The sequence below is a fragment of the Elgaria multicarinata genome, chromosome 3, assembly GCF_023053635.1.
Source record: "Elgaria multicarinata webbii isolate HBS135686 ecotype San Diego chromosome 3, rElgMul1.1.pri, whole genome shotgun sequence".
In the NCBI taxonomy this organism is placed as follows: Eukaryota; Metazoa; Chordata; class Lepidosauria; order Squamata; family Anguidae; genus Elgaria; species Elgaria multicarinata.
The window spans coordinates 62730327-62861680 of NC_086173.1; the positions used below are offsets into that span (position 1 = coordinate 62730327).

At 44.5% G+C, this 131354-nt stretch overlaps 4 protein-coding genes across 5 annotated transcripts; 2 read left to right on the top strand and 2 right to left on the bottom strand.

Annotated features, from left to right (window-relative positions):
- Positions 1–25262: 25262 nt before the first annotated feature.
- LOC134394777 (low affinity immunoglobulin epsilon Fc receptor-like) lies at positions 25263–46662 on the bottom strand. The gene is made up of 9 exons (XM_063120498.1): positions 46534–46662; positions 40743–40865; positions 38506–38568; positions 35503–35556; positions 35079–35141; positions 32055–32144; positions 30739–30890; positions 28330–28442; positions 25263–25769 (listed from the first exon to the last, which is right to left on the bottom strand). The coding sequence occupies exons 1-9, from the start codon at positions 46613–46615 to the stop codon at positions 25631–25633; spliced, it is 879 nt and encodes a 292-aa protein (XP_062976568.1). The 5' UTR covers positions 46616–46662; the 3' UTR covers positions 25263–25630.
- A 10102-nt stretch (positions 46663–56764) lies between these two features.
- On the top strand, positions 56765–68153 carry LOC134396879 (C-type lectin domain family 17, member A-like). The gene is made up of 7 exons (XM_063123485.1): positions 56765–56867; positions 58868–58966; positions 59343–59459; positions 61644–61868; positions 63864–64015; positions 66309–66412; positions 67680–68153. Exons 1-7 carry the CDS (start codon positions 56765–56767, stop codon positions 67828–67830), a joined length of 951 nt encoding a protein of 316 aa, XP_062979555.1. The 3' UTR covers positions 67831–68153.
- A 4148-nt stretch (positions 68154–72301) lies between these two features.
- On the top strand, positions 72302–75847 carry NDUFB7 (NADH:ubiquinone oxidoreductase subunit B7). The gene is made up of 3 exons (XM_063123259.1): positions 72302–72486; positions 74066–74234; positions 75653–75847. Exons 1-3 carry the CDS (start codon positions 72375–72377, stop codon positions 75750–75752), a joined length of 381 nt encoding a protein of 126 aa, XP_062979329.1. The 5' UTR covers positions 72302–72374; the 3' UTR covers positions 75753–75847.
- A 1095-nt stretch (positions 75848–76942) lies between these two features.
- On the bottom strand, positions 76943–113611 carry TECR (trans-2,3-enoyl-CoA reductase). Of its 2 annotated transcripts, XM_063120496.1 has the most exons (13): positions 113520–113611; positions 93524–93574; positions 86140–86191; positions 85117–85161; positions 84579–84682; positions 84372–84487; positions 83673–83778; positions 83329–83401; positions 81710–81753; positions 80635–80692; positions 79860–79948; positions 78938–78983; positions 76943–78739 (listed from the first exon to the last, which is right to left on the bottom strand). In XM_063120496.1, the coding sequence occupies exons 1-13, from the start codon at positions 113532–113534 to the stop codon at positions 78612–78614; spliced, it is 927 nt and encodes a 308-aa protein (XP_062976566.1). In that variant the 5' UTR covers positions 113535–113611; the 3' UTR covers positions 76943–78611. The 2 variants fall into 2 exon arrangements, with proteins under 2 accessions (XP_062976566.1, XP_062976565.1); XM_063120495.1 differs by lacking the exon at positions 113520–113611 and having other exon boundaries at positions 93524–93950.
- Between the last annotated feature and the right edge of the window lie 17743 nt (positions 113612–131354).

Genomic DNA, 131354 nt, shown 5'->3' on the forward strand with positions numbered 1-131354 from the left:
ACTATGGCCAAGCATTCTTTCTCTATCATAGCCAGCGCTCGCTCCCGCGGCAGCAATTTTTTACTAACGAACGCCACCGGCTGCAATAGCCCCGCCTCGCCTTCCTGTAGCAACACTGCACCTAGCCCTGTCTCCGAAGCGTCCGTTTGTAGCACGAAGGGGCAATCAAAATCGGCCTGTCGGAGCCAATTCTTTAACCCTTCAAAGGCTAGTTGGCATGCCTCCGACCACTGCACCCGGACCGGCTGTCTCTTCCGGCACAACTCCATCAGGGGAGGAGCCAGCTGGCTAAAGCTTGGGACGAACCGCCAATAGTATCCTGCCAGCCCCAAAAAGGATTGGACCTGTCTCTTAGTTCGCGGGGTGGGCCACTGCTGGATTGCCTCCACCTTGGCCTCCATAGGCTTCAGTGCTCCCTGCCCCACGCGATGGCCCAGATACACAACCTCTCCTTTCCCGAACTGGCACTTAGAGGCTTTCACGGTTAGCCCAGCCTCCCGCAGCCGCCCCAACACTTGCCCCAAATGTTCCAAGTGCTGTTCCCACGTATCACTGAACACCGCCACATCATCCAGATAAATGCATGAAAAAGCCCCCAGACCGTCCAGAACCCGGTCCATAAGCTTCTGGAAGCAACTCGGAGCATTCGAGAGCCCAAAAGGGAGAACCGTAAATTGGTAGTGGCCCCGAGGGGTAGAGAAGGCCGACTTCAGAGCGGCATCTTCATCTAAGGGCACCTGCCAGGACCCCTTAGTCAGATCCAGCGTGGAAATAAATTTCGCCTTTCCAAGCATCTCAATCAAATCGTCGGTGCGGGGCATAGGATACACCCCCACCGTGGAAACACTGTTCAATTTTCTAAAGTCCACGCAGAACCGAACCGAACCATCCTTTTTAGCCACCAGAACCAGGGGGGAGGACCACGGGCTTTGGCTCTTCTTAATCACCCCCATTGCCAGCATCTCTTCCACCTCTCGATTGACTATTTCCAGCTGCTTACCGTTTAACCGGTGCAGCGGACACTGGATGGGGGGGTGCTTTCCCGTATCAATAGAATGGGTAGTTAACGACGTCCTCCCCGGCAACCCCGAAAACAGCTCTTGAAACTCCTGCAAGCACTGCCTCAGTTGGGTCCGCTGCGACCCGCTCAGCTCTTCCGGGATTTGTATATCCTCTACTCCCTCCTTGCCCCGGTAGCTAGCCAACACATCCAGGCCGGCGTCCTCGCTCGCCAGTTCCCCCAGCCCGACTTGGCTCACACATACTCCCCTTTCCCGGAACGGTTTCATCATGTTTACATGGAAAACCTTAAGGCGTCGGGGGCTCTCAGGATTTCACAACAGGTAATTCACTTCGTTCACTTTCTTCTCCACCACCATGGACCCTTCCCATTTCACGGCTAACTTCTCTGGCTTAACTGGCTTCAGCACTAGCACCTTATCTCCCACCTGAAACACACGCCGCCTAGCCGATCATACCACCTCTTTTGCGTCTGCTGAGCTCGCTCCAAATTTTCCTGTGCGGCTTCCCCTACGTCTCACAGCACGTTCTGCAGATTTTGCATGTACTCTACAACCGACACCGGGGTGGGGGTAGTTCGTCCTTCCCAGCCTTCCCTTAACAATCTCAGCGGCCCCCGCAGCTCCCGCCCGAAAACCAACTCATTCGCCGAGAACCCCAGGCTATCACTTTTCACATCCCGCGCGGCAAAGAGGAGGTAGGGCAGGGCTTGGTCCCAATCGGTAGTGTGCTTGACCACATAGGCTTTCAACATTTTCCCCAGCGTCTGGTTAAACCTCTCCACCAACCCATTTCCCGTATGATGGTAGGCTGCGGTAACACACTGCTGTACCCCCACCAACCGCCACAATTCCTTCAGCAGCATAGACATAAAGTTTCCGCCTTGATCATGGACCAATACCTGAGGGACCCCCACCCGCGTAAAAATGGACATTAAAGCTTTGGCTACCTGCGGCGCGGAAATAACTGAGAGCGGCACCGCCTCCGCGTAGCGGGTGGCATAATCTACTAGGGTTAGGATATATTTCTTTCCTGATCGGGTAGCTGGGCTAAACGGACCCAAAATATCCACCCCCATCTTCTCGAAAGGCACCCCCATAATCGGCGAGGGCCGCAGTGAGGCCTTAGAGTGATCCCGGGGAAACCCAACCCGTTGGCAGGTCTCACATGATTCACAAAACTCTCGCACCTCTTTGGCCACCCCGGGCCAATAGAAATCCTGGCTCACCTGCTCCAAAGTACGGCGTATTCCCAGATGCCCCCCCCCCCACAGTCGCTCATAGGCGGTTTCCAACACCTTCTTCCTTACGGATGCGGGGATCACCAACTGTTTCCTCTCTACCCCACCCCACCCCCTTTTGGCAAGAACTGGCGATACAACTTTCCCCGTTCCCAAGTAAAAACAGCTGTACCCGTCTGGCCCCGCCCTTCGGAGGGGTTTTTTGCCGCTTCTCTGCATGACTGCAGAGAGGGATCCTGTTGTAACTCCCTTTAGAACTTGGGTGTGTCTCCCTCTTCTAACTCTGGTGGATCTTCCCCTTCCTCCTCCCGGTGGGGTTCCTCACCTCCCTCCCCAAGGTCCCCTTCCCCTGGGCTTTTCCCCAGCCGAACTGCTTTCCCCCGAGTCGTCACCGCCAACTGGGTAACTTTAAAACATAAGTCATTGCCCAGTAAAAAGGCGGGCCCTTCCATGTGCGTGAGAACGATAAGTTCGCCCTTCCATCCTCAGTACTCAATGTTCACTCGGGCCAATGGCGCTTCAAAGGGAGGTGCTCCGTAGGGGGTCACCTTTACGGTTCGACCCTCTAGTCTCTGTTGGGGCTGGAGCAGTCCTCTATGGGCACTACTAAGGTCCGCTCCGGTGTCCCTCTGAGCCCGGACCATTCTCCCATTGACCATCACGCACTCACAGAATTTTCGTCGACTCCACCGCAGCTGGGCCGGGGTCACCAACTGCATCGACATGGCGTTCGCTGGGCCAGGACTCCCCGGCTTAGCGGCCGCCGGTGCCGCAGCTGCCTGCACCACCGGGCGGGGGGCCGCACACACACACACCGACTGCTTGGCTGCCAGCTTGGGGCATTCTCTCTTCATATACCCCGGCTCCTTGCAGTAAAAGCATCCCCCACCGGCCTGGGGACCCGCTGCCGCTCCTCCGCTTTTCTCCCGTCGCTCCTTTCCGAACCACGCCACTTTCTTCTCTGGGGTCCCTCCCCCTGGACGCTTCTCTGGAGCTTTTGGGGTCTCTCCAGCTCCCTTCCACTCAAACACCTGGAGCCGGTCTGCCATCTTCGCCACCTCCATCGGGGTCGAGGGGTTCTTTTCCCCCACCCAGGCATCATATTTCTCGGGGAACTGCCGGTAGAGTTGCTCCTTGGCCACCAAGTCCTTGGCCCCTTTTAGATCACGTACTCCTTCCGCCTCCATCCAAGCCTCCATGGCCGTCATCATTCGGGTAGCAAACGCGGCAAAAGTTTCTTTCGAATTTCTGGTCAGCTGTCGGAACCTCCGCCTGCAATGCTCCGCTGTCAGGGCAAACTGTTCCTTAGCCAATCCTTTAAAATGCTGGTAGTCGTGGCGCTGCTCCCGCGGGATGGTGGCTATCATTTCCCGCAACGCTCCGGTCACCTGTGGCCGCAGCAACCCCATTCTCTGATCTGCTGGGACCCCCAACTCGTCACACGTGTCTTCAAAGAGGGCCAGGAATGCTCCCACGTCGTCCCCTTCCTGGTATTTTGGGAACGCCCGCCGATCGAATCGGGGTCCAGGGGTTCCCCCCCTTTCCACCAGCTGCAGGTGCCGGGACATCATCTCCATGCATCCCGTGTACAACCGCCGGACCCTTTGCTCCTCGCTCTCCGCGCCAGCCCTCACCCCTGGGCCGTTTCCGTCCCCATCTCTTGGTGGATGAGGGGGGTGGTGGTGGTGGCGGCATCTCCTGCATTCGTGGGTCCGGCGCCCTCCTGGCCTCTCCTTGCAGCGTTGCTGTCGTCAGCTGAGTCGGTAGCAGTCGTGGGGTCCGTGCTCCTGGGGTGTCTCCTGCCAGCCACACCGCTGGGATCGACATCCTTGGCTCTCGCTCGAACCAGGCCCCTTCCTGCTCCTCCTCTGATCTCCAAAACCACCTGACGGACCGTCTCCGGGTCCCTCCCTCGGAACTGGGCAACTCCTGCATTCCCCACTCCACCGTGGGCAGGACAAGCTCCCCTACTGCTCCTTCCTGAGGGATCCCCTCTGCCAACTCTACTCCTGGAGCTTCCGCTCCTTGACTCTGAGATAATAATTCTTCTCCTGGGGCCATAGCCCCTTGATCCTGGAACATCCTGGCTGGCCTACTCGTTTTTGCTTGGTTTGGGTTCAATCCTCTGCTTTACCGCTCTCCTTTCCTTGCCAGCGTTCTATCCTCTGGATCTGTGTCGAATCCCACCGCTGCCACCATGTAAAGGAGACCAGACTTAGCCAACCGGCTTAACCACTGGATTTTGCACAGATCCCAGGAATAACGCACACAGCTGACAAAAGTGAGGGTTAAGCAAACTTAAATTTATTGAGAAGAGGCAAGCAAACAGGATTAGCAAGTAAAACAACACATGCAGATATATATTGAACCCCACAACCAGCAAACTAAAAAGCTATATACAGTATCACGCCGGCTGCAAACAGAGGCGTTTGCTCTCTTTTCCCTCCCTCGGCAAGCCTGGGGTGGGTGCTTCCCATTTAAAGGGGCTGCACTCCTCATTAGCGTTTTGGTGCTTTTGAAACATTTCAATTCACCATTAAAGGGACTCTTCTTAAATGGTATTAATACATGCGTGGATTCTTCCCCTATATGGCTTGGGACCAAACTACCTTCTCCCATAAAAATGTCCCTGGGTTTTAAGACCTTCTGGAGAGGCGCTTCTCGGAAAAGACTACCTCGAGTGCCCCCTGCCGCCCCTTTGCTTCTTAGTGCCCCCCTATGCAATCCCACCGCTCCCAAGGAGGAAATACCACCCACTTTGGGAACCACTTGATTGATGGTCAGTTAGGCCATGGCGAAAGGAGAAAATGTGCAGAGAATGATTGAAATCTGATGTTTCTTTGCATGGGTGCTACTGGGTGGGGGACTCTAGGAGAAGAAATTAGCATCATACATATGCTATGAAGAAGGCAAAAACACCTCTGATAACCTTCTATGCTCATTGGTTGAATTTCCAACTGTGGAAGAGTCCGACTTCTGGCACAAAAACATGTTGTGACCAGTTAAATATTTAGGATGCACTCAGTCTGGGCTGTATTACTACAGATCTCCATGTATTGCAGGCTTTTTAGGGTGTCCATCCGAGTGGCTGGAATTCCGGCAGAAGTGCTACAACTTCACCGAAAAAGAACTGAAGTGGGATGAAGCCAGAAGCAGCTGCCAGGACCAGGGTGCAGATCTCCTGGTGATTGACAATGAAAAGGAACAGGTGAGCCTCTCACATAAGGAGTCACAATGCCAAGATGGTTGCATAGGACACCCTCTCCTTGCGAGATAGCTATACTTGCCAACCATCTCTTTGGCTCTGAGTGTTCAGAACAACAGATGCCATACCTTCTTACAGAAGCCTTTTCATGACCTGATCCCAAGGTGAGACCTGAGGCAACAGGAAGGCTTATGACTATGAACCATTCTGCATATTGAGGCGGCAAGGTAAGATGGTCGAATTCTGGACTGTGCCATTTTTATTTTTATTTTACTGTTGATGGTGTAGGAAAGATAACCACCATCTTTGAAAGCTATCCAGAATTTGGGTTTTGCAAGATTGCCCTTGATGAAAGTCCTAAAATGCATTGGGTTCAATAGAAAAAAAATATCTTGGCACCTTTGAGAATACTTTCTCTTTTCACATTCTGTCCAGAATTCTGGACTGCCCCATTTTTGATTGCTCATTAATAGATGATGATGATGGCAAAATCAAATCTCATTCATACATCAGTTAAACTCATGTTTGTAAATAATCAGGCAAAGTTGCATTACACACCATATATGGAAGTTGTATCCTTCTTTCAATTTAGTCCTATTTTTCTCACAGTCGAGAGAGCACTAAGCCATCTTTCCAGTGCAAATCCCTCCACCCACCTCCCCGGCACCATTCAGCAACGCCTTGACATTCTGGGACATTTCCTTCCTTCCTTCTGAAATGGACTTAAGCCAGAAGCTGCTTTCCATGCCTTACACAGAGATGTAGACAGAGTCCTGTAAAGAGTGCTGTGTTTATGGCACTCACATGTGGTGTTCTGTAAGTGATGCTCCTTTGTATACACTTAAATCCCATGAATGAAAGTGGCCTCAGTGGGAGGAACTACGAAGGATCTTCCAGACACAGGCAAACTCCACGTTCATCTCACAAATGGAAAGATAAGGCTGGCTGCATCTGACATCCTGCCACTTGTAGCTATCTTCTTTGTCTAAGGCAGCACAATATTTGCTGCCTCGACGCATCACAGCTTTTTTATTTGGTTTTCCAGTAGCCCAATGTCTGAAAGAGATCAGTAACATTTGTCTTGAAATGTATTTAGGCACACATTGGCCCGTATCACACAACAGGGCTTATTTAAGTCATGGTGGTTTGTGGTGCATGCCAGAATATTTGAATATTTAACCGAAGGGTTTGGCCAAGGGTGGCTTTCCAGTAGCGGCACATCTACATGACGCAGCCGCCATTGCGAAGCCATCCGGGGGCAACCCCCAGAAATAGCCTTCGGCTATTAGGCGGTATAAAAATGTAATAAATAAATAAATAAAATCTCCAAGTTCATAAACTACAGATCTGCTGATTCACTTACTGAAGAGTAAATCCCATTGATTTCAAATGCATTTACATCCAAGTCGTATTAAAATCTCATGCATGCTTACCTTTGAGTGAACCCCATTGAACAGAGACTTACTTCTGAGTAAACAAAAGTAAGACCTCAGAAGTAAGCATAGGGTTGCAGAGCACTTCTTTCCAGTTTTCTGAGTGACCACACTATTAAAAGTTAGTTCTATACCTGTTTTCTCAGAAGTAAGTCTCTCTCCATATTTGGAAGAGGCTTAGTGGGGTGAGGGGTAGCTTTGATATTGACAACTGTGGCTAACCAAAATGCTTATATCTGCGTGATTTTTAAAGTTAAAGAGATGAAAATTGACAAGATTAGCTCTTAAGGAGGGTTTTAACCACACCAAGTTTACATCAGATCCGTTCATGCCTTGATTTTAAGGAACTTTTAATGGAAATTAACAAAAGTGCTTACATCTGTGTAATTTTTACAGATAAAGAGATGAAATTTGGCACTGTGGTAGCTCTTAAGGAGGGCTTTAGCCATGCCAAGTTTGAATCAGGTCTGTTCATGTCTTGATTTTTAGGGGTTTTTTTTAAAAAAAAAAATCCCCTCAAGCTGTTCTTCTGATACTCCACCAATGCAAAATTCCACCTGTTTGCAGTTATGGAAGATCTGTTTTCCTTTGCTTTGATAATGCACAGCTGTGCATCTCCAGTTCATAAAAATAGAGATCTGCTGAGGGCTTCAGGGATGTGGGCTCCCCCCATACCTTGCTCTGGCTTTGTTCTCTAGCGATTTACTGATTTAACATTTCATCTCAGCGGTTTTTGTGAACCGCCCAGAGAGCTTTGGCTATTGGGCGGTATAAAAATGTAATAAATAAATAAATAAATAAATAAGATGGGCTCCTTTTCTGCAGGCAATGAGGGTGGGGTTGGAGCACTAAAAAGTCCATTCAACAGACTAAGCACAACTCCATTTGTGACACGGCATGCTGGAGTAGGAGAATTGTTCAACCCTCCCCTTTTGTCAGTAAGACTCCCTTCAAAGCACACACACCCAACAAAGGAAAAAGCAACAGGACAGCAATACACAGAGGCTTAAGGGTGCATTAAATCCACTTAGGGAAAATAAACCAGACTTTCCCCGCGCCAAAATAATATGCAAAATGGAAGAAAAGAGGTGAGATGGGTGCAGGACAGGGACAACGTCGTGTGAGTGCCGTGCTGCAATACCAGACATGACGAGAGTGCGTTAAACTGCTGGTGTGATGGAGCTCTATGTGACTTTTCAGCTCTAAACTGTGCATTAAGATCCTATGTAATGTCAGAGGGAAATCCATTCAAAAATGATACTCACGTGTAAGACGCATTTGTGCCATCCACCCACTTCCAAGTTCCTCTCTTCTCCATGACACTGTAGCCAATCCAATGTGATTTTTTCAGTTGTTTATTATTAACCAGAAAGTCCTAGAAAAAGAAGATAAAAAACCCATGGATTTTCTCTTTGCATATTATAAACAAGACAGTCCTAGGAAAAGAAAATCTGAAGAAAAGAAAAGAAAGAATGATGGGTCTTCTCCTTGCCTGCTGCTAAATGTTCTCATCCTTATGAAGTAGACAGCAGCCCCCACTTGTACATAGTCCCAACATTACTGAATCATACAAAAGTGCAATGGTACTGCTGGGACTGGCTCTTGAAAACTGGTGGGAGGACAGAATGCCTCAAGGGACATGTCTATGCAAAGGGTTTGCCCCAGGTTGGCTTCGCAGTAGCGGCACATCATCTACATGACACAGCCACCATTGCGAAGCCATCCAGGGGTAACCCCCAGAAACTCTGCTGAAAAGAAGTTGGGCACTTATCCCCACTTTTTTGGCAGTGGAGTGTTGGCACAGCCTATGGCGCCCCTGGTTGGTAGCCATGGGGAAGGGGGCGGACTCAGGACCACAAGAGAGCCCTGTGCCCCATGGGAAATAATAATAATTTAAAGATGGGGGGGAGGAGAGGAACGCCCCTCTGCCTCTTCAAAAATTAAAAAAATGGGAGGGGAGGAGAGGAACGCCCCTCTGCCTCTTCAAAAATAAAAAAATGGGGGGGGAGGAGAGGAATGGGGCCTGTTCCTCCCCCATCTTTTTTATTGTTATTATCTGTATGCGCAGCTGCGCAGATACACATAATGAAAATAAAGGGGGGGAGGAACGGGCAGCCAAAGGGAGGTCAGAGGGAAGGGAGAGGTTTGGCCGCCTGGCATATCTCCTCGTCCTCTTGGCTGCCCTGGCTCGCTCGTTCCTTTCTCCCTCAGCACCAAGAGGAAAGTTCGCACTTGCGTTCCTTCCCATGCAGATGACGGGATGGAATGCAAGTGTGGGAGCCAGGCACCTCGCGGCACCAAAGCACCACCATCAAGACAGGGGCAAGAAGAGGTTGCTCAGGAAAGTGTGACGGGCTCAGTAGGTAAAGCCTGATGCTTTTGACTTGGCCACTTGGATCAGAAGTTCGAATCCTGATGTCCTAGGGCGTTATATTTCTGAGCACTTTAGGAGGGGACATGTAACTCAGGATGAGAGTGCATGCATTTGCCTGCCTAAGGTCCTGCATTCACTCCCTGGCACCTCCAGCCAAAAGATTCTCAGGGAGTCTGTGCAATGATCTTGACTCATATGGCTCACCTTGAGTTTCTAATGCCCTGTCATGACCCAGGTGTGACAAGGACTCAGATGTCGATGATCCAGTGGTGCCAACAGAGGAAACTCCAGACCCAAGAACCACTGCAGAGCCACCAGAGACCTCTGAGCCTGAGCCTCCAGAGTCCCTCTTGTCTACAAGAGCCCCAAATTCCAGGGAACATTGCGCCAATGCTGACAACATGCCAGCATGAGCTCTTGTAGAGATGGAGGAATGCTAGGCTACAAGCCAGAGGCCTGTCCCTTTAAAACTTCCAGCCCGAGGGAAAGGCTGGAGTCTGGGATCATAGCATAAAAGGCTTCAGTTTGGCCTCAGACTTTGTCGGAGCAAGTTGCTCACTAGGAGCTCTTCTGCCTTGCTGCCAGTCCTGTGGGCTTCTGTTTGGCCCAGAACAGGACATGCCCATTTAAAAAATCCCCCAAACTCCATGTTGAAATAGGCAGAGCAGTCAGTTCTGTTGTGCATTTCCCCATCTGTCATCCTGAAAGCTTTTCTACACAAGGCAGTTAATCTGCTGTAACTACCTTTGCAGAATTGAGATCAGGGCAGGATCTACACTACTGCTTATAACAGTTTATAATGGTTATGACAACTGTTCAGGCCCAGGACACATTACATATACAGTTTTCATACCGTTTTAAAAGTGTTATATCCTGCTTGGTATAGATCAGCCCCAGAACAATACAAGAAGAGTGTTTCCTTTCCTGCTTTTCTGCTACATAACCTTTAGGTGGCACTGTGGTGTAGCAGAATAGCACAATTACACATGCAGAAAAAACATTTTCTTTTGCTTTCACAAATAATGTGTTTTCCCTGCTCTAAAAATATTTGCCAAACGTGCTGTTTAATAGCAGAAGTGAAACTGGAGGGTCATGACATCATCTAAAGAACCCATAAGCAAATGTGAGTAGGGAATGATGAGTTCATAATAAATGCCCAGTGTAGAAAAGCTCAGTGAACATATATCATACCAAGGAGCACATCTATGAATTCAAACTACATATCAAGCTTCCAGGAATTCAACATTTCAAATCTTAATTCCATTGGGACCGATGTAAACTTCCCTTCTGGTGCTAATAGTAGATTGTGGGTGTGGGTGTAAAAAGTTGGCTCATCAACACATTTCTCCCTTCAGTGCCAGCCCCCGAGCATAGCTAATGGACTGGGATGATGGTAGTTGTAGTCCATATAATCTGGATGGTACCAGGTTGGAGAAGACTGAGCTGTAACAAACTATACACGATATGGAGGTTCATTCTAAACCACAGTCTTTCCACAATAATAGTGTATGGGTTGCCACTGAAATTCAGATTTACAATTGGCGCCTCCCAAATGGTTCTTAAACCTGACCTTTCCATGCAATTACATCTTGCTGATATTTTGTATGCTACCATCACGTTGGCTTTATGACATTATTGTTCTGGACACTCGGAGCCAAGGATGTTTGCAAGCATAGCTATCCTAGGTAGTGGAAGATGAGCTTTCCAGCACTTCCATATTCTAGATGACTTCCCCCTGTCCCCACCTGCTACAAAAACAAAAGAGGAGACCAGAAAGAATGTAAGAGGAGAAACCTATTCTCAAGAATGCAAATTGTTACACCTTATTGCAGCTCAACACATTTCAGAACACTGGGTTCCTTCTTCAGGAGTAATTTACAAATAATTAGAAAACAAAATTCAATTACAGACACATAAACAATTGAAATGTAACTATTACAAAATCTATAACAATCTTTTAAAGCTTTGTGTTATGGATACAGAAAACAAAACTTTAACACAACTGATTGGGACAATATAGAAAAGTGTTTAAGGATGCAATCCTACGCATATTTAAACAGAAAAAAAGTCCTACAACTTCCAGCATTCCCCAGCCAGGACTTTTTCTATCTAAAAATGCATAGGATTGTACCTTCAACTATTAGAGGTTAACATTTCAAAACATAATACAAAAACTACCTTGAACTTTAAAATTGTATAATGACTGAAGCAGCTTGCAGAAAGACTGGACTTCTCCACATGGGGCTTTTATCCTGTGACTGAGATTGGTTACTCACTGAACTTTGCGGGTCCTTTACATGACGTTGTCAACCTCCAAATGCCCCTCCTGTGCTTTCTGACCGTTTCTGCAGCTTAATTTGAAACGGAAATAATCAGCTAATAAAAAGATGCAATTTGAATCAGTCCATGTAAAGAGGAAATGGCACTATAACAACAGCGCCTTCTAGTGGCTGTATAATGAAACATAAAAATCACAGTTAAAGAGAAAAAGGTTAGTGGGAGGAAGGAAGCGTTGTGTTCCTGCCTCTAGCGTTCACACGTGCTGGCAAGATGACATGAGACACTCACATCAGTAAGGCTTCTTTTATTGAGGAAATCACACGGTAGACAGGTTTAAGGGTTACAGAGTCTCCAAAACACACTTAAAGCTGAATGATTGTTGGAAAGCTTTAGGCTCCTTTTCTGATACGATCCTTAAGGCAATCACTCCCGTGTGTGTGTGTGTGTGTGTGTTTAGGGTACACCACCATCCAATTTGAGCTTCTCCAGACGCCACATACGTTGGCACCTCAAGGGACATGGCCAATTGCCTAAAACAAAATCCCAGGGAAGGGTTGCTCTGAGCCACCAGAGCTAGGCAGAGAAGATTGGTCACGTACTTGTCAATCTCAGCCTGCCTCAACTGAGCTGATCCCGGTTACCATGGCTTTAAGGAAGGTTAAACCTCAGGCACAAGGGCCCATCCTTCTGCTAAGGACTGGCAACTCCCTGCCACCTGAGTCTGGCCACACACACACACAATCCACAGCAAATGCAAGTCCAAGTCTTCCTGACTGTTAGAGCAGTGCGACGGTGGAACCAGTTACCTAGGGAGGTTGTGGGCTCTCCCACACTAGAGGCCTTCAAGAGGCAGCTGGACAAGCATCTTTCAGGGATGCTTTAGGGTGGATTCCTGCATTGAGCAGGGGGTTGGACTCAATGGCCTTGTAGGCCCCTTCCAACTCTGCTATTCTATGATTCTATGATTCTATGAAAAGCCTCACAGTACTTTTCATGGCACATTTAGATATCCAAAGTCCAAATAGCCAAGCGTCCATGTGCAGAGTGCTTTCAAAGTCTCAATCGGAGATGGAATCCAAAACAGGAGGGAGGCCAGGCGTTGTGTCGAGAGATGAAACCTAGCAAAGCTTTTTCAGCTTTGCGTGAGCATTTAAGGCCTATTCAAAGCCACTAGTCAGGCAGGTCCTCTGACCTGTAAGCCATGCCCATGTGCCAACAGGGTAGGACAGCACAACCCACCAAGGTGACGCTACAATCTGAGTGACAGCTTCCAAGAGTGGCCCCCTCCTTATCAAAACACTCTGAAGTTCCCAGAGAACCAGCAGTCTCAAGGCCACAACAGGGAGTAAGCAAGCTAGGTCCCGTGGGAACTTCTTGCAGAGATAAGCTTGCAGAGACATCTGACATTCTCAAACTATTTCCCAATAAATCTCCCCACTAGGTACAAGGTCAGCCTTGTACCTATACCTGACAGGAAGCACATGTGAAAGGCCGATCTTAATCCTTCAAAGAATTCATAAGCAGAAGCCTGGTGAAATCACAGGATAAAAAGCCTCTGTGTGGAGAAGCCCACCTACTGTCTATGAGAAAGACTGAAAGGGAGAAGAGTCTCCCTTCTATTTTATTTATTATTTTTATTTATTACATTTTTATGCTGCCCAATAGCCGAGGCTCTCTGGACAGTTCACAATTATAGAGCTACTGACAAACTCCTGAAGAAGGAATCCAGTATTCCAAAACATAGGAAGCTGCAAGCAAGTGTCTTCACTTGCACTCTTTCTGTTTGTTACATGAGATACACACAGGAAAAACACACCTGCTCCTTAATATCGTTAATCACCACCAGATCTGCATTCAGGCCACGGCAGGTGTTCCTGCTGTTTTCCCAAGTCTCCATATGCTGGGAGTAATAGTAGCATTTCTCCTGGAAGGCGTGCCACTCAGATGGGCACGATGAAAAGCCTGCAATACATGGAGCCTTGAATTAATGCAGCAGAGAACATCCAAAATGTTCCATTGTTTACAGGCACTGCCACAGATGGACATTCAGCCAATGAACACGCACAGCCTGTAGGATGTCTTTTCGGCTTATCCAGATTGGAGAATGCAGTGTCACCAACAAGGAGTTTCCCCATTTCTAGGCTGGTACCTGGACTGTTATTGGGCTGGCACTGTAACCTTTTACCATGCCTTGGATTCGTTTCATAGTTAATTGAGTCATGAAACAGTTGAAGTGTTATGTGTTCGAGTCCAGGCTCAAGGTAGGCTTGCGTACTTGCCAGCTCTTGACCCAGAAGTACAGGAGCTCACTTCTACCCTGGTTCTTCTTTTGGAATAGAGAAGGGGAATGGAGCTCTGTCCCTTCCAATGGAAGACACCTGCAAATGTAAGGGGGCTGCTGCTGTAGTCAACAACCAGCAGCTTTCAATAGTAAAGCTATTGGACCCTGGACAGTGGTATAGAACTTCAACAGCGGAATTGTATCATTCACTAAGCTGGCCTGACACTGAAGTCACGTGAGCCTGCTGAATCAGGTGGCAGATTGTGAAGGTGGCAGAGCAGGTGACTGCTGCAATTGGACCAATCAGAATGCCAGCTGCCTACCCAGCTGAGTACTGACTGTGGAGCACCCAGCCTACCATCACTGCAACTGCAGCTGCACCATGGGGAGGAAGAGGACGCAGGAGGTGGAGTCAGCGGTCACCCTCACACCTTCCCTCCCCACACAGAGAGAGCTGGCAGAGTGCCCAACCACTATTGCTGCTGCTGTGGCTGTTATATCCCCAGGTTCAGCATCACTCCAAGGAGGACAAGCCATGAGTCACCCCAATTCAGGATGAACCCTCAGCACCCTCTTATATGCTCTCCTGGCCTGACGATATGGCCCTTCTATTGCAAGGATGATTCCTCCACAGCTTCTCCTGGGCCTCAGCCATGCTGGAAGGGGTGGAGCCTCTGAAAGTCCTGACCCAGGCAACCTTAAGGCCTCACTTAGCTGCAGGCCTTTACTCTCCTGAGGGAATGTTCTGGCTGATATCTACTGCAATATGTGGCCCTGACTGGGCTCTATCTGATGTGCTACAGAATTAATTGTGATTGCGGGTGCTGTAGGCCCACGTATCTTGGGCCTCTGGCTTGTCCAGGGCAGTGGCTCTGCCTTTGCCTGTGCCATGGAGCCAGGAGTGAAGGGAGGAGGCAGCAGTGATAGTGGAGGCACAACATGCCTGTATGGGTATCATATAGAGGAGCCACTGACAAGCATAGGCTTATTAACTCACTTGCAAAACCTAAAGGTACAGGGCCCCTCATCTTCAAAGGAAGGACAACCCTCCTCATAGTCTCTTCTGCCCCTGTCCTTAAGAACTGCTCAATGAACCCAGGAACACAAACACGGCTGGTCCTGCCCTGGAAAGTTCTTTGTTTGTGCCCTACAGAAGACACAGGCTAAAGGCAGGAGCCAGCTACTGGCCCACACTTACATCTGAGGAATGCGATCACAAGGGCAGCATTCGCCACTATGAGGGAAAGCAGTGCCAGGACATAGACGATGATAACCGGTGTTCTGCAGCTGTCTTTCCATTTGCCAGCACTGGATGGAAACAGAGCTGCAAATAAACGAGAGCACACACAGACGTTACAGCAGGAGCAGGTTATTTCAATTGCACGACTGCACTGGCTGAAAAGGACAGGCAGTAGGCCCATCTTCCTGTCAAAGAGGGAGGAGAGCAGGGAGCCCTGCAAAGACGATGGCTAATGAAGAGGAGACAGAGCACCAAGCAAGGCAAAACATAGAGAAAGATACCTTAGTGTTGAAACAACTGGCAGCTTCGTGAAGGGTTAGAGCTCAATAGTGGAGCTCATGCTTTGCAAGCAGAAGGTCCCAGGTTTGATCTCTGGCATCTCCAGGTAGAGCTGGGAAAGACCCCTTTCTGAAACCCTGGAGAACTGCTGCCAGTCAGTGTAGTCAGTACTAAGCTAGATAGGCCACCGGCCAGACTCACCCTAAGACACCTTCCTATGTTCCTAATGGTAGCAGTTTCAGAAGAAATTCAGAAGGAACCCTTGACTAAGCACGTGATGGGTACTATAACTTTCCTAGAGAAGTGGTGAAAGCCAAGAACTCAATAAGGGCTAGGCATAGTCATAACTTTGATCCTGATAGCTTTTTTTCTGAATGCTCAGCTTGTCTTTACAGCTGTCCCCTCCACTCATTGTTGCCAAAATATCCCAAATATCTAGGGCTCTTTAGATTAAGGGGAAATCATGTTTCCTTACTAGGGCTTTGCTTCCTGCTTGTTTTGTGCACTTGCAATGGGCTGCATTACATGAGCAGAGAGGGTGACCACATGGCCTTTAATTGAAAACTTTACATCCTCTCAGTGCCCAAAGCCTTGAATGGGACAGCACCTTCTAGTGGGTGCTTTGTAGCACAACCTAGGCTGCACACAGTAGGAAAACCTGCGATATTTCAGAAGAAATGGGATATCCAGGATTTTTTTAAAAAAAAACTGTGGGAAGGCACAAGAGATGTGCAGGAAGTTGATGTCATCGTCAAAAAGACCCACAAACTTCCGTAAGTAGCCAGTCACGAGCGTGCCTTATTTCTCTCATGCGAAAGAGACCCCCAAATATCAAAATTATGGAACCAGCACAAATACAGCATCTTGTCACCTTAAAGCCCATCATCAATTTTTAGAGCAAACACATGAGGATACCCACTGTGTGAAACAAGCTTGTCTCTGAGTCTGCTCTGGTTCATAAGATAAGATCAAAAGTTGTCTTATCACATACTAAGAGCTGAAACAGCAGTTATAAGGAAAGGAGCCTCCTCTCTGCATTTGACTCATCTGGGTCTTAATTTGCAACAACAATGATGCAGAATTTAAACCAGAACCTTTTACGGTTTCTACGGTGGCAAACCCTTGCAAAACAAATTTAATCCACCACATCTGCCTTCTATTAGCTGTTACGAGAGCTCTAGATCCCTTAGCACTGCAGTCTTGACCCCCAACCCCAACCCAGATCCATTGGCTGCAGGAGGGCTGGTTAGGGTGGAGGTGCCCCTTTGCCAACAGAGCCCCCGTCTTGACAGCGGTGCTTTGGCACCGTGAGGTCTTGGGCTCACATGTTTGCCCTCCTTCCCAGCATCTGCACGGGAAGGAACGCAAGTGCGAAGTTGCCACTGCTGCTGTGCTGAGGGGGGGGGGGCATGGGGGAAGAAAGAGGCAGACAGAGGGGGATGAGGAGAGGGGCGCAAGGTGCCCGAACCACCTCTCCCACCTCTGACCTCCCTCTGGCTGCCCTTTCCTTCCCCCCCTCCCCGGTCTTTTTTATTTTATTTTTTTATCTGTATCTGCACAGCTTCACAGATACAGATAAAAAAAACCCAGAGGGGGAGGAATGGGCCCCGTTCCTCTCCCCCCCACCCCGGTTTTTAAAAATTTATTTACAGGGATGCATGGGGCTTTCCTGAGCTCCCAGAGGTCCACCCCCTTCCCTGTCCAGCCGATGGCGACCAATCAGGGGGTGCCATTGGCTGTGACACGCCTCCACAGCAAAAAAAAAAGTCGGAGTAAGTGCCCAACTTCTTTTCAGTAGAGTTTCTGGGGTTTGCCCCTGGATGGCTTCGCAATGGCAGCTGCGTCATGTAGATGACCTGAATCCACCCCAGGGGAAACCCATCGGCAAGACAAGCCCAGAGAGGCCACAGCAGCCCCTGAAGTCCCAATTACACCTCCACTGATGTAGATCTATGATCAACAGTAAATACTAATCTGAACCATTCTGGGGAAGGTGTGGCCTTAGATCCACTGGATCCAAAGCCTGTCCATTCCCCCAAGATACTCACCAATTGAGCCTCTGAACTATGCCAACATGGAACTGTTGTAACCACTTTCTACTCCATTGATTTCATTGGAGTGAATTCCAACAAGTAAAGATCAGCTGGGCTGAAAAGCCCAGGAAGACACACACACCCACCCTCCCTGCTATCTTCCACCCTGGCCAGTGTGAGCTGGCAGGGATTTGGAAATAGTGGATGGGCTGCCACTTTGATCCCATCGCATGTAAGATTGCTCTGCTTCTTATTAAAAGTAACACCATTCCAGAGAAATTCCTTGGGGATCAGGGCCGTGGAATTCCAGAACAGGTAGGAACACATAGCTCTTTCCCAATGCACCTATGTCCAAATACCCAATGACAGAAATTTCCTTGAATCAAACATTTCAAGAGTCAAGGTGTTGTTTTTTTACTCACCATAAGAACATTCTTTTGCTCAGCTTGCTTATCATTGCTATTTCATGATCTATATACAGATATAAACAGCCCTATAATGATCATGGTTGCCATTTTAGGGGGGGGGGGGGGAAATAGATGCCATGTTCCTCAGAGCAAAGCCCGGATTCTTTTTTTTTATGATTACAATATATATATAATATCATTCATAGAAACACCCTGGATTTCTCACCTTGCTCTATTTTCAGTCCTTTCCCTGGTAGTTTCCTCATAAACATGGCGGGATCTGGAATGTACTCATACTCCGTGCCAACATCCTCACTTCTGGTAGTCACTGATTCTAGAGGTAGAAAAAGCATAACTCAGTTTTTCTCTACTTAGGAATCTATTGGGAACTGCTAATGGTGTTTTTATTTCTTGGCAGAATTGGATGAAAATTGCAAGGATAGTTGCCCCTTGCCTGCCAAAAGTCAGAATAATTGCTGCAGGTGTATGTCTGTATAAAGCAGCATTGACATTTTGAGTATCCCTAAAAGAAGGCACACTTATCCCCCTAGGTTCCTTGTGGACCACTATTCTGCAAAGGACAGATAGCCTAGAGATTTCCCCAGGCAAGAAACCTGCAAAGTTTCAGAATGATAGGTGCTGGGGTTTTGTTTTGTTTTTTTCATTGTGAAGCCTCTTGCTTTTGGAAGAATGACCATCCTTGCTGTCCCCCAAAGCACAGTAATTGGAGTCCCTGGAAAAATATGCCCTATGATTAAAAGGTGGACCTATCCATCACTCAGCAACACTTCCTTCCTACCCCTTCCTTCTTCCATCTGCTCATAATCAGAATTTAGAGAAATGAAACTAAAATACACTATTTGATGGAGACCTAAAAAGCTTCTCTAAATGAGCAATTTATAGCAGGCTCGTGATTGGCTATTCATGGAAGTTTGCAGTTTCATTACACAACGTCATCAGCATCCAGAACCTCTCCTGTGCTATTCCCTGGAAATTGCAGGTTTAAAAAATCAGAGATAATCTGGGAATATCCGGGAAATCACATCCTATCCAAGGGTGTAATTTCAGCGTTGATGTATAATTATGCCAGCAGATGGCACTGTTTCATTAAAGAGAATTGAGCACAGGGAGCAAGAGCACAGAGGAAGAATTCCATTTCAAACCATGTGGTCTCCCTTTTAATGTCACTGATTACATCCCAGAAAGAAAGTGGATGCAGAAAGCTACAGTAAGGCAGTGCATTTTTAAAAAAAATACAGGGAAGCCCAAAGCCTCTGCTTCTCCTACTTATCTGAAACTCAAGTCAGTAATGAAGTCTCATTTGCCTACAGTGTTGGTTATATTGGCTTCAAAGGGAAGCCTGCTTCACCTTGGAAAGCAACAGAACCAGACCAAAGCACGCTAATTCTGCTCAAGCTTCAGGCTTCCTCCAAATCTGATGGACATTTATAATACCTACCCAGGAGAAGAAGTTTCTGCTCTGCAGATCTAATGCAACCCTTTCAGGCATTTCTGTTTCTTCCTGTCTCCCCAATTTCCATTTCACTTTTACCTGCGCTTCCATGCCCTGAGCGTGCTTCCGAGGTGTGGGATAATTTCTTTGAAATGGTGTCATTCTGGTACTCTTCACTGTGGTAGTCTTCATTCTGGTAGTCATCATCCATGGCTGAGTGAGGCTGCATCAAGTATAGTTCTTGGGGCAGATGCAACCGGATGTGTGTGCTTTCCTTCTATCAACAGCTTCCTTTTTATCTAGCAAGCCACGGAAGAATAAAGACACCCGCATCACCCCTAATCTCTCACTGCTCAGGGTGAGATCTTCTTATTTACTTGGTAAAGGCCACTAGAAAGTCAAGTTCACCGCTGAAGCAAGGAAGTGAGGAGCGGCTCTAACTGAGAATGGCTGACCTGTTAAAAAAAATAAGGCTGATCCAGGACAAGCCTTCTGGAAATGCACATGAGTGTGAGGGTTCTTTAAGAGTTGAAGTGGAAGAAACGACCAATAATAGATTAGAAGTGAAGAGATGTGGGCAGCAGCAGAAAAAGGGAGCAAACAAGGTGAAAAGTTAGCAAAGAATGGTGTTGTCTTGTAGTAAAACACAATATAGTATTTGTTGTTAACATACCACACTTCAGCATTCCTTCATAAGACAAGGAAGAAGACAGCATCTGTCGTGATCCTATTTATGCTGATTCATCAGTAAGTCGAGTGAGACTAAGGGCTCCATCCCACGTACCCATTTCCCTCGAATTATCTCCATAGCATAAAGTTGTTGTTGTTGTTGTTAGCTAAATCACACCCCAGGCGGCAGCGCTCCTAAGATACTCTGCATACCAGGAAACGGTTTAAGGGGGAGAAATGTAAAAAATCATAAAACATCAATGCATGACCCAATCCAATTCAAACTTGGTATGCTTAAAGCCCTCCTTAATATCTATTACTGTGCCAATTTTGATGTCTTTGTCTTGAAAACTTATGCAGATGTAAGCATTTGCTTAATTTGTACTTTAAATATATCAAATCATCCTCCTGCGTCCCCAGTAGCCGCTCAGAGAACAACAAAAGATTTGCATATTTTACATATGAAGCACAATTAAAGCAGGATGCATGGGAGTATTTCACAGTCAAAGCAGATGATAAGCTGGAAAACTTCGGAGTCCTTTGCACGCAATTCGCAGTGATTGCACAGTATAACCCTGGTGTGATAAAGCTATAACTCCCAGTCCCAATCCTATCATCCAGCTAACCTTTGTATAACAGTTAAGATCTCTCCCAGCAGCAAAGTCAAAAGCACTCCAATGGCAGTAGAAACAAGAGCAAACACAACATCATCCAAGGAGAAAAGATTGGGCCCCACATATGAAGTTTTTAGTCCTGCCGGCACACCACATGTTTACACAATTGACATGAGTGTTTTATCCTGGTACTCAGCTGGCTTAACCATGGGACACTTGGGGCACGTGTTATGCCCATTATGTGTGCAGCCTGAATGAGTAACCAAAGCTCAATAGACATGGGTGATAGAAGAGCACTAACCCTGCTGGTAGTAGACTCAGCACTTTTCAGAATGGGCTGTTATTGTTTCTTAATGCATATTCAGCACCAGTACAAGCACAGCGCATTCAGGCTGCTTGTTGCGCTAGCAGTGTGCCCAACTGAGAGAGATCCTGTGATGCGACGTGTATTGTTACACTTCCTCTTGCAATTATTCATAGCAGACCATAAATAAAAATGCATGTCTCAACACATCCAAAGAGGCAGGACTTTGTTTACCCCTAATATGGAAGTTCTGAAGGGCTTCTTGAGAAAAGACCCTTTACTGCTCTTCCTATTCACATCATCAAGAGGAAAGGACTTAGGGGAACAGCACAGGTGGGGGACATGATTTGTGAGTGGTTGACTTCTGTCCCAGAGGAAAATAAAATGGCACCTGCTTATTTGCATATGCCAGCTTATTTAAATTCAGGCAGATTTTAAACTGCTCAGTAGATAACTCTGTGGAGAATATTTTTAAAAGTTTTAAAACCCATTGGGTTAGGCCTAGACTAGGTGCAGAATCTCTTTCAGTCTGAGGGCTGAATTCTACTTCAGAGAAGCTCTTTCCTGGTGGGAAGGGTCAAAGGCAAAGTGGAAAGGAGCAAAGATGGAAGGGGTGGAGCAAAAATGCCAAATATACTAACATATTTTAGCTAAAAAGGTCATGCTGCCAGTAACTAAGCATTAGCAGAGGGATCTCAGCCTTTTAGAATAGGGGGAAATGGCACAAAAGCTGGGAACCCGAGGTAATGCAGATTTGGTCCCTGGGACTGAAGTTCTGCATCCCTGTGCTAGAGAGTTGACATCTGAGGCTTTTGTAGGCCCTGTCATGGACAAAGGGGTGCGTTTAGTGACTGGGGACTGCTGGTGAGGATTTTTTCTCTTCAGCTTGGGACTATTGTTAGACTCATATATGTGGGGCAGCTGAATCGCACACTGCCCAGCTGCCCTGTCTCTGCTTTACACACCTTATCAATGCATGGTGAGCTAATTGAGTCAACACAGAGTTGTGGGGTTTTGCCTGCTGGGAATGTGTGTTTGGCAACAGTTTAATGAAGCATTTTAGCATACACCAGGGATTTACACCCAAGGGGTTCTGTGACAAGCAAATGATCTCCAAAGGCACACCATACTCCTGGTGTCTTGTTTGCAACTTCCCTAACTGTGAATGAGAAACTGCCTAACTTTTTAAATAGCTCCCAGCGCAACTTGTTAAGAAATTGCTGTGAGAATGGTTCTCCCAGCTCCCTGACAGGACAAGTATTGGAGTTCAACACAGCAAAAATGTACATGTGCGTAACGTCTACCCTTTAGTTGAGTCCCAAATTGCCGTACATGAACATGACTCATAAACAGTGTTTCATTGCTTTCCGTTTGTCTCACTGTAGCCACTCCTGTTGCTCAGAGGCTCTTAAAATGTATTGTAATAATGAGGGTACTGCTCCAGTTTCCTTTTTTTTCCTGGGCCACCAGACTTTCTTACCTGATTGATTTGAAATGTCCATTGCCCAACTGCTTCCCACTCTAGAATCTCATCCCCCCCCACTTGATTCCATTCCCAGTACATCATTCCACTTTCTCAAAAAAGAGGAGCTCTCTCCGAGGCTTCCTGCAAGAGGCTTTCTGGTCTCTTCCCCAACTGTTTCTCCCTCTGAAGATGGATATTTTCCCCTTGGTTCTATTCATCATCATTGCTTTGTTGGAAGGTACCACTTCAGCCACTTGCCTTCCTGAAGGTGCAAGCTGCTTTTCAGTTTCCATTTTAAAAGTGACGTTGAAATGGGCTTGCTCCTTGTGTACGTGTAGCAGGCATTTGTAAGCATCCTGCTCTTCAGCATTTTACATTTAATACATTGGTATCTTGGCTTTCTTGCATGATGGAACTCAAGGCTGGAGTGGCCATATCCTACTTTACAGAGAGCAGTCCTCTTCTTCTTCATCATCATCATCATCATCATCATAATTTATTATACGGTCACAGACCCAATGAGAAACAGTGGCAGACATCATTGACAGTAAAAACGCAATCATTAAATCTTATAGTGAAGGCAGAGAAATTAAGACATGCGTATGTTTAAAATGTCGTAACATAGTTAAAACACCTGAGATAAAGAGGGGGTTGGGGAGAAGGAAAACAACAACTTGAAATAGAAGCAGTCCTGTATTTGAAGGGCTATCTGCTCCAAATCGAGCTTAAAAATAAAGAACTATCAGAATGGAGACGAGGGCGGTTGAAGGTGTCCATCAGCAGTTAGCGCCTGGACAACAGTGGACTCAGCAGACACGCAAGTTACCTAGGGGCTGCCTTCACAGCACTGCATTGGTACTGCGCTCCCCTTAAACCCCACTGTTTACCTCCTGCAGGGTTGCAGTTGCTAATCCTCATGCCCAGGAGGGAGTACGGGGTTTCTGGCAGTCATCCGTATACTGGAACCGTCCCATGCCCTCATCTTGGCTTCCAGTGACCAATTGCCAGTCACCATCCGCCAGGACGCCCCTCCTTCCCCCAGGATTGGCCACAGAGTGAGGTCAGACAGCGGAAGAGCCGCACTGACCTCGCTCGGCCAGGATTATTCATTTCAGCTGCAGCTCTTTGCCCCTGGGTGGCTCTGAATCGGCAGCTGCATCATATAACCAATGCAGCGTGGATTCGGAGCCACCCCAGGGCAAAGACAATGTATACACAGCCCCTAGTAATGGTGGCATGCATTGTATTTCTATTTAAATTACAGAAATAATGTCTAAATGTTCACCTATATACATAAATTAATACATGCAAATTTTATGCAGGTCACTGCCCACTTTTGTCCTCTTATCGGTGATCTTATTTCTCACTATGGAATTATTAAAAAGATCTGTTGGACATTTGCTGATTTCCAACGTTTGGTCACACACTGTAGCTAGATTTCTGCCATATCCTCTTAATGACCTTGTTCAGACGACACACTAAGCCACAGTGGTTAAGCATTTTGAGCTAAACATTATGGCTTAGTGTGTCGTGTGAACCGTGGCTTAGCATTTATTTATTTATTACGTTTTTATACCGCCCAATAGCTGAAGCTCTCTGGGTGGTTCACAAAAATTAAAACCATGAAGAGGATAAAAACAACCAACTATTTAAAAACACGAATACAAAATACAATATAAAAAGCACAACCAGGATTAAAACCACACAGCAAAAATTGGTATAGGTTAAAATATGGAATTAAAACAGCAAAGTGTAAATTTAAGTTAAATTAAGTGTTAAAATACTAAGAAAATAAAAAGGTCTTCAGCTGGCAACAGAAGGAGTACACTGTAGGCGCCAAGCGAACCTCTCTGGGGAGCTCGTTCCACAGCTGGGCTGCCACAGCGGAGAAAGCCCTCCTCCTAGTAGCCACCTGCCTCACTTCCTTTGGCAGGGGCTCGTGGAGAAGGATCCCTGTGGATGATCTTAAGGTCCGGGCAGTACATATTGGAGGAGGCGTTCCTTCAAATAACCTGGCCCCAAGCCATTTAGGGCTTTGAATGTTAGTACCAGCACTTTGAATCAGGCCCGGACCTGGACTGGCAGCCAATGAAGTTGTAGAAGGACTGGCATGATGTGATCTCGCCAGCCAGTCCCTGTTAGTAGGCGGGCTGCCCTGTTTTGTACCAGCTGAAGTTTCCGGACCATTTTCAAAGGCAGCCCCACGTATAACACATTGCAGTAATCCAAACAAGAGGTTATCAGAGCATGGATAACTGTAGCTAGGCTATCTCTGTCCAGATAAGGGCGTAGCATGTCATGTGAACCATTCCTAACCATGGTAACTACATAACCACGGACTAAACCCACCCGCTAACCATTTGCTACAAAAGGATTAGCAGCCTAACCATGGCTTAGCATGATGCCTGAACAGGCCCAATATGTATTTTAGAACGTTATATCCCACCCTTCAAATAAATTCCCAGGGTGACTTTACAGTACAAAATCAAAACTACAATATAAAGCAATTAAAGCTATAAGGCACTCCAGGCTAAAAAGCAGTAGAATCCAAAATCTTAAAAGAGCTGTGAAGGAATCTCAGAAAGACAAAAACAAGTTTATTTAGATTAACAAGCTTATGGGGAGATACCCTGGTGCTGCAACGACTTTAATATAGGTGCCAGGTGAGCTTCCCTGGGGAGAATGATCGGTATGCTACTACCAAGAAGGCCTTTCCCCAATAACCACCCACCACACCTGCAAGTTACCTTTCCCATTCCATATGCTGTGAAAAATGAATCTAACTTATTATTTTTATTTATTTTATTTATTACATTTATATACCACCCAATAGCCGAAGCTCTCTGGGCGATTTACAAAGGTTAAAAACAGTAAACATTAAAAGTATACAAAATTTAAAACCATAACATAAAAAACAACAGTATAAAAACAACAGTATCCATTTAAAAACAACAGTTCTGGGGTTAGTTGGCTTTTTCGTGAAGGAACAATTAAGTTGTGAACGTAAGAACTAGGTTAATCTAACATCTAAATAGGAATATAGACCAAGATTGAAGCCAAAGCTTCTTGAGTTCATGCACAGCTCTGGAAAGAGAGTAAGGTCTAGCGAGCTATGGAGGAGAGCTAGAAAATCACATCTACAATCCTAGCTTTCTGCTGACTCACTGATGCCGCATGGGCCCACATCAGCATGTGCCACCCTGCTTCCTGAGCGGTGAGCACACCCACCACCTAGAAGGGTTAAAGTTCTTTGTCAACGAAGACTCAAACAGAGTCGCAACGCCATGAGGCCCATGACTTCCACGTTTTGCGTTCCGCTACTGCCAGACACAGCTAGCAGCTCCAACTCTTTTCGCAGATCCAGCCATCTGCAGTTCCTCCACACTCTTGGTCGTTCCAAAAACCTGAAGATTTCATCACGACACAGTCCTCCCCTTTGTTAAGATTGTTGGGCTCCCGTACGTACCAATTGCTGCAGATGGAAATGTAACAGAAGTAATAAATGGCAGAGTCCCTATTTCCACGCAGACTCTTTTTGACTCATGAGCAAGACCTTAGTCAAACGCTCCTTTATGCCCAGCAGTGAATGACGGCACCCCATGGGGTTAATGAAGCTAAAAAAACATGCCACGTTGTACTTTAGGATTTATCCTAGATCCAGATTGCGACTGCTGTGCTCTGGGAGGAGAGAATTAAACTTCTCCCACCACAGAGTTTCCCTGAAATCCCTCCTAGCAGGTGGGGAGGTAAAAAGAATGATTTTGATTGATTGATTTTAAATTGAGGAGAAAAACAGTGGTAAGGGTGAGATAGTCCTGGCCCCCGTCTTTACGGCAACACTTTGGCGCTGCAAGGCGCCTTGCTCCCGCACTTGCGTTCCTTCCAGGCATCTGCATGGGAAGGAACACAAGTGCGAACTTTCCCAGGTTTTAAAAGTAAACAAATTAAAATGGGTGGTGGGAGGAGAGGAACAGGGCCGTTCCTCCCCCCTTTTTATTTTATTTTATTGCCTGTATCTGCACAGCTGCGCAGATACAGATAATAAAATAAATAAATAAATAAAAACGGGGGGGGGGGGAGAGAAGGAACGAGGCAGCCAGAGGATGATGCAAGGAGCGAACCACCTCTCCTCCCTCTGGCTGCCCATTCCTCCAACCAACGATAAATGCTGTTCTGGTAATGGGAGCCAGAAGAATGGCGGGGGGAGGGGAGGGGAGGGGAGGGGGTAAGCCACCAGCAGCCAGGCTGCCTGGGCCTGCAAGGGAGGGGAGGAGGAGGGATGCCTCATGGAATGGGCTCCCCTGTCTGTGCCTGGGAGCAGCTGGGCAGTGACACCCATCCTTGCTGACCCCCCTGCCCCCAGAGCCAGGAATGGGGCTGGGGAGGGGGGTCTGCTCCTCCAGGAGGGAGAGGGCAGGGCGCCACCAGCCTCTTCGTGTGGCAGCGGCGTGCCTGGAATGGCCCATGAGGGAGTCTGCGCCCGGGGAAAGAGCAGTGATTGGAGCCCACACCCACGCCCACACCCACCATTTTTATTTTATTATCTGTATCTGCGCAGCTACAGATAATACAATTTTAAAAAGGAGGGAACACCCCATTTCCCTCCGTTTTGTTTTGTTTTGTTTTTGCTTCTCCAGAGGCGTGGGGCCACCCAAGGCAACCAATCAGGGGGCACCATAGGCTCCGCTGCCCAAAAAGTGGGGGTAAGTGTTCGACGTTTTTGGAGTGGGGTTTCCAGGGTTTGTACATGACGTGCCGCTACCGTCATGTAGATGACGTGCCGCTACTGTGAAGCCACCCCGGGGCAAACCCTTCGTGTAGACATGCCCCTGGTATGGATTCCCTGAGGCAAAATTCCTTAAACCCTGACAGGAGACAGTTGATAGCCAGTAATATTCTGGTGATGTATTTCAATAGGGGCTAGGATGGCCCAAGATGAGATTGGTGGTGTGCAGATATTATTCATCTTTCCTCTCTTCACTAAACCAGGGGAAGGAAAGAGTAAGGTCTCTGAGTTTGAGTTGGAACTGGTTCTAAAAAGGAGAGGTGACTTTGCTTTCTGCAGGAAATCCTATGGCAACCATGGACACAGGGCCGGATGCTGAGGCCCTACATTAAAAATAGAAAGGGTAATGAAAGAGGTACCACCCAGCTTTAGGGGATGCTTGTAGTTAAACAGATAGCCTTCCCTAAAGATGTGCATTAAAGGACTAATAAAGTAAGTTGTTTCGAACTTCTTTTTATGATTCTAGCCTGTGTTAATTGCCTCCAATACTAAATGCTGTGTTGCCACACTTTCTCTATATAAGGCAACTCTGCTGTAAATCACACCACAATTTCCAACTTATTTAAGCCAAAACTATTTCAATTATAATGCATCTTAGTTATCTCCAACATATTTAGAGACCTCTCATTATATGAGGCCCTAAACCATGGCTTACTTGGCTTGTTCCTAAATCTGGTATTGCATAGAAGCCTGGTGGGGGATAGGAATGCTGTGCTCAGCCAGTATACTGTATCTGTGTAAATTAACTGTACATCACAGAAACGTCGTAAATCTCCAGTGACCTCCTTCTCCGGAAACCAAACCCTGGGTAAGCTCTGAAAACCCTGAAACGCCTCACTGCTTGGAACTGAAATGTGCACTTCTCATGCCACTTTAGGTCCCTCAGACTTTTGTTTCCTGGCTATGAAATTCAACCCATAGCTTGGACCCATAATGCAACAAAGTGGATTCTCAGTTTGGGGATTATGTTATTAATTTGACAAGAGGGGTTTTCAGCCGGAGGGCTGCTACCAGACAAAATAAGTTGTGCAGCTATTCCATCTTTCCCTCCTTAATGAATTATTTTGTGGTAAGAAAAAAGGCAACGGAAGCGGTAGGAAAATGTGGGAGGCTTATGAGTGGAAGAGACGATGTCTGGGCCATGCAGGAGGCAGGGCAACGGCATGAAAAAAAGCCTCGCCTGGAAGCACCCCAGGGTATTTGTAAAAACGGTACAGAAGAAACAAGCCGATAGTACTAGACTTACGTATATGACACGGTATCGCCGCCCACCCAGACAAATGTGTTTTCTGCATGAATGTCATTGAGACCAATCCAGTAGTCTTTCCATTCTTTTTTTACTATTGAGGTGAGAAATTTCTGAAATACAAACCGCATGTAATTATTTGAGCTGAAATGTACCATACAGATGCAATGCCAAGGTTCCAGTTCCAGAGAAATGACTCCACCTCTGTGTAGAACATATGCTTTATAATCCCAGGCAGGCTGGCATCTCTCATGAAAATAGTTTAAACACATAGTACAACCGGCTCCAACCGTGTTCTCCAGATGCTACTCCCAGCAGACAGCCTTTGTGTGCTGCACACAAGTGCGTGTGTATGGGGAGGATGTGTGTGTGTGTGTATGTATGTATGTATAAAATGTGCATGCATACATATTTACACACACACACACATAAACCATTGTTCCCTCTAATAGCTAACTCACTGCTCCTATATTTACAGACATGGAAACAAAATAGGACTATCAAGAAACAAGAGGAAAGTAAAAGAAGTCCATGTACAAGGCAGGGCAGTATTAAAGTATTTTTTAAAAAACCTTTAAAAATATATCAAAATCTCCTCCACCCCAAAACAACACTAAGTTTTATTTATTTATTTATTTATCATATTTATACCCCGCTCCTCAGCCAAAAAAGGCTCTCGGAGCGGCTAAGTTTTGGTCATATACCATGTTTATCACCAGCCGTGGAATGTTGTGTGTCAGTTGGAAAAGAAAAATGGAAAACTGAGGGAAAGTTTTGAATCCCTAACTTCTAACAATCAGAGGAAGGCTGGCAGGAGGGAACCCTGAACAGGAGGCATTCCTATTGAGGATGAGGATATACTACAAGATTTTGTTACAGTTCCTCTTGAGTAGATATAAACCAATTCCCAACATTCCATCACACTGATTTGGTTAGGACATCATGATAACCCATGATGGGTTAAATAAGTCATAGTGGCTTATTTAACCCATCATGGGTTATCGTGTCATCTGTTGGGAGTTTTTTTTAACCCACGATGGCTTATTTGGCCAAAATAACCTGCTCTGATAACCCAAGGTCTCCAGAGTTGGTTATTTAGGCCTCCTTGAGGCCCAGTATTGGGCAAAAGGCGGGATACAAATCATCATCACCATCCCATTGTGGATTATCATGTTGTGTGGCTGTCACAGTGGGTTATTTTGGTCAGCTACAGAATACCATAGTAAGCGAGGCCCAAACTGTTGCCATCACTCTCTTCCATCCAGCAGACCTCTTTCCATGATCTGCCTAGCAACTGATTGTGCTCTCAGCCCAACCCCATCCTAGGGTGGATCTACACCTACAACCCTTTCGCAAGGGAGGAGGGGTGATTGCAAGTTTTGCCGCTTCCACGATTCACATTCATGGGGCACGCACCACTGATGTTTCCTGCAAGTAAAGGAGTCCCATCGCAGGAGAATGTGTGCCTCATTATGGTGGTTCCGAATGTGTATTGGGAGAAGGGGGCGAGACTAAGCAGATGAGTACGGGGCATGGATTATTATTTTAAGAAAAACAACTCGTGAGAGATGCGCAGCAGTGCAAATACACAGCAACACAAGGGGGGATAGGTACTGTGTTGAAAATGCGCTCCTGCGCAGATCTGTGTTTGTTAACAACAACAAAATCTTGGCGATGAAACATGCCGATGCCCATGCGCACACCTCTCACAGATAATTGGCTGTTCACTGATCCCACAACTCACGGTAAACAGCAACAACTTCGCAAAGGGGGGACGACACACCAGCCATGGACTTTGGGATTGTAGCGAAAGAGGGGCGAGGGGAAACGTGACAAAAGCAATCAGTGAAATCCCAGAATAACTGAGTGGTAGAGCCGAGAACACAGCAGGGTCAGCTGTGTGTCATGTGGGGACAACTTCGATATTATCCTGGAATAAATGGCTGGTGGAGACACACAGCAGTGCGCTCTGCAACCTGCCCAAGTGTCAAACACCATCTCAGTCAAGTGGCAGCAGCTGCACAGGTTTGTCATTTTGCCTTCTGTGCATCCTTGCTGGGGGATGCTGTGTATGAAGTTTTGTCCCGTTCCTGCAAACACCGAAAGAGTTATAGCCACCACCCCCATTTTTGGTGAAAAGATGATTTCAGTCGCGTCGCTTCGTCAGCGCGTAGGGCTTTCAATGGGCCTCATATGCATTCCACACAACACAATAACCCATGATGAGTTAAATAACCAACTCTGCAGACTGTGGGTTATCAGGGTGGAAAGAAATGCCACATTTCTTCAGAGATACAAAATGCACTTTTGAGGCCTTGCAAACTGCAATGTCCTCTACTGCCTTGAGGCAAGATGTGCTCAGCAAATGGTAAATAGATGCTCATTTCTTGCACAAAAGGCTGCCATTACCTGCTCTTCCGCGTCATTGATGGAAACCAAGCGGGCACCTTTCTCTTCACACCTGTTCTTGGCAAAAGACCAGTGCTGACTCATTTTTTGAAAAAAGTAGCATTGTCCTCTGTTCAGCACCCAGCCCTCTGGACATATTCGGCAAGCTGAGGCTAGAAAGTAATTGCAGAGATTTTAAAGCAACCAGATAATAAAGGACAGGAGCTTAGGTCAGTTTACAGTCATTAATAGTGATGTTGCCAAACTTGTATTTATTTCATCCATACTACAAATCTACACTGTTTGTACTTCCACGAGGTTGGGGAAAGCTGCTTTAGGGTGCAATCCTATGCACGTTTAGAGAGGAAAAAAGTCCTATAACTCCCAGCATTCCCCAGCCCACCATGCTGCCTGGAGAATGCTGGGAGTTGTAAGATATTTTCCCTCTCTAAACATGCATAGGATTCTGCCCTTAGTTACTCAAGGAAATAAAATAGTCTGTTTGTGCCACATACTGAAAATAATTTCACTTTTATTCTTTAGTTACCCTTTGCCAAAGAAATCAACCAATTTAAAAGTTTGGATCCAAAAATATACAGCAGGCAAAGCCCATCAGCTGCAGAACCAAGGGCCACTGGGATGCTATGCACACACACACAGCGCCTCCCAGGAAGAACGTCATGGCAAGGGGCAGACCAACCTAGCTCCAGACATCAGTCAGGGAATGAACAGCAGCAGGGAGCTTCTTTCGCCCTTCCCTTCCAGTAAGAATACTTTTAAGAACTTTGAAACCAAAACTGGTGCCTGAGTTTTGTTTGTTTCCTCCTCCTTCCCAAGCCCTTTTTCTTTCCTGCCATATCTTTTAGCTTGTAAGCCTGGCAGCAGGGACTGTCTTATTATTAATCTCTGTCAGCAGCTCTGGGAGCCTATTCTTTTTTCTTTTTTTTACTGAAGAGTGGGGTAAAAATGCTGTAACTCAATACATAAAATAGATGTATGAAGAATCAGGCATGTTAATGTGTATCCAGCCCTGTCCCAGGTGCACTTGGGTGATGTGTGCATGTGCTAAAATTTGGCCATAATTCAAATGCACAGACTGTAGGATACTTTTGTCCAAGTCTATTTTGCTGGGCTCATAAACCAGCTGCCTGATTCCAAACTGCAGCAGTGTCAGTTTGCCCTAGTTACTATCAAATGGGCTCAAGGACCAATGTGATCCTTCCAATTTACAGCTTCAGCTTTCCGCTGCACAGGACACATTAGCATGAGAGTGAGCCCCATCTCTGGAGGAATAAAACAGTTATGAGTCCAGGGGCAGAGCAAGTCTCATGTCTTACCATTAATCTTATATAATGCACCCTGTATCTTAAAAGCCTCTTCCCGGAAGTTTCCTACGTTCTTTTGCAGATCATGCAGTTCTTTGTAAGCTAGGAATAAAAATGGAGGAAGAAAAGTTAAATGGGAGGAGAACTCAGTCTGAAGCAATTAGTATACAATGCAGAGTTGACTCCCAAGCAATTCTCTTCTTTAAACAAGAGATTTACAGCACGTTGGTGACTGGTCACTCACGGAAGTTTGCGGATCATTTTGATGACATCATGAGCCTCTTGCACGTCTCTGGCTCATTCCCCTGGTTATTCCATTTAAAAAAACCACAACAACTTTGCCCCCGTCTTAACGGCAGCACCTTGGCGCTGGGACGCCTCAGGCTCCTGCACTCACGCTCCTTCCTGGCCTCTGCACCAGAAGGAGCGCGAGTGTGGAGTTGCTGCTGCCGAGCACTGGGAAGTGGGGAGGAATGGGGCAGCGAGAGGGGAAGGAAGACAGGGACACGAACCAGCTCTCCTCCCTCTGACCTCCCTTTCGCTGCCCAGTTCTTCCCCCTCCCCCGTGTTTCTTTTATCTATAGATGCAAGAGGGAGGTCAGAGGGAGGAGAGCCGGTTTGCGTCCTTGCCTTCCTCCTCCTCCTCTCGCTGCCCAGTTCCTCTCCCCGCCCCTTTTTTATCTATAGATGTGAATGAGCAGCCAGAGGGGGAGGAAGAGAGGGACGCGCGGCACCCAAACCTGCCCTCCTCCAGCCGATGGCGATCAATTAGCAGTCGCCATCGGCTGTGGCACGCCGCCGTGTTAAAAAAAGTCAGGGTAAGTGCCTGACTTTTTTGCGCTACAAAACACCCCCTTGATGGTGCTGTCTCATTCAAGTATATATGCAGGGAAATGTCCAATTACAGACCACATGGTCGACCCACTCCTCCCATGTAATTCAGCTCATTACAATTGCAGAAGAGAAGCAGGAAGCAAAGCGCCGGTAAGCAAATTGAGATTTCCCTTAAACCTAACTAACAATTTCCCATTTCACGTGGTAGCTCAAATAACTGAGATTTAACTCTCACTGAGTTGGTAAACCTGTACTTAAGCTGTACCACTTCAGGTTGCAGGTGGAAGTTCTCAGGATGGGAGGCTTCAGCATACCCCAAAAATAAAATCCCTGCACCCAGAAAAGTGCCAAGATAAGCTAGAACCCTTCTTCGTGACATCCAGATGTTGATGTGGAGGGAATGTGAGGATGGAGATGCCTCCCTGCCATCATGCAAGCAAACACCTGGATTCTGATGCTGTAGGGCATGGAGAACTGGACAGTTAAATGTTCAATTCATTGGGGCAGCAGGGAAGCATTACATTCAGTGAACACCATGTTTAATTGGTGGGGCAATGAACTAAGGACATACTTGTTTATATATTGAGGGTAATTTTGATTCTGGGATGAAACGGCAAAAAGAAATTTTAAAGAAAATATGAAAGGGGTGTATTGAAATTTAGAACTGAACTGATAGTAAATGTTTTTCTCATAGTTCCAACATAGCTGGAATCTGGAGAAGTTCCAGGTTTTAGTCAGGACTCAAGCTCTCTCCTTCTTAGTGGCCATGTCTCCTACTTTATGGAGGGCAGTCCTCTCTGTGAAGGGCTGTCCAGTCAAAGCCCAGTTTAAAGAGAAAGAACCATAAAAACGGAAAGCAGGGAGGGGCCATGAAGTTGCCAATCAACCCCGAGCATCAGGACAGCGGACTGAGCAGACGGGCACCCTGGTCACCTGGTTACATCCCTCTCCCACTATGGTGGGACATATTGTATTTCTATTCGGCTTATTGCTAAATTGGCATCTATCCATATTAATTTTGCATATGCACATTTCATGTAAATCTAAGTATCCACTTTTTTTTGGCAATGCATATTTGGCCTACCTCACTTCTCCCTCTTTCTCCAATCTAGACCTGCTAAGCCACCATGAAAGATTCTGGTAGACTTCCCTAAAATCATTTTAATAAACCCAAGTGTTGCCTTGAACTGGCTTTTCTTGGGACCCTGAAAAATCTTACAAGGCGGCCATTTTTTAAAAATTTGCATTTATTAAGTTGTAAGCTAATTTACACTTCCTTCATCGTCTCCAAAAAAGTGCCTACATTGAGCTTTTTTACGTTCTAACTAAAGACATTCTAAGGCTGCACTCCTATACACACTTATCTAAGAGTAAGTCCCATTTATCTCTATGGGGCTTACTTATGAGTAGGCATGTATAGAATTGTGCTGTAAGTGCAATACATTGATTTAGTTAAAGGCAGATAACTGATCAATGAAAATCACTTGACCTATCCACATTCCCTCAACTGTATGGCTGTCATCATCCCCCCTTTTTTGGAGTGGGGGGTGGGAGAACATATAAATGGCCACAAGAAGATGCCTGCCTTGCTGAAGATGGCCTAGGAATCAGTTCCATTGCCAGAAGCTGAGCCCCCATCATTGGCCAAAACACTCATTCACAAAAAGCTTCATCCCACCAGCCTTATATTGTGCTGTTGCAGTGAAATCTACGCAAAAGACTCAAATGACGCCGACATTATAGTCTGCTGTAACTGCGAAGGACTCGGATGACGTCGACTATGTCCTGCTGTGATTGCTGTTCTTCCCCCTTATAGTGAAATATTTTGGTGCAGGGAAAGTCTGGTTCTTCCGGGCATGCGAAAACACATCGATCAAATTTTAACATCTGGGCAAAGGCATGTTCAGAGGTGTGAGCAAAAAGAATCTTGCTATACCAACAGGGAGCAGGTAAGAGACCTTTAAGAAAGGAAACTCCATCAAAGTTGTCCTTCAGAAAGAGGGACAATTGAGAAGTATGGTGAATGGAGCTCAGGAATCTGCCTTGACATTTAGGGAAGGAATCAAAATTTTAATTTGGAGAGATCCAAGCTCTATAGGAAATCCTGCTCCTGAGTTTCCCTTCAAGCAGATCCATCTCCCTCCCTCCTCCACCTGTTCCCACTAGAAGCCAAGCTAGCAACGGCCTGCAAGGCGTACTTACCATCCTTCTTCAAAGTATTATGATCAGCCTCCAGCTTATGCAGACTGCCGTTTAGACTTGATCCTGGAAGGAAGCCAGACAGAAGAGCCACACTCCAATCAGTACTTATGGGGGAAAGTACCATTCAGTCCTCTATGCTTCCCTGAGCAGGAAGAAGAGCAAGGATAGTGCTGCAGAATCTCATTTCTTTCGCATGGGAAAGCATTGAGAAAGGAGGGTGGCTCTGTAATATTGGCTGTATTTACAATTATGTGAGCAGAGCAAATCTTTAACCATTATCATGCAATTGGCTTAACAAAAGATGGTCAACCAGTAGCTATAACAATACATAGTGAGAGCTGGGAGAAAATAAATACAAATTAGGTGCTGCTGAGAAGAGAGGGAAGGAACAAAGAGGAGCAGCAAGTCATAGCCATATACATACCATAGGCAGAGTGCTTGGAATTAAATGCCTGCAGCTGCTTCTCCATGTTGAAACCTGGAAGAGACAGAATTCAGTTAGCCAAGGAGACCATGGTTCAGAGTCCATTTGCTTTGAATGTTTTAAACTGTGTTTATGTATTTTATTGTTGTGGGCCACCTTGTGAGGGCTTCTGCCCTGAAAGGTAGCCAAGAAATGTTTTAAATAAATACATTTGTTGAGCAGTATGGCTATACTTATGGTTGAACAGGTCTTCTGAAGCGCCAAGAGCTGGCTTCCCTAAAGAGGGAAGGAGTTGTTGTATGGACGGCTGAACAATGGATTCACCTCATTATAATGTGTCAGATGGAGAATTTGGTACTTTGGGGAGTTAAAGAGATATACTTCTCTGAAAAGGTAATACATTCTGGGGCCATCTTACTTCAGGGCTGGCAGAGTTGTGTAGGCCCAGTCTAGGTAAGCTGAAGAAGCTGCCACCTCTAGGAATTTCCACATGAACTTCCTATTGGTGTGAGTCTGTTGTCCAACCACAGATATAGCTAGAAAGGTCCAGCTTCAAGAATCATCAAAGATAGGATCCTTCTTGGCTCATCAGCATATCCTTTTATAAACCGGGCTCATTTGTAGAAGAAGCGGGAGTGGTTTGGGGGAGTTTTCCATCTGTTCTTGTTTTATTAGGGTGACCATATGGAAAGAAGGATAGGATTCTTGTATCTTTAGCAGTTGTGATGGAGGGAATTTCATCAGGTGTCATTTGTATGCATGTAGCACCTGCCCTCTTTTGTATCTGGCCAAGACAGCAGGACTCTGCAGCTTTAACTGTTGTAATGAAGAAGGAATTTCACCAGGTGCTGCACATATACAAATGACACCTGATGAAATTCCTTCTTCATCACAACTGTTAAAGATACAGGAGCCCTGTCCTCCTTTTCATATGGTCACCCTAGTTTTATCGATTATTAGTATGAAGTCCAGCTCAATTGGCTGCTTCCAACTGGTTAACCAACCCTTAAGGTAACCTTTGGGGTATATATTGTCTAAGCAAAGCCAGTTATTTTGAACATTTTCTGAGGGAGTCTGCCAGGTTTCACAAAGAAATAAAAATACATTTTTCTTCCCTCTGACTCCCCATGCAAAAAATGCATTTGCTGTTGCTTGAAAAAACATACAGCAATAACTGATTGACGATGAGCAGGGAGTCAACACTTCCCACCCCAATTTCAAGCAGCTGTCATGAGCCAAATTATCTATGATTCAGCCCTTGTTTATATTGCGTAAGAATTCGTAGTTGCTTAATTTTTCTTGCTGCCTGAAATAAACATCCTCACAAATGGAGAAGCCCTCACAAATGTGCAAGGGGAGATGTCCACGTCCATCAGTGGTGGGGCACCTGCTTTGCATGCAGAAGGCCCCAGGTTCAATCCCCGACATCTCCAGGTAGGGTAAAGAACAAATCCTGTCTGAAACTCTGGAGAGCCTCTGCCAGTCAGTTTTGGCAATACTGGGCTAGATGGAGCAATGGTCTGACTCAGTATAAGACAAGTTCGTATGTTCCTAGTGACAGTGAGAATAATCCTACCAGGAAAGGCAGGTTGATGGCTCAGTATTAAACTGTCAGCCAATTCTTTCCTAGAGCCAAACTTAGATGTTATGCAATAAAGCAGACATCTCACCCCCAATGGTCCTTCACCTCCCACTCTGAAAGAAGGAACAGTGGGAAGGGATGATGTATCCATTTAAAATCTGCATTGTAAATCGTGTCCGCAACCCCATGGGAATGAAAAGTGACTTAGGAAGGATGAGTTGCAAGAAAAAATATATCAGTGAATAGGGCAAGGGTTAAGCACCTCTCACGCCACTGCTTCCTCAATCCAAAGATGTTTTTGGGGTGTTGGGGAGAGGGCCATTGTAGGTGACTGACTCACATTTGTGTGCAACATCTAATTCAGCCATATTTATGTACCTAAAAAGGTGTTTCTGGACATACACACACCCCGCCCCAAAATAAAAGTTACTATACAACCATCACTGCTCAACATTTTCACTGGTATCTGACTATCACAGTTTCATAATTGGGAGTTTGTCCATTTTATTCTTGACGAACACAATGACCTGGTTTGCACAACACGACAGTCCACTGTGAGCATCATTAGACGGGTAGCTTTTCGCATTTCCCTACCGTCGCTATGGCCTCCGACTGCTGTCCCACAATAGCAACAATCCCTTTACATGGGGAGAGAAAGAGGAAGCAGCAATGACCACGTGGCCCATTCAGGGGCCGTTTTTTAATTGCTCTGCTTTTCCTGCACACAGCAGGAAATGGCAGCACATTCCAATATATTTTGCAACGGAAAAGCAAGCTGAAGGAGCGGGAGATGCACGGGAGGCAGACAACGTCATCTAAAGGATGCGTGAACATCCATAAGTGGGCAGTAGTGAGCCTGCAATAAAACACTCATCTGATGATGCTCTGTATCATAATTTACCCAAGGGGAGTGTTGTGGAGTTATTTGAGGGTTGTTTAACCCTCAAACAAGCCCAACTTCTTGAGTTCAGTTGACCTGACAAAGCATGACACACATATACACTGCTGGGGGTTGAATATTCAAAATAGCTGCCTGCCCACACTGGAACCCACCATAATTTAAATAAGACACAATGGGCTGTAGTGATCACGCAAATCGACCCTCTGTGTATGAAATAAAGAACAGGGGGGGGGGGGGGCGGTCTGAAAAAACATCATTGTAGAAAGCAAAACCTGTGGTTTCAGACAGAGGTACTGAAATAAATATATTTTTGGAATTCCTTTACCCTCCCCCTCTCGTCCTCCAGCCATTCTCGCCCCATATATCTTTTATCAAGATTAACTGCTAGTAACCTAAGCCTATTGTTAATATTGGTCCTCCAGATGTGACAGATGTGTATTGGCCCTTTAAAAGCCAACTTGTAGGATAGAAACAAGACAGAAGAAATTAACAGTTTGAAACCACAGAGCTAAATCCTCACCATTTGTTCTCAGCGCAGTTTGGTTGCTACGCAGCTGTTCTAGTTCCTTGGCCATCTCAGAATCTGAAAGAACATAAAGTCTGATCACTGTTGAACTTGAATCACTTACAGGAGAAGTAGCCTTGATTTTTCACTTTGAGACACACCCAGCCTTACATAAGAATACAAGAAAGGCCATCCTGGATCAGACCAAAGGTCCATCTAATTCAGCACTCTGTTCACACAGTGGCGAACCAGCTGTCGACTAAGGACCCACAAGCAAGACATGGTGCAACAGCACCCTCCTGCCCATGTTCCCCAGCAACTGGTGCACACAGGCTTACTGCCTCGGATACTGGAGGTAGCACATAGCCATCAGGACTAGTAGCCATTGATAGCCTTCTTCTCCTGGAATTTATCCAGCCCCCTATTGGACAATCTGAGGTGGTTGCTGCCTCAAACTGGTGCTACGAAGCAGACGTTTACTATGGAGTTGCATCTATATGCCCAACACATTTTGAATGATTGTTATCTTCGGGAACAAGCCAATCTTATGTAGTCTTATTTCACTGTCTTATACAAAGATTATTGTGGTGAAGAGATACAAATATTGAGCACATTTGAGATCATAATAAACTTCCATTTCCTAGTACCAGTTTATGGCCTTCCTTCCTTCCTTTTTGTTTACTTCCTATTGGCCAGTCCTTCAGCTGTAGCAGCACACACAGGGAACTTGACTTCTTCTCAGTACCACCAAGATGAAAGCCCTGCTGCTGCTCCAGGACAGTGAGAGATAAAGGACAGATGAATGGGGCTGATGTTCAGGCAGCAAGCAACCAATTTGGATGGCTTTAAAAGGGGGTTGGATAAATTCCTGGAGGGGAAGGCTATCAATGGCTCCAAGCCCTGATGGTTGTGTGCTATCTCCATTATTCGAGGCAGTAAGCCTGGGTGCACCAGTTGCTGGGGAACATGGGGGGGGGGGCGCTGTTGCCCATGTCCTGCTTTGTTGGTCCCTGGGCAACGACTGGTTGGCCACTGTGTGAACAGAGTGTTGGAATAGATGGACCCTTGGTCTGATCCAGCATGGCACTTCTTCTGTTGTTAAGGACTGGGCATTGGAGATCAGTGGCAGCAAGTAGAAGTTGGAAGTTGAAGATGAGCAGCAGCACTCCTACGGATCATTTTATGGGGATCACTGAGATTGAGATTAAAGAACAAATCAGATGGCCTCAGTAGTGCGTGGCTGGCTAATGCAGCTCTGGAAACAAGTGAGGATGAATGGCCACCAAGACCAAAAGTTCTATGCTTCAAGTAAGGGTCTCCGGTTTATAGCCTTGAACTACCTAAGGCTGGCCATGCTTAAGTATTAATTACAGAAGAAAGAACACCCAGAGCTACATTGGGACGCTGGCTCCAATCGCCCACGCTATTCCCCCATATTGCCAATTGGGCCATTGGCATCGGGAGGCACAAAGAAGAGAGTCAATCCTCTCCCATTCACCACATCCAGTTATATTGGGTCAGGGTGGGAAACCTGTGGGACTCCAATTCCCATCAGCCCCAGCCAACATGGCCAATGGTCATAGGTGATAGGGGTTGTAGTCCAATATCTGGAGAGCTGCAAGTTCCCCACGTATGCATGGATAGGGGTGCAAGAAGTGTGACCCCACAAGCTTTTTGAGGTGCCCCCCAGACCCTCAACCACCACTGCCAAACAATGTTTTATAAGGAGTAGCAATGAGGCAGCTGTTTGCCTTAAGAGTTCCTGTTACCTCCTCTACCCCCACCCCAGCACACTTCTCTTAAGCAGGCTTCAGAACGTGTTCAGATATATCAGTGAAGAAGAAGGTTTGGCATACATCAAAGTGCGTACCAGTTTTCAGTCAAAGTAATTCAAAAGTAGAGTTTTTAAAACTGGTGATTTCTGGGAAAGTGTTTCTGGGAAAATCTGATTTAGTTTTTAACAAATAAAAAAAAAAATCATTAGGATACCATGTTTGGGATTTTAGTTATTGCAAAGTGTAGGTTTTGGTCTCAAAAATCTTTTTAAAAGTAAATTAAACAGGGCATAGTGTGGTTCTAAAATTAAACCAAACATCTTTTGACAAACCAAACATTAAATAATTCTACAATATCCAAATGCTCCAGATTCAAACTGTCCACTCCCACCCTTCCCCCATCTCCCGCCTCCCAGGCCACGTCTGCTTTTTCAGAATAGACGTAAATGAAAGGGTGCTGGACTCCAGAATCCGTACATTTCGAAAGCATAACAGCGAAGATTATGATCCACAGCAGAAATGAGACGCCATTCACAATGTAAAGGATGGACATGGATGTTCCCTCTGAACCACATCTGCAATGCTGCAACAGGAAACCACCTGGGAACAACAAAAACACACCACGTGAACGATGATGGTGATGATGATGGTGATGATGATGATGATGATGGAGTTAGACGAAGTGGTGGGAAGTGAAAATCCCCAGGGATGAAACTAGGATGAATCACAATTACTCTTCAGGCTATAAACTGATTATAATGGAACTGTGAGAGAAGGGATCATCCACCTCATTCCATATGCCAACTAGAATTACATTAATTCTGGCAGAACGTGTGAGCTGGTGTCCATCTCTGTAACCCAGGCACAGAACCTCTTTTACCCCAAGAGCTCAATTCCATTTTGGAGACGCTCTCAAGAGCCACGTCCCAGCAGTAAGCAGGGAAAACCCAAAAGGAGTGGAGCCGAAGGCAGGGGTTGGAACCAAAGATGTACCAGCAGATTTCAGCTTCAAGCTCTTACTGTCAGTAACTGAGCCTTAGGAGAGGAAGTTCTGCCTTTCAGAATGGGTTAAAAAAACTGCACAAATGCTGGGAAACCAACCAAATGATTGGCAGCTGGAGGAAAGGGGGTGTGGCCTTCTGGGGAGCCCCAGAGGGCTGGATTCAGCCCCCAGGCCTGGCGTTCGACACCCTTGCTCTGTAATGGCAAAAAGCACTAAGGCACTAGGGCCATGCGTTGATTCAGGAACAAACCCTGAATCTGAATTGAATGGGGGTGATGCAGACCTCCCTAAAACAGATCTGAATTGAATTGGAGGAGGTCCGAATCGACCTGAGGGGGAAGGCAGGGCAGTTCTCTGCTCAACTGCTCAACCGTGAAGGGGGAGGAAGAGAGAGTGCCCAAACACCCCGTGGAGAGGGCGAGCAAGGCCCCTGCCGTCCGTGCCCGGAACTGGGTCCAATTCAACTCTATGACTCTTAATCCTGAGTAGCCACGTCTAGGTTTCCTGACCAGAACAATGTTGGCTTCCCCTTGCCATGCCAACACTGACCACAATCTTCTCCAAAAACTAATTGTAATATTTTCCCTTCACTTATATTGTTTAATACAATCTTAGGGGGAAGCACAGTGTCTTGTTTTACAGTAATTGTGCAGTTTCAGGCAACTATACTATTGTATCTGCACAGAAATAAAATATATATAAAAAAAATTAAATATAAAAAAATATTTTTAAAAATATAAAAAATTATCTGCAGGGGAAAGGAGAACATAGGGGGGGGGCCGAGAGATTTCACTGGCACAGTAGTGATACACAGCAAAAGATACATGAGCTGAAATAGCACCACAATGCAGACGTGAAAGTGCCCAGGGCTCGACTCGCTAAGGAAATGGAGGGGGAAACCGCAGACTCGAAGCGGGGCGGGGGGAGTAAGTGTGATGGGGCCTGTACTCAGCATGTACATCAGAGACACTCCTATCCAATTAGATCATAGTTCCTGTCCACACCCCTTCTGGAAGTCGCCCTGTAAAAATAGCATGATTTTGAAATTGCTTGGCCTTGGTGACTCAAGCACTGTCCGCCTTTTTCCACCCACAGAACCCAAATTTCGTCTGTAAGATGCTCTGTGGGATCAAGTTCTGTCCGTATCTCTTTCTGAGTGTACCAGCCTTACTCATTCTGGTGCCCATCAGATCTGTTGGACTACAACTCTCCTTATCCCTAGCTGGGGCGGCTGGGAATGATAGGGCTTGTAGCCAAAGAGCGCCAGTTTGGGGAAGGCTGAGCTATGCCTTTAATTGGAGCTTTTGGGAGTGCCTGGTGCATTAGAATTGGTCTTCCCCACTTACTTAACCTCTAGGGTGACCATATGGGAAAGGAGGATAGGGCTCCTGTATCTTTAACGTTTATATTGAAAAGGAAATTTCAGCAAGTGTCATTTGTATGCATGCAGCACTTGGTGAAATTCCCTCTTCATCACAACAGTTAAAACAGTTATAGGGTGACTATATGTTAACAAAACAAACTTAACCACCACGGTTTAAGGTGTGTTCTGAATAGGCCATTGTACTTTTTCCTCATAGGGGAGTTACTTTAGTCCCTTGATCATTTTAGTTCCCCTTTCCTGCACTTTTTCGACTCTACAATATCCATTTTCAGATGAGGTGTCCAGAACTATGCACAGTATCCCAAGTGTGGTTGCACCATAGATTTGTATAAGACGATACTTATAAGATCATGCCTAAAATTCTCAGCAGCACTCTCAACGAACTACAATTCCTAGGATTCTTTTGGAGAAAGCATGACAGCTAAACTGGTATTGAACTGATATGAATTCATGAGGTGCTAGATTACCCAGCCCCAACCTTCTCTCTTTCCCAATGTGCAACATGCGTCACATTCAGCACCCTTCTGAATCTTGCTGAACCCAGCAAAAGAGGTTGCTGCCTTCTGGCATTTCATCCTAGGCTGATGAAAGCAGGAAGCCGTGATGTCCCTGATGTGACCCATCTATCCCTAGGAGCAATACCACAAACGGAAGGAAAGAGCAGTTCATGCAGTGGAAGGAACCTGTTGTTCCCTGAGCTATTGAGCAACAAAGTGCCATCTGGCCTCAACCACAAGATGGACATAAGGAAGCCACTATAGATAGGGTGACCATGTAGAAAGGAGGACAGGGCTCCTCCATCTTTAACAGTTGTATAGAAAAGGGAACTTCAGCAGGTGTCATTATATGTATGCAGCACCTGGTGAAGTTCTCTCTTCATCACAACAGTTAAAGCTGCAGGAGCCCTGCCCTCTTTTGGAACTGGTCACTCTAATATAGCTCCTGCAGCTTTAACTGTTGTGATAGACCAGGGTCAAGAAAATTCCATTTGGCCCAGTATTGCCTACTATGACTGGCAGAAGCATTCTAGGGTCTAGGACAGCCTTCCCTATCCTGACGTAGCCAGCGTGGCCTATGGTCAGGAGTGCCCTGCATAGCTCTTTCCTCTTTCCTGTGTCCAAGGTTGGCTCTAATAATAGGCAGGGTGAGGTGACCTGTCCAAGGTGACACCACTGAAGGACACCCAAAAGGTCAACGATTTAACATCTTGTGATAACTTCCCCCATCATGGGGCACTTCTTGGATTTTTCCCCTCAGGTGTCAAAATGTTTTGGGCCGTCTCTGCCCACAGCAAAGAGATGCAGAAAAAAGTTCTGTAGAATCTGTAAATAATTTCATTTGTTTGCTTAAGTTCCACAATTTCTACAAGTCATAAACTTCTTCAGGCAGACTTCGGGCTAGATTCCCTACCAACAGCCTTTTTACTTCATTGTCTTCCTTTATGCTGCTTATCATTTCACCCTGACACCTTTGTTTAGTCCTGTGTGTTAAATGATAATCAGAACCAATACCATGCTCATTCCTGGCCCAATGGGCATGCAGAATTAGGCCCTGTTCACTCCAACATAGTCAGGCTTCATGAGGAAATTGCAAGGACTGGAGGTAGTGGAAACCTAATTGTTAAAAGGCGGAGAGTTGGCCCCATAGATAGAGCGGTAGAACCTACTCCAAGGGTGGGCAGCTTGGGTGGATCTGGGCAACATTTTCACCACTCCCTGGACCTCCCCCTCCCTACAAGTTGCACTCCACAAGGCACTGTGGAGTCTTTGGGCCCCCAAGGTAGGGATGGGGAATTGGTGGCTGGTCATCGAAATTTGGCAACAAACCACAACAGACCATTGAAAGTGTAAAACAGCTTGTTTTCAAGTGAAATTTGACAGTTTTCGCACACTGTACCACTAAAATTATGGGTGTGGTTTTTTTCTTCCTCCACCATAGCCATATCCAGCAGTGTGGTGTCAGGGCATCAGGGGCCACACTGGGGGGTTGGGGGGGCATGTGGCCTTCCCCTGCCCTATTCCAATCATAGGCAACAGCATGGCAGAAGCAGTGAAAAAGAAGAAGGTAACAATGACGCAGAAGAGCAGATGTGATTGCATGCAATGGAGTCAGGAGGAGCAAGAATGGGAATAAGGAGGAATGGGAGATTTAAGGCTTCTTTGCACCAGGCTTTTATTCCACATGTGTAAAGGAGCCAATGAATAAATGAATGAAATCTTCATTGCTAAAAGTGATAAGCCATCACAATTTAATATAATTAGAAAGATAGAATACAAGTAAGACAATGAGCTAATATAAACACAATAACAATAGTGAGTTTAAAATAAAATAAAAATGGTAAACAAAAATACAAGAATATAAAAATGGAGAATCACATTAACATAATTTAAGAGCTTCCCTATAGGTAGTAGACCAACATAGATAAAGAAGGACAAGATTTTATCTCGGAGCGAGATGAGTTCTCCACAGATACCAATTCAACTAGTATCCTTAATATGGATAGTCAAGCTAAGCTCCCTATTCAAGAACCTCTGGATATAAAGAAGTCAATTGCTGAAAAGTATATATATCCAGTAATTAAAGAACTGGAGTCAATTAAGCAATTTTTATCAGAGCGCTATGGCTTACTGGTTACATTGGCTCAAATTTGCAAAAGTGATGGGCCGTTAAAACCTCTACGAAAAGTAAAAGTATGACTAAATCTTATTTGAAAATGAATTTTTGAAAAGTATTTGCATTACTAGAGGAACCAGCAAAGAAGTCACCAAAAGTATTACACCAGAAATGCAAGAATCAAGAGGTAAAGGAGCCAATCTTAATCCCGCAAAGAATCTGGAAGCAGACGCCGCAGTAAAAGCATGAGATAAAACTCTGGTGTACAGAAGCCCTTAGGCTGCAATCCTATGAACACAACCTGGGAGTAAGCCCCACAGAATTCAAACAGGTCTTACTTCTGAGTAGAATGCATAGGATTGCACTATTAGTTATTTTAGCTGCGGCATTCTCATTCTCACTTGGATGCTCATGGCTGTCACATAGCACTAGTGCTCGCAACTGGCCATGTTTATCCTTTTCAGCGCAATCCTAGAGCTGCCTACTCAGAACTAAGTCCCAGGGTGTTCAATAGGGCTTATTCCTTGGTAAGTGGGCAGGACTACAATCTTAACATTACTAAAACTTGTTCCACAGTTACATCAAATTTAGGGTGACCATATGAAAAGGAGGACAGGGCTCCTGTATCTTTAACAGTTGCATAGAAAAAGAAATTTCAGCAGGTGTCATTTGTATATATGGGGAACCTGGTGAAATTTCCTCTTCATCACAACAGTTAAAGCTGCAAGTGCCCTGCCCTCTTTTAAATCTGGTCACTCTAGTATAGCTCCTGCACCTTTAACTGTTGTAATGAAGAGGGAGTTTCACCAGGTTCTCCATATATACAAATGACACCTGCTGAAATTCCCTTTTCTATGCAACAGTTAAAGATACAGGAGCCCTGTCCTCCTTTTCATAGGGTCACCCTAATCAAACTTCTTCTCTTATAGAAACCAGCAATCACTTCCACTCACTCTCACTCTTTCCTGAAAGAGCAGGATCCTGCGTCCCATGGGAGCTCATCCTGCACTCCTCAGAAACAACCTTCCAGTTGGCGCTGATCAGGCAGTAAAAGAGGACAAATCAACCCCCTTTTTCCAGAAGCCCGGGCAGGCACCTGATGCCCTCCAGATGTTTTAGGCTTTAAGTCCCATCAGCCCCAGCCAACATGACCTATGGACAGGAGTACGGGAACTGTAGTCCAAAAGATCTGGAGGGCTCCAAGTTGGGGAAGACTGAACTAGGGTGGGGGTGATCGTTCCTGGATCCAGCCTGGAGCTGGCCATTACCTGCTCTTTTTGGTATCATGACTTCTTTGTTCACAGTGTCCTCAGCTTCTTCGCACGGCCTGTAGATCCCTCCCTGTGGCATCCTAGCCAGTGTCTGTGAGCCTCTGCTCTCAGTTACTTGAATATCTTCTGAAGATCATGGGACCTTTTCTCAGAAAAGGAAATACGCACATGCAGGCAGCCTTCCTCTTTTTAGTCCAGAGAAAGTCCTCCTCTTGTGGCCATCGCTTCCCCACAAAAGTTCTTGGAAATCTTCCTCTGAGAAGCTCTGCATGCATCCAGTGCACTGATTTACAGGACCATCTCTGAGCAGAAACTCAGTGTTCAGCCCGCTCTGAAGTGGCATTTAGCATCATCCAGAACACGACAACACCCTTGTGGATCAGAACATGCCAGCAGCCAGCATTCCCTCAGGATGGGGGTGCTAAGGTGTGAGACCAGTGCTTGCTGCTGGTTTGGACAACCACAAACCACGACCAGATGTTGACTGTGGCAATCCCTAGGCTGATCTCCCTCAGTCCAAAACACTTTAGCACCACGTGTTGCAGGGAAGGTGGGGTGGTGGGATACCAACCGGTGTGCTTCCCATGTCACAGTGACTCCAAGCCCCCTGCAATAACAGGAGAGGTGTTCACTTCTCATGCACTGGCCCCGCATCCCCCCAAAACCACGGGCTTTCACTCCTGCGGGGTTGTGTCCTGTTAACCCCATGTAAAGGAGTGAGTGCAGGGTTTATATGAATAATGGGAGTGGGGAGCCACCACTACTTCCACCATCACTGCCGTCCCTCCCTGGATTTTTTCAGGGGATTGAAGCCAGCAAAAGGGAGACTCTTCTTCCTACAGAGGCAGTGCAGGGGCATTCCAGTGGCTATTTGGCATTCTAGTGTGCCCCCTCCCCACTGCCCAGGAGGACAGCAACCAACCAGGGGTCGCCATCCGCCCAGCTGCCCCTTTGACGTGACCCTGGAACAGCAGTGACAGACACCAATGCGTCGTCCTTGCCACCCTCCAGACAAAAAAGCTGAGGTAAATCCCCAACTTTTTTGCTTCAGAGCTTTGGGGGGAAAGCCCTGGGATGCTTGTAAAGTGGCTTCTGCATCATACAATCGACCATGCGCCATCGTGCACCCACCCCAGGGCTTTTGTTAAGTATAGACAGCCCCTGGGAGGAGAAGCAGAGGCATTCCACTCAGCCAGCCCTGCTGATGTGGTCTGGTGACACATTCACTCCTCTGGGTGCAAGCCTGGCAAATTTGAGAAGGGGCCCCAAGTATGAAGGACCCCTCTGTGTGAGAGAGAGCGCCTGACTGGCCCATGACCCCACTCAACCTGGAAGAGTTCTATGTATGTCCATTGGAATGCACCTAAGACCCCTTCTCATGCTCCCTGAAAACATAGCTAGAACGGGCAAGGGTAATGCATGACACAGAGCTGGCACAGCCTGCATCACGAGTGTTGTAAATACTGCTGTGACTGCCTGATGTGAGATATGGGGGCTGTGGATCTGTGCTGTGTTGGTTAGACGACCAGGGCCGGCGCCAGACTATATTGCGTCCTAGACAGTCGCGTTCTGAAGGCTCCACCCGCTCGCTCGTTCCCGCCCCCCCGCTCACTCCCGCCCCCCCGCCCGCCCGCCCGCCCACTCGCCCACTCCCGCCCCTCGCTCACTGACTCACTCACTCACTTCCCACTCGCCTGCTCACCGCTCGCTCGGCCGCCAACGGCTCCCATGCGCCCACTCCCTCCCACTCCTGGCTTTGAAGCCAGGACGCTGGGTTTGGGGGGCGGGGCGGTTGGGCGGAGGCTTCGAAGCCACTTCCGGGTGCGCCGTACTGAAGCCTCCACCCTGCCCCCCCACGCCCGCTCCTGGCTTTGAAGCCAGGATGCAGGGGTTGGGGGGCGGGGCGGAGGCTTTGAAGCGGTGCGCCTGGAAGTGGCTTCTTGGCACACCGTACTGAAGCTTCCGCCTCCAACCCCAGCGTCCTGGCTTCGAAACCAGGATGCTGGGGTTGGGGGGCAGCGGCTTTGGAACAGCGCACCTGGAAGCCGCTCTAGGAGAGCGGCTTCCGGGTGCACTGTGTGGCGCCCTCGTTTGCTTGGCGTTCTAGGCCACTGCCTGAGTTGCCTCTATGGCAGTGCCGGCCCTGTAGAAGCCACAAACGCCGCTCTGGAGTCACTGAACAGCTTCCCCACGATGCTCCGCTTTCCCCTGACTTTTTCAAGAGGAGCGACGTCAACCCAGGGATGGTGGCTGGTCGAAGGCGACTGGTTGCTTTCCACCACGAAGAGGGCAGCAGAAAGAGAGGCTGCCATGAGAGCTCTTGAATGAGCAGCAGCAGAGTAAAGAGTCCCGTCCCCCCCATGCCTCCCTCTCTGACTTCTCTGGTGGTCACATGCCAGAGTACTTTTTCCACCCCTCAGCTGTGGAATGAACTGCCGGTTGAATTGCACCTGCTGCTGACTTCTTTGAATGTCTTTAAGCGGGGTTTATAGACTCTATTATACTGACAGGCCTTCCATTTTTTTAGAATCTTATTGTTGACCATTGTATATTGTATTTATGCTGTATGGTTTTATTGATTGTTTTATTTTTTAAAATTGTTTTTAACATTTTAATGCTATGTTTGGTATTTTATTTATTGTTTTTATCTTGTTTAAATTGTTTTAACTTTGTATGCTGTCTAGGCTAATCTGTATATAGGTAGGGTGTGACAGAAGGAGGAGGAGGAGGAGGGGGGGTTCATATAAAACTCCAGGGCTACCTCTACTGAGGTATTAGCTATTGTTTATTTTGCTTCACCAGAGAGGTGAGGTGGGTGGCAATTAGAGAGAGCGCCATTTTGGTGGTGATGCCCCATTTTTATAAAGCCCACACTAGTTAGGTCTGCCTAGCTGCTAGATCAATGTTATATTTATTTATTTATTTATTTATTTATTTTATATTGTATTTTATATTATGGTTTTATACTGTTGTTTTATACTTTGAATGGTTTTAATTTTTGTGAACTGCCCAGAGAGCTCCGGCTACTGGGTGGTATAGAAATACAATAAATAAACAAACAAACATTGGTATCCTGCCCTATATCATTGAGATCTCAGGGCAGCGTACAGATAAAATCAATTCAAGCAATATAAAACAATAAATAATTTTCACAGCAAAAAACATATTAAACCATTAGCAAGCTAATACCAGTAAAAAAAAAAACAGTAAAAATTAAAACTATGTGCAACTTTAGGCAAATTTAGCCCTCAAAGTCTTTGATTAAAAAGCCATGTTTTAACTTGACGCTGAAACACAGCCAGTGCCTGCACCATTCGGGCCTCCAAGGGGAAGGCATTCCACAACTGGGGTTCCACAACAGAAAAGACCCTCTCCCATGTCCCACCATAATGTATATCTTGCATTGGTGGGGCACAGAAGGGCTCCTCTGACAGATCTCAAATCTCAGACAGGCATATATAAGGAGAGGTGCTCCCTCAAGTATCGAGATCCCAAGCCATTCAGGGCTTTAAATGCCATTGGCAACAGCTTGAATTCCAGCTGGAAGAGTATAGGCTAAGGTGACCAATGCTCCAGTTTTCCCCAGACAAGTCCGGAAACCGGCAGGCCAAACCGGGGTCCAGGGGGAAATTTTTATTAATATATTAAATGTCTGGAAAATTCACGGCCTCCCAGCCCTTCCCACTGCCCATCTGGGCCTTCTCTTGGCCAGTGCAAGGAAAGGCCCGGATCACCATTCGGGAGGAGCTGGAAGGGCTTGTTTCTGGAAATTAGCCCTTCCGGACCCTCCCATTGCTTCTTCTTGGTGGTCACCGTGTCGGGTGAGCAGGTGAGAGAAGTGCAGTGAGTGAGCAGCTGGCCAGCAGTGCACAGGGCAAATAGCCGGGGCCAGCAGCAGCTACAGTACACCAGCAGCATGGAGCGAGGCGGTGGTGGCTGTAAGTTTCTATACCTATAGCACAAAATGCACTATCAGTTTGTTGTGTAAATACTATTGACAAACACAAGAGGAACTAAAAATTAAAGCTGCAATCCTGTAACCACTTATCAGGAAGAAAGCCTCATTGTACTCAATGGGAATTCCTTCTATGTAGACATGTGTAGGATTGTGCTTTAAATATATGTAAACACTGAGTAAAAGGAAGATTTTTGTGGGGAAGAGAAGAAAAGATAATCAGTGTTGTTCATGAAGTTGCTTTACTTTGCCTGGATGCTATAGGGTGGATTCCTGCATTGAGCAGGGGGTTGGACTCGATGGCCTTGTAGGCCCCTTCCAACTATACTATTCTATGATTCAATTATTATGCCCATACTTCAGAATGCAAACCACCCAAGTCAGCACTTGACTACAAAAGATATATACTGACAGGCTTCCTCTAAATTCCCTGAAAGCAGTACAAAAGTTCTAAGAATTAACAGCAGGTTGATCCTCGCTTACAATTATGTAGAAATAAAAAACGGTGGGTCCACCCTCACCACAAGTGATACTGAGAATGGTATATGAATTTCTTACATATGTAAATCAAATTAAGGTACCATATTGATAATTTATCACTGAGTGCATATGAAATTTCCTTCCTTATTTTAAGATAATAACATTTTTTAAACCCTGCAATGAAAAGGTTTAGAGGAATACTCAATAGATTTTGCTCTATCTGCAGAAGAGTGTGCTTATTGCTCTATTTCTCATGGCATCCCAAAGTGCAAATGATATTATTTACCCAGTCAATTCCTTTCCAGTTTCCATCCCTATTTTAACCCTTTCCATTTTCTGTGGTAAGCCACTCATCTTGGCAGAAGTGATGTAAGTTCCACATAAAAACAAAAAGACATAGAGTAGCCCCCGCCAAATTGTACTGCTGGTAAACTGCAAGTGTATGACTTCAGAATTAAATTGTAAGACTCCCACACTCCCACTCCATTTTCCACTGAAGTAGTCTATAATAAGCAGATGGAGACATTGCAATACCATGCATTGCAATAGTGATGAATTTAAAAGCAATCCTATACTTAATATCAATCTGGTTCCTGTCCCAACTGAATATCAGGCAGTAACATTGCACCAGGGACAAAGAGCCTCAGGTCTAGAGACTCTTTCCCATTTACTCTCCTTTCCCGGCCTCTCTTATCTCTTTGATGGACCTTTATTTATTTATTTATTTATTTCATTACATTTAGGTCCTGCCTTTTTTCCTCCAAGGAATCCAAGGCAGCATACATAATCACCCTCCTCTTCTCCATTTTATCTTCACAACAACCACCCTGTGGTTGCTACTGACCATGGTCTTGTTTAAATGGCTAATGAACCAGAGATATAGTGACACATTTTTAGGTTAGTTTCTCACTAATAAACCAGAAGTTGAAACAAGCTAAGAGGTGCTAGTGAGAAGTGACTGCAACAAGTCTTTAGTCTATTTTGTTCCATGGCTAATATTTGCGGGGTAATAGTATTTTATACTCTTTCTGAATGCTAGGATTTTTCTGCACTTGTCAACTGCTTCATTTGTTCAGTGGTAGCAGTATGCTGAATCTGTGAGTATGGATATGACAACTTTGACAAAGGTGATGGGGAAAGAGTGTTAAATGTTAGGAAAGGTATCCAGTGAAGGATTTGCAGTCAGAAAAGATATTTGACTGCAAATCCTTCACTGGATCAGTCAGAGTATAGCAAAAGCTATGAAAGTAGGAGTGAGTGAAGCTAATTCCAGATACATTGAATATCTCACTTGTTCTTTATTTCAGTGATTTTAACATTAAGATGTTGTGTAGAACAGGTTTGTCTTAATTGTGTGCTGTGAAATCAGACATGTGACCATGGCCATGTTCAGGTGGGCACTCCCCCTTGGGGGCGGCCATGTTGTCCTCCTTTTTGGTTTCCAAAATATGGTGACTATCGGCAGCCAGTGCAATTCCTTTAAGACTGGTGTTATATAGTCTTACGTGATGTTCCAGTCAGCAGTCTAGCTGCTGCATTTTGCACTAGCTCCCATTTCTGAGTCGTCTTCAAGGTCAGCCCTATGTAGAATGCATTGCAGTAATCTAATCAGGAAGTTACCAGTGCATGAACTACTGTGGCTAGGTTGTCCCTGTCCAGGAAAGGTCATAGATGGTGAATCAGCCAAAGCTTGCCCTAAGTACTCTGGGCCACGTTAAGCTTTAATTGGCAGGTGAAGAGTATACCTTTTTATTCACTCAATCTTTTTTGTGAACTGATCTTTTAAAATCTTCCAGCAATTTCCAGAGAGGCAGCTATGTTAATCTGTGGCAGCAAAAACAACAAAGAGTCTTGGGGTTCTTAAAGATTAACCTTAACGATTATAATATTTTCCCACAAAAGCTTAGGCTATAATAAATCCATTCCTCTTTAAGGGGCCAAGGGATTTGTCATTGTTCTTATTCTAGTGTAAGTGTTTTATTGGTTGTTTTTAATCATTATTTTATGTCTTGCTCAATATGTTGTGTGTTTATGTTACCAGTTTCAGTTTTTATACATTGCACTTTTTATGCTGTTCTTTTAAAATAACAAGTTAAGAACAGCATAAAATAGCATAACATAAAAACTGTAAACTCATACCTTTATGTTGTGTGTTGAAAGCCATTAAGTAGAAAAGTAGCTAATACATTCTGGAATCAATCAATCAATCAATCAATTAAAGCTGCAATCCTAGGTAGGACAGGGCTCCTATATCTCCCCCCCCCTTTTTCCATTTTTTAAAATTGTGAATATCAACAAACAAAACAGAAAATACATCGTGAAACCAGAAAAAAAGAAACTCATAGATTGTGTATATAAAATTAGCATCATTTCCATCATAAAAACTAGGGGGGGGGGGGGAGAGTTATACAAAGGTTTCAAGAAAAGCAGACCAAATATCCGTATATTTATCCACTTGCAAGTTGCGTCTATATAACACTCGTTCAAAAGTTGATAATGTTATTAGGTTCTGTATCTTTAACAGTTGCCTAGAAAGGGGAATTTCATCAGGTGTCATTTGTGTGCATGCAGCACCTGGTGAAATTCCCTCTTCATTGCAGCAGTTAAAGCTGCAGGAGCCCTGAGAGTGGTCAGATACAAAAGAGGGCAGGGCTCCAGCAGCTTTAACTGTTGCGATGAAAAGGGAATTTCACCAGGTGCTGCATGCACACAAATGACACCTGCTGAAATTCCCTTTTCTAGGCAGCTGTTAAAGAGACAGGAGCCCTGTCCTCCTTTTCATATGGTCACCCTAATCCTAGGTACACTTATGTGGGAGTAAGTCCCATTCCCTTCATTGGGAGTTACATTTGAGTAGACATGCACAGAATTGCACTGTAAAACTGATCTTTTCCACACGAGGCTGTTAATGCTGTTAATGTATATCTGTTTTTGGTTTTGTCAAAGAACTGAGATCCAAGCACTCCATGAGGAGCATTTCCTTTCCTGCCTTCCCAGTATATAAACTCTACAGCAGAATAGGACAAATACACAAGTAGAAAGAGCATTTTCTTTCACTTTCTTTAATTGATACCACATTTCCCCTGCTCTAAAAATGTTCGCCAAAAGGGCTGGTTAGACAGAATCAAAACTGGAGTATCACAATGTTGTATAAAAAACAACTGTGAGTAGAGAAAGGTGAGCGCACAATAAATGCCTTGTGTAGAAAAGCCCACTCTTTGATGCTTTCCAATATTGCCCTGCTATCCTTCGTGTTCTTTCTAAGGTAACGAGGTTGAAGCTCTCAAGATCTGATGCCTGTGAATCATGGCTGTCAAGGAGGGCTTTCTGGAGAAAGAGGATGTGAAACCAAGGGGGCCAAGCCCGTTCTCTGGTAATGGATGCATCTCTCATATGTTTCTCAACAAAAGGCATTTTCCTTCCCTTCCTTAGAACAGGACAGCTGACATACACACAAATTATTTCCAGCACATCCTTTGATTTATGCCTCTAGCCAGGAAAACACATGGGTCGTAACACCTCTGATGGCTAATCATGGCTTAGCTACACATTATATGCAAACCTATGCAACACTCCCCAGGCCTCATTTTTAAGAAAGGAAACTGGTTTTGGGAGAAGGGAAGTGAAAGTGGAGAAGCAGCAGAGGCAACAAGGGTGCTTAACACTTTCCCCACCTGCTGCTTTTCCAAACGCCAAATCAGCCCCTCCAGTGGCTTTTCCTCCTACAGGCTTCCAAATGTGTGCTGCGCTTGGAAAAGCCATGGGTATGTGTGGAATTAAAGTGGTCAATGGTTGATAAGGAAATGGTTAAACATTCGTCCACTGCTTCTCTATTCTGTTTTTTCGTTTTAACCTAAGAGCTCCATCAGATGAGTGTTTTATTGCATGCTTGTTGCTGGGCACTCACAGATTTTCGTGGGTCCCTTTCTCACGAGAACTTCTGCCTCCCACGTGCCTCCTGCCCTGGCTTCTAGACTTCTTCGCACCACAAAGAAACACCCCAGTAAGTCCGACTTATTTTTAAAGATGGATCTTGCCACTGTTCCCTGCTGTGTGCAGGTCAAGCAGTGGGATCCAACCAGCCCACTGAATGGGCCACGTGGAGGTTGTTTACTTCTTCTTTAAAAAGAGGAATTAATGAGGGACAAACACACGGGCAGAGATACAACGGTAAGGAAACGAGATTTCCCCTTGTGTGATGATGCTCAAGATCCTCTTTGGAGGCCCTCATCTTGACCAGCTCCTGCAGCTTTAACTGTTGTGGTGAAGAAGGAATTTCACCAGGTGCTGCATGCATACAAGTGACACCTGCTGAAATTCCTTTTTCTATACAGCTGTTAAAAATATAGGAGCCCTGTCCTCTTTTCCATATGGTCACCCTATCATGAGCCCTTGATCATTTTTTGCAAATTCAATTTTTTATTTCAGCATTTTTTTTTCATTTAAAAGGAGGGGGGATTGAGAGAGAGAGAGAAAGGCAGCAAGTAGCAACTAACAACCAACTACACACTCTAGACTGGAGCCAGCACAATGCAGTACTGCAACACTGAGCATCTTTATTGCGGGGCAGGGGGTAGCAAACTGATTTTTTAAAGTATGTCTTTCCTGCCACATCACCAAGGCTGGCCAAAGACATCTGGGGGTCTGTGGCTGACCAGCAAATGCTGCCCACCCCCACCAGTCAAGAAGCATATCCCCCAAGTTCAGTCCATTTAGTTTGGCACCGGAGCCTGGACATCTCACAAACACCTCTCTCTTTCCCTGGCAGCAAAAATACAATGAGAATACATTAAACAACTAACCATTTGCTGCCCTTTTGTGACACCAAAGCAGCTGCCTGAGACAGCCGCCTCCCTCTACCTAACAGCAGGGCAGCCCTGCACTCCCAAGGCACGCCAAGGCAGCACTGGTGACACACGCCCGGCGGAGGAATGTTGTGCAATGCCCACCCTTTCCCCATGCAAAGCGGTGCTTCCTTTGGGAGGGGTCCGGCTTTCTGCACTTCCAGTTTAGTGCTGAAACAGCACACTAGTTGCATGGGAAGTTCCTCAGAGGACAATCTCCAAGGGAGCAGTCTTAGGGCCCCTATATAGCACCTGGGGGTGGGGTGGGCATAGGATATTTTGGATTCCCATATCCAAGGCCGGAGACAGTGCTCTGACTTTGGAGGGGGAATCTGCACTCCAACCCTGCTTGCAACCCCGGCATGGAAAGAACAGTGCTGGCTGCCTCTTCAAGATCAGGAACATGAGCTCAGAGAGGGAGTAAAGGGGGCATTCCAGTGGGTGGAGAGGGGAGGCAATTGGATAGGCCTGGGTACAAGCTATCCTGAGGCCTCTGCCAGCCTCCTTCCCTCCCCTCCAAAACGCCCCAGCTAGATAGGCAAAAAATAAATAAAAATCCCTCTAGTGCAAATGCACAGCAGGATGGCAGGGTGGTCTCCGAATTTGGAAGCTTATGATCATTGAGGGCAGAAGTCATAGAAATGCCCCTAAATGACTGTTTGTCCACCCCTCTGCAGCTGTGATTCACACAATTCAACAAACACACTTTCAATCTGCTAATTAATTCAATTTTACTTAAACATGTGGCTCAGGTGTAGCCCAAACACACAGCTGGTGTTGCAGAATTGGCCAGGGTGCTGCATTTGCCCCCCACCTCAAAACGGAAGTGAAACATAAGAAAAGAGAATAAATGAAGAGCCACGAGAGAAATGAAACCCTAACGCCAGGTCAGGAAGACAAAACGCTCTCTTTTACATTCAGACCATTGCATGTTGTATCCACATAGGCCATGTATGATGACACAGAATCGCCAAGCAAGGAAGAGGGTCTCCCAGATGGGACTTGCCGTCCCCTCCCTGCTAAGCCCACAGAGGAAACTGGAACCCTGGAAGGTAATTCTTTGCAAAAACATGGTTGGGAGGGAAGGGCATGATACGTGATGGGGTGGTCCAGGCAATATGTGATGAAGTCTTAAAACATTTTGTTTAATTTAGTGTGATTTGTTTGCATGCAATTGTCCATAGGGAGAGTGTACCTAAAGCAGGATTTGAAGCTGGGAGCCTGTTAAGGTTTGGTCCTTAGCTCCGGAGGGGAAGTTGGAAAGTGGGGTGGAGGCAAGAACTAGAGGCTAGGACGATGGCAAGAGGGTTCCAGGTTTGTGTTCCCATCTCTGGGAGGAGACCACAATCTATGTAAAGTGGCCAGATGCAGAAGAGGACAGGTCTCCACCTTTAATGGTTGTGCAGCAGAGGGAATTTCAGCCGGCGTGAAATTCCTTCTCCTACCCAGCTATTAAAGGTAGAAAAGCCCTGTCCTTTTTTGAATCTGACCACCCTAAGAAGTAAATAAATAGCTATGGATTCTGCTATTATCAAAGGAGGCTTACCTAAACGTTATGCAAATGACTCCTCAGATACTCAACTTTTGTGTAGTCAGAACCCCCTGAAATTTCGACAGCAGCCTGACGTGGACTTCAAAAACACTGGGGTGTGTGTGGATGTTGCCCATCCTGATATAGAACATTACATTTAAAGCACTTCACTTAAAGCACTTCATCTTCTCTCATTGGAAGTTCATTCCTTTTCAGAGATACTCTTGGTGGAAAGAAACCCCAGAAAAAAATGCAAAACAAAGCATTATTATTTTTTGGAAATATTTGCCAGGTATAGGTAAGGGGATCCCACATATAACATAAACAAATCGAAATACAGTATTTATCTTGAGTGTATTAACCTTACCCCATAAACTCAACTTTAAGATGTTCAGCTACCTATATCTTGTGAAATATCATTTATCAACTTGTTTAGATTTAACTTGATCATTTGAGATATGTCTCTTAGAATAATTATTCCCAAATAAGTAATGAAATCTAAGCACTGCTGAAATTGCCAATTAGCTAATACAGTAGAGTATACCTGATCTCCAATCAGCATTATTTCTGACTTTGACCAATTAATTTAATATCTAGACAAACCACCAAAAATATTAATCAGTTTCATCAAAGCTGGAACCAATGACTGGAGTTTTGAGATAAACAGCAAAAGATCATCAGCATAAAGGATAGTTTTAAATTCTAAGCCAGCATGCACAAAACCACTAATTGCAAACTCAGGAGAAAAGGTAGCTGCCTAGTTCCTAGTAGAAGCCGCTGGCTGTACACTGTACAGGTTGGCTGTCCCTTGAGATATCATGAAGCCACCTCTCTCACACACAACTCTACTCAGAAGTGTTTCGAGTTAAAAACTCAATAACTAACAGAGTATTTTCTTTAAAAATAAGATGCATTTATTGGGTAAACTTGTAGAGTTTTTCTACACACAGCTATTAATGCTGCTGAATCTACTTTTGGTTTCATCGCAGAGTTGAGATAATAGCTCAACACAAAGTGTGTTACCTTTCCTGTTTTTCTGCTACATAATCTCTAGGTGGCACTGTGCTCTAGCAGGTTATTGCAATTACACAAGTAGGAAAATATGCTCTTTTTTGGTTTCACAAATAATACTCCATATTTTCCTCTCTAAAAAACCCTGCAAAAAAACCCACCCTTCTGTTTAAAAACAGAAACCAAATTAGAGGGTCACAACATTGTCTAAAGAACCTGTAAACAATGAGTACACAATGCGGAACAGGCAAAAAGCACCTTGTGTAGAAAAGCTCATAATGTACTTCGGAGGGAAATGGGACAGCCCACCTGAAGCATGGTAGGAGGGCCAAAGAGGAAATGAGGAGTGGGCTCCAAGCCCAGGACTGTGTTGTTTAAGTACCAGAAGTGAGGGGAAGCTGAGCTCACCCTATAGCAAGACTGGAAACGACACACCAACTCTTGTTTATATGCATTCAGTACAGTTCCAAAGTTAATATTTTCCATTCCCCTCCCCTAATATCCATCTAGATGAATATGAAAGCTTCAATGAAGAGAGCAGCTATGCCTATATCTCACGTCCCTACGAAACGGAGGAGCCAAACGCACTGAGCCTTGAGATCAATACAGGTATGAAGAAGACTGAGCGCTTGGTGGCTTGAGGATTGCTGCCCTCTGCTGGATGCTGTGCATAAGAGAAGACCGCACACAGTCATGGTTACTTTATAGCAGGGCTGGGGAACCTGTGGCCCTCTAGCTAGTATGGCCAATGGATGGGGATAATTAGAGTTGTAGTCCAACATCTGGCTTTCTCTAGCCAAGTCCCCTCCAGATGTGGTGGACAGGAACTCCCATGAACCTGCTGGCTCAGAGTGATGGGATTTGTAGTCCAACACATCTTAAGGGGGGGCAGGTTGGAAAAAGCTGCATTCTGGGTGCCCCCACCCCTCTTTTCTCTGGAGTTGCCATCCTGGGCATTCTCACATATTGCTCCCTTTCCCTGCAGCTCAGTCCACCTTCACCCCCCTTCAACGGAAAGGCTCTTGGAGGAGGCACCTCATTATTGTGCTCTTGGCTCTCGTGGGTGTCTGTCTCCTGATTGGCATCATTCTTCTCACACAGCGTAAGTGCAAGCAACAGGGTCAAACAGCAGCATTTTAAAGTTGAACAGATTTGTCCTGGCATAAGCTTTTGTGGACTATGGCCCACTCCATCAGATGCAAGGAGTGTTACCGAGAGTTGCAGGCATATATATATATATATATATATATATCAATCACATGGTTGGGGAGAGATACAGGAGCACTGTCCTCCTTTTCATATGGTTACCCTACTTTATGTCTTTCTAAACATGCATACAATTGCACCCTAAATGAAGGAAGGACTGACAGTAACAATCATATTATTAACAGTGGTCATTCACAGTGTAGTTGTTGCTGCTAACACAAACATACTGGCACTAGGTAAGGCAAGAAACACGTGTCCTATATTCAAGCCTCTGGCAATATAATTAAACCTGAAACTCTCCATAGCACCCCATGCATCTGATGAAGTGGGCTATAGTCCACCACGAAAGTGTGTGCCATAATTTGTGAGTCTTTCAGGTACCACAAGACTCTCTAATATAGGATGACCATATGGAAAGGAGATCAGGGCTCCTGTACCTTTAACCACTGTACAGAAAAGGGAATTTCAGCAGGTGTCATTTGTATGCATGCAGCACCTCTTCATCACAATGGTTAAAGCTGCAGGAGCCCTGCCCTCTTTTGTATCTGGTCACACTAAGCAGGGCTTCTGCAGCTTTAATTGTTGTGATGAAGACGGAATTTCACCGGGTGCTGCATGCATACAAATGACACCTGCTGAAATTCCCTTTTCTATACAACCGTTAAAGATACAGGAGCCCTGTCCTCCTTTCCATATTGTCATCCTACTCTAGTGTTTGTATTGCAATACACAAACATGACTACACTTTGGAAAATGCTTAGACTATAGAGTAGAAGGGAAGCACAAGCAAGCAGGGGAAGGGACGAGCATGAACAAAACAGTATCTATCAGTATATGGTCTGGGCAGCTTCACCTAGACTGCCTCCTCTGTCAGTTCATTGATCTTTGCAAGTTACATTGAGAAAAGGGCTGATCTCTTTCCCCAAGAACTGCCCCCAATTTTAAGGGTTTTCCAGGCCCACTTACTGAATGATGCGCTTTCGTTTTAAAAGGTGGGCTTGCCTCTAACCTTCTAACTGCTGGAGGTTGTCTTGATGAGGGGAAACGCCTGGGATGGCTCCCCACTGGTGCTATATGATGCAGCAGCCATTGCAGAGCCATCCCAGGGCTTTCCCCTGAAGCTCCAGTTTTAAAAAGGCAGGGACTTGCCCTGACTTTTTCCTGTGAGCAAGGTGCAGACGCGCATTTGCCATCTATCACCATCCTCCAGCTTTCCCCTGGAGGCCAATGACAACCCCTGATTGTTCACCATCGGGCGGGCCAGCGAGCTGAATGGCTGCTGTAATGCCCCTGCACTTCTCCGGCATGGGCAGAAGGACGCCCCATGCTGGAGAAGCACATATACATTAAAAAAAAGTTTAAAGACAAAAAGCGGTTTTCAAAAAAGAAGGGGGTGGATGCTTCAGCAGTTCTCCAGTGTGGCAGAAGGATGAATGTGCCGGAGAAGCGCATAAATGTAAAAATATTTTTTAAAAAACAATTTTAAAAAATAAGAGTTGGGGCGCGCGGATGCACTGCGGTGCCCGTGCAATGATGGCAGTTGTGCAGCCATGCATGGACGCAGCAGCACAGGCACGGTGGCACGGGCAGGCAGCACAGGGTGGGCGGCTCCTTCAGCTGTAAACCTCACACTTGCGCTCCTTGCCGTGGAGACAACCGGCAAGAGCACAAGTGTGGGATGGTGGGGGCTCAAGGCGCCAATACGACCTCGTATAGACACCCCCTTGGAGATATGAGGAAAAGTGTATACATAGGATGCCACCCAATTGCTCAGGAAGAAGCACACTTGGAAGAAGTAAATTGATCAATGAGTCCACTGGGATAACTGACAAGCACCAGGCTTATATTGTAAAACATTATATTCTATGGTATTAATATGTAATGCAATTAATACGTAATGCAACTTTAAACTTATTGGGTTAATTGTATTTATGTTCTGGTTGTTCTGCAAGTTTTTCCTGCCCCTTTAAGGTCTCCTGATCTCAAAATTTCTGGCTACAGTTTTGCTCTAAAGACAGTAGGGGCAGCCGTGTTGAGCTCTGGTCAGGAAATGACCCCTGTCTGTCTCTTTCCCTTTCAGATGCCGCCATATTTTCAGAGCTAAAGAAGCTGAATTTCAGCTCCACGCAGGAAAGTTGCGAAGTTTCAACTGCCTTTGTAATGATCAAAGAATTAAAGATCGCTGTTGATGCTGAACTTAAAGCTTTAGAAAAGCATATTAAGAAGGGAGAAGCAAGTGATAGAAAAGTGGCGGAACAAATATACAGAATAGAAGAAAAAATGGATGTGTTGCAAAATGCAAGGGGTAGGTATGAGAAACAACAAGTCAACAAGTAATAGGAAAGCAAGAAGCGTTACAAGGACAAAATTAACCAATAGTAACCTGTAGGCAAAATAATGGTCCAGGACAGCACACAGGGAGGGTAAAGAGAAAAGTCCCTTCTGTGTTTCCAACCACATGGCATGATTCCACAGGAGCATCTATATGTCTAGCCAGCTCACTGGGTCCCCACCCAGAGAAGTAAATAAATCAAACAGTCCAATCCTATGCATAACCAGGCACACATCCACTGCTTTCAATGGACTTAGATACACATAATTCTGAATAAGATTGGACTGTAAATATGCTAGTTATTCATTTGTGGGATCCGAAAATGGTACAATATTATATGAATGATGGTAGAATATTCAAAAATTGCTTTTAGTCTTCAGATAGCAGAAATCAGATCTATTTTTTAATAAATTTTAAGATGATGTGCAAAATATAAAACCAATGTTAAGCTACAAAGCCTCCCCCCAAATTGTTGTAATTCAGACTTCCCCAACATAGTACATTCCAGATGTTTGACTACAATTCCCATTATCCCCAGCCAGTTGTAATCTAACACATTTGGAGGCAAACAGGTTGGAGAAGGCTGTTGCAAATCAGTCAGGCTTAAATTCAAATCCACTGTGGTATTTTTTACAGAAAAGAAAAAAATTAACTACCATTCTGTAGTTGGAGGAAGATATTTGGTTGCTTGTGGAGTTTCTCCGTTAAAATTAATTAAGTTTTATAAAGGGCTAACAACACATATCTTATGTTCTAGAAATTTTCATCTCTACTAGGAATTGGCTTTTTGTAAAGCTCATGGGTCTTAGGCATGTAAAGCTCATGTTGTAAAGCTCATGGGACAGCACTTTAGTCAACGGTGGAAGGAAAAGTCAACTCACATTTGGTTATCTAGGGGGTACTCCCCACATGACATGTTCCTACACAACTGTGGGTGGTTGGGGCTGATGTTGAGTGGACTAATAGTCAACCTGGCATTTGACTGACACAGTCCCTGCCCCTCTCCCTCTCCCCTCCTGGTGCTATCCCAGCAGCCTCTGCGAGTTGTGCCAGCTGTAGCAGAGCAGCCAGCACAGTTTTGATCACTCTTGCCCAGGAACTCTGTAGCCAGCCAAGATAGTCAACTCAACCCTGCAAAAAAGTCCACTGGCTCAGTTTGGACAACACACTAACCACCAGTTGAGCAACTAGTCAACTCTACAGTGGGTTGTGTTTCTCCAGTGGTTTTTTTGACGAAAAAGTGGGGTGGTTTTTGCCCAACAGATGACACAATTACCAACCATTGACCATTCAATATTTGACTACTAAAACCACTGATGGTTGTTTTGTCCGAACTGAGACTATGGCCCTTTCTACACCTAAGGATTATCCCAGGAAAATGGAGCAATCGTCCCTGCCTGCTCCCGGGATCCCCTGTGTGTTATTTGCGTGCACAGGGATGATCCTGGGACAATTCCAGGGGGAAAGGCAGGTGTAGAAACAGCCCAAGTCAGCCCAAAATACTTCACATTACAACAGGGAACAATTGTTGTTGGGGAAACCCATATCCCACTAGCAACTGTGAGGATTGCAGCTAAGCTTAGGGGGAGCAGGGACTCTAAGAGAGGTGGCAGCTGACAGCAGCACCCCTGCTAATAAAAAAAAAGGTGCCAGTGATGCATCCCTGGTAGCCCTGCCTCCATTTCACTACTGGGGAAAGGGCATGGAAAGCAACGGCTAAACGTTCTCTCTTTCAGCTCACATCACACCTATTTTAGTCTTCCCTAGATAAGGGAAGCCAAGTTAGATAAGGCAATTCACAGGGAAGGGAGCTGAGCTTACGCGCCTATTTATTTTCTTTATTTATCACATTTCTATATTGCCCTAGAGCCAAAACTATCATACCATTCCCCATCCCTCTCTTGATCCACCTTTTCCTTTTCTGCCATTCTTATTTTATAGTTCCGGTATATAATCTCCCCATTTCAGATACCTGCACCAGGCCTGACCCTCTACAATGGCATAAATTTCAAGAAAAATGCTACTACTTCTCGGAAACTCGTGAGCAGTGGGAAAACGCCAGAAATTTCTGTGCTACTGCTAACTCCCATCTCGTCATTATTAACAGCAAACAGGAGCAGGTAAATGATGCCTTTCGGTATAAAAACACTTGTACGCTGTCTCTTCATATACCACTTTTTGTTTTCTCATAGCCCTAGTTCCACTCCACTCCATCCAGATTTTCATAAGAACTCAGGAATTCCACCCGCTTTATCTTAACCTTTCTTCACCTCCCTATGCAGAATGTGGGGGTCTGTCTTCACAGCAGCAAGTTGGCACCACTCCGCTGCCTAACCCCACGGTATCACGGGTGCAGGGTGGCAGCGAGTAATTAGACGAAGGGAGGCGGGGTGGGCTTTCTGGCAGCCATTAGGCTCGTTAGGCCTTTCCCCTGCCCCCTAACCGGGTGGATAGCAACCAATCAGGGGTTGCCATCCACCCGGCCAAGCCTCCTCTGTGACTCCGGAGCGAGGATAGATGGCAGATGTGCCATATTCACTTCGCTCTGGAGAAAGGACTTGGGGTAAGTCCCTGACTTTTTTTCTCTGCAGCTTTGCCAGAAAGCCCCAGGGTGGGTGTGCAGTGGCTGCTGTGTCGTATAATCGATGCAGCGCCACCGCACACCCACCCTGGGGCTCTCTGTGTGTCTAGACAATCCCTGGGAAGGGAAAGCCACGCTTCACCACCTAAATTACTACCAACTGTTTGTTCCTTCATTCCATTTAGATTGCATTTCTAAATGTGAGAGGTGGGCAAAGCCAGCCCTGCCCCAAGAAGCTACTCGTCCAAGTGCTGGCTTAGAGCTTTGTCCACCAATTGCCTTCCCTCTATCAGATTAGGCAGGGGGGGGTGGGGAGCGAAGCCTGTTCCTGATGGAGCCACCTGCCCAATGTTACCTCCCCACTCAGCATGGCATCGTGGAGATGAAGACACACACCCCCACCTCATTCGATCTGCGTGGAGTTAGGTTCTGGGAAGGTGTGTGAATAGGGGGGTGGGGTTGCGTATGAATGTGGTTGGGCACATGCCAGCAGTGGCTCCGCCCTCTCTGGGAACTGCTGGCCCACTGATGTCGTGTGGCTCCCAACATCCCAGCCTGGGGCAAATTCAGCACTCCAGCCAAAAAACAGTGCCTCATTCCTGCTCTGCATATTTACCTGGGAGTAAGTCCCATTGAATTTAATAGAATTAAACATACATAGAAACATGAGTAAATATACACGGAATTGCATTGTTAGTGATTTAATATTGATTATTGTATTTATTTTTTAAAAAATTACCCTGCCTCTCCTATAAAAACACTCAAGGAGACTTACAACCATAATTAGGCTGGTAAGAATAAACAATACAGTATAAATAGATAAAAACAGCAGAAAGCAGCTGTTAAAATCAAACCACGACACCTAGCAGAACAAATAAACAAAACCTGTGTTTGTACCCTGCTTTTTGACTTACAAGTCACCCAAAGGATTTAGGTGCAAAGGAAATACATACAATTCAGTTCGAAATTAAAATAATTAAATTATCTAACAAAACATATGAAAACCAGGAATTAGAATTCCTTCCTCTCATTTACCAGGTTTTTAGGGTAATCTCTCACTGCTTACTGGTAGTGGAGCAGGGCAGGAGACGCCCCCCTCTCTCTCCACCCACCCACCTCCCTTTCTGGGAGAAGAACAGATTGCTGTTGCCAGAAGCCTGAACTGATCACCTGTAGAGAGCTTCGGAAATTCAGCCAAGGACCACAGGTTGCCCATTGTAACTATTGTTACAAACATAGGAGGCTGGCTGCTTTGTACTGAGTCATCAAGTCTAGTATTGGTTCATCAAGCCTAGTATTGTCAACACTGACTGACAGCAGCTACCCAGGCTTTTAGGCAGGATTTTTTTCCTAACCCTACCTAGAGATACCATGGATCCAACCTGGGACCTTTTACATGCAAAGCAGGTGCTCTAACATTGAGCTATGGTAGGGGTGATCCTATGGAAAGGAGGACAGGGTGTGTGTATCTTTAACAGTTGTATTGAAAAGTAAATTTCATCAGGTGTCATTGGTATGCATGAAACACTTGGTAAAATTCCCTCTTCATCACAACAGTTAAAGCTGCAGGAGCTATACCAGAGTGACCAAAAACAAAAGAGGGCAGGGTTCCTGCAGCTTTAACTGTTGTGATGAAGAGGGAATTTCACCAGGTGCTGCATGCATACAAATGACATCTGCTGAAATCCTCTTTTCTATGCAATTGTTAAAGATACAGGAGCCCTGCCCTCCTTTCCTTGGGGTCACCTTATGGCCCCACCCCACAGCAAGATATTAGAGCTGGCAGGTTTCATGTGCTTAGCATTTGAGAAAGGATTTGTTTTTCCGCCTAGGATTTTGTGGTTAAGAATATAGAGCACTCCATCTGGCTTGGCCTAAGTGATGCAGAGACAGAGTCACACTGGCGTTGGGTTGATGGATCACAACTGGCAGAAACGTATGTATGTGGGTGGTACTTCCTGGCCTCTTATGAGGAATTGGCGGTGTGCCATGGCAGGGCAGTTCTGGGGATTCCAGGCCCTGATCCAGAAGTCAGATGGAGGCTGGAACCTTGCCTCATGGGTTACCTGGAACTGTAGGTGCTCAGTCACAGAAGCAAATACATTTCAGGCACAGAAACAAATATTTATTTTATTTATTTACTTATTTATTTTACAGTGTTATCCTGACATTTATGAACCCAAGGTGGTTAACAGCAAGAAACAGCAAGTACAAAGAATAAAATGCAGTATAATAACTATCAGAAAGAGAAAAACAAACAGCTAAAAAGCTGAAGCAGATAAAATCAGCAGTTGACTTCAAAACATCCTCTAGTGGCAGGAGAATACAATCCACTCTAAAGGCCAAAGGCCTGTCTGAATGAATGAATGAATCTTTGCCTGCTGGCAGAATTAGAGCTGGGCACCCAATTCTCCACTTTATTTGTGGGCAGAGAAATTGGGTGAACAATTTCACTGAATTTCTCCAGTGGAAGGAGAAATTATCCAACAGTTTCTTACAGGCAGCTTTTTTCCCCTAAGAGTTTTTTGGGGGGCGGGGGGAACAGGGTTGCATTACCACTGCAGGTTACAACAAGCATCCACTGTGTTGTCAGCCTAGCTCCAATTTTGTGTTCTCTACAATGCAGGTATGAGGGAGGCAGTGTTGTGTCTAGCTCCAGAGAACAGGCAGAACTAGTGGTGTGCCAAAATCTGCCCTCCAATTTTCTGCAATTTTTATTCTCTCGTGAAAGAGGCGTCCATTTTTCTGCCTCATTCTCAGGGCATTGTATAATTTATTTTGGCAGTGTTTTTTGAGCATGCCTAATCACTGTGATGTGGCCAAGGGTGCTGTGTGTGTGTTTGATCTTTCTATTATACATCTCTCCTTTGCTCTGCAGCCTCCCAGGCTACCTACACTTGCTGATCTGAAAAATCCCTATGGGAGGAATTGGATAGGGAGACAATTTTCTCCTTCTCTCATAATACCCGAACCTGGAGTCATCCCATGAAACTGAGCGGTGGGGGGATGCTTGACTAATTTTGTGCTGTGCATCTGCTCGCAGGGCACAGTGTGGTTTGAATTATGTAGGCTGCTTTGTGAACAAATGGTCCCCAAATTTGGTTCTCTCGGATCCTATAAATGTCAAAGCCTTCCACCGACTGCAGCAGGACCCCTGTGCAGGGATTCCATCATTCTGTGCTTAATGGGCTTCTCTTTCTCAGGTTCTGGAGACAAGGCGAGCCCAATGACGGTGGTCGTGATCGTAGTGAAGACTGTGCTGTCCTATATAAGGAGGGAAAGTGGAATGATATTTCCTGTGGTATAGAAGTCCTTTTTGCCTGTGAGAAGAGAGCAGGGTGTGTGCTTTCTTAAGAAAGGAAGTAGTGAATCTCCTTACATGTCATAGTATACATGATCCCTGATGTATGCTCCAAGTGGTTCCCTTCTCCAAGGGTGGCACATTTGTGGGTGTTCTAACTAGACATGGGTAGGGAATCAGGTGCCCTCCAGAGGTTTTGAACTACAACTTCCATAATCCCTGACCATTGGCTATGCTGAATTAGGTTTATGGCAGTTTAGTCCAAGGGTTGGATCCAAATTTAAACTACATCAACTATTCCCACCTTCCCATGACAGCTGTCTCCCACAAAAAGACACAGTGATTCAGGAGATACTGCTGAAAGGGGTGAACTGTGGTGTGGGAGGAGGATCCCCCCAAAACGAGAACGAGCAGAGGGCCCTTCTGTGAATAGAGCTCTTCTTCTACAGAAGGTCCCTCTCTCTCCTAGAAAGCAATTCCTGGATCCAACACCCAAATAATTGGTTGGTACCAGGTTACCTACCCCTGTTCTGGGCTACCATTAGTGCCCTGTTTTTTGTTTTTTGTTTTGTCTAGATGTGTCTACGGCTCCCTCTGCCTAGCCTTCTATTTGTGTCTCACAAATCCCATGCAATTTGTGTCACCTGTAAATTGAATTTGCTTGGAATAGCTTCCATTAAAAGTTCTCATTTTAAAAAATGGTGAAATCATCCACAAAGCCCCACCTGAGCACTCCTCTGAACTCATCACCCAAGAATGGGGGGGGGGGCTGTGTTTTGCTGTTGCTGAGATAGCTCCTTCCTGAAAATTAGTTCTTCCCAAACATTCATAAGTAAAAAAAAAAAGGCAAAGCATTCTAGGGCAGGTTCTTTTGTAGCTTTAATATGGTTCTTTTAATCTGGCATGATTATAGCAGTGTGTGAAGCAGCCTTGTATCTATGATAGTGATTATTCTTCTTGCTGTTTTTAAATCTTTGACAGAAAATTTCTATGTAACCTATGACCTGGGATATATTGCTGCTTCTTTAGTTGATGTCAAAATTAAAATCACAAAAGCTAGCAAGTGTGAGTCATTTTTAGTACTACCCACTATAATATAACACTGTCTATTAGAGTATATATGGTGCAAACATTCTTTGTAGCATATTCAGGGCTGTGTTTTGAGTGCAGCATGTACTATTTTGAGAATTCCTGCTTTCAAAAAGCAAGATTCTAGCTCTTATTATATAAAAAGGAAACAATGTGTGGCAACGCTTGGTGAAATTTCAGAAACTGAAGGTACCAAATAAATGGTAAGAAACATATTAAAATGAACAATTGCAAAAGCCAACTTTGTGGCAGGGCTTTAAAAAATTATGTATGTTGTAACACAGTATATCTCAGCAAAACAGGTTAAGAATAAGGACATCCCTTTGGCCTCTCTGTCACCCCATAAACTTTGCTACATGAGTTATAGCTAGAACCCATGGTAAAATTCCTTCTCTATATTGAGCTCCATCACACCTACTTTTTTTTATCCAGTTTTCATCCATGGTTTCCCCCTCTGTTTCCTTAGCAAGTCGAGTGCTGGACACTTTCACGTCTGTGCGTTGTTGTGCTCTTTCAGCTCATGTATCTTTTCATCTGGAGCGCTACTATGCTGGTGAAATCTCCCACCCGCCCCTTGGGAAAAGTTTACAGGGGAGAAGGAGTGAAGGTTTGTTTTGCTCCTTTCAAAGGGTGGGCAGATGAACAATCATTTAAAATAATTTCTTTTGTAAAGGTGATCAGGTCCCTTCCTTTGCTCCAAGGTAACCAAAATGCTTACATCTGCATCATTTTTAAAGTTAAAGAGATCAAACTTGGCATGGTGATATCTCTTAAGAAGGGCTTTAGCTACCCCAAGTTTGAATCAGATCGGCTCATCCCTTGATTTTTTAAGGATTTTTTAAATCCCCCCCCCCCCGGCCTTAAACCTTTTCCCTCATAGTCCACCAGTGAGAAGGATCAGGTTTCCTTTCCTTTGATCATGTAAAACTGTGCATCCCCAAGTACATAAAAAAGAGAACTGCTGGTTTCCTTACTCAAGAGTAAATCCCATTGATTTCAACTGCATTTACATCTAAGTCATACTAAAATCCCATGAGTAAACCTTTGAATAAACCCAATCGAACAGAGACTTACTTCTGAGTAAACAGAAGTAAGACCTCAGAAAGAAAGATAGGGTTGCAGAGCACTTCTTTCCAGTTTTCTGTTTTAGACTTTAAAAAAAAACTTCTGAGTGACCACACTATTAAAAGTCAGTTCTATATGTGTTTACTCAGCAGTAAGAGCTCTCAAGGTTCCAAGTTTCATCTCTTTATCTTTAAAAATGAGGGCGCTGAGGGCAAGGAGGGTGCATTTTCCACATTTTTAAGGTGAAACTGTACCCCTGGTCATGCCTACTCAGGAGTAAGAACATAAAGTTAAATGGGATTTCTCTTCCTCCCCCTTCATGGTTGAGCACAGAACCACCTCCTCTTTTGTTAGTGAGACTGCCCTTAGATACACACACACACACACAACAAAGAACGGGGTAGTCTGATAGAATGCAATGACACCAATACACAGGAGGGAGAAGCACATTTATTTCACATGGAGGGAAAATAATCCAGACTTTCCCCGCTCCAAAAAGAAATGAAACATGGAGGGGAAGAGATGGAATGAGTGCAAGACGTGAATGACAGCATGTGAGTACGGGCTGCAGAACCGCATACCAGGCATAGCGAGTGTGCGATAAATTGCTGATGTGATGGAGCCCTTAGCCAAGCCCCACATCTTGGAGTAGCAATAGCGGAACCCAAACACATAGGACTTTCACCACAGAGGTCCAGGTTCAGAGCGACACCCTATCTGTATTTAAATTGTAGAACATAATGGCCATAGGGATAGAAATTAGACTCAAACATGTTATTTTCTTCTTTATTTGGAATCTTCATTTTACACTTGGAGCTCTGTGTCTACCACCGAGATATAAAAATACAGCGCAGTTTCCAGTTTCAATAGCAGACCATTTTTATTTTTGTTAAATGTGGTAGAAGTGATAACCGTTCATAGAAATCAATACAGAAATTCAACGTTATACTGTATATGTAACAGGGTGGCAGGTGCCCCTCAGCAATCAAAAGCTAGCAGCAAAACAGGAATCCCTGCTTTTTTCTGATGCACACAAGTCAATAGATTACAAGGCTTCTGTGTGCAATTGAATGCCAGGTTTAGCTTGGGAAGCCGTTGAGGGGAGGGGGTTAAGCAGATTTGACTGAAATCCTGTACCCACTTGTTAGCAGAGGTCTCTCCATTTTTAACAGGAAACTGTAAAGTAGCCATCATATTGCAGGCAAAATGTCATGATGTCCTGTATGAGAGAATGTCTCCTTGAGTGCATCCTTCTTATCTAACATAAACAAGAGCTCTGGCTCCTGCTGGCTCCAGTGCTGCTGTGTCAAAGTTAACTTCTGTAACTTACTGTCAGGCCAAAGGTATTGTTTACAGAACTGTTTAGCATAATTAGCTATGCCCCAGTGTTATGTTCTGATTGGTTTATGCTGCAACAGGGCCCTGCCCCTTGCAGGCTCAAATGCTGTGCTGAATTCCCAATGTCTTTGTCTGATTGCTCCCTTTGAAGAGACCAGGCCTTGATTACTAATCAATAAAGCGCTTTTGAACCCTCTGTCGCTGGAATGGTGGAGTCGTGCTTAAGGGCTGTTTGGATTTCGTCCTTGGGTGAAAAGAACATTGATCTAACACACTTACTTGATAGTAAGCCTCATTGAACCCAGTGGGACTTGCTTTTGAGTAGACATGTTGAGTAGAGTACTTTGCGTGCTTTTGGTGGTGGTTGTTTTTAAATCTGGGAATCCAAACCAGCCTTAGCCCTATCTCCGATCTGCCATATTAACAGTTGACTACAGGGCAACACTTTATTATGTATTTTATTGTGTTTGCATTTGTGTTGTACCCCACCTCGATCCAGAAGGAGAGGCGAGTAAGAATTATTATTATTATTATTATTATTATTATTATTATTATTATTATTATTATTATTTTATTATTATTATTAAAGACCAAGCTGCATAATACTGCTGGACTTAGCACTGCAGCGTTGTTGAATCTCTCAGCCTCACGCCTACAACCGGGGTGTAATACCACGTTCGGTATTCAGCGCTAACTACACTGCAGGGCTGCCATTAACTACGGTCTCCCAGCCACAGCCTCTCTAATTGGGCATTCCTCTTTTCTGATACTTTGTTTTGACCAAACGCTTCTACGTTGGATTTCTACACATAACTCGTTCGCTTCGGCCCATTTTTCAAAATGACATTTAAAAATGGCTTCTCAGTGAGGATCAGGAAATGACGTACAGATGCACGAAGTCGTTAAGCCTACTCTTCCTTTTTATACATCTACGACGGAGGCGTTCCATTTTTTTTTTAACGGAAATTCAGGACACCGCTCTAGCTTATCGTCTCTGTTCAAAGGGGCTCCTTCCGGTTCCGGGTCAGGAGGAGGAGGAGGAGCAGCAGGAGAAGGGGATTGGGAAGAGCAACGACGAGCAGCGGCAGGGAGAAGGGCCGGGACGATGGGGGCTCATCTGGCCCGCCGGTACCTCTGGGATGCGGAAGTGGAGCCCGACCCGTTAAACATGCCCACCTTCGACCCCCTGTATGGCTTCCCCGAGCGCAAGGAACGCGGTGAGCTGAGGCGAAGGTCACCCAGCGCTTGGCTCCGCCCCCTCTCGCCCTGTCATTCTCCTCCTCCGAGCGCCCCAGTCTCCCCACCCCACCACGGTCACGGTCAAAGGGGGCGCGCAGGCGGAGCCCCTTTTCCTAGGCTGCAGGACACTTGACCTGTTAATGAGGCGACGGCAGCACAGAAGGGACGGTGTGGAGTAATGGTTAGAGCAGCCTCACCACCACTACCACCAACCTGATGCCAACCAGATGTGCAGGTTTACAACTCTCATCATTCCCAGCCAACAGGAATGGAGAGAGTCGCAGACCAGCACAACTGAAGGGCACCAGGTTTGGGGAAGGCTCTGTCGGATTAGGCCAGCAGGGTTCATAGCCCCACTCTGCCATGAAGCTGACTGAGTGAGGGTGGACTTGTGCAAATCCATACCTCGTAGCGTGGTAGTAAGGATAAAACAGGGCAGGGAGCATGTATGTATTCTTAAACTCCTTAGAGGAAGGGTGGAATAAAAATTTAAGAAGCTAATTGAAACGAAGAGAGGGAGACACTGCAAACCTGTCCTATAATGCAAGAGTCTAGAGATAGCAGGTTGCAGGTCTCATCTTGCCCATAAACCTGGTGGAGAGGATTCAATGGTTTTATGCAGTGGGCTTCCTGCAGTTAACACTGCTGTTGATGTGTATAGGTTCAAGGCATTCTGCAATGTATCCCTGCAATGCTGCTTGCAGAGAATGGGATCTCACTTAACCCAGAACCTTTTGGCCAGGCAGGGATTCTTCTCAGCACTCTCTAATAGTCTGTGGCAGGGGAAATAAGAGTCTTGTGGCACCTTTAAGACGAACAAATTAATTATGGGATTACAGCCACCTTCATCAGATGTGTGAAGTGACACACACACACACACACTTATAATTCAAGTTTTGGGTGGGTGTGAGAGGGAAATGAAATGCAGAAATATGTCTCATTTTTTATTTTATTTTTGAATGGCCATCCTTTACTCCACTATGGGGAAAATGCATATATGTTAGCAATAATAGAGCATTATTATCAGTCAATGCCCTGAAATAGCCCATGTTGTTTATAGAGGAAGGCAATGATGCACTTGCCTGAAACATATTGAAATAAGACTTCAGGCACATAGCTCTAAGTCCAGCACAGGAATTCTGTATCCTTGCACAAGTATTTATATCTGTATTTATATAAAGTTTTCTACCCTACCTGTCTAGCTCCTATACACTAATCAGGCTGTCTTGCAACACTTAAAAACACAGCATCATAAAACATTAAATTCATCAAAAACAGATCAAAAATAAGAAATAACCTTTACATAAAGCTACTGTTGATTGGTTGTGATTGCTGTCTATATCCCTATGAGGCAGGAGTTCTTGAGTCTTAAACTGGGTATGGCCTATTAGCTATTAGAAAAAGTAACTAAATGAATGCGCAAATCGGACTTTCAAATGCTACCATTCTTAGCATCAGTAGAATGGAGCTTTCAAACAGTTCATGTTGGTAAAGAACTTCTGCCTGGTTCTTAACCTCACTTCTGCATGTTTCCTCCCCTTCCATTTTCCCAAACAGTGATGATAGCAACACAGCAGCAGATGAATGATGCCCAGTTGCCGATGGAACAGCGGGATTATTGTGCCCATTATCTCTTGAAATTGATGAAATGCAAACGTGACAAATTTCCTAATATCTTTGGGTGTCAACATGAACGTCATGACTGGGATTACTGTGAGCACCTGGAGTAAGTTGCAGCCATGCCTCCCTCCTTGTTCATTGCTTACCTTTGCCTTTTTTTAAACTTGCTTTATAAATTAGCTGCAGTTCAGAAACCCTCCTAACCTGGTCGTGGAGATGGGTCAACAACAGGGGTCCCCAATGCAGTGCCCACAGTCATCTGCAGTGGTACCTGCAGAGGAGTCCCCAATGTGGTGCCCAGGCCCCCCTCCCCAAATTCCCGTTTTTTAATATACATATGTGGATTTATATGAAATGCATTTAACTTTGGGTTTCAACAAAAGTGAACCAATATTCAAATAAGTATCAATTTGAAGTTGGAGTTTATGTCACCTATTCAAATATTGAAAGCATCATAAGGTTCTCAATCCATTGCAGTATAGGTGAGTGTTTATCCTTCCAATGTTGTAGTATCAGTCTTTTAGCTGTCAAAAGGGTGCAGAGAATCCATTTATGGTGATAATTTAATTTTCATGAAGCAGGTAAATAATTTAAAAGAGCATGGATATCAGTGAATATTAAAGGCCGTTCCAGTACAAAATTTATCTGTGTAATAACCTCCTCCCAAAAAGAAGCAACTACTGGACATTACCAAAACATATGTAAAAGAAGCATTAGGTGTATTGCACCACCAGCAATTAGCCGTATTAGACAGTTTCTTATTGCAGACACACTGTGGCATCCAATAGACCCAAAACAAGAGTTTTTGCTAAATAAGATGCAGCCAAAGATCCATAGACGTGACAGCAATCAAATGATTAGGCATTTTGTGGTGGTGCGCACAGCGTGGTCTCAACTTCCCAAATGTTCTCACAGGTCTAAAAAGGTTGGCGACCCCTGGTCTATAAACACTCCTGTATCACCCAGAAAAGCTTACGCCCTTCCCAATATGAGAAATTCAGCACAGCTTGGAACAAATAGTATTTTTGGGGGTGGTTAGCATGTCCCAGTTTCCATGGTATGAGTAGGGTTTTGGTTTATATGTTTCCTTAGATGTTGAGTGAGCTATTTGGCTTTGATTCTTTGCTCTGGGGAACATCATTTCAGTTTTTATACAAGTTCTTACAGGTATGAGCCTTAAACTGGCAGATATTTCAGAGCGCGGTTTTACCTGACATTTGTAGGGAAGCTAAATGAAAAGCTAAGAGTATCTCATGATACTGCTCCATTTCTAATTGTTTATTTTGTACCTGTAATTGTTAAGTATTAATATTTTGCTTGTAAACCACTTTACAAGATTTTTTTTTATATCAAGTGTTATTCAAATAAAATGTAGGAAAACAAGTGGGATAACTTTCATGAGGGATTCAAGCCAGCTAGCATCTTCTGGCCCAGAAACCATGGAGTATGATGATAGGAAAATAGAGTGGTTTTTTTAGGGGTCAACTGCTCTGAACTGATCTGCCCTTATTTGCTTTCTCATAGCTATGTCATGCGCATGAAGGAATTTGAACGAGAGCGGCGCTTGAAGGTTAGGAAGAAGCGTATTGAAGAAAAAGAAAAAGCAGCAGCAGCAGCATCCTAACTGACTTTATGATGTTTCTCTTGGATCCTTCCACAAGCGTCTTGTAGAGACCGCTGGGTCTGTTTTGTTGAAAATAATAAAGACATTATCCTGTGGCTGGGTCTGAAACAATCACTGGAGTTCATAACGTGAAATGGATGAGGGTGGGACTTCGGCAGTAGAGCTGAAGGATGTTTAATTTCTCGTAAAGTTCTAGAATGGGAATAGGTCTAGCTGCTAGGTTCAAATGAGAATGCCCGCCATCATATGGCCATCTTGTAATGGGGATGGTATTCCCTTCCTGACTGTAGGAAGCACTGACTGTTGAAAGGAAATGCAAAGAGAACACACACCCCATTTTTAACACTTGATTACTTTTTCTGAATGCAAATTGGTTCTCTATTTTATTGCATAAGCGTTCAGTCTACTTTGGCCTGGCCAATGGCACCTGCTTTTGAGTTTGGGGGAGACACAGGGAATATTGCACCACATGATAAGAGGTTGTAGTAAAGCAAGGATTAAAGAGAGCCAGTGTCCTCGGGGCAAGGTGTGGTGCCAGACCTATCTAGAGAAGCTAGACTTTGTGGCGCACCAGTGTTGTATGAAGCCTTTTTCTATCCGGTCCTGGTTGAAACATGCACATTGTTTCCTCAGATTCTGCTAAAGCACATATGGGCAGGTGGGCCTTGAAGGTCTTCAGTGCAGTTGGCAGTGCAGTTCACTGCCTATGTCTGCTCCACGCCAGCCTCCCCTAAACAGCTGTTTAGTAGGCTGGAAGGGAGTGTGTGATTCGGAGGATGGTGTACAGGGTGGACTAACCATCCCGGCTCACCAGTCCTCCTCATGGAATGTGTATGTACATTGGGTCTACAGCTGTAGGGTCCCCACGCCATTTAGAACCTAGTTCACATAGGGTTCTAACTCATGGAGAGTACAAATGGGCTCCTTGTTCCAGACGACCACCCCTATGTAAGAGCTCGGTGTGATTCTAACCATGTGAGAATGAAGACTTTTATAGGGCTACGGAGTGGCCATTTCTTGGTTCGCTTCTGCTTTTTAGCGTCTTACCTGTGCCCATCTTTTAGACAGGATAACCCAATATGAAGTAGAGAACTGCTCTTCCTTCTCTACTAGGTTTCCTTGTATGTAGCCCTCTCTTGGGTGAGACTTCTGCATGTAACTCCACAAAGAAACAATCTGACACCACCCAGTGGCTGGATCATTTTTATTGGTGTAGTTCCAGGAAGTCAGTTCCACATGAAACAGACCACAGCAAGTCAATGGCTCATTTTAACAGCTGCCATGGAGCCTAGCAGGTTTCCAGTATCTCGCTGCTCACATGCAGCATGAACTAAGACTATTGCAAACTTTCAGCCTGACCCTAGGCATGTTTGCTTTGAAGTAAGTCCCAAGTAAGTGTGTGTAGGATTGTAACCTTAGTAACATTAAGACAAACGGGGAAAGAAGCAAGATCCTCTCAGACTGTCAAACACAGAGAAGCTCCATTTCAATAACACTTTTCCTAGAGAAAGACTGCACGCTTTCCCTTCCTTTCTTTAGTAACTAGAAATAGGTACAAGGCTTGCTTCAAAGCAGTCTTTTTACAAGAGCTGCTCAGTGGTGCTATAGGTATAGTTTTCAATTATAGCCCTGAGGCCACTTGGTAAAGAACACACACTTTTAGGCAGAAGTGGACCTGTAGTCCAGAGAAAATGCATGAATTGACTGGCAACAGAATAGAAAATGATGCGGAAAGCTTGGTTTTTCAGACCCTCATTCAATGACCAGGACCGACTAAATAAGGCCTACTGGACCATTCCCCCACAGCTGAGTTTTGCTTTCTGCTTAGCAAGTGGAGCAGGGCGAAAAAGCAGGGCTGCTCAGTGCTAATTAGAATCCATTTACTAAGGGAAAAGGGGGAGGCATTTGCACTTAAGACTTAACGCTTGGGTTTGCACTGTGCGCTACTGAAGCTACCCACACAATGCTGTAGCTGCTCCCAGACCACACCCAATTCCCCCCTTCTTTGTTTCTATAGCACCAGTATTTCATCACTCCCACATATCTTGCTACAAATCTGCACCTCCTTGTCTGCTCCGTGTAGCTAGAATTACATAACCAAATGCGCCTTGGGGGGAAAATACAGCGACTGTATTGTTCCCACCATCTCTCCATTGAGCTGCTTTTAAAGTGTGGGTCTCAAGTACCAACGCCTATCAGTTGAGCAAGGGCCAAAGGATGCACAAAACCATGCTGGGTAAGAGGGGAAGTCAGCCTCATCGTGAGGCCTTATCGCTATCACTCCCTTGAGAAAGCTACTACTAAGACCCAAAGAAAAGTGACACAGGCAGCTTATGCTGTCACAGTAACAGCCACTAGAGGGCTCACTTAGTCGAGAAGGATGCCCAAAGCTGAGCTTGGGGGCCGCTGAGCCCCTCTAAAATTATGAGCTGAGGCCTGTTGCCCAGAGCAGTTAAGAGGAGAGACGCCTCTTCTCTTTGGATCAGGCTTCAGCTGCCTAGATTCAGTTTTTGGCACCTGCTCTTGCAGATATAATGCCCAGCAGCTGCTTCAGTGTGGTTAGTTCTCCGTAAAATTGGATTGTTCCCTCTGTTCTCTGCTGCAGCCTTTGGATTTATGGCGCTTTGTGGGGAACGCTGATTCCAAACTCAGAAAGCCTCAGGAATGGGATATGGACAAAGATGTGTGGGGCAGGGCGGACAGTAACTTGCAGAAGCAAGGATCCCTACAGCTTCCCTCCAATCATAGTGCAGACAGCAAGAGAAAACCCCATTTTAGACTCCAATCACAGCCGCTCACAAGGTAAAAAAAACGAAATCAAAACTACCGGCCCAGACCTAGAGGCATCCCACCTCCAGCTCAGAGCAGGAAAGGGACGATGGGTGAACGCAGTGGTGGGTAATCCCGGAACTCCTTCAGGTAACTTCGGTGTTTCCCCTTTGCCCAGATGGTCATTTGGATAAATCCAACCAGGGAGAACAGAGCCACTGTTGGTAAAGAAGAGAGCGTTACACGGCATTCTGTGTCATAAGGACAGGCAATTCTAAGAGCAAAATGAAAAAGGGCTGGGGGAGGAAGAAGGAAGAAGTGGTACTCAGCCACACAATTAGCTCCCATGTCAGTTGTTATTAGGGGAAACTACAGCAAAGCCATGACATCTTCGTTATGTCCAGGCCAGGACTTACCTGGGAGGCACTGAGTCATAATGGCAAAACCAATCCAGGATCCCACCTAGAAGAGGAAGAAAGCACCAGCTCAGGATAGTGAAAGGCCAATGCAAGTAAGACTTCTGAAACATGAGCTATGTGTTCGTCAGCTGTTTTGGTTGCCACCCACAGTTATAAGAGAGAGAAGAGGCACAGCCCTGCTCATCTCTGAAAAATCTCTGGAGTACACTATTTCCCCTTAAATACACCCTGTCCAAGCACCCAGCTCCTCTAGACTGGATTTAGGTCAAAGATTGATGTGTAAACAGAAGGAAGTGGCTGCTCCACTATCAATGCAGCAGAAATATCAAAGCTCAGATGAGTACAGCAGCCAGGGTTAAAACAGGTCTGAAGATTCTACAATGGGCAATCTATCATAGAATTATAGAATAGTAGAGTTGGAAAGGGCCTATAAAATTCATTTTGCAAGAGAAGATTAGGCCACAGAAAATCAGGAGTGGGAGTTTTGAGTACAACAAAAGCACATCTTATGGAGCAAGGTTAACATTTATCTCAGCAAGCATTAAGCCAAAATTCACCCAATGTTTCCTCTGCAGTGTAATAAGAGAGGGGAACTCTGTAAGTTAACCCAACAGTTTTTCATTACAGCCGGCAAGCAGGGTATCAGATCTCAAAATGGCTGAATATGAGGTATGAGAACTAAAGAAAAAACACACACCAGTATCTTGTATAGTGTTCAGGAGCCAATGTACACAAAAGAGTTCATGATGGAGTTGGAAGAGGTGAAAGCTAAGCTCTCTGGATGCCTGCCTTGAAATTGCCAATCTAGCCATGTGCTTCATGTGAAACGGAGTACAGAACAAGATACATGGGGACAAGAGAAGTTCTCTTCTGGATTCAAGCCTCTCCAATTTGCACTAAGGCTCTATTCCTTTCTCACCTCATAGGTATAATTAGGGCACGAGACCAGCAAAAAAAGCCACGTGAAGGGGTTCTTCGTAGGATATGGGATCTTCCTGGCCTTGGAACCTAGAGGGAATAAAAAAGAATTTGATTTATTTCATGAAGACAGTGGGCTGGTTCACAAAGAACCCTAAACCATGTTTTGGCTCTACATGTATGAACCGGAACAAGCCTGAGCAAAGCCTCCCGCTACTGGGAGGTCAACATCAGTAGCATTTCGTTTCACTTTTTTAGAATCCTACCTCAGTGTTACAGACAAACCAGATAGTGATTTAAAACATACTCTGGTTTTCTTTGTTTTTAGGTTGGTTTCTTTCGAAGCTAACCAGAGTTTATTTTAAGCAACAATCTCTGGTTCATATAGAATACTAAGTTTGCATCCTTACTACCCTCTTTATCACACACCCTTCTATTCTCTCTCACTCAAATCCTTTTCCTGAAAAAAAAAAAAAAGAACTCCGCAAATCCCAGCGTTGCTACAAAAAATGAATTGTGCAAGTTTACATGGGACTGGAGTTCACTATTAACAGTAGCATTTTCAGGCCTGCTCAAATCTCAGCAGTCTCTTCCCTCAGCCATCAAAGACAGAGCATGCTGGGTTTCATCTGCCATGAACCCACCGCATCTCATGGTGTGTGTCCCTTCGGCCCAACAGCCTGAAAGCAGACCAGTAGGTCCTTCCATTGCTACTGGTCTTTGCTTCCAGTTTAGCCCAAGGTGGCAGGCTCCCCACAGCCCTCCCCTCCGCTCACCAGCAGGGCGCAAGTTCCGCAGAGCAATGTGAATTGAGAAGTTTCCCAGCTGACAGACCTGCAGGAGGAAAGAGAGCCAGTGTCAACATACAACGGCCAAACCCTGACCTCTCACAGCTCCCCTTACCAACCAAAAGCCGTACAGTTTCTGCACAAAAGTAGCAAAATTCTCAGGCAAGAGCATGGAGGGAAAGGCATAGACAGGAATGCGCCAATGCAAGGAGGGATTGTTGTTTTCTCATTGGTGTGATCTGATCTGACTTTGATTTTTAATTAGGGTGCTTTACACAAAAATATGTCTACAGGTCCAAGCAGGTTCAAATTATATTCTTAAGGATGAGATTCCTACATATTTCCAGCTTTGCATAATCAAAATTTTTGCAAGTCTAAGATTCTAAATACTTCTTTATGCCACTCAGGTTTTATAATGAACATCTCAAGTAGGCACGAGAAGATTACAGAACAATCAAAACGAGTTGATTGTTAACTACTCTAAATCCAAAGCAGTGACCTTTGGTAAGAGAAAAATGTTGCGCAAATAGTACATAGACTCTAAAGATACAGAGAAGGTAAAATCCGATTGCTATTTTGGTATAGGGTTTTTTCCTGCTTCAGACTCTTGAGCTTTACAAATAAAGAAAAATAAACTTAAATCAGTTGCTTGTATACAAGCCTTAAAAAGAATCTTGAATCACTGGGCAGAATTCAATGGGATGCTTATATGCCCCTGCTGATTTTCTGTTGCACAAGCAGCTCCACCAGTCGTGCAATGGCAATTCAGTGTTTCCGAGACAAACCTCCTTTCTGGAAGGAGGCAGGTCGGCGGAGCTCCCTCCTTCCAGAAATGACCCACAAATAGGTTGCCCTGGGTGTGGCACAGCTGGGTCTCTGCACAACAGTTCCTTGTCTTTGCACTCTTGCCATGGCTTGGGGTGAGCTTCCAGCCAGAGTCTGCCCACAGTCCCAAACCCCACTTTTACTGCCTTGCTTTTTATCATATCCTTCCTCCACCACCATTACTTTCAATCCTATATGGGTTTTTCCACCCCATCCTGAAGAGTCTACAAATCCTTACCAAGAATATCATAAGTGCCAGTTTCACTTGTTCATGTCCATATGCTGAAGAGGGATGAGGGAGCAAGAAAACAGAGAGACATTAGCATGTTAGGGTAACAGCATGATCCCACAAGCAGCAGATCCCACAGTGACACTAGATCTCAGAGTCATTTCCCAGAATAACATGACAAGCGACTACATAGTTATATTGTGAAGCTGCATGTGATGAAACTGGAGTTTCTTGGAAGGGGAACGAAAAAGGGAGAGAGGCTTCACTTAACCACCCTGGAAGAGTCATCAATGCTTTCTTCCTGCTCACATCTCTACTAACCAGATACAGGGTGGGAATGATAAATCATACAAGAAAATTAAGATAACGGGTATGTTTAACCTCAAAATAATAATAGAAGGGGATCTGTTGTCATTTTTCAAATATTTACAAGTTGGTAAAGAAAGACTAAATCAGCAGTGTGTTATGTCAGGCATAACAATGAAACCAAACCAAACGGGACATGTACAGGAAGTCCAGAAAAGTTATGTCTGCTGTCAAATAACTTTTTTATATACAACATCTTGCTAGATTAATCCTGATATACTAACCTAAAGTTTGGAGAAATTTACATCAGGCAAACTGAAGGTGGAATATTACATTTATATCCTGCCTTTACTCCAGGAGAGAGCGGTGTATGTGGTTCCCTCCCCATCCTGGTTTTTATCCTCCTAGCAACTTTTCGAGGCAGGCTTGGCGGAGATACCATGTCAGGCCCAAGTTTAATGGCTGAGTAGGGATTTGGAGCCCAGGCCTCTCCGACATTAGTCAAACCACAACGCAAAACAAGACATGCCCACTCATGGAGGAGGCCAGCTCTCCATCAGCCTGCATGAGTTATTCATCTGCCTACGTCTCCTTGTAGGAAGGAGATCGGTGGCTCATAAAGAGACGTAACAAGCGGCATCCTCGCAGGGCAGGTGGGTCTAGTGGGTCTGTATCTCCCAAGTGGCTGAATGATCCCAGCCATGTGAGAGAATCACCCACACGCAGGGGAGATCAGTCAGGAAGCAGGGGAGAGGGATGCTAGCTCACATGCAGTTATTTAGTCTGGGCAATCCTGGAAAAGCAGGGAGGGGGGGAATTATGGACCTCTCCCTTGGGTGGAGAACATACAAGAGTTTGCATGAACTTCCTTATTTTGTCACTGGAGAACCTGCCTCCTGAAAACATGGGAGTCTCGCTTGACACCAGCGCATGCGTACCACTACCCCTGACTTGACAGTTTGACCAGGCATTGCCCGCACGCTTTCAAGCTTATTTTGGTAGCAATAAGGCCCAGAGCCTTTCATTTAAAAAGGGGAGGGAGAATGAAAGCTGGGGTTCTGCTGAATTATGGATCCATCATATTTCTGCACCTCCCAGATGCAAGGAATACCCACAGCCAATCGGCAACTAATAACATGTAGCAGTGTAGACAACTGACTCGTGCAGCTCCCAAGATCCTCAGGATCTGGTAAATTACAAGGCAAGAAAAATAATAATCCCATTTAACATCCAGCTCCTTTAAAAGGCCACTTGGGTTCTCTGGCCAGCAGTGGCCACCAAGACCTTGCATGCTCTTCTTTTCATTTTTTTTTCCAACTTACCAGGCGGAGTATACAAAGGGTGGTTGATATAGTAGGCCATCCAGGCAGCAAAGCCCCAATAGTAAGTGCAGTTCTGGAGAAAGAATGAGAAGCGGCACATGAAGCAGCGGCTCTCCAGCGAACCCAATCAAAACAAGGGTTGGCAATGGCACCCGCCAACCAACCTCAGGGCCAGGGGAAGGCTCAAGCAGAGGACGGGGCCAGCCTCATCTCCCTTCAACCCATGAATACATGTCCAGTGCTATTTGCTATTTGAAAACTGCAAGCAGCACTTTGGAGGGCGGCCCTCCCCAGCCCTCCTATGGCTTGCCCTTTCCTGCCCCACCTCCTTCAGAACGGCTCACCTTGAAGATGTTACGTAAGGGCATTGTTCCGTGGGAGAACCTGTGGACAAAGAGTGTCTCCAAGAGACGCTTGACGTAGTGGAAAGAGTGGCAAATGCAGGCCAGGCTGGGAAGAAAAACAGGGAGGAGATGATATAAGGCAGTATAATGTACAAGAGAAATACAGCAACCTTTAGCAGCAGCATCTTGCAGAAGGAAGGTACAACCAGCTCTCCACAAGTCCTCCTGGTGCTCTGCTTTGGGCTTTCATATTTTGGACTTCCCTTCATCAGGGGGACTATTTGGAGACCTTTTCTGAAATCTCCCTTAACCAACTGCAGGAGGGTTTAACTAGCAGGTTCAGGATAAATACCCCAGAAATAGACTGACACATCAACCTAAAATCTCGTCACAGTGAATGGGGAAGCCACTGACCCCTGCGATGCTCCAATTAGGCCCAAAAGCCACAAAGAGTCCAGTGCTCAGCCCTGCCAGCTCAAATACTGCTTCTGGAAACGCTGACTGTGATGCAGTGAATCTTCCCATCCAAAGAAGAGGATGTGAGAATGGAAAGAGGCCAGTCCGAGAAAAGGAAGGAAAATGGGATACGTATTTTACCCACTGCATTGCTTTTCCTTGGGCCCACTTCCCAAGTATGTTATTGGGCAGTATTCCAGTAAAAGCCAGACATAAAACAGCCTTGGCCTGTAAGATACTTACTGCACAACTGAGTACTTGCTGGAGGTGAAGTCATACTTTCGGCCATAGATGAAGGGCACCCGGAAGTAAAAGAGCAAGTAGATGAGCAAGGGCCCAGCGTACTCCGTGAGGAAGACCTGGAAAGGTATGATGAGGAAGGGTAAGAAAAGGCATGGGCAAGGAGTGGGCGTGGGTTCACTTGGGGCGAGAAGAAGCACACTTACTCACCGTCACCCAGCTGATTTGGGCTCCCAGGTCCCGGAAATACAGGGTTGCTGTGGTGCCCACTGGCAAGTTCTGAAGGATGTCCTCATCCTTTAGAGACTTCCCCTCTGGAAGAGAGGAGAACTCACAATGAAGCTCCAGTTGCCTCAATCACCTTGGCTGGGATACCAAACAGTGACGATGCCTTTGGCTGCATGCAAGGGCAGCTCTGACTGCCTGGCATCCAGAAGGAGGAAGCTGCCACAAGTGGGGATGGGAGAGACTCCAAAACAGATGATGGGTGCTGAGTTATATTCTCACCCAACCCATGTATACGGATTTCCAGAAATGACTGCTTCTTGCCAGGTTGTACAAGCTTTCAGATAGGCCTCTCACACAAATTTCCAAGGCCAAAAATCACTTGCATTCTCTGGTCCAAGACTCAGCAACCCTATCCCATGCAGAATACCAGCCTAGTTTGGATATATATATATCTTCATTGCCAAGACAAGTTACCTTGAAGAACAGATGCCAGAACAGCAGAACATTTTATGATACTTACTGGGATCTAGTCGCAGAGACTGTCGAGCTGGATACCACTGAGGATCTGGAAACGGAAACATAAACCTGTTTTATGCCGAGTCAGACCACTGGTCCATCTAGCTCAATACTGTCTGCACAGACCGGTAGTGGCTCTCCAGGACTGTAGACAGGAACTCTTTCCCAGCCCTAACTGGAGATACCAGGGATACTCTACCACTGCCTTCCCCAATCTGGGACCCTCCAGATGTGTTGCTGCAACTCCCATCATTCCCAGCTGGGCCCCAGGTTTGGGAAGGCTGTTCAATCCCTTAGGTGCACTCCATAGAAGAGATTCATCATGAAAATGGCGGTGGAGTAGCACCAAATCATGCTGGCCAGTCACCTCCATCACATCTTTCTGTCTGCCAGGGAAAGGAGGCTCCTGCCCTGGGAGCCTGCTAATGACTCTTGTATAGCAGACTGGCTAAGTTCCAAGGACAGAGTTGCACCCTTATAGCTGCTCTCTGAATCCCACGTGGGTATATGACTGCAGCCTTAGCTGCTCTTTACTCCTTCAAATGCTTTCTAATAACTATGTAACACAATCTACAGTGTTAAGTAATTCCAGTTCCTGTGGACACATACAACTCTCCAATCCTCTTGCCTGATTCAGATTCCTCCATCTTCTGCAGTAAACACACACCAACTCAAAGAAACATGCCAATAAGTGAAGGGATAAAGAAACTTATTTAATGCAAATCTTCCATTCCCTGAAGTCTGCTGAGATGAAATGAACATTCAGAATTAAAAGCTATTGGTCTTTCGGAAGTTGATTCCAATTAAAGAATAATCTGAGATGACAGCATTTTCAAGGGTAGATTATTTAAGTGACATGATGAGGATTAACAGTGGATAATTTTACGCATGAAGCCAAACTAGTCAGCCCTTTCAACACTCTGTCCCTCCATCATAGGGACAATCCCATTGTGAAAGGACAGGACAAGGGGCAAAACAAGTAAAAGATCTGTGTCTATTCACACATGAAGGTTTATTTCATACATACGGGACTTTGTGAAGAGGGACTTGATTTCTGCTATGGTGGCATTGGGCTCCACCTAAAAGGGGGAAAAAACCAGACAAGGGAGATCACGGAACCACAGAAGAGCACTCAGTACACTTAGCAAATGAAGCTCAAGCTCCCCACCCCATCCCTTGATCCAATCACTTTCCACCCTGGCAAACAGGCAAGAAGAACAAGACAGCCTTGGGCAGAGCATTCCTATACTCCTGGGGTCTCCAGCGTGGTTCCCATGGGCACAAAGACACTCCTCTTGGTGCCCACCAAGCTTCCTGACCCCCCTGGATTTTTATTTTAATAGATGTTTTTAAAAATTAACCAAGAGGCTGGCATGTTGCAAAGTAAAATGCTGCCCACCAATGCCATTTTTATTTCCAAGAATGCCTCTGGGCCCCATGCGGGTCTGAGAGGCAGTCTTAAAAAATTAAAATTGGGGGGAGAGGTGGCTACAGCCCCTTCCCAGCAAAACAAAAAAGGTAAGCTGAAAGGTGGTAGACAGCATCTTGACAGGTTAGAGGGGGTGGAGGAGAGTGACAGGGGTGTTCTGCCTGTGCTATGCTTGTTTGTGTGTGTGTGTGTGTGTGTTGCCTGTGGGGTGTGTGTGAGTGTTTTGCCTGGGTTTTATGGTGTATAAGTGGTGACTTATGCCGTATACGTGGTGTGTTTTGACTAGGTGGGGGTTTACATTTCTGTGAGCATCACCAGTGAAATAGGCATTTTGTGGTGCTGTGCAGGGGCAAATATGTGATTTGGGACTCAGGCCCCACCTCTTCCTAGCCAAGCTGTTGAGACTCATCACTTTGTCTTCTGTGAAATGGGACTTGGAGCAGAAAGCTGTGAGTTCCAAGAAGTGGCACTCAGACTCTTCAGCAAGTTACTTTTCTTATAGTCTCACTGCTTTGCCTTCTGGGAAATAAGTGTCTACTGCCGTGACATGGAACCTCAGCCAAATCCAGCTCTCCAGATTCCCTAAATGGCCACACACCTTTCCTCCCCCCCCCCCCCCAACCACCAGTTGTTTAGTGGTTTCCTGGCTTTTGTGCAATTCCCCCACTCCACATTTTAAATGCCTCTCCTTAAGGCTTAGTTACTGGCAGGAAGAACTTTTAAACATATGCTGGCGTTCTTCGCAATTTTGGAACATTTGGCCTCATCCACCACTGAAAAGTAGCCCTTGATGACTAGTCATGATAGGGGTAAAAGGGAGAGGGAGAGGGAAGGAGGGAGCGCCTGGGACTTCAACCCTCTGTGCAGACAGCACAGATCGGGTCCTTAGTCGGTCAGCAGGAGCCAGCAATGGGGTGCATCATGGGGCATTTGTCATCCTCCCCAACACCTCCAGCCCTAAGACCCAGTCATAGATGGTAGGAGCTCAGGGGCTGCAGGAGGAGGCTCAAAGCCAAGGGAAACAGCTTGTGTTTTGCCCACTGGAAGTCCCTGGTTTGAATCCAGGGCACAACCCCACACTAGGAAAGAGGCAGAGCCACCCACCCAAAGGCCCACAGCCTAGCTGCTGCGTAGGCCAATCAGCCCTTGCGGCCCATCTTCTTCCCCTGGCAACCAATGTGATCCCCCACCCCCATCCTATTTTTTTCAACAGCCTAACCCTGACAGGAAGATTCTCAGCAGGCTTCATTACACCCCGCCCTGCATTATCCCTCCCTCTCCCCCCCACCCCAAGTTTCCCTCACTGCCCCCCCCCCGCCCAGAGTTCCAACCCTAGGCCACATCCAACCAAGTTGGGGTAAATGGATCCCTATCTACCACTCCCTAGCAACAGAGAAACAAACATCGCACATGGCAGTGTTGGACCCTTTATTGAACAGTACCCAAGAAGGAAGAGATCCTGAAAGGAAAGACCCCTGGGTCATCCACAGTAGCATGACAAGGCAGCACCAGCTCCATAGTCGGAGCACTTTCACCTGTTGCGTAACTGTCTATCCCAGAGTCAACAAGGAAGGCAAAAGTACATTCCACAAAGGAACACTAGGAGAATCCCGGCCATCGCTGTGGCTCATGAGGTGGGCCCCTTGCTCAGAAGCCAAAGGAGGGGCTCAGCAGAACCGACGGTGGCCAAGGGGCAGAGCTTATACGTGAGATGTACTTGTACATATCGGACGTCCATGGTTTATTCTACTTCTGTCCTTTATGCCGACAGCAGAGATACACTACATTATTCACACCAGGAAGATGGGAACTAGAACTCATTCGCACAATTGATGCAGGAGTTGGCATCTCTTGGATCGTTGTTTTTTTTTAAGGGTCAATGGTTACGGGAGGTGCATATTTGTGTGTGGTGACGGGGATGCCAAAGACAGAGAAAAGATGCTACTTTTAGAGTATTTGAGCATTCAGCACAAGATCCTTAACAAGTAAAACTTGGTCCAATAGCATCAAAGTCCTCTTTTCTGCAGAAGCAGTAAACAACCTAATCATTATCCAGCCATTCAGGAAATATTTATTTATTTGCATTTATATCCCTCCTTTTTTCTTCCAAGGAACCCAAGGCAGAGTACATAATCCTCCTCCTCTCCATTTTTATCCTCACAACAACAACCCTGTGAGGTAGGTTGGGCTGAGAGTCTGTGACTGGCCCAAAGTCAGCCAGTGGGTTTCCATGGCCGAGTGGGGACTAGAACCCGGATCTCCCGACTCCCAGTCCAACGCTTTACCCACTACACCACACTGGCTCTAATATGTAATTTAATATTTATTTATTTATTACATTTTTATACCGCCCAACAGCCAAAGCTCTCTGGGCGGTTACATTTCTATCCTGCCTTTTCCTCCAAGAAGCCCAAGGTGGTCACATGATCCTTCCCCTCTCCAATTTATCCTTACAACAAGCCTGTGAGGTAGGTTAGGCTGAGAGTCAGTGACCTGCCCCAAATCAGCCAGTGCGCTTCATGGCCGTGTCAGGATTAGAACCCAGGTCTCCCCAGTCCTAGTCCTACATTCAAACCACCGCACCACACTGGCTCTCCCCCTAAATTCTAGGCAGCCTGCCTTCATTAAGACAGGATTTGCTCAATGGCAATTTGTTTTCCAATGTGTGTGTAATGTTGGGCTGCCCCAACGCTATATACACACACACAAACACACACCCCTCCCCAGCAATGGAGATGTTGCAAGAGGAATCTGTTGGACAGCCCTGCCGACGGTTGACCTGTGAGTGCCTAACTCAGCTTTCATATCAAAGCAAAAGGAATGTATGAAGATTCCCGGGCAGGTGCCAAGCATGGATCAGCACCTCTAATACCCTAGTAAAGTAATGCAACCTGGGAAACACAGCCCAGGTCTTGAGTTACAGCTAAATAAGCAGCATGAGCTGTCTGTGGCTCAGATAGCCTGAATCCTCTTCAGAATTGGTTGTTCTTGTTCCTTGCTGTTGATCCTTAGGAAGCCTCTTCCTTTCACTTTTGCCCCAACTTCATTACTTTACCCAAAATTCGCCACTGAGGAATTGCCAGATGGTCTGCCATTTGCTTTATAGAGATGGCCCAGAGGTGAGAGAATAGCACAGACAGTCCTGTAACAGAAATGAGCCACAGGAAGAAACAGGGGAGGCAGTTCCCTGACTGGCAAGCTGAACCACTCCTGTCAAATAAATGGTGTGTTCGTATACATGTGCATGTGTGCAAGAAAGCATTTGTCTCTGTGTGGTGCCCTTATTTTGACCCTTTCCACGAAGCACAGGGATGTGTGAATTTACCACACAGCTTCAGCATTCGAACTGCAACTTGTAGCTGCTAGGAAAAATAATAACTCTTTCTCCAATTTACTCAATCAGCGCGCCATTGATGTAACTTCGTTACTGTCATAGATGCTTATTGGCCAGTTCCCATGATGTCACTACTGGTAAGAGGCAACTACACTCCTATCATGCCTATTCAACTCTTGGTTGTTGTTCGCCCACATTGTCATATGAGCACACAGGCAGCTCTTTAAAAGGCTTTTAACAACAACAACAACAACCTTCTCTCTTCCAGTAATGCCTCACCAATTCAAGCAGATTTATAATGGACAGAAAAGTGGCTTTTTCCCCTGTAGTAGGGACTCCCTATTTCCCCATTAATATGTACCATTATTATGCTACTGATGCAGGACCAGGCTTTAGCGAGCACAATAGTAAAGGAGAAAGTCAAATCCACTAGTTAGGGTAGGGGGCAAGGTATTTGCAAAAGCCCTAAGAGCGAAGGCAAAGAATCTAGGGCCTGTGGGCCAAATTCAGCCTGCTGCTTACTTTCATCCAGCCCCTGAGGCTCGGCTAATTGCAATGACAAATCAGGTAGTGTTTGCTGCAAGAAGTATTGAGACTTCTTCACTTTAGATACCTCTCTTTATGTCCCTTGAACACTTACTAAATCCCTGTGTCCTAAAATCCTGACCACTTTTCAAAATGTAAAAGGCTCCAGATGTTGTAGTAAGAATTAAATTATGTCAGTGGAAATTCACAGAAAAGGTTTTTCTGATCTCAAGTCTTCTTTGTTTAATGAGCCTGGGATTCTGGGCCCTGTATGCATTGAGCTGCAAGCTTATTAGCAGCAGAACAGAGTTCCCTGAATTTTCCTCATGCTCTGCCACTCTTTTCCCCACACACCTATCCCAGGAGGGATCTCAGACTCAACTCAAAACAAACACAGTGCTCCTCTCCCCTCTATGTGCAGAATGCCCCTGGCATCCAAGGAATTGGCAGAGGTGAAGGCGGAGATGCTGACCTTTCAGAAGGGTGTGCCCACCGCCATTATAGCCACCCAAGCAGGTGTTGGTGTAGAGTGTCCAAGGCAGCTGAAGGCCAGCTCCCCAGTGGGGAGATGTGATGCTCCTCTCCCTTACAAGGCTGATTCTCAGATCCAGCACAAGTTTACAAGAAGAGACTAAATTCTCGGAGTATGAAAACTGACCTGTTAATGCAGCACTGAGGTTAACATTTCATTACTGTTAGGCCTACACAGGATAGCTTGGCGCACCGGAGGGCAGAAGGTTACAGATAGTGTTGCTGACAACAAACCAGCCAACCCAGAAGATGGGATTAAGAGGAGCCAAGCTAACAAAATTTACAAGTTAAGTGACCGCCCCCCTCTCATTGCAAATAAGATCCTGCTCATATGACAGAGATACTTAGCATCGCAGTGGTCTTTTAAAAGCCTGCGTGGCCACATGGGCAATTCTTGCTGCCAAATTTTACAGAATAACAAGCTGGCTCAAGTGGATGGGTGGGGAAAGTGGTGGCACGGCAGCCAAGAGTTATGAGGATGTAGGACTGGAGTCTAATTGCTCAGCAACCCCGTCTTTGCCTTATTCATCCCAGGAAGGAGCAGTCCAAGCCACTTGGTTTCCACAACTTCATCAGTATGTCCTTGGGCCCCACTTCTTAGAAAGCTGAAGGAGGTGACACTGAGAGTGGCTCTCACTGCTGCTGCTAGATGCCATGATATGCTTTAAACAAATACATGGCATTCAGCAAGCGAGAGGGAGCTATGATCATCCCTTTGCAGGTCACTGTTTAGAAGTTGTTTCGGTCACTTCTCTATATTTAGCCTTCTTGCTTCCACCACAGTGAGTGCAGGATCCTCATTTGTCTGAAAGGATTAACAATGTTTAGAGGAACTAAAACAGAAAAGGGACCTGTGCCCACTACTGTCCTGCCCTGGCACAGAGATGAACTGCCATCGTTAGCGGAGGGAGGAACAAGTACTTCTCCTTGTTCCTCCTCCTTCAAATCCCTAGTTCTTCAGGCTTTGTTCCACACTTGTCCTCCCATGAAGCACTTTTCCTGCCTTCACAGTTCATTCCCATTTCAAAAGAATGTATTTCCCAGAAAGAGAAAATAACTCTCCCTTCCATCTCCTTTGCAAAGGCAAAGAAATAACACTGCAAAAAAAAAGGGGGGGGCATTTGCAGCTGAATTATAGGGTCATCATTTCCAATGTCTCACCATATTATGGGTTCAAAATCCTCCCCCCAGATCAGATTCGTTAAGTGGTAGTCATCATTCTATGCAGTGTGAGACACAATGTACTGCTTGTATCCACTGGATAACTCTTACGCTTACTTGATCTACAGATACTTCAAGCATTGTACATCACAGCTCCTGCTGTGCTTTATGTGAGCTATAAACTACTTTCATCAGGAGTTCTACGTTTTGGTGCAGTACAATCTATTAGTTAAAATTTCATACAAGAAATCCTGCAGCTCGGGGGGGGGGGGAATGTGCATGCACTCTAAAGAAGCACTGATTTTGCCAGCAATCCAAAATCTTTCAGGAACCACAAATCTGTTAAATTTTAAGACCAAAGGAAATAATCTAAGGGTCCAGCTCTTTTGCTTTTGTTCATCCCAGCCAGGCATCTTAATTTAACACACGCCACAGGCCTCTGCTACAGCATTTTGGTCGTGTTATCTCATAAATCAAAGATGTTCCCTTGAAAGATATTTTTTATCATGTGCAAGAAGGGAAGTGTTTAGTGCAGGGAGTGTTTAGTGGCAGTGACAGAAGCTGTTGGACTAGTATAAATGAAAATGCCATTTATTAGAATAGCCTATTCTGAAGAAAGGGTGTAGGACTCTGCCCTCCCAGTGGAAATCCATCTCCCAGCAGCTGTTATCAGTGAGGATGTAAAGCTGTGAACATTTGCATGGCGGGGTGGGTGGGGGGTGTCACACTTACGGACCTCTTGCTAGCTTCTTTAGTGACAGCCAGCTTATACTAACTGTTTGTTTAAAGCACCTAGGACTGCTCTATAGAAACTTTTGACATCAGATCTCGGTTAACATATCCAGCTCAAGAACCCCAACCTTTGTAACTAGACCACATGATCGTAGAGAGAACTGAGAGCAAAGCAGGCAAACAGAAGCAGCACACATTTGTCATGTTAAATGCCATAAGTTTCAAGTTAGTCTTAAAATTGGGCATTAATAATGTGAACTTCTGGTCGTGCTTTCTGACAGAAAAGACACTTCTACTTTCAGTGAACTGAAAATGGCAAAATGAAATTCCGTCAAGTCTTTGCCTCTTTTCTGGAAACATGCATAGTAGTGAGGACAGCATTTTATAGCTGCATTTTAAGAAGTAAAGATGAAATTCCTCGCAACTGATCCTCTCCAAGGCATGCTGATCATTGCTTCTCACATGAGAGCACCAGGTATGAGAAGCTTGCCCAAAAGCCAAGCTTGCTAATTACTATATGGACTGTGTAATTTTATTTTATTTTTAGTAATAAACAAGTGGCCAACTTCTGCTTTACTCTTGAGTACAAGATCCCAACGCCTTCCCCTTTAAGAAGTTATTTAGCAAACTATAAGGCTCTCTGATGGCAAAAGGCCAGCCCCACCCTCACATCCCTCCCCCCAAAACTAGTGGCCTTACCTTGTCCAGGAAGCACAGCTTTCCCCGGGTCTTGGCATCCAGGATCTCCACCTCAAAAAAAAGAACACCTCTTTTAGATTTTTTCGTAAGCTTGGGGCCTACATCATTGAAACTTCTTTGAAGGGGCGGACACCCCTCTACAAGCACTAAATTCCCATCCATGCCTATCCGCACAGTGGCAAATCCCAGGGATGTATACAATCAATTGCTGGGATCACAATCAGTTCCCTCCCCTGTGTCCAAGCTCTACACGTGAACTACGCGAGATCACTTCTCATGAGCAGCTAATTGTCCAGCAGTTCCTGCTGAGACTTAAGGCTCTAGGCTCAGCCCTTCCAGCGAGATCCAGCTCAGCACACAGAGGGGGTTCCCTTCTAGTCTGTTTTCGGCAGGATGTGTTCCAAGGCGTAAGTCGATAGCGTGGGGAGCTGCACTGCTACCGTTCTCAGCTAAATATAAAACTGAGCCCAGCAGAGAACTCCTTGCAAGCAGCCTCCTGGCTAGTCAAGCCATACCAGGGGAAATTTTTAAAAGACATCTCCCTCTCAGATTGTGCCACCCAGTTCTTGTTCCGATTTCACAAACCATCTGGGGGGAGGGGGGCTGTGCGTATCTCCAGGGAGATTCTCTCTCCAGTTTCTCATTAGCACAGGGAGTCTGCTCCACAGCACTAATAATTCTTAGGACCTGATCCAGCTCCAATCTGACATACAGGTGTAGTATTCTGGCAGCCATGCCCCTCACAATGCATGGGGATAGAATGCCTGTGGCATCAATGCCCCAGAAGACAGCTAATTGTCGAAGAGGGCTATTCCTGCAAAGTCTTCTGACGGGGGGAAAGCCCAGACTGGATTACTGTAATACGCTCTACAAGGGGCTGCCCTTGAAGACAGTTTAGAAACTTCCAACAGGTACAACTGCAACTGGCTTAACACCCTTGAAATGTGTCTGCAATATATATGGATTAGGCTGACTGTTCTCTCTGATAGTAAGTCTCTTTTCATACCGGTTTTAATACTTCACTCTTTGCTTGGAGGAGGCACCTGAAGGAGGGCCTTAGATGATGAATGTAGTAGATGGGTAGGTTCAGGCCAGGAGAGGTACCCCATCATGTATTGCAGTCCCAGGCTTTATAGGGTAAACCCAGCACCCTGAATGGGACTCAAAAACATACAGGCAGCCAGTGCAAGCAGGCCAGAATTTATGTTATATGTTTGGATTTTCTTGTCCCTGATATCAATCCTAACTTTATCACTTATAGGTTTCCCAGAGGCATATGGAAGGGCAATGTTGGGAAATAAAATGTCTGTCTATCTGAATTGAATCTTCGTCTGATCCTCCAGGCCTCTTCTTGTGGCCTCTTCTTATATCACAGAATTCCTATACATGCCTTAAGTAAATTACACTGAAATTGAGGCCAGTGAGGCATAATGATTGGACCTGGACCTGGACCCGGAGACCTGGGTCCAAAACCTGCTCACATCATGCTCACTGAGTGATCTGTGTCTTGCTCTAGTCATATCCACTCACCCTAACCTACCACACAGGGTTGATGTGAAGATAAAGCTTCTTGGAAGAAAAGTAAAGTAAGTGTGAAAAATACAACGAATAGACATCTAGGTAAAATGGAAATCATCCAGAAAGAGATGAAAGGGCAGCAAAAGAGTTACTTTAAACTATTTTCCAGAGAAATGTCTTGCCTTCATAATGGATTGTCTCCTAAATTAACCAGTTTTATTGTTTATATAAGAAAAAGTGAATTATCAATTTTATCATAGAAAATTATCATGAGAAATGTCATATATAAGAAAAAGTGAAGTTTGGAAGAAGATTTAAAGACATCTATGGCTCAATGCATATATAATGCTTAAATATGGTTTGTTTTCCTCAACCATGGTTATGTATGATGTCTGAATACTTAGATTATGAATAAGGATCAGCCATAGAATGTGAAACTATGGATTAACTACAGTTAAGGCAGTTACCCTGCAAGCAGAAAGGCTGGAGAAGTGGCGAAACTAGTTTGCTGGCATCCCCCTGTGCATACCCAGCAGGGTCACAGCAAGCTAACCCTAGATCTGGTTCACACAATATGGTAAGCCACCGTGGGTTAATTCAGTTGTAGTGGCTCCGTGCTATGCCATGTGCTGGCAGCCATTTTGCATGTACAAACTGTGTATGGGAAGCTCCGCAGCTTGTCATGCCATGGAAACCCAGTGAAGGTGGGTTATTGACATAGTTAACAAACCACTGACTGTTTTAGGGTTGTGGGTGGGTTTGTTAACCACGCAACCAACCACTTTCACTGGATTCACACTACTGCCCGCCCCCCCCCCCGCCCCCGGCAACTTGCATATGCAAAATTGTGGCTGGTGCACATCACAGAGCCCCGTGGGTGAATTAACCCATGGCAGCTTGTCATGACATGCGGTTAGGCCCATAGTTTCACTGTATCATTGGGATCTATTCAGGGAAGCCCATAGTTTCACTGTATCTTTTGGGAAGTTAGTTAAGAAACCAGCCATGGTTAAAGCTCATCATAGTTTTACGTAAGGTCTGTACCAGGTAGCAGTCATAATTTAGTCAAGCTAAACATCAATCCAAAGGAAGCAGCCAAAATTATTTGGAATATTTTCCCCCACACATTGCAACCTTTGGAAACGTAATACTATAAAAAAAAAGGGTTTTGTTGGAAACAATAAAACTGAGTTCAAAGAAAAAGAGAACTTGACAAGATAGGAGCTCCAGCTATTGGGCGGTATAGAAATTTAATAAATAAATAAATAAATAAATAAATAGGAAAAGCTACCTTTATAAGTAGCCACTGCCATGTGAGACAAGAGCATTCTAGAATGCTCAACTGATCTGCATCCACAAGGTGTCACTTGAAAGCTGATGACTGACGGCCACTTAATTTTATATAGGATACTAACCTCAAGATGCAGTTTCAGGTTTTTCCAATGATTTAAGTGGTTCCAATGATTCAATCAGAGGGGATTAAGAGATAAGATTAGCAAATTCTTGCATCATCTTCAGTTGCATCTGAGGGTCGGCAGGGATCAAGGCAAACCAGCCTCTGTGGCCTCAAAGCAGCTCAGCCAAATGCAAGCAAAAGTGTTGTGTGTGTGAGGGAAGATTAAGAGGGAAGTTCAAGGGCATTCATGGTCCGATGACACGGCAGGCCTGTTGCGCATTAGCTATGACCATCTTGGAAGTAGTAATAATCAGGGACCAGAATACATTAGTGCCTTACTATTCCGCACTTCAAGAGCAGGCCACCAATGGTGGCAGATGAGCTAAAAGCCTATCGCGGAAGACCTTCTCTTATGTGAAAGTTGTCCTGCTTACTCCTTTTCCCAGAGAGAGGGGGGGAGGGTAGAAGTCACCCAACCCAACCCCAGCCTCCTGCTTATTTGAAAGCTCATGGTAACTATAAAGTTAGGAGCTGTCTCAAGTGGGGCAGCAAGAATTTGGAGTCTGTTCAGCACTTTCAACAGATAGCAAGGGCCAACTCCAAACAGAGGTATTAATAGAACTGTGCCTCAGCCTGGAATGGTGACTCCCATGCCTTGGAGCTTCTAGAACAAAGAATTTTTTTCCCAGGGGGAAGCAGTAGACAGATCACACTGACCATATTAAGTTGTTATGAACGGCAATCCCTTCCACAGCGAGAACGGAGGATGTCACGGCGGGCTACGAAGGGTAGGAGTGGCGTTCCAAAGAAAAAACGGCATGTCAAAGAAATGGCGAGAGAGTTCAGACAAACACACTGTAAGCCCAGCAGCCCTTCAGACTCCCCACAAAAACACCCATGGGGCAACGAAGAGATTGCCAGGATAGTAAGAACTCCAGACAATCCACCAACAAGGAGAAAAGCAGAGCCTCACTGCCACGAAGCAAGCCATACTCCCTGGTAAGTAACTGATGAACTGAACTGTTGATTTGGTGGGGGTGGTAAGAGAGGGATATGTAGAGCAGGCTGGTTTATATGCTATAGACTGTTTCAGACACGCTGCTTTACACAAGAGTTCTTGCAAACAAGGATGGAGCTTGCCAAAGTGTGTCCCTCATTCGTAAGATGAGGTTTGGAAAAGAAATGCAGTGAAAAGCAAGATGAATGTGAACTGTGGCAACATGCAGGGTAGAGGCATTTTATTTATTTATTTACAATATTTATATACCACTCCCCATTGAAAATTTCGGAGCGGTGTACAAAGTAAGATACCACAGGGAAAGACTATTATGTCACCCATAATCCTATTGCAAGATCTTCCCCGAGGGACCATTCTTTATACTACCACCTTTGAACTTAATTTGGTCTGTCCAGCCATCCCTTTCTTGGATGGACTGAATGTGCAAACATCTGACTTGTCACACATACATTCATTCTCTCCAGGGAGGCTGTATAGACTGAATAGCTCTCTAGCTCAGCATAGGAAAAGGGTTTGACTTAGAGGGGGTCTTCCTATCTAGTCTAAACAAAGACAAATGTTGAAACTGCCCAAACTCTAAGGAGTAAATTGGCACAAAACTCAAGATCCCAGCCCAAATATCCGCAATCATTTTAAGCAAGTCTGAATAGCCCTTTACCCCTCTTCTGGGGGTGGGGATAGTTTACTACCTTGGAGACTATATCTATAGTTAGAACGTTGCATGCTGCACACCAGGGGTAGTGGAGAACTGGAAAGCTATTAAATACATAAGATCTACCACCTCTCTCTCCCTGGGATGGACTGAATATACATATAGTATAGTGGCTCACTTGCCAAATAACACACTCTTTCTATGGGGGTGGGAGTGGCAAGGAGGAGAAGAGAACCGCTTGAGAAATCGGTGTGACAAGATCAGAAGCTAGATCCAGCTCTGCGTTCCTATCATGGCTACAAGGCAACAAGTGCTTTGCTATGATACAATATCAAATTGGGTAACAGGCATCTACTTATAGCTTACATACAAAAGAATCTCTCTCACACATATGAATATATGCAGCTCCCCAGGTTGAGCAATAAGAGTATCAGAGAAAGGAAATTATGGCCTTGTCCCCTTATTATTATTATTATTTATTTATATAGCACCATCAATGTACATGGTGCTGTACAGAGTGAAACAATAAAATAGCAAAACCCTTGCCGCCCTCAGAGGCAACTGAAGATGGTGCAATCTTATCCTTTAATCCCCACTGATTGAAAATATTAACAACCCCAACCTGGATCAGGCTATTTGTTTCCCTGCTGTTTCTGTCCTTCCAAAGCGCTCCTAAGGCATAGATATGGGGAAGTTCATGCTAGACAAGGTAGCTGAACGACTGGCAGTTTTGTCCTATAATCCAGTTCTATTCCCCAAAATACAACATTTTACAGTCAGTGGTTGTTAGATTCCAATATTTAGGGCTCATGACAGATCTCCCCAAGTAATTCACCTTGGAAAGCAAGGTAGCTGTAACATTACTGATTGCCACTCACATGTGTGTGTTTTTAATGATAAAGCGTGTATGTTTCACATCTGAGCAGCATGCTCATATTTTGTAACAAGCAATATATATCCACTGTGAAGCCATCCTTAAAAGAAGCAAGCTTTGTGAACATTTCATTGCCTGAACAGCTTGGCAGCTTTGTAGTTAAAGCATTAGCAACTGCAAAACTGCTCAGCTATAGTTCTGCTGTTCATGAAGCAGCCAGGAGAGGCTGGCTTGCAAACACCTGCACCTTCTTAATGCAGCAGCAAGAGAGACAAGTCCCACTAACAGCAGAGATGTGGAAACAAATTAGTGGCAACCTTCCAATAGTAGCAGGGCAAGGTGCCAAGAGACTCCCTAGGAAACATTTAACACTTTTGGATGGGCGTAATGAAGCATCTTCCAGACATAGTAAGATCATGATTGCCATCTGTTTAGGCACCACAATGACAGCAAGGATGAACTAATACAGGAGTCAAATGAGGGAGGGGAGGGGGAAGAGACTGATCCAGACTCCTCAGTCATGTTGAAGACTTAGCATACAGATAAGAGTAATGGGATGAAAAAGACAAGCCTTTGAGACAGAAAACAGTTCCTTCTGTGCTTGTGGAATATAGCAACTCCAAAACCTAGGATAGGCAGTATGATCTCTGGCAACTGTTTACTGGTGAAGGAAAATACTATGCAACTCCAAGTAGGTGATATATTATCCTACTTCAATGAACTGAACCAAGTAAGATGTTTTTATACACCTTAAGTGTGCTACAGATTTTGTTTTTAAAGCAAAGGTAGTTGTGTCAACTCTAAGAAAATTTCCAAATTCCATGTTGCTGTAATACTTTTATTAAGGCAACCAAGAGATTGTCGTGTTCCTGCTTGTTCCCTCTGGCATTCACATATGCTGGCAAGCTGACACGAGACACTCACATCAGTGAGACTTCTTTTATTGAGGAAATCACAGGGTAGACAAGCTTAATGGTTAAAGAGTTTCCAAATCACACTTAAAGCTGAATGATGGTTAGAAAGCTTTAGGCTCTTTTTTCTGAAATGATCCTTAAGACAAACACTGGGTGCGTGTGGTGTGAATAGGGTTCTCCAGTAACCCCTTTGAGCTTCTCCAGATGCCGCATATGCTGGCACCTCAAAGGGACATGGCCAATCTCCTAAAACAAAGTCCCAGGAAAGGTTGCTCTGAGCTACCAGAGCTGGGCAGAGAGATCTGTCATGCACTTGTCAATCTCAGCCTACCACTATTGAGCTGACCCCGTTACCAAGACTTCTGGAAAGGTTAAACCTCAGGCCCAGGAGTCCCATCGTTCTGCTAAGGACTGGGAACTCCCTGCCACCTGAGTATGGACACAAACACAGAATCCACAGCATATGCAAGTCCACATCTATGAAAAGCCTCACTACTTTTCATGGCACAGTTCTTAAATATTCAAAGTCCAAATAGCAAAGCGTCCATGTACAGAGTGCTTTCAAAGTCCCAAGCAGAGATGGAATCCAAAGCGGAGGGAGGTCAGAAGTTGCGTCGAGAGATGAAACCTAGCAAAGCTTTTCCAGCTTTGCACCAGCATTTAAGGCCTATTCAAAGCCACTTGACAGACAGGTCTTCTGACCTGTAAACCATGCCCACGTACCAAGAGGGCAGGAAGTTACAACCCACTTCGAAGAGCAGCCCCCACCTTTTCCAAAACACTCTGAAGTTCCCAGAGAACCAGCAGCTTCAAGGCCGAGACAGGGAGTGAACAAGCTGTGGGAACTTCTTACAGAGATAAGCTTGTAGAGATATCTGACATTCTCAAACCATTTCCTAATAAATCTACCCACTTTACCTGACAGAAATCAAACCAAAATTGTGCAAGCTTTCAAGGCCCACAGAGATCTGGGGATTTCAAAAGCTTGCACCTTTTTTTTTTTTTAAAGATAGTGATCACCTTTGTCACTAGTCACCCTTCCCACACTAAAGCCGCTATTTAGACTGTGTGGGCTATGCTCTGAATTTCTGCTTTAATTCACTGAGTAAAGAAAAATAATCAGTTACCCATGATCCAGAAGAGAACACATACCACAGATACACACACAGGAGAATAAGACAGTAAGTGTGTCTTCTGTAGTTCTCCTGCAGAATCTCCAAAGTTTAAAAGCTATTAATATTTGGAATATTCAACAGGCACTGCTGAAGGCAAAAAGCTCTAGTGGGAAACAACATGCCCAGTTTGTGGATCATGATCACTGTTTTCAGACAGACATCTCCAAAAGGACAGTAGGCTGAACCATAATTCGTAGGATTTGCCCCTGGAACATCTTTAATTTTATTATATTTGCCTTCTGGCATGACGTTGGAACAATAGTTCACAACATTTTTATTAGTTGACCCACCAGGACCACTTTTGTTGCTTCTGCTGCCTTGTTACTTGGTGCAAAACTCTTAACAATATACTAATATTGGAAAATTACTTCCCTAAGATACCACTTTAAAACCTTTCCTGTGATAAATCAGTATTAATAATCAGCACAAAGAAAAAAGGACTTTCACAGAGACAATTATAAAAACACTCTGTCCTGCTAACTACACACACAGGCCCAATTTGCATATAACGGCAGCTAACTGTGGGTTGTTTAATCCATGATTAACATATAGTGTTCCTGTTTGGACATCACATAGCAACCTCCAATTGGCCCGATCAGAAGTTGCACATGCAAAATGACAGTGGACCATGCCCAGCACACATCATGGCAAATCATATCACCGTGGCAACTTGCCACCATTACATAGAAACCTGGTTATAGAAAAAGCACGGATGTGTAAAATATTTTATATTCCCCATGAAAGGCAACATGGCCATTACTCCTCTATCATGTGACCACAGAACAGACACTAAATTCAGAGTTGTAAGGATATTTTTAAGGAGTCTAGCATATGGAAGGCAGGCCCATGTGCTACACAAAAGTACCTTATGATACACATAGTAGGGACTTTTCCATTGTTTGTTGTTGGGTTGAGCAGGAAAACAACCCAGAATTTTAACCCAGCAAGCTGAACAACCCAGAATACTTGCTGTTTTCTAAACTGGATGCAAAGTGCCTAGTGGGCGAGAGGATCCAGTGGATCCATATCTCTCCCCTCCCTCCATTCTGCTCCCTTTATTCCCTCCCCAACCCTCTTCCAAAGTCACAAAATAAATATCACAATCATCCTTTTTTATCCGCTCCAGTCACAGATAAGACAACAAAATAGTTAAGTACTACACCTATTTTTCACTCAATACATGAAAAACTAGTGGTTTAGCCTGGCACTGGGTAAGTAAAAAGAACTGGTTTGAACAAGTGATCAGATGAAAAATAGCAGTCGACTAAGACTAGGAGCTTGCTTAATATTGAGACAGGGCTGAACAACACATAGTCTATGTTACAACGGACAACACTGGCGAAAGAAAACTACGTACATTAAAGCGCAACCCAGGTTGTGTGTTGAATCCAAAGTAAGTTAGTCCCACTTACATCCCATTTATTTCAATGGGATTAAAGTTCGTCTAACTTCCTCTAGATTCAACCCAGTGCCTTTGCAGCAGCGTTGCTGCAGCTAGACAGAACCTGTCCATTCGGCCTGCAGAAGGTGTCAGAGAAGTCACTTTTTTAAAGGATGGAACCTGATGACCAAGGAATGGTAACAGATGCAGGGCACAAGGACGAATGCATGCAAGCTATTTTATAATTTAAAGCTGGCAACAAGTATTTTACCATTGCAAACAAGCTCATTTACCATGAAGCTTTAGGTTTTGTCTATGCTTCATGTGGTAGAAGAGGCTTAGAAGGCAGAAAGACCAGTAATAACTCCTGCAGTCAACCAGCAAAACTGTCTAAGTATCTGTAACCGCCTTCCCCAACTTGGCGCCCTCCAGGTATACTGAACAGCCATCATTCCCAAGCATCTGGCTGGGAGTGATGGGAGTTACAGTCCAACATACCTGGCTGGGAAAGGCTGATCTATATGGCTTTAAGCCCCAGAGATTTGGAGGTAATAATCTAGACCAGACTCTTTGTAGTTTTGCCAGCAGAGGCAGAAAACAGGCACAATTTCCATTCTGATGACACAAGAGTTGCACTGAGAGTCTCAGCAAACAAAAACAGGTCTACTCAAAGAGATTACACCATCCTGCTGGCCTAAAATGGGAAGTCTGGATTTTGACAAGTGAAGGTCCACACTACAGAACCCAAACTCAGACAGACTGCTAAACACACAGGGGCTGCAACCTAAGAACTCTAGTCTCTTTGGTTTACATAGACACATGAGGCTCTCTCTGTCTGCAGTGGGGTTGCTGCTGCTAAATACCAGGGTAAGCCATTGAAGTAAAATGAGAATCCTGGAAAGAGGTCAAAATTAGAACACACGTATTGAAAAGTTAAGCTGACAGCACCCTCTGGCGTACACATACAACCTCAACAACAAAAAGGGACTAAGGACAGATTTCCAGCTGCTCTACAAAACAGAACCCACTTGGGCTGCCAGCATAATTACCACACAATGGCCCTGTTCAGAAGACACGTTAAACCACAGCTTTAACCATGGTGAATAAGGCTTTTAGCCATGGTTTCAGGTGTCTTCTAAAAAAGGCCATTAAGGATACATTTTGCTCAAAGCCCACTTCTCCTAGCTAAATTATTCAATACTGAATAAAACTGCATCAAATACTCAAAACAAAAAAAGGAGTAGAGAAGCAGTTGTGGAGGAAATGTGTACTTGCAAAAGAAACTGTTAGAAAGGTTTTTCCTCTCCAGTAAGCCCATATAAATGACCTGACAAATTTAAACCTACTGATATGCCTTTTGCTCACAACACTTTAAACTTGGATCTTTTAAGAATCTGAATTTCTTGCAACATGCCTGTGCAAACGAAAAGGTTGCAAAATGCATGCAAATTGCAACATAGTGAAGCCAGCTACTAACATGAATGCAAGGCAGACTAAGAGCAAAATCCCACGCATGTTTATGCAACAGTAAGTCCTGATGGCTGAGTTCACATGTCACGGCAACCCACCTGGAGAAATAAGCCACGCAGTGTGGGCTGTCATCCAAACATAAGAAGAGCCACGCTGGATCTGTTCACATAGTGGGCAACCAGCTGATGTCCAGGGACCCATAAGCAGGACAAAGTGCAACAACACCCTGCCGCCCACATTCCCCAACAACTGGTGCATGTATACAAGCTTACCCACTGTGAGCCAATAGCTAATCAGGCTCAACGTGGGATGTTCTCCCCTTCCTTCCCCCTCAGTTCTGATGTTGTCCCCAGCAGGTATCTCAGAGGATGGAGCAGCAGAACCTGCCTTGTCTGCCACCAAGTCTCCCTTGCCGTGGAAGCTGTGACCCCAGTTGTGGTTCCTATTTCCCCCCCCCCTTCCACATCTGATGCAAATTTGGGCTGGTGGTTGTTGTTGTTTTGGCCCTGGTAATGTGTGCAAATCTCCCCATATATTTTTAAAATGTTGTTGGGCAACTTTGATAGTCCAGAATAGAACCTTGTATGTTTCAGCGGTCAAAATATGCAAGGTAACTAACAAGAGGGGAGTGTATATAGGCTGATTTTACAGCCTTTTACAGTTGACAAGTTGGGAAACTGGGTGCAGGGTGATCCCCAGAGTTTTAACTATTGTCCGACCCTTGAGAGTGCCCTGCTAAGAACGGCAGAATCCCCGTTGCCTGAGTACCCAACATCATAGGGAACCAATCAGTGTGTTCAGTGGGGCCTCCTCTTGGGGGAGGGTGCATAGCATTGTTATCTAAATGAACTATGCCCAGTTTGTTTGCTTTTTACTTTGAAAAAATGAGGGAAGTCCTTATGTTCCAGGGCCTAGAATCTAGGATTTTTTTTTTAGATTTTTACTCATTAAAACTAGTCTGGGGATAATTAATGAAATAGGAATCCTCTAAATATTCCAAACTGAGCCACTTTTCCTTAAGTGGCCACATTTTTAATGGCCCAATCTCATGAGCAAGAGCTGGTCACAGTGATCTTCCTACAAAATCTGCATCCCACCTTCTGACAGGGTAGCAATCCAGTGATTGGAACCAGTATAGCAAATCCTTGACAGCATGGTTTGGTCATTTAGGGTACCCCAGCAGTGCAAGAGCCACTCACCAAAAAGCAGCTCTCAAGCACCTAGGATCAAATGTATAGGCCTTGACTTTCACACCCATCTGATATGCCTAAAATAAAACACACAATTTTTTTTTTACCCTGGTTCTTAAAAACATAGGCGTGGGGGTGTCTTAGAATGAAAATGTGGAATGAAACTTTATTATTCACCTTCACCTTTGACAAACTCCCTCACCAAAAAGTGTTGTGCAAATTTAGCAATCCTAGAATAAGAGGAGAGGTCTTTTTTTATTCGTTAACAGGTTGAAGAATAGAAAGTAGGAAGAAACAGCCAGTTCTCACAATGGAGGGATGTAAATTGTGGGGTCTTGGAAGGATCTATATGCTTTTCAAATTAGTTCAGAAACGATGTGGAATTAGGGGCAAGCAGTAAGGTGGCCACGTTTGCTGACAACACCAAATTATTTAGTGACGCTAGAAAGGAACAGCAAAGAGCTCCAAAAACAGCTCTTCAAACTGGGGTAATGGGCATAAAAATGGCAAATACAGTTCAATGTAAGCAAGTGTGAAGTGATGCACATTGGCATAAAAAAATCTTCATATACACACTGATGGGGTCTGAGCTGGCAGTGATTGATCCAGAAAGGGATCTTAGTTGTGGTGAACATCAACCCAGTGCATGGCTGCTATGAATAAGGTACGTTCCATATTGTGGATTATCAGGAAAGAAATCGAAAATAAAACTGGCAATATCATATTAAGTAATCTAACTGTGCCCCAGCAGTAGCGCTACTTATGTTGAACCAGCAAAAAGCAACACTTGTGCAATGTAACTAGCACTTGCTAGGGCAATGGGGAAAAGTAGCAAATTGTCACCAAATTTCAGTGGCAAATTTCTGCTTCTTTCCCATTACCCTAACATGTGCTAGTTACAATGCGCAAGTGTTACTTTATGCTAGTTTCATTAGCAGTGGGACACAGTTCGACACTATCCAATGTCGTTTATATAAATTTACATTGTGACTACCCTTAAAATAATGCATACAGATCAGGCCACTGCATCTAAAAAAAAAAAATGGTAAAGCTGGAGAATGTGCAGAAAAGAGCAACCAAAAGGATCAAGGGACTGAAGCAACTCCCTGATGAAGGCATCTTAGTTTACAAAAAAGGCAATACAGGGGAACTTGATAGAAGTGTATAAAATTATGCTTGGTATGAAAATGTGTAAAGGGAGAAGTTTCTCCCCTTCTTTCATAATACTAGAACCTAGAGCCATGCAATGATGATGAATAGTAGGACAATAGTAGCTAAAAGGAAATACTTCTTCATACAGGGCATAGCTAAACTATGGAATTCACTACCACAAGATGTAGTGATGGCCACCAATATGGATGGTTTTAAAAGGAAGTTAGAGAAATTCATGGAGAATAAGCCTATAAATGGCTACTAGTCAGGATGGCTGTGTATTTCCTCCAGTATCAGAGGCAGTATACCTTTCAATCTTAGTCACGGAAGACAGCGAGTAGGAGGGTGTTATTTCACTCATGTCCTGCTTTTCAACATCTCATAGGTATCTGGTTGGCCAATGCAGGATCATACTTCTGGTCTGATCCAATATGGGTTTTCTTATGTTCTTATATTTAGATTCCCAAATAACAACAACCCTGTTATTTAATTGACTGATTTGATTTGTACCTCGCCTTTCAAGAAAAATGTAAGTTCTCAAACTTAGAGAAAGCCAGGCCTGTTACTTTTGCAGCTTATTGCATGGACACAAAAGAGGAGAGCATTCCTTCTCAAAATCAGATGCTTATAAAACTTGGCTATTTGCAGGCCAAGAGCTACTAAAATAGAGGTAAACTAAATTGGCTGAGGATCAGCTGTGCTCAAGGAATTAGTGGGAAATATAGTGGAAATCCCCAAGCCTTCCTTTTTTGAAGTCCAACAGATGTTGAGAAAGCACAACACAGGCTCAAGTAGTGTCATCAGAATAATACATTACAGCTCTAGTCCTGCACCACTCATTCCCAAACCATGTGATGGGGCTCACAATTGAAGGAAGACCCAATACACTTCAAAAAAAATTGAAAACTCTAGGGAGGCTCTGGACTGTCTTAGTCAGCCTTCTCTGAAGGCAGTGAACTCTGCTGTCTGCATTGTGAGTTATTAAATTATAAGCAGGTATACAACCTGCTTTCTTAATGTCAGATCTTATCCAAACCATTCACTGTGTCCGAGAGCTTGGATTTAGAGACATCAGCCAAACTCATCTGAAACAGCTTAATGCATTCATCCCTGGTCTTTGTGAGGTTAAAGTTGCCTGAGAGTTGTATTTTGTTAGGAATGAATATCCTCTGGCCTGTGGTCCAAATTTGGGCCACCAGGCATGCCCATCAAAAGGGGCAGGAGGTGGGAGAAAGATGGAGCCATGGCTCAGTTGCTTCTCTCTTCTGTTGCCTTCCCCATGTGGGGACAGTCCCCGACTGAAATAGGTTCCCCACGCCTGCACTATGTGAAGGTGGTGGTATCCAAAAAGTCACATACAAAGCATTTGAAAATAATGACATCAGCAACTTGTATCGCTTGTACAGCGAAGGTTCTTTCTTAAAATAGATTTGATGAACATTCCAAGCCTTTTACCATAAAGCTAGACCTTTGGAACTTTACTCATGAGTAGTCCCATTGACCTAAGAGAGACCTGTGTGCTCCATCTCAGCTGTGAATGTGAACTTCTCCTGGGTGATTTGCAAGCTTCCATAAGCATATAACCTTCACCTGCAATATAGTGAAATATTTTGGCACTAAACTCCTGATCTACTATCAGACTCTGGAAGCACCAAATCCTGAGTTTATATTTCAAAAACCGAAACTTTCTAATTTTCACAACTACAGAGGAAGACCTGAAACAACATACATAATGTTTAGACCATTTTATATTTCTAAATGGGTTCTCAGTACTAAGAGCAGGAGTGGGAAGACCTTCAAGGTATACTATATTTTTCACTAGTACCCTAAGTTCCACCAACAAGGAAGGCTGATGCAGAATTACACAACTAATTCCCTGTAATAAGGTCAGCTAAGAAATTTTCAAAACTGGGGCTCAAAAAAAAAAAAATCCTTTTACACACACAAATTGAGTCCTGTTCTCCTCCAAACACTTTTTATTTCAGCAGCCTAGTTTAGGAAGAAAAGAAAGACTTCTTGTTGTTGCTATTGTTAAAACATAGGAGTCGGCAAACCTTGCTGATTTACTTCAAATCATCTGGAGATCCATCAGATGATCTCAATTTACCTTCTTAGATAATTTTTGCTGTTTATCATGTGCATGTGTTATGTATACTCCTTACATTTTACAAGCTCAATCTTCCTTACCCACTCTATGGAAAAACAAAAACCATAGTCAGTGAGCAAGAATCACCAGCTAGCCAGCCAACTGAAAGGTACAGCATTTATTCCACGAGTTTTAATCCTTCAACCTCTGGCCTCCAATTTATAATTAAAAATAGAAATTATCTATTACTAGAAATAAATGGCAAATATTTGGGTGTGAAATTATGGAAATCAGTTTGCTTATAGGATGAGCTTATAATTATTGACCTCATTAAAGGGCCATTGTTGTGATGGGTGGTGTAGATACACATGACACTTACCCAAAAGGATTGGATGACCCAACGGTGTGGGTGGAGGACAGATTTGGCCCTCACTGTAACAGTATTTCAACATACTTTCCCTGTAGGAATGAACTACACTATTCCCTTACAAGAGAGGGAAAGCAAAGAAGTGCGCTTGGAAACACCATGGGTTTGTGAACTGAACCTGCTTCCTGCCAACCGTACCCATTGAGAATCAAACTTTCTCCATGTGCATAGCTTCACTGCAAGTTCTGTTTCTTGAGCACACGACGGGGTGACTCGAGTGTTGAGAACTGCTTAACGTGTCAGGCTTTTTCTCTCTCCATTCCCTGAACTCCAGATTAAAAGAAGTGCTATAGAAACATTAAGTAGCAGTAACAGAGGAGTAAGCAGTGGTAGTTAAATGACTTAGGAGCAGTGCAAGAAGTAGATGAGTCTTCAGTGCCAGGCATAAGCAACCACATGAGGCAGAGAGGAATTCTAAGAAGCAGCGTCCTACGTATTCCATCCTGAGGAAGACCTTTGTCCCCTTCTCCACCCCACTTGCCAGCAAAGCAAGAACAAATGGTTCCTTTGAACAGCAGAACCAACATCCATTACTCAGCCTCCCCGAATTTGGTGCCCTGCAGATATGTTGAACCTTAACCCCCATCATCCCCAGGCAGCATGGCCATTCTAGTCTAACACATCTGCAGGGCACCAGATTGCAGAAGGCTGCTCTAGGAGAACCTTCCCTACTGATAAACTGAAATCAGGAAAAAGAAACTAATTATGAACGGTTCAACTTGAAACTCTGCAAAAATAGAATGATAATGTGGAGGTAAGCGCTGAACTTATCTGCCCTGCCTGATGTAACTGGAGCTGTTCTTGTTGCTAACCAGCAAGGCTGAGGCCATTTGTTTTCTGTTTGGAAAAAATGGGATCCTGAATTCATTCTGGCGAGAAGGTATTGCTCTATTCCAGTTCAAGGTATTGGTGAAAGAGAGATTAAATACTCTGCTGCTAAATATTCAGATAGGGCCATTTACCACACAGAATATTTCAGAAACTGCTGAGCTGGTTGGGCAGGCAGTACATATAGCCAATATTAGTAGTGTTGCACTGCTAGGCATGTATCCATTTACAGGACAGGTGCAAAGACTGCTCTGACCTCATGGCTGAAGAGACAGACTTAGCTGCTCAAGTCATTCCCCAGATTGCAGCAGAGCATTTTGCACACTTGCCTTTCAAACTTCACTTACAAGTTACACGTCTTCAGTACTGTCTGGCAGTAATAACTTTCCACAATTCGTAACATTTTGCGTTTTTAAAAATCCCAAATGTTCTACCTTCAGGGAACCCTTTCTCCACAAATCAGCCTGCTAGGGGATTCCTGCAAGTCTGCCACCACAGCAATGATGTTGGCCAGAAATTTTCCCAGTGCTTAATTTTTCCATGGAAAATCTTCTGTTTCATAACTTCATTAGTAAAAATGAAGTTATGCCAATTGTAAATGCACTATTCAGTAAGCTTGGAAGTTTCAAAGTTGCAATTAATGTTTATCAGGTGATTATCCCCAGCAGGTATGTGAAAGAATACCTATATATCATTGAAACACTTATTTGTCTCAGTGAAATCAAACCAATTAGTAACAGAAAAACTGAAAGTGCCCCAACAACCTTATTGGAGGAGAGTTGAATTCTGTTGAAATAGATGAGTACCTGTCAGCACATCATGCACAGTTCTTTAGGTTGCGAAAATTAGTGTCAGTAACTTTATTTTTTTATATTAAAATTTAAACAATACATGGGAAGTACATGCTATTGTCTTTTTTTGTTTTTACACATACTTTTTTAAAATAAGTATTCCAATAAAAAATTCTTCATAATATGACATTCAAATCACATGAAATGTGCTATAATTTTCCCTCTCAAATATTTCAGGTCACGTACTTGTTATTTATTAAGACATGTAATTAACATGGAGTACTTTTTTAGCTTTATTGTTTACTAAATAGATGAAAATTAACATGCTAAATTAGTTTTCTCTAGGGCACAGAAACATTTTCTGATACAGACAACCCTATTCAAATTAACCTAATTTGCAGTGATTTTTTTTTCTGGAAAACCCACATCACTGCACCATGAGCCCCAAAATGCTACTGAGGATTCTGGGGCATGTTCAAGGGCATACACACAGTTCAATTGGCCAATGGCCAGGCCAGCTGAGCATTAATGTTAGCCCCACATAAGCACAAGCCACAACACACACATAATACTCTTCTGTGTGTTATCAAACTGCTAGTACTCGGAATAATGAAGCCCAAGGGCCTAATAGTCTTTTAGGTCATGTCAGATAACAGGGGACCCCTCAAACCAAGTCCAGAAGCCTGTTGGTAGGCTCTCTTGCTTTACTGCCATAAACTGGATGGAATTCACTCAAAGCCTCCTTAACCAATACAAAACTAAAGTACAGACTATGAGACCTGTTTCCTCAGCAAGGTTGAAATAGAAAATGGGCATCAAAGCCAGTTCCAAGGCTGGATGTTTCATGTCCAGAGGCCATATCATTAGCTTATACTCTGAAATAATGAAGATACACAAGTGCTTATTATGGACTTAGCTGCATATTTGCCTCCTCTTCATCGAACCTGAGCAGTACTTTTCAAACAGTTATATTAGTCCACCAAAGAAAGGATACAAACCCACTCCTACTGAAACTAATCAAGTTTGCTCTTTCTGGTATGTCAGCAAATTGCACCACCATACAGGTGCACACAGGCAGAGAGCAGAACATATCAATCTGTCCCACATATGTCTGAAGCATGGACTGCAGGTGTTCCAGATGAGGGTACCTCAAAATCAACAAATTCAGGAATTTCCTGTTGGAATAAACTCTATGATCTATCTAGCTCAACTGCCAGTGTCCAAGAAGTAATAGCAACCAATACTGCTAAAAAAAGCCTCAAAGCTCCTGCCATCAAGCACTTAAAATCCTATCACATAAAATCATAGTTCTTCCAACATTCAGTAGCTATCTGTGTTTTAGATACATGTTCCTACTTGTTTTTCAACCTCGGAAAGATATTAATTGCAACATATTAAGGCAGCAAATCTTTCAAACACCTTGCACATGCATATAATTTCCTTCTTCAAAATGGAACATACAAGAATTTTCAGCCATCCTGAATAAGGATGAACAAAAGACTATGGCAATCCACAGCTGTATCATTCACATTCCACTCTCCTTCTCCCACCTAGGATTATTAGAAATTATACAGCTATAACACAGAATCCAGCCTTGTAATCTTATGGCGAGTCTTACATAGATGCCAATCTTTTAAAAACAATGTTGTTGTTTTTAAATCCAACAAGGAGAATTCATATCCCTATAATCCTTCTGACACCCACCCCATCCCACAGTCCCCATTAATATTGCTATATGGAATGGCTCATCCCATATTCATTCAGTTGTTTGCTTAGGGAACCCTGCCCCCCATAATACGTTCACAGATACAGCATCTATTATCCAGTATATAGCTATTATACAGTATTTCATATTTGTATCAATTCACCTTGTCAATTTAGATAAAATTTTGTACAGAGGTGAACAAGTGTTGCGACACTTTCTATTGCTTTAACGGACACGTAGATAGGCAGGCCATAAAATGAACATATCAAGACAGCCTTGCACAATGAGAATGGTAAAATTTGAGTTAACAGATGCTCTCTTGAGCAATCAAAAGAGTATGTGTGCCAAAAAAACAGCCATATCAAGTAGTAACAGAAAACAAGCAACTTTATTTTAAAAGGTACTGAAATATATACAGATATATAAAATCTTCCCTCCACTACACCAGAAAGCATATACTCCAGTTCCAAGAATGAAAATTAAGATTTTTAAAGATGGCCCTTGACTTTTAACCCTTCTTTATACATCTCAACGGACCTCCCCGCCAATGGAATAAGGCATCATTTCTGTGGAAACCTAGAGGAAGTAATTTAAAACACCTCTTTCACCTCAGGAAAAAGGCTTGGAGTATCTCTGGAGATTACTTGCTGGCCGCTTAAAATATGAAGAGATCAAAAGGACATAAGAAGCTGTTCTCTCCCCTGTGCAAGGAAGTTAGTGTTGCAATCAGCACTAGAAAGAACACAACGTGCAAGGAAGCATCCAGGCAAAACGAACAGCTAGATAAAAAATAGGCATTACCCTATTTCTTCAATTCTAAGACGCACTTTTTTCCCCATATAAACATCTCTAAAAATGGGGTGCGTCTTAGAATCGCGGGTGTGTTTTAGGGTTTTTTTTCCTGTTGGTGGTACTGAAATTAGTGTGCGTCTTACAATCGAAGAAATACGGGTAATATAGATTTTACTGGATCAACATAGGCTGATGTTATATGCAATCTCTCATGTAACAGGTATGAGAAATAGCCTGAGTGAGAGGCTGAAGAGGACATGCCTTACAATGTATGCAGATGTGGTGCAAACTGTATGCCAACACAGTAGAGAAGGGCAAGTACCTTAAACCAGATTAAGATTAAAAAAGAACCTGACCCCTTCCCTCCAACACGCAGCGCATGCTCACAACGCACCCATTCCCTATATGCACATGCGTACCCTCACTCTCCCGCCCCTAAGCACAAACCCTCGCGCATGCGTCTCCAAGAAGCCACAATCCCACGCGTGCGTCGTACCCACCACCCCTTAGGTCAGAGCGTAGGAGCCGGATCTCCCGCGGGACAAGAGGGTGACGACAGACACGCGCGACCACCCACCCACCCACCGCCATCCCGGCCGCTCTTCCAGGACTGCGATTGCCGCTCACCTCATAGTACTTCATGGCTCCGCACTCCCCGACGCCTGCCGCTACCACAGCCTGGCACCCTTCCTCCTCACGTGACGCTCCAACCTCATTGAAGGGGGCGCGGCACGCAGAACAAGACGGCGAATCACAGGCATTCAGTCTCAAGCGCACAGCCAATCAGGGAAATGGGACCGCCCCACCCGCTAACGTACCCGCCCCAAACGTCCCTATGGAAACCCATAGCGCGTGACAACTCCTTATCCAACCAACAGGCAAGCTGGTAGGAATGGCAGACCGGTGAGGCAATCGTAACATCCGAGAGGACGCGAGCCAATCAGGAAGCTCCACAGAAACGAAATGTAAAAAAAGTTTACGATTCTACCACAGGTGATACTGTGGCTGCAGCCTTCTTGAAGGGCGTCGAACACCCTTTGATCTTTATTCGAGAGTAAGTCGCGTTGAAACGGACAGCTTCCGTCAGAGAATGAGCAGGTTGCCTCCAGTTCGTTTCTTTGGCAGCACTTACTAGGGAGTGAACGCAGTTGCCATTTATGTAATAAATTAATGTATTTGTACGTTATTTTTATCCCGCTGCTCAGCCAAAAAAAGGGCTCCCGGAGCAGCTTATAATCAGTCATTAAAATAAGACCGTCCCTGCCGGCAGGCTTATCAATCTAAAAAGATGGGACACACAAGGAAAAAGGACCAGGGAAGGGGGGAATTAAATAGATTTGTCAGCAGGGGTGATGGAATGGCCCTGCTGGGTCTCTCATCTCCACCCCGCCTTACTACGTGCATAGTAGACGTGCATCCGATACCGCTTGTGGGAGGCTGCAGGGGCCCAGATTGCTTTGTCCATCGTCTCTTGACTGTATATTGCTGGAAGAATACTGGACAGAAGCTGAAAGGAACTGGTAAGAAAAGTCTAAGGGTGCAATTTTGCTCTAGTCAATAGTAATAATAAATTAAAGGTTATAAATTTAATTCCACAATGGTCAAATTACGACAGAAAGTTTAACTGCACCCTCTCATTAGGGCAGCCATTAATGGTGCAAATATCTCCTTGAATCATTTACAAGAGTTGCCAACCCTGCACTTAAAATAGATTCACTCCTCTAGCTTCACCTTCATTTGTTGATTTTTGGCTGTTGCGGATCTGAAACAAGGCTTGAGACATCCTGAGATTGAATGGCCTAGGCCCTTTCTACACCTAAGGATTATCCCAGGAAAATGAAGGGATCGCCCCTGCCTGCTCCAGGGATCCCCAGTGTGTCATTTGCATGCACAGGGATGATCCCAGGATGATCCCTGGAAAAAAGGCAGGTGTAGAAACGGCCCTAGTAAAGTTTGAAGCATGATGCACTGGAAGAAGTTTGTTTGTATCCCACAACCTTTCCATTTAAAAAATCCTCAGTGTGCTTATAAGAATTTTATATAACATACACACAAATCCAAAAACAGGATACAGCAGATAAAAACAAGATAAAATTTATTCTCCAGGAAATCAATTAAAACAATCTCAATTATTCAAGCCAAACATGTGCTGAGGGGGGGTGGGCAGGCGGTCTTTAAAAGATAGAGAAAACCATCAGAGAGGGAGCAAGATATATTTATCTATTATTTATTTACAATATTTATATACTACTCCATATTTAAAATAGAGTGGGCCACATCAGAATAAAATAGTAAATTAATAAAAATATTAAAACAGAATATTGAAAATGTTCAATAAAGCAGAATATCAATAAAACTGCTGGCTGGTCAGTTGAGGAATGCTGAGTGGAAAAGAGCTGTTTTCAGGAGGCACTGGAAACAGCACATTGTTGGCCCCTGTCTGACCTCCAGGAGCAGGGAGTTCCAAAGAGAAGGGGCTACCACACTAAAGGCTCTTCTCCTGGTGGGCTCCAATCAGGCCATAGGGCCATGTGGAACCACCAGGACCTCAGTAGCCAGGCAGGTTGGTAAGGGAGAAGGTGCTCTCTCAAGTATCCTGGTCCCAAGTTGTTAAACCTAGCCCGGCAGGCAATGGCAGTTCAATTCTGAAGTTGCATGGTGAAAAGGGCCAGCCCCCAACAACAGCCAAGCTGCTGCGGTCTGCACTAGCTGTAGCTTTCGGAGAAGTCCTAAGGGCAGCCCTGTATAGATATGGCAGTCTGGAGCCTAGGTGCAACCACAAGGTCCTCTGCTGCCTTTTTGACAGGAATGCCTAAAGCATTCTTTGGTGGAATTGCCCTCATGGTTTTTACGCTTCCTGCAATTTTGTGACACAACATTAAGTCATAGGGTAATGAACTACACCTTGACGGTGCAGGGGGAAAGTCTACAATCTAACAATATGGGCAAGCAGGAACAAGCACAGAAATGTACCAGATCTTTCCCATGAATCATGTGAACTCAGAGTTGAGAATGAGCCAGTAGCGCTTTGTGTGTCACTCCTAGGCTAATTCCTAACCTAATAAGCATCAGAGCAGGGACAGAATGGCTTGGAGAAAACATCTGTTTCTCAGTTAGGGTTGGGCGCCTTGTATTATAACTTCATTAACGTTTTACTGTGTTAACGAAACCTGTGGGATCATCTGTAGTGGTTTAAGGCTGACATCCTGTAGCGTAAGGTGGTTCCTAATAGCAGTGAAATATCATTCTGATGTTATGATTCTGCTGTAATGTATAGGGGCTTTACTCTGGATTTTCTGAATATATGTTGAGTTGGCTGCCGGCTGAAACAAGTAAAGGGAGGTGGATGGTTGTCAGGAAGACAAAGTAGCCCAATCATATTCACACATTAAAGATTAGTGGATGCCACCAAAAAGTGGAAATAAATAAATCTCATCTCCCCCCGCCAAACAACTACCACCATAGCTTCCTTTGGTCACTGACATCCAAAGTTGCTTCTACTTTCTCTACCTGAACTCTGAAACTAGAAGTTCCTCTTATCAGCCATGATAGCTAAATGGAACCTCCATGTTTTGAGGCAGGTGGTGTACTTCTGAATACTAGATGTAGGAGGCAACAACAGGGTGAGCATTTATTTATTTATTTACATTTGTATACCACCCAGTGGCTGAAGCTCTCTGGGCGGTTCACTTCTGTCTTGCTATGCCCTGCTTTCGAGAGGCATTTTCCTAGCTACTTTTAGAAATAAAGTGCTGGACTAGTTGACTTACCTGAGACTTCAGAATATCAGAGGTAAGATTTGAGCCCCAAACATCAAACCACTCCTTTGATTCCACATTTGCTGTTGCAACACAATGGCCTTTTTACAGAAGGCAGTCTAGTGAGGCTGAGAGACATGTGATTTTCTCAAGGGTAGAAACTAAGGGCTCCATCCGACGAGCGTTTTATTGCATGCTCGTTACTGGGCACTCATGGATTTTTCACAGGTCCCTCACATGACGTCATCTTCCACCCCTTCTGGCCTTCCTTCTGCCACAGAAAATCCAAAATATTTTTAAAACTGGAAGTTGCTGCTCTCTTCTGCTGTGTGCAGGAGAAGCAGCATGATGAGAACGCCCGATGGAATGGGCCTTGTGCTCGTTGTTTACTTCCTGTTTTGAAACAGCAACAAAACCAGGAGTGGAGAAGCGACAGTAGGGAGCGTGTTTTCCCACGTGTGATGGAGCCTTGAGTATCAAGCACAGATGGAAACTGAGCTCCAAACATGATTTCCCATCTCCTTCTCCCCAAATTGATCCCCGTTTAACCCACAGAACACTCATCTCCTGCCTCCCAAATATTAATCTAGATCTCCCCTAGAAAAATTATTCCATTAATTTATTCTCAAAAATTCTTTTAACACCAATTTTCCTCAAATCATTTTAAAAGATGATTACATTTTATATAATTGTTGTTTGTTATTATTATCATTAAACATTTACAAAGCACCTAACATTTTCTAAGCACTATACATATATTGAAAAATAAGGCAATCCTTGCCTGCAGGCTCACAATTGAACAGATACAATACAAAAGGAAAAATGAACTGTGAGGAAAGAGGAAATCAAGCATTAGAGCATGATCTTCTCTGGCTAATGGAAGGGGCCAGGTAGGTTTCTCCTTTGCTATGATGTTCTTCCTGGGAGGTAGGAAGTGCAGCCTCCCAGCATTTTGTGCTCTTCGGTCCCAAAGCAACTGTTAACTGGAATGTGCAATCCAGAATTCTCTTAATTCCCCTTCAGTTACATTTAACTTACTTCTTCTCCGTCCTTCCCCACAAAAATAAAGGGGAGGAAAACAAATCTTCTACTCCATTCATGCCTGCTCAGTGTTCTCCTCCTATGTAGCCAATCCTTTGTCCAGCTTAAATAGATGAGTCTCTGAAAGCAAAAAAAATGTGCTACATTTAAAACAGAAAGGTACTGTCCAGTCAGCAACCATCTGATGTGTTGGCCAGGCCAGCTTGGTGCCACCTTTATCTGCTCTTCCATGTGCAGATCCCAACGTGACACTCTGGCTTCCACTGTAGGAGCAGTCAGAATGGGTGTGGAGGACCCTTTTTGCACTCCTGTACCAATGCACCTAGAAACAAACAAACCACCATCTAAAAGGCAAGAAAATAATGGCAGCTGGTGCATATTACACACACACACACACACACACCCCAAGATAGTGCTCTGTCAGGCTGTGCTCTGTGTGTAATGAATCAGACAGGTGGACGTTTTTACATCTGATAGATAAAACTTGGGACACAAAGTTTACCTCAGAACAGAAGCCAATGCAAAGCAAACCAAAACTCACAGGGATGGAATGCAGGTGTGTTCCCCCTTGACAGGCCTCAAATTGGAGAGAGAATTTCTAGTGCCAACCAAGAATGTATTGATGTTTGCAAAATGCAAGATGAAGTTAACTAGTATTCATAAATGTAACATGGATGATATCGGCAAGGATGACAAATTGAGAAGGAAGGTTATTCTGGTAAAGAGCTGCAGAAAAACAAGCACATGTGTGTGCATACACACACAAGCAAAGAGAAATGAGAGAAGGACAGCATCAGGAAATTATTACAGAGCAAAAGTCTGTGAGTGCTTAAGGAAGGAGTCTCTCATTAATTTTAGCTCCTTTGCTTAATCTTCTTTCCTCAGTAAATGTCCTTCATGTGTACTGTGCAGGTCACAAAACTATTTCAAGCGCTGGTTCTATTAATACAGCTACTGGAAAACAGTATAGGCATATGAACAATGGCAGGAAACTTAAAATGCCAAAACTGTATAAGGCCAAGGATTACAGTTTGTAATTGCTCCTCCAAAACCTCTCCTTTTCCAGGAAAGTATTCAAAATTAAATAGAATGTCCTTGATATTAATAGCTAACATGTATTATGACTAAATATCCAGCGTTGAGAGGGGTATAAAGAACTATAGAGGTCCAAAAGCTAAAGTGCCAAAATTATTCCCTGAATTCCCCTGATACTCTCAAGTGACTATGGCCCATTCTACACCTAAGGGTTATCCCAGGAAAATGGCGGGATCATCCCTCCCTACTCCCAGGATCCCCTGTGTGTCATTTGCATGCACATGGATGATCCTGGGACTATCCCAGGATAAATGGCTGGTGTAGACATGCCCTATATTCCCTGAGCAGTCAAGAGTGGAAGGTTTACTTCACCCATACCTAGAAGAAAAGCTATGTTAGGTTACAATGCTAAAACAACCATAAGATAGCAGTGAAACATGCATCTAGTTTGAGGTATTTTAAAGGCTTTTACAATTGCTTGAAAAGGCAAGCTGTTTGTAAATGGAAAAGCAGTTTGGCTTTTCTGCAAAGTGACCAGCTGCAGGAAAACAAATCTGCTTTTCCAGCAATGTGCATTCTTCTCTCCAGGAGTTTTCAAGGGCAATAGTGTACTTCACCAGATACATGAAGTGGACAAAAGCTGTAATCTTCCTTGATTAGAATCAGTGGGCATTTGGGTATAGACTTCCTTAAGAGTCAGTGTACCATAGTGTTGCAGTCTTATGCACACCTAACTGGGAGTAAACCTCATTGAACACAGAGAAGGGGCCATAGTTCAGTGGTATACATGCTTTACATGCAGAAGGTCCCAGGTTCAACTTAAAAAGTCATATAGCAGCTAATATTTTGGCTAATATTAGCTTGAGGACACATTGAGCTGTATGTGACTCAATAGTCCTGTTCAGGTGACACGCTGAGCCATGGTTAGGCCACTAGCCCTTTTGCAACAAATGGTTAGTGAGTGTTTTTAAACCATGGTTATATAGCTACTATGGTTAGGAATGGTTTACATAACATGCCAAGTCACATTTCACGTGACACGCTAAGCCATAATGTTTAACTTAAAATACTTAACCACCGTGGCTTAGTGTATCATCTGAACAGGATCAATGCAGATGTATCATTTGATGTGGCTCAAAGCTTATTGTGGGATGCACACCCCTAGTTCTTTATTTGTAATTGTCATCTGGGAGTTCATCACACATTGAGTATTGCACAAAATGAACAGCATTGATTAAGAGAATTATTGTGTATCTCGCAGGGGACAGTCTGCCAGTCATGGAGATGTATGAGGTGGCTCAAAAACTTTAGGGTGCAAATGTACATAAACCTTAGTTCCTTATTAAGTTTACTAATTAAGATCACTTTTGAGCAAAGAAATTGCTGAGAATTAGTAACCAACTTCAGCATTGTTGCAATGGAAAATACTTCTCCTGGAGAGCTGCTGAAGGTTAGAGAATACTGGGCCAGCTAGACCAATGTTGTGACTCTATAAGGTAGCTTCATATATTCATATGTACTTCTGAATCAACACACACAGGTTTGTGCTGCAAGTGTGGTGGTGATTTATCACAGGCATGTGGCTTTCAACTCATATTTACATACACTACTTTATTCTCCGTCCACACCTTATAGCTTGTGAAGCAGCCTCTGCACATTCATGCCTCAACAAACAAGTGCCTCAACATGTTTTATCTTCCTACTTCACCTTTGGGGATGATGTAGAAACTTGATCCACCTGGGAGAGTTCTGTTTCTTTCTTTGCTTTGAGGGATTTGCCCTTTTTTCCTATTTCAAGGCCGTTAGTTGTGTAATATATGCTGATGCCTGTTTTGTCTGAACATGTTTTGAGTGTCTTGGAAGACACCCCAGGAGAAGTGATATTATCTTTTGTTTGCCCTGGAAAAATGCAGGTTCAGGGGTTTTAATTACACACACATTGGTTATGCTTTTCCTTTGTTCCCTAGGAGACCATCCATGTTGTACTCACATAACATATGATGCTGCCCAGATATTTAATAGTATGAGAGAATCTATGCAGAATATTGATCTTTTGTTGCTTCTTGGTTTTTGTTTGTTTATTTTAATGATTATACAGTTTATTCTTTGCCCTGGACAACTTTTTACCAAACTCTCCCTCAAAATGAAGGTGAATATCAGTTAATGATTCATAACCCAGGATCTCCTCCAGACACACCCACTTCAAAACATGATACTAGATCTGTCAGCACATACTTGATCAAAGAAATCTACTCAGCAACCACTTCTCCATTACTAAAATCCAGCAGTAACACACAGCTATCAAAAGAGAGTGAAGATATCATTTTGCCACAACAACACCTTCTCCCTGAAACCAAAGCAGCAGGAATATCATTATAACCACCAGCTACCTTTCTCTGAAGTAGTCAGGAGGCATACAGGGGAGTTACCCCATGTTTCCTCCTCCTTCTTCAACACCTGCAGGGTAAATTAATTTGGGAAATGTTGACTACCCCAGGGCTACCTAATATGCTTTAGATTGTGCTAGAATTTGAACCCAGGTCTCCCAAGGCCAGCGCTCTCTCATTATATCACTAGTAAGAAACCTAGTGGCCTCTAGATAATTTGGAGTACAGTTCCCATAATCCCTCACCATTGCCCAGTGTGGCTAGGGCATATGGGACCTGTAGCACAAAACATTTGGAGGGCACTAAGTTATCTGTCCCAAAACTACATCATACCAAATCCAATGTTATTGAAGTACTGCACCTGCCTTCACCCTGGCAGTGACGTTATTAAAGTTTCCTTATTTTTGCAAACTATCATATTGAAGACAGTCACCACTCTGTTCATTATACCCTGGAAAAAAATCTATAACGTCTTTGTCCCCCTAAAATTCTGAATATTCTGTAAATGAAAGTGCAATAACAGTTAGTGATGTAGCTAATATCCTATGATCATTTGTCTTTTAAGGCAATTTTTGTGCTATGCTTATACAGTGTGTAACAGAAGAGAACGCTAGTTCATGACTGGGATTATAGATTCAACGAGACCACAGAATTTAAAGAATCATTGTTGCTACTACCAATTAAATTGCTCCATCTGCTGTTCACCAACAGTCCTGCCTCCATTAGTCTGATTTTGATGCTAGGGAAAATGGAAGGCAAAAGGAAGAGGGGCCGACCAAGGACAAGATGGATGGATGATATTCTGGAGGTGACAGACTTGACCTTGGGGGAGCTAGGGGTGGCGACAGCCGACAGAAAGCTCTGGCATGGGCTGGTCCATGAAGTCACGAAGAGTCGGAAACGACTGAATGAATAAACAACAACTTTAGGAGAATTGATGGATGCACCACATACATAGATTTCAAAATATTATTAACTGACATGGGTTAGTGCCATTAGCAAGTCTGAACATGCAATACAATCTTGAATTTTAAATTAAACTACTAACCTAATGAGCTGGACAATGATGGCATTTTCCCTGCATCATTTCCAGCACCACACCCAAATGATTCAACCCTGCTAATAGGATTTCAGAATTAAAATGCTCCACTTCTAATAATGCCTTTCATCTGTCCTACAGTTCTCAATTCAACTTCACTTATGCAATTGTATATGAATTATGTAGATGGGAAACATGATGCACAAAGAGGCCAAGGTCAATGGGGTGGGATTCATTGAGAGAGTTCAATAGAAGCTACTAGAATTAATAATCCAACTCTGGTGCAATACAAATTTAGCATTAACTCCTACACCTCTCTTAGTCTTAAACTTAAGAACAGAACCCCCAAATCCTATCCCATTAACTAAACACATTCCTGTGAAGGACCTGGGCCCTTGCTGGCTCTTTAATTGTACTGTTTTTATGTTTTTAAATTTTGTATACTTTTAATGTTTACTAATTTTAATTGTTGTAAACCGCCCAGAGAGCTTCGGCTGTGGGGTGGTATATAAATGTAATAAAATAAATAAAATAATAAATAAATTGTATTATTCTTTCTGTTCTGGTATGTGTTGTGTTGCAATGATGGTATGTTAAGTGGGGGTGGGAGTGTGAAACTCTCGGTGCCGAGACTCCAAGGTCAGATTGGGCCTCTCACCTGCAGGTTATCTCCCTGGTCATTAAGATAATTGTGTTTAGTTGTGAGAGAAAGGGTGAAGCCCTCCCTAGGAGGGGAGGGTTAAGAGCCAGGCAGAGCTGGGGGTTGGTTCAGAGAGGTCATGGGGCCCTAAATTCCAAAAGGGGATAAAAAGGGTATCCTGTTTGATGAGCATCTTCTGTTCTGGTTTTGGAGGAAGAACACCCAAGTCAGCACGGGGCGGCTGCTCGGAGTAAGCTAGGGTCTTTTGTTTATTTTAAATGTCTGGATTTCCTGAGACAAGGCTAGCCGCTTTTATGGCTGGGGGTGGGTTGTGTATTTGAAGGTTTTAGATGGAGCCTTGGCTTCTAGTACATTATCCTTTCGTGGTCCCTCCTTTGATTCCCCTCCCTTCCCGTCCTCTTCCCCATTTGCTGCTACCTCTGGCCAAAACCTTACGTGTTAGTTTTAGCTGCATGGTATTAAACTTGTTTTGGCCCTTAGCTGAGTGTGTGTGTTTTTATTCCAGGAATCTCTGGCTCGTCCTGGTTGGGAAGAGGGCTAGGACGAGGGGTGGCCGGGGACAACAGGACGTTTGGTCCGGGGCCTACCTTGCAGGAAGGTTGGATTGACTCCAACCTTCGTCTACAATTCCTAAAACAGGAACCAAGTAGAATGTTTGTTTAAAAACTAAAGTCAGAAGCAACGTCATACTTAGAATCATCTAGAAATACAAGAAATTAATACATGCCAACAGGGTGTGTTAAGATGGCAAAGCCTCTGCAAGAGCTTTTAAGGTGGAAATGGCAATTGTGGTACCTATCTTTAATACCTTTAATTAAATGTTGAAGATCAGAGGGGATTTACAAATATATCCTTAGATTTATAGGGTAGTATCCAAAGGTACTCCTACACAGAGTAGTCCTACTGATGTGAATGGGTCTAGTTTACGTAGGACTACCTTTGGATACTGCCTATAATGAATTCATAAAAAAATAAAGATACCTAGACAATTATTTCAGAGCTACATTAAAAGTACCCTTCCAATGTCTATTGTAGTTTTTAAACTACTTTTAAATGTCCAAAAAAAGAGGTTTCTTTTCTGGTGTAATTCTTCTTGTTTTAAGTCCTCCTAATGCAAGGTTTTGAGAAGGAACTGTGACTAGTAAAAGAAGTTACTTCCTGCCTGACTGGAGCCTGGCTTCATAACAGAACAGTGTTCCTTGCCTGCTGTTTGAACCACTGCTATGTCAGGATTGCTGAAACAAGTCAATTCATTAAACAAAAAACTTATGGTTTACAAAACGACATTAAGGATCTACAGTTTTCAACCAAGCACCAAAAAGCAGGGAAATTGGAAAATAAGGCTCACAAGACTTAACACCACATCCTCCCTAAGGAGGCAGAAAGTGCAAGTGAAATTCTCCTTCTCCCAAAGCAGATAAACCAGGAGGACAGGATGGAGAATTATGATATGCAGAGGTGACTGTGAGGTTGTGGAAAACTGATGGTGACCAACTTAGGGCCACCTACTTCTCTTTATTTGTTTAGAGTAGCCCTTCCCAAAACTTTCCTCGAAATATTCCTCCTTCCCACCCACTTTCCCAGTGCAATGGGACTCTTCTCCTGCACCCCTCCCTCCTCCCCTCTGAGGCTCCATAAGTGGCTGCGTCACAATATGAAGTCAGATAGGGACTCAAGGAATAAAAATTCTTTAAAAATCAAATACATGGATTTAAAAAAAAAGAAATTGCAGTGGCGGGGGTGGAAGCTTGATCAAGCAGCAGCAATGATCAAATGAAGAATAAAAGAACACACACACACACAGTAAAATTATTATGCTGGAAAGGAGAGGAAATTCTCAGTAACATCTCTCGCTCTCCCCCTTCCAAGGTTCCAGGCAGTTTTTAAAAGGCTAAAATCCCCTACACACTTACCTGGTAGTAAGACTATTACACTCAGTGGAACTTACTTCTGAGAAGACACTGATTATTCCACTAAGGAAATGTCTGTGCTAGAGGAAGCAGGCGTACATTTTATTTTCAACATTCTAATCCAGCGGTCCCCAACCTTTTTGGCACCAGGGACCGGTTTCATGGAAGACAATTTTTCCATGGACCAGGGAGGAGGGTGGTTGAGGGGATGGTTTTGGGAAGCCCCACCACCACTCCAGCATCCTGGTTTTGCTTTGGCTGGGTGGGTGCCCAGCCGAAGTGAAGCCAGGACACTGGGGCAGGCGGCTTCGGAACGGTGCGCCTGGAAGTCGCTCTCCCAGAGCGGCTTCCAGACGGGCATGCCATTCTGAAGCCACCCCACCCCAGTGTCCTGGCTTCAGCTGGTCAGGCGAGATGGTGCCCCGCACCCAGGTACGCTGGGGTGGGGGTGGGGTAAAAGCAGCTCACCTGCGCAGCCCAGTTCCTAACAGGCTACGGACCGGTATCGGTCCGTGGCCCGGGGGTTGGGGACCCCTGTTCTAATCTATATAAGGCAGGAGGGAGGGGGAGAGCAAGTGCGCGCTATGCCTGAAGAAGGCCTCTGTATTCACTCTAATAGGATGAATAAATATTAATTAAAAATCAATTGAAGAGAATTTTTTTAAAAAAAGAATAGCCATTCCACAAACTACAGTGAAGGAGGAAGAAGATACCACCACTGGATTAATGGGTAAGGGGCTGAATACTCCAAATTTCGTGGATAAAAAAAATCACCAGCCTAAATTATCAGAACCTTTTTGATTCAGAGAGGGGTTTTTTTGTACTTTAAACTGCCCTCCTTCCCTCAATCTTTCACCAATCTTGAAATTTTCAGGGTATGTAAAACCAACATTTCTTTCTGGCACATGTAAATTTCAGGAAGATTGGTGAAACATTTTCAATTTTATGAATGTTAGAATGACCACCCTCGCAATTACCCCTTTATAATGGTAGAATGCTTTATCTACTCTCCAGCCTTAACTACAGGGACACTACCGTGTCCTTGTAAATGCAGTCACATGTGGAATATGACTGATTCAGACATAACAGGAAACAATAGTTTCCTACCATATAATTGAGTCCGCATGAACCTTGGGCTCACATGTTTCCTCTCCCTCTTTTTTGTGTATGAGGAAATCAAAAGCTTCTACTTCCCATTTTAAAATGGCCACAGTTCCCTATGATGTCTGAACTTGGGGAACAGTGGCTTGTTTAAACTATGGTTAATGAGAACAAATGAAGAACAAACTGATTTCTGATCCTGTCTATGACAAGGAGCCAGTGTCCCTCTGCCCGAACAAACCTTTTCTCATGAATACCTCTCTCATCCTGAGTAGGGCCCCAGTGATTGAGCCTTCTAGGCAGCCAAACTGGTGCTCTTCTGGCAATTCTGAATTTCCCACTGGGTCCACTGCCTCCTTTACTTTGAAAAACTGGAAGACAAGGGAGGAGAGTCAAATCAAGGCAGGGTTTCGGATGGGATCAAAGGCATTATTGGGGCCCTCTGAGACATCCCCATAACTGCATTATTCAGGCTGCCTTTGGTCTGCTACAGGCCCCTCCAGATCTTCTGTGCGACTGAGATTTTCTGCAGAATCCCAACCCTTTTCCTCTGAAGAGGCCTCTCCCAGGTCTGGATCAGATGGGATCCTGACTTGTTCTCAAACCATAGTTTAAATTAGAAAAAAAAACTTATTTTTTAGGAGTGGCTTCATAAGCCAACTCTTTCAAGGCAGTGAGGACCACTCCTTCTTTCAAAGAAGCAATTACTTTTACACACAGTGAACCACTTCTCTTCAACTAGATGTTAAAAAGCAAGGTGGGCAAGGATCAATTCCATAGTAATAAATTGAACAGCATGCCCAAGATGCAACATCTGAAATTGATCCAAGCAATTGTGAGAAGATGGTGCTAAGGAGTATCCTATCGTTGCACTGTATCTAACCTAGAGTCTAAGGTGTGAATGATTTTAACTTCAAAAACGTCTTTATCATCTACACAAGTTCTGATGGACAGAATTAAACAGCTAAAATAGTAGTGGTGAAGTAATTTCTCTTAACCTTTACTAACACTACTGGTTCTTGTTATTTTATTATTATTTTGTTATATGAAGCCCAAGTTGTGAACTTGGCAAGGGCAATACTGTCAGAAACAGAATAATGGTGTTAGGGCAGAGTTTCTCAAATGTTTTGAGTCTGGATTACAACTTTGAAGATTACTCCACCTTCTGGGAAACACACACACCAACCTAACATCAGCCACCTATGGAAAAAACAGAACCTGCCTGGTTGCCCATGGATCAATCTAGAAAAAAAAAACTGAGCACCTCCTTTCTTGATGCCTATAAGAATCTTTTCACATGCAAAAATCTATACACATGTATGACAAAACAAATTACACATTTTAATGGTTCTCAGAAATTATATGTAAACATAATGGCCTGGTTCACACATAATGATAACCTAGTGTTTGTTAAAACTAGCCCACTTTTTTAAAACCCTGTGAATGAGCTAGCATGCTAGTGCACTCTCCTCATTTGCTTCTGCTTGGCTCCTGCCAGAGGGAGTGACTAAAGACTTCTGGATTGTTTGACATGACATCTGAACCTGGAACTCTGGCTTGGCACTGACTTGTAACCCAGGGTTAAAAGCATCCTTGGGTTGTTTAGCTGCTTCCACTAGCAGCTCAAGCTGTTATGTGCGAACAGGGCCATTATATCCTGAGGCTTCCTCAAATGATCCAGTCCTTCACTCAAGAGTAGAGGTTGCACACTCTGGATTGGCTAATTCTAGACTGATCACATGGACCCTGTTCAGACATGCTAAGCCATGGTGGTTAAGCATTTCAAGCTAAACATTATGGCTTAGTGTGTTGTGTGAACCATTCCTAACCATGGTGGCTATATAACTACAGTTTAAACACACTCACTAACCTTGCTGCAAAAGGGTTAGCGGCTAACCATGGCTGAGTGTGTCGTCTGAACAGGCTTATAGAGTGTTACATCTCACTGTAGCCTTCTGAATAGAAGAGATGAAGCAGAAGGTTAAACTATTAGAATTGTTCATTCCACACCCTTTCCAATGTTGCTGGTCTTCCCCCATTTTGAAAAAAGTGCTCAATTAAAATATATCATAAAAAACATAATCAAGGTAGAGAAACCATGAAGCATTATTCAGGAATGTTGAGGGGCATTTGCGGGGGGGGCATAGGCAATGAAAGATGTGATTTGTTGCAGCAGAAAAATAACATTACATAGGGATAATGGGGTAGCATCCAATGATATTCCTACACAGAGTAGACCTATTGAAGTGGATGGGCCTAATCTATGTAGGACTACCATTGGATACTGCCTGCTGACAGCATTTAGGAGATTCCCACATCCAGTGTGTTTCTGCAGGAAGAGGCCTTTATTTTTTCACCCTGCCAAGCTGTTAGTGTACACAATAAAGGCTTGTGTCCTTCTAGTAGCTTTTCAAACATGGTACAAAACTCATCTCTCCTCTTTTTCTTTCTTTATTTCTCTAATGAGGTCATAGAAACGTTAAAGTTGAAGATAACTGAATTATTCTAGAAGATTCTCTTAGGCTGGGAGTAAGTACTGAACTCAGTAGGATTTGTTCCAAGTGGACATGCATAGAATTGCACTGTTAGTTGTCAGATCTTTTCTTTGTTCAATATCTAGTCTGTTGGCTGCTCCACAACTTTCTCAAGGTGTACTTCATGAGCACCACCCTCTTTTCTTTTTCCTTTTGCTTGATGTGTCATACCATATTGTGATTCACACTACTAACTAATCTCCAGACAGCCTGTATATACACATATATTTTAAGCCATGCCCTTTTGGAAAGGATCTTGCTTCTAATAATGATATAATTAGTTCTTGGCATGCTTTGTTGCTATAAATTTCTAATCTGTGTTTCTATTCCTAATTTACTCATATCTGTCAGGGCACATTATCAAGTGCTTCAGCTCATACACATCCTTTTGCTCAGGGGTAGGGAACCTTTTCGGGTCTGCAGACTCATTTTTAAAAATATAGTTTATTAGAATGTAAGCCTATGCGGCAGGGTCCTGCTATTTATTGTTTTACTCTGTACAGCACCATGTACATTAATGGTGCTATATAAATAAATAAATAAATAAATAAATAATAGTTTTTGTCATTTTGGGGAGGGGAATTTCCTGTTCTCTTGCTCCTCTCCCTGCTTTTCCTCTTCTCTTGCTCACCCATTCCCCTTGCCAGATTTCCTCATTCCATTCACCATGAGCTCTCATTTAGCTCCCTCTATTCTGTTTTGTTCTATGTAGTCTGGGTGGGTGTTTTCAATGATGCTTTTTATTGTTTTTACATAATTGTATCTTCTCCTTCACATTCTTTCTCTTGCAGTTGCGTATAATCAACTATAGATGCCTGATACTTGCTATGGACTTCCCAATGAAATTATGACACACGTATGTATATTTAAGAGGATAAATTGACAATAATAATAGAATGAATAACACTGCAAGGTCTAATTTCCATCTTCTCTAAAGATAGACAACAGTGCAATTAGGATTTGTTGATTTTGTCACAAAAGGGAAAACCTTTCAATAGAACAACCTAGACTTCCTGAAATCTGGTGCCTGTTCATTTATACTTGGGGAAAGCGAAACCAAGGAGAGTACAGCAGGTATAACTTGCTAAGGTCTCTCCTCTCCTGTCCAGTTGGCTGGGATAGAAAGTAACAGAGGGTGAGAAGCTAGATGGGTGAGATTACCATGACTATTTAACCATCAGCTCCTTTGCAATGTCAGCAAGGCACACACAGGAGAAGTTAGGACATTTGCTTGATCTGTAATCACTAGCTGTTCAGTGAAACACTAAACATGTGAAAGAGATATCAAAGGAAAAAAGTGTGGGGGAGATGTTGGGGGACTAATTGTCCCTCCTTAAGACTACTTCTAATAAAAGATCAGAAAGTATCTTGGAGATTCTTTAATTTTAAAATTTTATCTTGCCACCATGTCTATCCATTTTTCAAATTCAAATGTCTTGGCAACTATCACTATATATAAAATAAAGGACTCAACTAAATATTAGGGGTGTGCACTCTGCTCCTGAATTATCTGGTAACCGCGAACATCTGTGGAGCATTCAATCTTCCAGAGCGGAGATTAGCCACTTCCAACCCATCAATTAATATCAGAGTGGAGATGTGCCCAATCGGAGCTTCTAAACTCTCCGAAATTATCCAATTGTTTTTCAGGCGTCAATGCTGTCTCTCTGTGTGTGTGTCAATTTGGAAGTCACTGAGTGGGGTGAAGGGTAGCTTTGATTTTAACATCTGTGGCTAACCAATTAGGAATTGCCACAGCTGTGTCCATGACCATGTTCTCCTCCAATCGCAGTGTTTGGGAGAGTGCGAAACACTAACTAGCTACTGATTCTGGTGGGGAGGAGAGGAGGCACGTTTCTGCTCGGACTCATAGAAGTCAATCATCCACATTTCCACAGTGTGAAAGTGCTGCTGGGCTGGCTGGCATTGTGAGTCAGGCACAGGCAAATTCTTTATTTCAGTTAAACTATTATTCCTGTTGGCTGGCTGGGCTTCCAGTGGAGGGGTGGGGGGTCCATCCAATAGACCTTGTGGGCACCAGGTTGGAGAAGGCTAGTGTAGAAACTTCCACCACCAGCAGTGGAGCTCTGCATCAGCAAAGTAATGAATAAAAACTCCCTCCATAAATTCGCAGGGATGGATTAACGTGTGCGAGTGCCATCTATGCTCCAAACCAAGACTACAATCCTGATCAGCCTCACTTTCTGTCTTCTTGAAAATTTGTTGCCTGCCCTAATTTCTTTTTTTGCTCAGCCTGGATTTCAGCACCTGCTAAGAGACTGGCAGTAGGCCTATTAGCAACTTCCTTGGAACATCCATGATTTGATATGTAACTATGCTTGTCTGGGACAAGGTCAACTTTGGACTAATTCTGCTTTTCTAGGTCTTTTCCTTAAAGCTATAAGGCCCAGAAGAGGATTAACCCCAACAGCCATGAAGAGCCTCCCTCATGCAATCTGGCTGATATGCTGCACCTGGAGTTTAGAACAATATCCAGCCCTTCCTTTGAGTTCTCACCATCCCACAAAAAAACCCTTAAAAGGACACACCAAGATTTGGGATTTTATCCACATGAAAAAGGGGATATATTTTGTGAAGTAACCAGACAGTGGGCTTTCTCTGTTTTGGCACCCACCATATGGAAAATCCTCCCCTTGTGTAGTTCTGGAGGCAGAAAAAGTGACATCTTTTAAATGCTTCCTGAAAACACACTTGTTCACCCTGGCTTTTCGTGGGCTGTATATAAATTAATTATGCTGCTCCATTTGACCGCTCCTTGATAGATAGATATAGATATATACACACACATACTGTAGTTGGAAGGGTTTTTAATTCTGTATTTTAATGTACTTTAATGTATTTTTTAATATTTCAATATTATGAACTGCTGAAAGTTTACTATGCTCAGCAGTATATAAATCCCACAAATAAATAAAATCTATATATATACCACTTTTCCACACAAGTGTTCTCAGAGCAGTTTTATCCGCACAGTG

Coding starts and splice junctions, on each gene's coding strand:
- LOC134396879 (XM_063123485.1), top strand. CDS start 56,765: ATGTATGATGACACAGAATCGCCAAGCAAGGAAGAGGGTCTCCCAGAT. Junction 56,868..58,867: donor GGAAACTGGAACCCTGGAAG/GTAATTCTTTGC, acceptor ATATCCATCTAG/ATGAATATGAAAGCTTCAAT. Junction 66,413..67,679: donor GGATCACAACTGGCAGAAAC/GTATGTATGTGG, acceptor TCTCTTTCTCAG/GTTCTGGAGACAAGGCGAGC.
- LOC134394777 (XM_063120498.1), bottom strand. CDS start 46,615: ATGCCACAGGGAGGGATCTACAGGCCGTGCGAAGAAGCTGAGGACACT. Junction 35,557..38,505: donor AACTGCGCTGAGAACAAATG/GTGAGGATTTAG, acceptor TGTCTCTTCCAG/GTTTCAACATGGAGAAGCAG. Junction 35,142..35,502: donor TTCCAAGCACTCTGCCTATG/GTATGTATATGG, acceptor GCTTCCTTCCAG/GATCAAGTCTAAACGGCAGT.
- NDUFB7 (XM_063123259.1), top strand. CDS start 72,375: ATGGGGGCTCATCTGGCCCGCCGGTACCTCTGGGATGCGGAAGTGGAG. Junction 72,487..74,065: donor CCCCGAGCGCAAGGAACGCG/GTGAGCTGAGGC, acceptor TTTCCCAAACAG/TGATGATAGCAACACAGCAG. Junction 74,235..75,652: donor GATTACTGTGAGCACCTGGA/GTAAGTTGCAGC, acceptor GCTTTCTCATAG/CTATGTCATGCGCATGAAGG.
- TECR (XM_063120495.1), bottom strand. CDS start 93,685: ATGGATGGGAATTTAGTGCTTGTAGAGGGGTGTCCGCCCCTTCAAAGA. Junction 85,162..86,139: donor GTCCCTCTTCACAAAGTCCC/GTATGTATGAAA, acceptor TTCCGTTTCCAG/ATCCTCAGTGGTATCCAGCT. Junction 79,949..80,634: donor GCGGAACTTGCGCCCTGCTG/GTGAGCGGAGGG, acceptor TATTCCCTCTAG/GTTCCAAGGCCAGGAAGATC.